Source organism: Oreochromis niloticus, linkage group LG2 (assembly GCF_001858045.2).
Source record: "Oreochromis niloticus isolate F11D_XX linkage group LG2, O_niloticus_UMD_NMBU, whole genome shotgun sequence".
Classification (NCBI taxonomy): domain Eukaryota; kingdom Metazoa; phylum Chordata; class Actinopteri; order Cichliformes; family Cichlidae; genus Oreochromis; species Oreochromis niloticus.
The window spans coordinates 36094542-36216437 of NC_031966.2; the positions used below are offsets into that span (position 1 = coordinate 36094542).

Sequence of the window (121896 nt, forward strand, 5' to 3'; positions counted from 1 at the left end):
TTAGAAATTCTGTAATACTTTAATCAACCAAATCATAACAGGTTTCACTCAGAAAATTTAATTTTCAACAAATCTTTAGTTTTGTTTGATTTGTTGTGTTTTGAAATAAAAATCTTAGTTTTCTAATACATACATAAACAATTCATTTTAAAATAGTTTTATTTTCAACAGCTAACAGACCAAATCAAAAGCATGACAATTTCACAAATGCTATAGGGTAAGAAAAATAATAAAAATACTTACAAGTATTAATTTTGTTTTCCAAGAAAAGTCACAGATCTCTTTAGAGTAACCAGACGCAGTCTTCCAACAGAGTAGGCAGCTAAGGGATATTCATCAACCAGTTCCTCATGTGCAATGACAGCCACCTCCCTCACATGTGACGTGCTCAGTTCAAAAGCTCTAAAGTGCTCCCTATACCAAGCAGATATCTTTCTCACAAAAAAATGCAACTTCCCTTCCAAAACACAGAGCTGCAAAATTTCAGCAAACTCAGGCAGACCAAATGACTCTCCATGGATAACAATCATTCCTTTGCTGTAGTTCATACCATTGTATGACACATTCTTCGCAATGTGAACATCAGTTTCATCTGGAAGCCTTTGGTTAAAAGCAGCTGCAATGTCACTTTGGAGCACATCAATAGGCACTGATGAAACATTAGTTACCACCAACTGTTTTTTCTCATCAGACATATGCAAATGGTGAGCAATGACAAGCTGGTGTTTTCTGGCAAGTGTGAGAGGTATGTTTTTAAAACAGTTGGTGTGGCGAGCAACCTGTTTAAAAAAAACTATGCTTGGCCTCAAACCTCATTGTCCACTTATGAACGAGAGGTCCAAAGAGACGTATCATGACAGGATAGTGCTCTACAAAATGGTGTTTAGGAAGAATACGGCTGTTTGGAAAAAGTTCTTTGTATCTCTGCCGATGCTCTCTGATTTTGAACTCAAGATATGATATTGACTCATCACAGTGGATAGGGGCAACAACAAGTTCCACTATATCCTTGAGATCCAAAAGAACATGCCAGGCCTGTTCATCTTCAGGAACAAGGGGACCAATAATAAAAGGCAACAAGCGAAGCAGAGCCCAATTTTCGTGTGCATTCCCCCCTATATGTTTTTTCTTTGAGTAGGTATGTGGTATGACGTGAGGACGATTTGTCTTATCTCCCCATTTGTAGTCAAAATTTTGGATTGAACTGTTAAGTTTTTCTAAGGTGAAATACTTTTTGGAGATCAAAACAGCCAAGCATTCTGCTAGTTCTACAGGTATAATGCCCTCAAAAAAATCGTGTACTATATCTGGGGGAAAGCCTGCAATAACATCAAAATGAGAGAGACTTTTAGTCAAAACACAGTCACGTTTAACCCCACAACACAAGCTTGAGGTTTCCAATGCAGATTTTAAGTGAGCCAAATGGAGTTCACGTGTTCTACACTCAAAAACGTCTGCAGTCAAAAACTGAATTTCATTTTTCTTTGCGACACAGAATCTACATATGTGTTCCCCAGAAAAATTTTCAACAAAACCTGCAAGCCCGTGAGCAGCTAGGTTATCAGCTATTACACAATTTACAGTGCCTTTAACAAACTCATTCAACTGAGCAATAAACACACCGTGTTGCTCCAAGATCATAAGATCTTTTAACAGGGGTTCCAACACCTTTTCAAACCCAAATGTCTTTAAATCGTCACTTTTACAAAGAACAGCTAGGTAAATGGAGGAGAGTGCTGAATGAGAGCCTGGAGGCAAATTATCCAAGACCCAATAAATACCACAAAGCTTGTGTTTTTTGCGTGAGGTTCCAAGAGGATTGCAAACCTCAAAATCATCAATGTAAAGTGTAATGGAGATTCTCAACACGTCAACAGCTAAAAAGCTATTGGTTCTAAAGTGCTTGCCATCTCGGAAAGACCTGTAAACACTCAGACCATTAGCCAAATTCTCACTTTTTTCTTGTCCTATATGTTGCTCAATCACTCTATCAAGTATGTGATTATGACTCAATAATTCTTGCAATAACTTTAATAAAGGAATGTACTGAAATGACTTTCGTTGATCAACAGATAAAATGTACTCAACAGGCTCTACGACCCTAAAGTTATGCTTATAGTATTGTTTTCTTTTAAATGAAGTTCCAAGAGGACCACACTTAGCTAAAATTTTTGATACAGGGTTAGAAATGCACACTGTATTGGCAAGCTCCTCAACAACAGCCTGACCAATATGAAGGTTATGGCTCTTGAATACCTCTTCAACTGTTCGTTTTGTGATTGAAGTACAAGCAGAACTTAACAAAAAACTCAACTCCTCCACCAAGCCATCTACTGCTGTAGCTGGAATTTGAAATATATGTTCCAATTTTAACAATATCCCAGCTATTTTCTGTTCAACAAGATCTGTCAAATTTTCAGTGGAATGATTACTTCCTGACACCAACTCAGTTCCAACTTCAGGATCTAAAAAATCAGAGCAACTAGCACCTACACCTTCAAGGTCATCAGAATGTTGTGCTGAGTCAAAACACACCACTAAACCCACCTTGAAATCTTTAAGTGAATCTGAATGATGCTTCCTCTTTTTGTGTGAATAAAATGTACCAAAGATATTTGTCTTGAAAGAGCAGCCTGAAAATACACAAGTTACTGTCTCATTATTTCGTAAATGTGATCCAATATGTCCAAAATAATCTCTCTCTGTGGTAAGGTCACTGCAGTCACATAACTCGCACCTAAAAGTGACTGAACTGACAGCTGTCTGTTTAAAATGAGAAGAATGACATTTGTAAACATGTGTTTTTAGTCCACACCAAGTCTTAAATGTGCATGGACAATTTACATATATACAAAGATAACGCTGGCTGGGTCCATAATGGTGATGTAATCTACAGTGTTTCAATAATTTGTACCTACTACTCTCCCTGATGGAACAACGCTTGCACTGCCACATACAAGTCACTGAAAGAAAAAAAGAGAAGCAGTTTTAAGGATGGTTTTATTGGCACCTTTTTTTTCCACTTTGATTAAATCATAAAACTATCATAAAAAATGTATGATGGTAAAAACTTACCATGTATTAAAGAGGAGGCACAAACAATCAGAAAAAGGGGGCAGCTTTCTTTGTGATGTTACTATGGTAAAGAAAACAGACAAAATTATTTTATAAAAATTCCACAGTGGATTTTTTTTACTTTGTTGCAAATGTATAAAAAAAATACAAATACATATAAATACCTCGTGCAATATAAAATTCACAGATAAATATCCAATCTGTTGCCAAATGTAATAGCAGTGTTTCACACTATGCAATAAAGATGCTGGTAGTTGCGGTAAAGGTCCGACAGGCAATTTTCAAAACTATCCGCCATTGCCTTTTCCTCTGACCTCGTGTTCATGCTCTTTTTCCCATGCACTAGCGTTCAAGTCAATTCGAAGGATGCAGCCCCTGAATTTAGACACAGCTAATATTTAGCAACTCGCACGCTACTTTAACTTGCATTACCGCGAAAAGCCGAATGCTTAAAAAAAGGAGAGAGAAAGAAAGAAGAAGAAATGCAAATGCTAATAAAAAAAAGTGAAGAAAGACCATGTCTTGCAATAACCGTCAGTTAAAACCAAAGTGAATGCTAACAGAGCTAGGTAAAAGTTTAATGAGACAACCATACTAGCTTTAGCTAACTTCATTTACTTTGAAAGTGAATTACAAACGTGTTAGATATTGAACTAAACATATCAATAACCGCTAAAAACACTATAAGACTAACTGCAAAAACGGGTAACAAAAAAAAAAGAAAAGCAATGAAGTGGAAATGCTAATAATAATATAAATATAGCCGGAGCGGATTAGAAATCAGGTATTAGACGGTACCGATTGGCACCGTCTAATACCCGATTTTCACTGTATTTGCTCCACTCCCGCTGTCTAATGACAAATTACACATTTGGAATTAAAACCATTGTTAAACAATTAACCAACGGAACAACTTCGTTTGACTAAGATATTTTCAGTTATTTATTACTTACCTGTATTGTGGAAGAATCCGCAGAGGTAAACGGCAGTTCACTGAACACATATAACTTTCTCCGCGTTCCCGCCTCTTCACTTCTGGGAAGTTTGAGCATGCGCACTAGGCATCGGTTTTAGAGTTGTTGATTTAAAATAATTACATTTAATTGAACTGAAGAATGCAAATCTAGTTCATTAAATTTTTTGTTATTTTATGTTAAACCAACAACTGATAATGATTTAAAAACCTAAACTCAATATGTTCATGTTAAATAGACAAATGTCTATTGAATTAATCAAACAACTGCCTTAGTTGACTTTTTTGAGTGTGTAGCTTTAGCTGTTGTATACAGGGTTTAGCTTATTAGTTGTTAGTGTAGGTTTGCTCTTCATCTCAACAAAGTCTCATCTAAGATGACAGGTTTACAACCAGGTCAAGTGTCTCTATGCACCTGATTAGATTAGGTATTTTCCTTATTTTCTTCATCTCATATATCATTGTACTGAATTTGAGCAAACCTTAAGCTTGAATCAGACTGCTTTTAACAATCATCCACCTCACATCATAACTGACTGAGGTGCCTCTTCTTATTAATAGCATGTCATTATTAATGTTATCATTGTTTTGTTTTTCCTTTTTTATAACAGCAATAGTATATTACAATACACTACTTTACTACTAATCAAGGTTATTATCGTTAACGAAAACTAACGAAATAACGAAAACTAGAAGTGAAAAAACATTTTCGTTAACGGAAATAAAAATGAAAACAAAAAAAGGAAAACTAACTAAAACTGTAATGAGTGTTCACAAAACTAACTAAAATTAACTAAATTTATAGCAAAAATGTGTTTAGTTTTCGTTGATGTGTGCGTGTCATACAATAGTCAAGGGTAAAAAAGAAGTTTAGTTTCCAGGTTTTTTTCTTGCTGTGTCTCATTGTGCCAGCAGGTGGCAGTACGTTAGTCGAGTCGTCTGTGTTGCTGCTCCGTCCACGCGCAGAATCATGTCAGGAAAAGTCGGGAGAAAGCGCCAGCTTCCAATTTGGGATTACTTTGAATGTGACTGTGTTTTGAATAAAGCAAGTGTCTTGTAGTGGAACGAGACAAATTATGAGGGACATTTCTAAAGGGAAAAAAAAAAAAAAAATCCCACAAACCTTAAAGTGCACTTGAAAAGCTCACACAAGAAGGCTAACCTAGCTTACCTGGAGAAGGTAAGGGAGCACATTCAACCCTCATCCCCAGAAACAGAAGCTAACCCCAGGCAAGGCAGCGTGATGCATCCCGAGACAACAGGACTGGGATATCTACATAACTGTGTGAGTCAATTGCCTTAACACCCAGTGCTGCAAGAGTTAATAGTCTCATTGGGGCCAAGATATACATTTTATAGTTGCCTGGTATCAATGGTTGTTCATCTGCCTTTATTTATTTATTTAAAGAACCCATAGGTGGGAATGTGAGTTGTCTGTCTCTGCGTGTTAGCCCTGCGACAGACAGGCGACCTGTCCAGGGTGCAGGGTATGGTAGCTGGAATAGCAACATACCCAAGGATAAGCAGAAGAGAATGACTGATATGATGAAACTGGGATTTTGTTACACTTTATTGCAAACACAACTAAAACTATAACTGAAACTAATCAAAACTAAACTGAAACTAAGGATTTTCAAAAAAATAAAAACTAAACTAAACTAGCAAACAATTGGTAAAAACTAATTAAAACTAATATAAAATTGAAAATCTGAAGTCAAAACGAAATAAAAATAAAAACGAATGAAAATTGCAAAACTATTAAAACCCTGCTACTAATATACAATAGTTTATTTTATATTTCATTATGTATCCATCAGGGGCCGATGTGATCTGCAGCTTCACCCCTTCCCAAGCTGGAGACATTTGCTTTTTCACACCCTTTCCTTGGCTGAACAATGACACAGCCTTAATATGCCTTATGCATTTCTCTAATTTATTTAATATGTTTTCATGTGAATTATCTGCTTTCATTCATTCTATTCATTCTGGGCATGGTTATCTACCCAATTTTGTTTCATTTGTTAATACCAATTTACAGGTTGTTATCCTTACTATTATTAGTTTGAATACATAAGCTCTAATTTAATTTAACCTTTTGTTTATTCCACTATGCATTCCTCTCGTATTTATGTGTATTCAGTTGGGTCTGTATCCAGCCCTTTTTAAACTTTGATCTCTAATCTTTTACTTGATGAGGGATTATTATGTTCTTCCTGATATGGGTGAATGTATAGTGGGACGTTTTCTTTTCTTAGGCTTTCTCCATCTACAAGCACTAATTTGTCCGGCGACTGGACATTTTTTCTAACCACTGCTCGTCAGCAGTGAGTTTTGGTGGGCTGATTCCCCATTATCGCAGAACTGCAAAGCTTTCTCTGGTACTAGACTTGGGGGTGGTTGCTGACACGCCCTTCTACTCTGGGCTATTCCTGGAGCGGTGTCAGTTTTATGAGACAAACCTCAACCTTTCCCCCTCATCACCAGTACTTGGGCTTTTTGCAGGATACACAAAGAAAACAATAAAACAATGGAAGTAGTTCAGCAACTTATTGTGCTGTAAAATCAACTTACTTCCAAAACACATACATACATACACACAGATAGACATTTGCGTGCTAATTTGTCACGAAGTAATTTCGGCTACTTCTGAAACCAGTCTAAACACAGTTCCTTGTGGCGAACTTAAACCTTATTTGTCACGAGGTATTTGACGGCTACCTCTAAAACCAGTCTAAACAGTTCCTTCCGGCGAACTCAACCAATTTCACGTGTTTCTTTCTTCAAACCCTTGCGGCGGGTTAGACCTAAAAAGTGTTTTCTCACCCTCAGTCGTCTTTTGCTGGTCGTTCAGGTCTTCTGGATCCCAGCGTCGCGGACCAGGACCGGCCTGGATGCGAATTTACGCCCAGGACTCTCACCTCTACCTGGAGAGGGCTGTCGACAGACTTCGGTGCTGGCTTTTCCACGACATCAGGATGCAGCAATCAGACCTTATTGGAGTCACAGAAACGTGTCTGTTGTTTCCATCGCTAGGCTCGAAGGACCAATTTAAATGACAGGGGATTTCTTTAAATCACCCTGCCGTTCTTCAGCTGAGACACCTGAGTTAGAAAACACACAAACACTGCAGATTTTCTTTAACTCGCGAGGGCAGCCATAAAACACAGGATCTGCACCTCATGACTGTCTGCGTCCTTTATACAAGATGTTTGTGTGTGTGTGTGTGTGTGTGTATAAAGATAACAGAGTTATTCTCAGAGCTGAGGTTCCCCTTTTCTAAGTCTGTATGTTCCAAAACAGAAAGAGGAAGCTGTAAGTTGTTTATCACAGAAGAGTTCATGTCAAAAGTTATTAGGTAAAAAGTCATGTAGAAATCTACTTAATGACAATCAATGAAAGGTTACATTTCATGCAGCTGATCACATATACACAATATTCTCTTGACAACTTCCAATCTGCTTAAAGAGACCTGATCATTAAATCATCAACACACAAAATATCACCCCCAGGGGGATGATACCTGGCAGTTCCCCCCCAAGTGCACTGTTACAAAAAACAAAAAACAAAAAACAAAAAAACCCCAACATATTAGACATGTCTGGAACTGGGCCTGTGTAAAAAATAAAACATAATCCAAGATCTGACTTAAGAGTCACTACCTTTGTGACAGACGTGTGTATAACTACACTTTATGCATATTATGTAAGGTGACTGACAGGGGATTTCTTTAAATCACCCTGCCGTTCTTTCTTTAGCCAAGACTCCTGAGTTTAGAAAACACACAAACACTGCAGTTCTTCTTTTACTCGCGAGGGCAGCCCTTTAGACGCAGGATCTGCGTCTATTGACTGTCCGCGTCCTTTATTTATACAAGATGTTTTGTGTGCGTGCGTGCGTGCGTGCGTACAAAGGTAACAACGTCATTTAGAGCCGCGGGTTTTTCCCCTTCACTACATTTGCATGTTCTTCTAATAGAGCTGAGTCTTCACTTCTCTGTTCTCTGAAGACAGGAAGCGGTTAGTAGCTGCACACAAGTTACTAGGTGAAAAGTCACTTAGACATGTCCTTAATAATAAGATAAAAAGATACATTTCATATAGCTGATCATATTATACAATATTCTCTTCTGACATTCCCTCCTGTTGATCACGAAATGAAATGTACAATTCATCAGTGAGTAACTACTTGTCTTTCACATTCTCAGTTACTACATCATTAGTTACACTTCATCTTCATCTGAAAAATAGGAAAAGAAGTCTTCACTGGTTTTGGTACATCTGTGTATGCTGTGAATGATAAACTTATCATCTGTGAAATTACAGCTTCAAACAAAGAATAACATAAGTAAAGAAAAGCAAAATAAAAACAAGAAAAATTCAATGACGATCAACAGTCTCTTTAAAACTTGTTAAAGTTGAGCGCTTCTTCCTGGATCAGGTGGTTGTTGTTGTTGTTGTTGTTGTTGTGCACTTTACAAAAGTCACTCTGAAGGTGGTCGGAAATCAGAATTAGTGCACCTGTCCCAGGTTGTTTCCCATATATGGTTGTGTTAATATGCTCGGCATGTGCGAGCAAACATAACAGTCTTTCTCTGTGGTCTTGTTAAACACATATCTGTATCAAGCATTTTCCATCCAAGGATGGATGTGATCTTGTGTCCTGTCCATTAGGTGTAAGTTGTCGTGCGTCCATCTTCTCTGTCTGCCTCGTGGCTCAGCTGCTGTTGGCATCGGCTGGGGTCCTGTAAGGGTGAGCTTTGTAGTCAAGGTAACCATCAGGGTTCCCCTTCACACCTACACCTGGCTGCCTAAAGTTGATCGGATAGAGATTGGAGTGCGGGCTTACCCTACGGGGGCCCCAAGAACGCACTTACCACCCTCACCCCCGAAACAACCAAGCGTAGGCGCTTCCTCCTCGGTGTCGGGGCTTCCCGGGACCTCAACCTTTTTGCAGTGGCTCTGATGTATCCAAGATGGTCTCTCTGCAATTTTACAGGCTGTGGGTGTTGTCAATAACACTTGGTTTCAACCTGCAAGAGACTGGAGAGCCTTACGGCAGTTTATTGTTCAAAACAATATCCTTATTTTCTAGTAGTTTTGCCATCCATTCTGCCAGAGTTGTTTCTCTGACGGATTTTTCTAAAGGTTCACTTTTCACTGGGAGTGGAAAAGGTCTCCCATGAACAACCTCAAATAATGTCAGTTTTTGAGAGCCTTGTATTAATTTCATCCACATTTTTACTAGGCCTATGCACTCAGGCCATTCAGGCCAGAATGATTGCATAAACATTTTGCAACTGAGATTGCATCTGCTTTTTCCACTGGATAAATCTCTGGCCATTTTGAGAATACGTCTATAATCACTAGAGTATAAAAGTGTGTATTAAGGACCTGGACTATCCCCCCCCTGAGGACACATGGGTCACCCCATGTGTCCTCACCCCAAGTCAAAAAGAAAAGAAAAAAACTGAAACCTCTCATCATCCTCACAGCTTCTCACCACACACACATAACTAAAAAATAAAACACACCACCATTTATTACTCAAGATAGGTTACTACAGGAAAATATAGTGCTCTCTCTCTCTCTCTCTCTCTCTCTATATATATATATATCTCTATCTATATATCTCTATCTCTCTCTCTCTCTCTCTCTCTCTGTCTATATAGATATATATATATAGATATATATATCTATATATATATAGATATCTATATCTCTCTCTATATCTCTCTCTCTCTCGCTATATATATATATATCTATATCTATATAGATATCTATCTATATCTATATATAGATATATATCTATATCTATATATAGATATATATCTATATCTATATCTATCTATATATCTATATCTATATCTATATATATATATATATATCTATCTCAAAGGTCAGTCAACTCCTATACATCCACAGTAATGAATTCACACTCTATTTATACTATTGTAGTGAGCAAAACCAGCATCTCAGTCACAGGCATTTAGCAATATTTGCAAACAATAGTTATAAAGCTCAATAAGACTCTACGCCGAAAGCAACACTCTGCATGCGCGTCACCGCTCCTCATTTGCATTCTCACACACACCGTCTAAAAATAGAATCAGCAGCCAGTGCACTGTTGTGTTGTCTCAAACCTGTAGCTTTAGCTGTTGTATTCAGGGCTTGACCTATTATTTGTTAGTATAGGTTTTCATCTCAACAAAGTCTCATCCAGGATGACAGGTGTACAAACAGGTCAAGTGTCTCTATGCACTTGATTAGATTTGGTATTTTCCTTATTTTCTTCATCTCATATATCATTGTACTGAGTTTGAGCAAACCTTAAGCTTGAATCAGACTACTGTTAACAATTATCCACCTCACATCATAACTGACTGAGGTGCCTCTTCTTATTAAATATTATGTCATAATTAATGTTATTATTGTTTTATTTTTCCTTTTTTATAACAGCAATAGTATATTACAATACACTACTTTACTACTAATATACAATAGTATATTAGTTTATATTTTATTATGTATCCATCACGGGTTTGTGTGAATCTGCAGCTTCACACCTTCCCAAGCTGGAGACATTTGCTTTTCCTTGGCTGACCAATGACACAGCCTTAATATACCTTATGCATCTCTCTTTTTTTATTTGATATATTTTCGTGTGAATTATCTGGTTTCACGCATTCTATTCATTCAGCTTGGTTGTCTTCCCAATTTTGTTTCATTGTTAATACCAATTTACAGGTTGCTATGCTTCCTATTATTAGTTTGAATATAGTAGAGATAAGCTCTAATTTGATTTAACCTTTTCTTTATTCCACTTTATTCCTAAGAGTATATATATATATATATATATATATATATATATATATATATATATATATATATTCAGTTGGGTCTGTATCCAACTCTTTTTAAACTCCTACTTTGATCTCTAATTTTTCACTTGATAAGGGATTAAAATGTTCTTCCTAGTCTGAACTGCTTTTTTGTTTCTTACAGTCACGTACAAAATGTCCCTCTTTTCCACACCTCCAGCATGCAGTGCTAAAGCCACTTTTTGGTGTGTGTATAGGTCTACCTCTACCTCTTGCTGTTCCACTAAGCATTCCTCTGTCTTTCTTTTGGATTAGTCCTACTGTGGTTTGTTGTTTTTCTAAACATTTCTCATCAGGTGTTAATTTTGCTTGTTTATTCTCCATTGTCAAAGATTTTGCTGGGCCGTCACTGGCCAGTCCGTGAGCCTCAGCAAAGAAAACAATAAAAAAAACAGAAAACAATGAAAGTAGTTCAGCAACTTATTGTGCTGCAAAATCAACTTACTTCTAAAACACATACACAAAACACATACACATACACACAGATAGACATTTGCGCGCTAATTTGTCACGAAGTATTTCACGGCCACTTCTAAAACCACTCTAAACACAGTTCCTTGTGGCGAACTTAAACCTTATTTGTCACGAGGTATTTGACGGCTACCTCTAGAACCAATCTAAACTTAGTCCCTTCCGGCGAACTCAACCTATTTAACGTGTTTTTTCGAAGTAATTCCGGCTACTTCCAACCTATTTTGCGCATTTCACGAAGTAATTCCGGCTACAGCAAACCTATTTTGCGCATTTCACGAAGTAATTCCGGCTACAGCAAACCTATTTTGCGCATTCTTCTAAACCCTTCCGGCGGTTTAAAACCAAAAAAGTGTTTTCTCACCCTCAGTCGTCTTTTGCTGGTTGTTCAGGTCATCTGGATCCCAACGTCGTGGACCAGTACTAAATCACCGGCCTGGACCCGAATTCAACGTTCCAGGACTCTCACCTCTACCTGGAGAGGGCTGTCGACAGACTTCGGTGCTGGTTTACCCACGACGTCAGGATGCAGAAGTCAGACCTTATTGGAGTCACAGAAACGTGTCTGGTGTTTCCATCTCTAGGCTTGAAGGACCAATTTAAATGACAGGGGATTTCTTTAAATCACCCTGCCGTTCTTCAGCTGAGACACCTGAGTTAGAAAACACACAAACACTGCAGTTCTTCTTTTACTCGCGAGGGCAGCCCTTTAGACGCAGGATCTGCGTCTATTGACTGTCCGCGTCCTTTATTTATACAAGATGTTTTGTGTGCGTGCGTGCGTGCGTGCGTGCGTGCGTGCGTACGTACAAAGGTAACAACGTCATTTAGAGCCGCGGGTTTTTCCCCTTCACTACATTTGCATGTTCTTCTAATAGAGCTGAGTCTTCACTTCTCTGTTCTCTGAAGACAGGAAGCGGTTAGTAGCTGCACACAAGTTACTAGGTGAAAAGTCACTTAGACATGTCCTTAATAATAAGATAAAAAGATACATTTCATATAGCTGATCATATTATACAATATTCTCTTCTGACAGTGACATACATACATACATTGTAGTGACACGGATTGACAAGAACTAATATTGCATATGACAAATATTGCCCATAGAAACTACCATGGTGTATTGTACGCTGCAGGTAAGGAAGGAAAGTAGCCTTGGAGGTAAGGACAGACCTGAATCTCTCATGGTTGGGGGTTGGGGGAGGGTGTGTTTGCACAACAAAAGCAGGAGAACAATGGAGCTGAAGACCTGTGAAAATCTCACCAGGGTGCTAGGAGGTGTTAGGGTCAGAGCCTTCAGTTTTCAGGCCCCTCTTCTGTGGAACCAGCTTCCAGTTTGGATTCAGGAGACAGACACTCTCTCTACTTTCAAGAATAGGCTTCAAACTTTCCTTTTCGCTAAAGCATATAGTTAGGGCTGGACCAGGTGACCCTGAATCCTCCCTTAGTTATTACTTCCGGCGCCCCCCGTGTGCGGCAGCCTGTTACAGCAGCTCTGCTCATTCTGAGTTTCTTTCTTTCTTATCTTTTTCTTCTCGTAATTTTTTATAACTAACGTATTAGTAATTAGACTCTGCAACCATGTTCTACCGTTTTGTGCTAGTTCTGGTCGTTTTTCTTAGTTTTTTTCTACTTTTTTCACCCGTGTCTGGGGACCCAGAGCAGGGATCCTTTGTTTACGGTAAGGATCAGCTGTTAGCGCTGCGTCCCGCAGCTGTACTGCCGGCGGACAGACCCGACATTCCCAGCGAGCTGAGGAGGAAAAGACGGGGGTGTCGTGCTGGGAAGGAGCGCCGTCGCCCGAGAAGGAGACGTTATCGACCATCTCTTCCTTCTGTAATTATTGGAAATGTAAGATCTTTGCCCAATAAGATGGATGAGCTCACGTCGCTAACCTGGTCACAGAGGGAGTACCGGCAATGTAGCATCATGATGCTAACGGAGTCGTGGCTAACACCGCTAACTCCGGACACGAGCGTGACACTACCGGGATTCCAGCTGCTGTGAGCGGACAGGACGAGAGACAGCGGTAAGAGGAAAGGAGGGGGACTGGCAGTGTTTGTGAATGACAGATGGTGTAACCCCGGGCACATCACTGTAAAAGAACAACTCTGCAGCAGAGACATTGAGCTGTTAGCCGTTAGCATGCGTCCGTACTACCTGCCCCGGGAATTCTCGCATGTTATCGCGATAACAGCGTATGTCCCCCCCTCGGCCAACGCGGATGCAGCCTGTGACTCTCTCCACTCTGTGGTCAGCAGACTGCAAACACAATCTCCAAGAGCCCTTCTCATAATATCAGGGGACTTCAATCATGCCTCACTGGACTCCACACTGCCCACCTTCACCCAGTATGTGACCTGCCCAACCAGAGACAATAAAACACTGGACTTACTGTATGCCAATGCACAAGAGGCATACAGTTCATCACCTCTCCCTCCCCTGGGCAGATCTGATCATAACCTGGTGCACCTTGTCCCTGTGTATGAGCCCTTAGTGCGCAGGGAGCCACCAGCCACCCGCACAGTGCAGAGATGGTCGGAGGAGAGCGAGGAGGCTCTTAAGGTTTGTTTTGAGTCAACTGTGTGGGAGGTGATCTGTGACGACCACGGAGAGGACATCGACAGCCTTACTACATGCATTACTGACTATATTAATTTCTGTGTGGATAACACCGTACCTACCAGGACTGTGCGGTGTTTCTCCAACAACAAACCTTGGATTACCCCAGAAATTAAAGCTGTCCTCAAGCAGAAGAGGAGGGCCTTCAAATCCAGAGACAAAGAGGAGTTGAAAAGGGTGCAGAGAGAGCTGAGGGGACTGATAAGGAATGGGAAGGACAGCTACAGGCAAAAGATGGAGAACCAGCTTCAGCAAAATAATGTTGGTGAAGTCTGGAGAGGCCTCAGAACCATCTCAGGCCACAAACATCAGAACTCTCTGCCTGGGAGGGATGTGAGGTGGGCAAATGAACTGAATCATTTCTTCAACAGATTTGATTCAGCCATGAGGCAGTCTCCAACATCGGCTGCAGACTCACCCACCCCCACTGCTGCTGTTCCACCTCTGACACTTCACACCTCCTCTATTCACCCTGCTCACCCCTCCCCACCCCCAACAACAGCATCCAATACACACTCAACACAAGGCTCCAGCCTGTCTCTCTCAACCACCCAGGTTAGGAGGGAACTGAGGAGGATTAAAGCCAAGAAGGCAGCGGGTCCAGATGGCATCAGCTCGAGGGTCGTCAGGTCCTGCGCGGACCAACTGTGTGGTGTGATGGAGCACCTCTTCAACCTAAGCCTGAGGCTGGGACGAGTCCCACAGCTCTGGAAAACCTCCTGTGTTGTACCAGTGCCAAAGACTTCACGGCCCAAGGACCTCAACAGCTACAGGCCGGTGGCTCTGACATCCCACCTGATGAAGACCCTGGAGCGGTTGGTCCTGGCTCAGCTTCGGCACCTGGTGAGCTCATCACTGGACCCACTTCAGTTTGCCTACCAACCTGGCATTGGAGCGGATGATGCCGTAATTCACCTCCTACATCGCTCCCTCTCTCACCTGGAGACCGCTGGGAGCACTGTGAGAATCATGTTCTTTGATTTCTCCAGTGCCTTCAACACTATTCTTCCCTCGGTTCTGAAGGACAAGCTGGAGAACTCTGGAGTGGACCATCACCTCACTACCTGGATTTTGTACTACCTCACCGACCTACCACAGTATGTGAGGACTCAGGGCTGTGTGTCGGACAGGGTCGTCTGCAGTATGGGGGCCCCACAGGGAACGGTTCTGGCTCCGTTCCTCTTCACCATCTACACTGCAGACTTCTCCCACAACTCCACCCAGTGCTTCCTGCAGAAGTTCTCTGATGACTCTGCAATAGTCGGCCTCATCACTGATGGGGACGACAAGGAGTACAGAGGACTGACTCAGGACTTTGTGGACTGGTGCCAGCTGAACTACCTCCAGATCAATGCCAGTAAAACCAAGGAGCTGGTGGTAGACTTCCGCAGGCACAAGCATCCTCCACTGCAACCACTGAACATCCAAGGTATGGACATCGAGGCTGTGGCCAGCTACAGGTACCTTGGTGTTCATCTGAACAACAAACTGGACTGGACTCATAATTCAGACGCCCTCTACAGGAAAGGGCAGAGCAGACTGTACCTGCTGCGGAGACTCAGGTCGTTTGGAGTGGAGGGCCCACTCCTGAAGACCTTCTATGACTCTGTGGTGGCCTCAGCCATCTTTTATGGTGTGGTCTGCTGGGGCGGCAACATCTCTGCCGGGGACAGGAAGAGACTGAACAGGCTGATCCGAAGGGCCAGCTCTGTTCTAGGATGCCCTCTGGACCCAGTGGAGGTGGTGAGTGACAGGAGAATGGTGGCTAAGCTGTCATCCCTGTTGGACAACATCTCCCACCCCATGCATGAGACTGTGACAGCACTGAGCAGCTCCTTCAGTGGGAGACTGTGGCACCCACGGTGTGGGACGGAGAGATTTCGCAGGTCTTTCCTCCCCACTGCTGTCAGACTCCACAACAAAGACTTCAACTGATCAAACACACACATCCACAAATGTGCAATAACACTAATGTGTAATAATCTTTTCTGGCATCGTTGTATTTTTACTCAATTGTATATAGCATTTGTACTCTATTTTTATCTCATTGTATATTTTATTCTACTGTATATAGTATTTTATTTTATTCTATTCTGTACAGTTGTGTACTGTATTTATTCTTATTTTATTCTAATTTTTGCTTCATAACTTTTGCACTGTCCACTTCCTGCTGTGACAAAACAAATTTCCCACGTGTGGGACTAATAAAGGTTATCTTATCTTATCTTAGTTATGCTGCAATAGACGTAGGTTGCCGGGGATTCCCATGATGCATTGAGTTTTTCCCTTTCCAGTCACCTTTCTCACTCACTATGTGTTAATAGACCTCTCTGCATCGAATCATATCTGTTATTAATCTCTGGCTACGTTCACACTGCAAACGATGTGGGCTTCATAGATAATTGGCAAACCTTCTGGAGGAAACCTGGTCTTGTTAGGAGAGACGGCATCCATCCCACTTTGGATGGAGCAGCTCTCATTTCTAGAAATATGGACAAATTTATTAAAACCCCCAAAATATGACTATCCAGAGTTGGGACCAGGAAGCAGAGTTGCAGTCTTACACGCCTCTCTGCAGCTTCTCTCCTCCTGCTACCCCCCCAAAAACCCATCTCCATTGAGACTGTGTCAGCTCCCAAAAAGACAAAAAACAAACCAAAAACCAGCAATAAACAACTTAAACATAAAAAAAATCACAAAGAAAGAACAATACAGTATCCACATCTGAACCAAAGAGTAAAACAGTGAAATGTGGATTATTAAATATTAGGTCTCTCTCCTCCAAGTCTCTGTTAGTACATGACTTAATAATTGATCAACAAATCGATTTACTCTGCCTTACAGAAACCTGGTTGCAGCAGGATGAGTATGTTAGTTTAAATGAATCAACACCCCCGAGTCATTCTAACTACCAGAAATCTCGAAGCACAGGCCGAGGGGGCGGTGTGGCAGCAATTTTTCACACCAGCCTATTAATTAACGAAAGACCAAGACAGACTTTTAATTCATTTGAAAGCCTGATGCTTGGCCTCGTCCACCCCAGCTGTAAAACTCAGAAACCAGTCTTACTTGTTATCATCTATCGTCCACCTGGGCCTTACACAGAGTTTCTCTCTGATTTCTCAGACTTTTTATCTGATTTAGTGCTCAGCTCAGATAAAATAATTATTGTGGGTGATTTTAACATCCATGTAGATGCTAAAAATGACAGCCTCAACATGGCATTTAATCTGTTATTAGACTCAATTGGCTTCTCTCAAAATGTAAAAGAACCCACCCACCACTTTAATCACACTCTAGATCTTGTTTTAACGTATGGCATAGAAACTGAACATTTAACAGTGTTTCCTGAAAACCCTCTGCTGTCTGATCATTTCCTGATAACATTTACATTTACAATAATTGATTACACAGCAGTGGAGAGTAGACTTTATCAAAGTAGATGTCTTTCTGAAAGTGCTGTAACTAAGTTTAAGAATATAATCCACCCACTGTTATCATCTTCAATGCCCTGTACCAACATAGAGCAGAGCAGCTATCTGAACGCTACTCCAACAGAGGTTGATTATCTTGTTAATAATGTTACCTCCTCACTACGTACGACTCTGGATACTGTAGCTCCTGTGAAAACTAAGGCCTCAAATCCAAAGTCCCTGACTCCGTGGTATAATTCTCAAACACGTAGCCTAAAGCAGATAACTCGTAAGCTGGAGAGGAAATGGCGTGTCACAAATTTAGAGGATCATCATTTAGCCTGGAGAAATAGTTTGCTGCTTTATAAGAAAGCCCTTCGCAAAGCCAGAACATCTTACTATTTGTCACTGATTGAAGAAAATAAGAACAACCCCAGGTTTCTCTTCAGCACTGTAGCCAGGCTGACAAAAAGTCAGAGCTCTACTGAGCCAACCATCCCTTTAACGTTAACTAGTAATGACTTCATGAACTTCTTCACAAATAAAATTTTTATCATTAGAGAAAAAATTACCAATAATCATCCCACAGATGTAATATTATCTACAGCTACTTTTAGTACCATCGATGTTAAGTTAGACTCTTTTTCTCCAATTGATCTTTCTGAATTAACTTCAATAATTAATTCCTCCAAACCATCAACGTGTCTTTTAGACCCCATTCCTACAAAACTGCTCAAAGAAGTCCTGCCATTAATTAATGCTTCAATCTTAAATATGATCAACCTATCTCTAATAATCGGCTATGTACCACAGGCCTTCAAGGTGGCTGTAGTTAAACCTTTACTTAAAAAGCCATCTCTAGACCCAGCTGTCTTAGCTAATTATAGGCCAATCTCCAACCTTCCTTTCATATCAAAAATCCTTGAAAGAGTAGTTGTCAAACAGCTAACAGATCATCTGCAGAGGAATGGCTTATTTGAAGCGTTTCAGTCAGGTTTCAGAGCTCAGCACAGCACAGAAACAGCTTTAGTGAAGGTTACAAATGATCTTCTTATGGCCTCTGACAGTGGACTCATCTCTGTGCTTGTCCTGCTAGACCTCAGTGCAGCGTTCGATACTGTTGACCATAATATCCTATTAGAGCGATTAGAACATGCTGTAGGTATTACAGGTACTGCACTGCAGTGGTTTGTATCATATCTATCTAATAGACTCCAATTTGTACATGTAAATGGAGAGTCCTCTTCAGACACTAAGGTCAATTATGGTGTTCCACAGGGTTCAGTGCTAGGACCAATTCTATTTACATTATACATGCTTCCCTTAGGCAGCATCATTAGAAGACATAGCATAAATTTTCACTGCTATGCAGATGACACGCAGCTCTATCTATCCATGAAGCCAGGTATCACAGACCAATTAGTTAAACTGCAGGAATGTCTTAAAGACATAAAGACCTGGATGGCCGCTAACTTTCTGCTTCTTAATTCAGATCAAACTGAGGTTATTGTACTCGGCCCTGAAAATCTTAGAAATATGGTATCTAAGCAGATTCTTACTCTGGATGGCACTACCTTGGCCTCCAGTAACACTGTGAGAAACCTTGGAGTCATTTTTGACCAGGACATGTCCTTCAACGCACATATTAAACAAATATGTAAGACTGCTTTCTTCCATTTGCGCAACATCTCTAAAATTAGAAATATCCTGTCTCAGAGTGATGCTGAAAAACTAGTTCATGCATTTATTACTTCCAGGCTGGACTACTGTAATTCTTTATTATCAGGATGTCCTAAAAACTCGCTGAAAAGCCTTCAGTTAATCCAAAATGCTGCAGCAAGAGTCCTGACAGGGACTAGAAAAAGAGAGCATATTTCTCCTGTTTTGGCTTCCCTTCATTGGCTTCCTGTTAAATCCAGAATTGAATTCAAAATCCTGCTCCTCAAATACAAGGTCTTAAATAATCAGGCCCCATCTTATCTTAATGACCTTGTAGTACCATATCACCCTATTAGAGCACTTCGCTCTTGCACTGCAGCCCTACTTGTTGTTCCTAGAGTATTTAAAAGTAGAATGGGAGGCAGAGCCTTTAGTTTTCAGGCCCCTCTTCTGTGGAACCAACTTCCAGTTTGGATTCGGGAGACAGACACTATCTCTACTTTCAAGATTAGGCTTAAAACTTTCCTTTTTGCTAAAGCATATAGTTAGGGCTGGACCAGGTGACCCTGAGTCCTCCCTTAGTTATGCTGCAATAGACGTAGGCTGCCGGGGATTCCCATGATGCATTGAGTTTTTCCTTTCCAGTCACCTTTCTCACTCACTATGTGCTAATAGACCTCTCTGCATCGAATCATATCTGTTATTAATCTCTGTCTCTCTTCCACAGCATGTCTTTCATCCTGTTTTCCTTCTTTCACCCCAACCGGTCGCAGCAGATGGCCGCCCCTCCCTGAGCCTGGTTCTGCCGGAGGTTTCTTCCTGTTAAAAGGGAGTTTTTCCTTCCCACTGTCGCCAAAGTGCTTGCTCATAGGGGGTCATATGATTGTTGGGTTTTTCTCTGTATTTATTATTGTGCGATCTACTGTACAATATAAAGCGCCTTGAGGCAACTTTTGTTGTGATTTGGCGCTATATAAATAAAATTGAATTGAATTGAATTGAATTATTATTATTGGGAGAAGACAGAAGAAGAGGGTTTATTATAAATACGCATGAAATGAGTTTTAGGCTCAAACTCGAGACCAAACAAAGATAACAGGCAGACTCAGGCTCCTGTCTCTGCTCTCCTCTTCCTCTCGTGGGCATAGTGATGAAGAGCTGCTTTTATATAAATCAGGAAATGTGGATTATTAAACATTAGGTCTCTCCTCCAAGTCTCCGTTAGTACATGACTTAATAATTGATCAACAAATCGATTTACTCTGCCTTACAGAAACCTGGTTGCAGCAGGATGATTATGTTAGTTTAAATGAATCAACAATCTGTCTGATTTCTCAGACTTTTTATCCGATTTAGTGCTCACATAAAATAATGTAGATGCTAAAAATGAATGCCATGTTGACGCTGTCAGTCTGTTATTAGACTCAATTGGCTTCTCTCAAAATGTAAAAGAACCCACCCACCACTTTAATCACACTCTAGATCTTGTTTTAACATATGGCATAGAAACTGAATATTTAACAGTGTTTCCTGAAAACCCTCTGCTGTCTGATCATTTCCTGATAACATTTACATTTACAATAATTGATTACACAGCAGTGGAGAGTAGACTTTATCACAGTAGATGTCTTTCTGAAAGTGCTGTAACTAAGTTTAAGAATATAATCCACCCACTGTTATCATCTTCAATGCCCTGTACCAACATAGAGCAGAGCAGCTATCTGAACGCTACTCCAACAGAGGTCGATTATCTTGTTAATAATTTTACCTCCTCACTACGTACGACTCTGGATACTGTAGCTCCTGTGAAAACTAAGGCCTCAAATCCAAAGTCCCTGACTCCGTGGTATAATTCTCAAACACGTAGCCTAAAGCAGATAACTCGTAAGCTGGAGAGGAAATGGCGTGTCACAAATTTAGAGGATCATCATTTAGCCTGGAGAAATAGTTTGCTGCTTTATAAGAAAGCCCTCCGCAAAGCCAGAACATCTTACTATTTGTCACTGATTGAAGAAAATAAGAACAACCCCAGGTTTCTCTTCAGCACTGTAGCCAGGCTGACAAACAGTCAGAGCTCTACTGAGCCAACAATCCCTTTAACATTAACTAGTAATGTCTTGATGCATTGTCAATCATCCAGGAAAGTAAATCTCCAAAAGTTGAATCTGTTCATCTGGATGTAGCGTTTCTCCCACAAAACGCTACATCCAGATGAACAGATTCAACTTTTGGAGAGTTAACTAGTAATGACTTCATGAACTTCTTCACAAATAACATTCTTATCATTAGAGAAAAAATTACCAATAATCATCCCACAGATGTAATATTATCTACAGCTACTTTTAGTACCATTGATGTTAAGTTAGACTCTTTTTCTCCAATTGATCTTTCTGAGTTAACTTCAATAATTAATTCCTCCAAACCATCAACGTGTCTTTTAGACCCCATTCCTACAAAACTGCTCAAAGAAGTCCTGCCATTAATTAATGCTTCAATCTTAAATATGATCAACCTATCTGTCTTGTCGGATCAGGCCGGACTCAGAACTGTACCGTTAAAGGGAGGTTTATTTACAACACCAGGTGACATATATACATATGTACTGTGACCCCAGAGTAAGAGTACAGGGCAAGGGTAACTCGTTCACACTCCTCTACACACTGTCTGTGGCTGACACACTCACAGTCTAGTCCCACGCTGAAACTCACTCTCACTCATGCTCATCCAAACAGGGTCCACAGGAAACAGGCAGGGGTCCAGGAAGGTCTGTGCAGAGAGAAGAAACAGTCATTAGGGAAAACCAAGAAACACGACGGGACACAAAAAGATTCACAGGAGCATGAGCTGGGGCTACACTAACGAAAGTAAGTACAGCAATGCAGCAAAGAACAGCACGTACACCAAGGCCTTGGCTGTGTCCGAATTCAGGGGAAGGATGCTTAAAATGCCATATTTGGATGCAATGACGTCACAGCTACACGACGAGGACTGTCCGAATTCAAAGAGCACTCAAAATGTGGCGACAAATGCGTCCTACTTTTCTGCAAATTTGAGGCTTAGCTGTGTCCGAATTCAGAGGAAGGATGCTTCGATGCCATATTTGGAGGCAATGACGTCACGGCGATGCGACGAAGGGTGTCCGAATTCAAAGAGTACTCAAAATGTGGCGACAAATGCGTCCTACTTTGCCCTGAATTCTAAGGATGGTCTGATGTATCCTTCATGTCCTACTATATCCCAGGATTCATTGCGGGTCATAGAGGAGATTTGTTTCTGATAACGATGGTGGTCGCAGCAGGAGAGGAAAACACTTTCAAATGTAAGTCTCAAACGATGAGACAAACTACAGGACAGAGGTGCAACAACTAGAGTCATGGTGCCGCGACAATAACTTGGTCTTAAACACCAAAAAGACCAAGGAGATTATTGTAGATTTCCGGAGGAAAGGTCACAACAACCACCTGCCTCTCTTCATTGGCAGTGAGGCGGTGGAGAGGGTGAGCAGTTTTAAATTCTTGGGGGTAACTGTGACTGAGGACTTGTCCTGGGGCAACCACATCACCTCAGCTGTACGGAAGGCCCAACAGCGCCTCTACTACCTGAGGAGACTGCGGAGCGCACACATTCCCAGACCTCTGATGCTGAACTTCTACAACTGTGCCATCAGCAGCGTTCTGACGTACGGATTTCTAGTGTGGTTCCCCAGCTGCACCAAGGCCGACCAGCAAGCACTCCAGCGGGTGGTGAAAGAAGCTGGCAGAATTATTGGAACGATTCTGCCAGAGATTAGCAACATCTTCCCCACTCGCTGTCTGAGGAGGGTGCACAGTATCCTGCGGGACCAACATCACCCTGCGCACCACCTTTTTCACCTGCTGCCCTCAGGGAGAAGGTACAGGTCCATACAGGCCAGAACGTCCAGATTGGCCAACAGCCTGTATCCACAGGCTGTGAGGCTCCTGAACTCGGGCCCCCCCCCTCTCTGCCCCCCCCCCCCCTCCCCTCTCTGCCCCCCCTCTCACGGACAATAACCATATCCAACTTATTAATAGCTGTGAACTGGTATGAAATATAGACATTTATCATATCTCACAGTACAATAATTGAACGGGTTGCACTGTTGCACTTTGTCATATTTCTCAGGTCTTTGTTTGAATGTCCCATGAACATTACCTGTCATATTCTCATGTTTTTGCTAAGGATCGTCTCATTGCACTGAAGTCACACTGGGTTAAATAATCACACTTGGGTCTAAGGGGAATTTAGTATTTATTATTATTTGTTGTAGAAGCTCCAAACACAATTTCATTGTTCTTGACAATGACAATAAATACTTGAATTGAATTGAAGTATATGAAAATCTGGTTGTACAAAAGTTAAATTGTTATATCGGTCGTTTTGTTAAGCTTTGGGCATCTGCATAGACATGTTTCTTTTATTTAAAATAACCGTAAACCAGCTTGTATCGGTGGTCCCGCAATTATTCATGTATTGCCGCTTACATACAGCTAATTTTGATTTTTTCGAATTGGTGATATGTTGTGGGGAACAAAGACCAAACGGCTTAATTTATTAAAACGAGGAGAAAACGATCACCTCTTCACTGGGGTGAAGAATTGGGCCGCTACGGCGTGGATGTACAAGAATAAATCAATGTACACATCATATTCATATGAGTGCGGTCCTATTAACCCTCATGCTGTACAGCAGCGGTCCCCGACCTTTTTGCGCCACAGACCGGTTTATGTCAGACACGGAGCCTTTAAGGTATCGCGGATAAATACAACCACATAAAATGATCCGACCAAGACAAAAACTGTGGTATTTTGTAAATATAATAATAAACGTGAATGTACTGTGTAACTGTGTAACTTTATTAGCAGCGTCCTCCTGAAAATGCACCAATATTGACAGTAACATCCTCCTCTCTGCCACTTAATGCTCTCTGGTCGCTATGGTAACGTGTAAATATTTCTTTCAAAATAATACACACAACTACAACAAGGGAAAGACTCAAGGAAACCGAGTTAACGATAAAACCCCTGAAAACCATAAATTTCACACCGGAGCCTTAACTCTGTGACCCGGTACCAAACGACTCACGGACCGCTGCTGTACAGAACCTGTGATGTCCAGACGGTGTTCCTCTGGTGTTCTGCTGTGAAAACCTTTGGACTTAGGGATTAACATAGTTGCCATGGTTTCCTTTCTTCTCTTATTTGTTGTGTGTGATCAGGACAATTCTGGAGAAGATGGGCCTGCAGGGGAAAGTCACCCCCTTGCAGGCCAGAAGACATGAGATAACTTTGAAGAATATAAAGTATGTATGTGTGTTATCAAGAAGATAATTCTCAAGAACACAAGTTAATAAATGTGCAGTTACTAAGAGTTGTTGTGGTGTTTTTATTTGCCTGCTGTCATTTTTGATTTCCTCTGCCTTTAGGATTGCAAGTATCCAGGCTCAGGAGAGGGGGTCAGTGGGAAGCCCACTGCTGCTACTTGGCCCTGGTTTGCCCTCATGGATGAGGTGATAGGACAGATGCCTTCCATTAAGCCTCCTGTCCTAATTTCCTCTCTCCCTGAGGACACTCCAGGCCCAAGCACAGCAGTGGGTGACCAAAACGACAGCGATGACGAAGCGGCTCAGCCAAGGGCGTAGATTTGGTTTTGGCATTGGTGGGGACGGGTGTTTCAACCACCGAACCCTGCCCTGTTTCTTTTTTTTTCCTTTTCGTCTTTGCTTCTTGATAAAAAAGGAGAAATATACTTGCCTACATATGCTATTCTACATGCTATTAAACCGTTTAAAATTACAAATCATAGTTTTATATGTGAATTATATAATGTTAAATTACTATTAAACAAATGACTGACTAAGTATTTTAGACTTTAGTTTACTTAGATTTTATTCCATATAAATCAGGTATCATACAAAAATAAAAATAGCTTCAAATACAGTCAAGACAATAAAAGAATATAACTTTAAGGACTTAAATGTGAGATGGAGCGATTTCGCAGGTCTTTCCTCCCCAGACTCCACAACAAAGACTTTTGCAGCTGATCAAACACACACACGTGCAATAAGACGTTGTAAGTTGTATTTTTAATCAGTTGTATATAACATTTGTATTCTGTTTTTATCCTAATGTATATTTTATTCTATTTTATTCTACTATTTTACTCCATTCTGTACAGTTGTGTACAGTATATTATTCTTATTGTATTCTAATTTTTGCTATATAACTTTGCACTGTCCACTTTCTGCAGTGACAAAACGAAAGGGAATCTTATCTTAACACGATTACTTCAGTTATAGTACACCAACTTCTCTTATACATTAGCACTAAGGGAACACTAAATGAGCTGGTGGTTTTTGTCCATAAAACTCATCTAAGATGACCACAAAATTATTATTCTGTGCTTGATGTGCCTCACCTTCGGCCCTGGCTTTTCCCCTCTGACTGCACTAGGACATATTGCCTCTTGATAAAATAACACATTGATTCGTGCCATATAAAAAGTGAGACATGTCAATTCAGATTCTTTGTCAAATCTACACTAATCAATCAATTTACATCAGCAGCCTAACAATTTGCACTACAAAATCATGACTATCTCATGATATATTGTCTCAAAAATTAACCCTATGAATATGTCAGTGCCATTAGGATGAAATTATTGTGTCACCAACATTTTAACGTTAGACATATAATTTTAACAGCCTCTGTAAACTAATATCCTGGCTGCTCGAGGCTGCAGTTTTCTCTGACAGTTTCAATCAAAATTAGAAATGCTACTCTGAGACTGAGAGAACTAATAGAGCTGCCTGTTGTGCAGTTAGTTTCCAAAACACATAATTCATGGTTACACACAATTTTAGACTGATGCGGGCCAAAGCCTAGCATAGCCTGTAACGTTATTATGATGGACACATTTTATGAGTGAGCTTGGCTTTAAGTGACTTACAGGTTTCTTTGAAAAATACTTTCTTATATGCACGTTCTTCCTCTTTGCTACCGTCCTCCTCTCAGCGCAGGCTTGTTGCTGCTGAAACTAAACAGAGCTCCCTGAAAGGCACAGCCAATCACATTGGCCATATTTGTCACATGAGGTCGGACTCCAGTAAAGAACGTAATTTAACTCTTTGTGCACCGCTGGGTGACTGAGACGCTGACAGATCGGGTTTTTTTTCTCTCTCTCTCTATCGGGTTTGTTTTTTTTTTTTACAAGAAGCGATCAAATTATTGGTGGGGACATGTCCCCTCCGTCCATGCCAAATCGACGCCCTTGGGCTCAGCCACCTACGACAGGGAGAAAGAGGAAAAGAGACGGGGATGATGAGCTGCTAGACCTCATCAGAGAGGACATGAGGCAGCAAAGAGAGGCTGAGGAGAGGAGAGCAGGGAGAGGACGGACAGACTGTTTTCACTTTGAGAAAGATTAGTTCCCAAATGAGTTATGTATTGAGAAATTTATTTATTTGAATAAATTTGTTACATTGTTATGTGTGTTGCATTAGTTTAAAGGTTTTATGTTATTAATAAATTGATTCAAACAAACAGTAATTGTCACTGAACTCAATTTGATTTACAGGCATTTGTAACACGTATGAACATAACGCTAACTTTGAACAATATTACTTGGATATTTATTTGATAGCAATAAAGTAAATAACAATAACAATTAAACAAGAATATTTCAAATACACAGTATGTAAAGATGGAAAAACAATATTTTCAGTTGTTCACACAGCATTAACCTGAGTGACCTGTTCCTGGACCGTTTCTTGAACAACTGTAATAGATTACAGGAAGTCTCTGGCAGTGTTGCTGAAGCTGCCCAAGCAAGATCAGACATGGATGGGCTGCTGCAACTGAGACCTGCGGTTTGTTTTTTCTGGTCGGTGAGTGGAGAATCACACAGGGTGGTCTGCAAAGAGAGCTTCAGGATGCTTCCTCCCACTGTCCACTGCATCCTCCATCCACAGGGTTTGCAGGGCTGGCTCACTCGTGGCTGCCACACCACTAAAATGTTTACAGAGATATGCAAGCAGGAGATGGTGGATGCTATATTATTAGTATAATACTTGTAACTCTGTAGCAGACAACAGTTTGATAAAGTGCTATGAAAAAAAACAAACAAACAAAAGATTAGATTCTATACGTTTCAAAGATATTTAGTTTATATATTTTATATGATACAGTACATGTGTGAGAATGACCGATGTTGTGGCAAAAAATGATCGTCTGCCAAAAACTGATTTCCGGTTTTTGCCCTAAACTGATTGCTCGTATTTAACCTGCTATGAATAACTTGTTGGTCTATAATACGTGAAACATGTCAAATGTGTCCCTCATTAGTGATATCACGTCACTCTGAGCCACCAGCAACATTCCTGTAACAACGTAGAAGCTGCAATCAGTTTTTGGCAGTGACTTTTATATATCCTTTATTCATCCAGTTAAAAAAAAAAAATCTTATTGACATTAGAAATTTATTTTTTAAGAGTAATCTGGCCAAGAGGACAGCAGACAGCGCAACAAATATATCAATTGTACCTACATTATAACCAGAGTTATAAAGATACTTGAACAACAGGTAATTATTGTATATATAAAACCCCTTAGTAAACCATGTTCATCGAAGTCTATTTACCAATATACATAAAGATATTACACATATTTCACTCGGAAACATTGGAAATCAGTTTTGGCAGGCGAACACTTTTTTGGTACAACGCTGGCAATATTTCAATTATCCGTGTAATTAGCTAAGTAATTCCTAAATGCGTGTAGATTAAAGGAAATTATTTTACCTGGATATGATTGTCTCTGATGAGCCTAAGGTACAAAACGTGCGGGCGGCGACGATAAGGTTTTTCTAGCTCCTCGAGAAATAAAATTGTCCAAACAACAGAGCGACATTTCTGGGTCCATTTTAAAGTTTTCGCGCTGTGGCGCTAGCGATCGGGAAAAACACGCAAGTAAGGGCGGAGTTGAAGGCTAGGAGGCTGTCCACAGCCCATCTGTTATGTTGGATACTCATTGTTTGTTCAATAAAGTTTCTATGGAGAAAAAAAGGGGGCTGTCCAAGCCGCTCACTTCCTGACTACCCGTCCGTCTAAGGACACTACCTTGTGACGTAGGTAGTTAGTGTCCTTATGAGCATCCTTCCCCTGAATTCGGACACAGCCAGTGTCTCTTTTGATTCGTAGACCCCGAAAATGGCGCCGCGCTCCGCGGTGTGACGTCAACTCCAAAGCCCTGTACTCGTGATACGTCATCAGTCGGAGACCAAGTACTGTTCCAATTCGAAGTACGCATCAAGCCAAGAACGCGAAAAAGTCCCGGATGTGTTCTCGCTCCGCCCGTTTTATCGAGCATGCATCGGTGTCAGAGGGCGTCTCAAAGATGGTTTATCCAGCATACTCATTATCAGAGATGGGCAGTAACGCGTTACTGTAATCTGATTACCTTTTTCAAGTAACGAGTAATGTAAGGGATTACTATTGCAAAAACGGTAATTAGATTACCGTTACTTTCACATAGGAACGCTGCGTTACTGCGTTACTAAAACCGTGATTTTTTGCGAGAATGTCTCATGACAGTGACGTAAGCGAGTGCGACGTTCGTGACAACAGCTGTCTGCAGATCATAATATATCGAGTGCGGGACAGAGTGTAGCATGCAGCGTTCAAAGCGTGGAAGTACTGACCTTATTTTGAGTTTGATTCCATAAAAAGTGACAAAAACATTAGTGTCCGTTGTGCGTGGGAAGAAAACTTCTTTTTACAGCGAAAAAAACCCCTAAACTTCCAAGCAAGCACCGAGTGTACTACGACTGTAATGTGAAATTCACAGAGACACTCGCGGATTCTTCCACTGACCGCTGCAGCACACCTGCACCAGGGTAAACCTCCGCCTACCCCAGTCCTGCTTTATAGGTGAAAATAGAGCAACAGGACCGCTAGTCTTTGATTTTATTTTCTGCTGTGTTTTACTTGCATCTATTTGAAAGAGTGAGTGTAAACACAAAAAAATATTTTATTTTATGTGCTGGAATGTGCAGAAAATAGGTTTAAATGTTAAACAAATTTCTTCCAGTCAGAGAATGTTGCATATAATTAAGTTTTTGCTTGATGCATAATGTTAAAAGATTTAAAGTTTAAAGTTTTAAAAAGAGACGTTTCCATTTGATTACATTTTGTATGATGGATTATGCAGAAAAAGTAGAATAGGGCTGAAAGATCTATCGCTTTATCACCTATTCAGGTTGTAAATCGTGTTTTTAAAAAGTAACTAAGTAACTAAGTAACTAAGTAATTAATTACTTTTGAAAATAAGTAATCAGTAAAGTAACGGGATTACTTTTTCAGGGAAGTAATCAGTAATTAGTAACTGATTACTTTTTTCAAGTAACTTGACCAACACTGCTCATTATACATTACCCCGAAAAGTATTAAAAAGATTAACTCTATAATCTATCAATTCATTTGGCGCAATAAAACGCATTACATTAAAAAATCACAATTTGTCAAAGATTACACTAAAGGTGGTATAAAGACAATTGATTTTCAATCAATGGTTGGAGTATTTAAAATAAACTGGATAAAAGCCTTCCTCTTGAAACCTGACTCCATATGGTTCCATATCCCTAAAAATATTTTCAAAAAGGTGGGAGGGTTGGATTTTCTCCTGAAATGTGATTTTGATATATTGAAGTTGCCTGTGAAACTGTCAGAATATCATAAGCAGGTCTTGTCTTATTGGAAGATGGTTTTTGCCCATAACTTTTCACCACATTGCTCCACCTTGTGGAATAACAGAACAATTACAATTAATAAGAAGTCATTGTTTATTAAAGAGTGGTATGAAAAAAACATAATCTTTATAACAGACTTACTTGATGAAAGGGGTCAGTTTCTCTCAGTGGGTGTTTTTAATGCTAAGTTTAACATTCAGTGTTCCCTTAGAGAATATGACAAGGTTTGTAAGGCAATCCCCTTACCTCTGTTGAGTTTGATTCAAGGCTATTTATATTACTCTAAGGCACAAATTAGTTTACCTTCTTTACATCTAAATCAGATTCCTTTGACTGATAAAAATTGTAATAATAAAACCATGAACAAAATATTTAAAAACAAATTATTTCACGACTTTAACAGTAACACAAAATTAAAAGGGAGTAATGTTAAAATAACGAACAAATATACGTACTTTTTAAAATGGCCTATCCCCCCCCAAAGTCAAAGAAATGCAATTTAAAATAATTAATGGATATTACCCAGCAGCTGAAATGCTTAAAAAAAGGTTTGGGTTTGAGGTGGAGCCATGTGGATTTTGTTCACAAAATGTGGAAAGTATTGATCATTTGTTTTTTTCCTGCTCAGTAACGACTGACTTTTGGCAGGATTTGGTAGACTGGTTGAGTATAAGAATAGATGGGATGACCCCACTGACTCTAACACAAGTTTTATATAATAATGGTGATCCATCTAAGGAACTATCCATGCTCCACAAGGTGGTGATAATTATGGGCAAATACCACATACACAAATGTAAATGGAAAAGTAAAAGACCTTCCCTAACTGCATTGAAGATTGAATTAAAATCCTTTTTGTCATCTTTAGAATTATTGAGGGATTCATGTAAAGAGGCTGCTTTGATATGTGACAATGGGACTCAATTTCTATCCTTTTAATGAATGTGTTTTTTTGTTTTGGTGTACTAAGTAAGCCACATGTATGTTAAAGTGTTCACAGAAAGGAAACTGTTAAATGTCATAAGAATGGCCTTCATATATTTATATATATATTTTTTGTTTTGTTTTTGTTCTTGTTTGTTTTTTTGTTTTTTTTTCTTTTAGTTTTCTCCTATTTCGTTTGGTTTCTTATTCAACTTTTTCAAGATGTTGTTGCACCAATGTCGTCTCCCAACGAGAGATTGTAAATGTGTGCATAAATTTAATAAAATTATGGGGGGGAAAAAAAAAAAAAAAAAAAAAAAGAGCATGCATCGGTGTGGACTTGGTACAGCTAAATATCCCAGAATGCATTTCGTCCAAAACTCAACAGCGGACTCCCGGCACATCGGGCGTTTATCAATATGCGTACTTGTGCGTACTTGCGTTCTCGTGTACTCGTGATACGTCATCAGTCGGAGACCAAGTACTGTTCCAATTCGAAGTACGCATCAAGCCGAGAACGCGAAAAAGTCCCGGATGTGTTCTCGATCCGCCCGTTTTATCGAGCATGCATCGGTGTGGACTTGGGACAGCTATATATCCCAGAATGCATTTCGTCCAAAACTCAACAGCGGACTCCCGGCACATCGTTTTCACCCCCCCCCGCTCGCGGACTTCTCACTACTCAGGTTAAAGAAACCCCAGCAGCTGTCTATAGTATTGAGTGTCCACTAAAATAGAAATAAAAGCGTTCTAACATCTCACCTGCTTGTTTTTATTAAGGTATGTACACGTATGTACATGTACACTATTTTTATTATTAGAGGTTTCACTAGTGCGGTTAGAAATGATATATAAGTCACTTAGATCACTTCTAAATGTTATTGTTTGGTTTATTTCAGTGTTTTATTTGTTCCTGAGTAAACCGGTTTGGCTGTGATTAAAGTTAAGCTTCATAACATGTTACTCACAGTTAAATTAGGAGGGGACGGCAGTAAAAACTCCGGACCTGTGACATCATCACGTACGCTGGTGTTCCGACTGTACAAATCACGAGTCCGTGCTCGCGTACTTGGGCATTGATAAACGGCCATCGTTTTCAACCCCTCCCCCCCCGCTCGCGGTCTTCTCACTACTCAGGTTAAAGAAACCCCAGCAGCTGTCTATAGTATTGAGTGTCCACTAAAATAGAAATAAAAGCGTTCTAACATCTCACCTGCTTGTTTTTATTAAGGTATGTACACGTATGTACATGTTCACTATTTTTATTAATAGAGGTTTCACTACTGAGGTTAAAAATGATATATAAGTCACTTAGATCACTTCTAAATGTTAATGTTTGGTTTATTTCAGTGTTTTATTTGTTCCTGAGTAAACCGGTTTGGCTGTGATTAAAGTTAAGCTTCATAACATGTTACTCACAGTTAAATTAAGAGGGGACGGCAGTAAAAACTCCGGACCTGTGACATCATCACGTACGCAGGTGTTCCAATTGTACAAATCGCGAGTCCGTGCTCGCGTTCTCGGCGGGTACGTACTCACCGAGAACGACAAAGAAGGAGAAAAAAGCAAAGCTTTGTATCAAGTACCCGTTTGAATGTTGAACTGAAAGCAGATTAATAACGTCTGAACTGCTTTATGATCAGAGGAAAGTTTGATAGTGTCAGTATAGTTGTGCATTTCCATCATGACAGTGAGGACATGGGTCTCTGTTCAGATGATAGAGACGAGTTTATGCTGTTGTCCTGATGTGGTCCAGATAAGACGCCGTTCCAAAACCACTGAGAATCACGTTTTATAGCATCTCTTTTATAAAAATGTGTGAAGTGTGAGCACGGCTAAAATAAATGAACAGACTCGTGTGTGACATCACGAGTGTTTTTAGGACACCTTTGGTAGGACACACCTGTGGACACGTTTAAAGGACATGTCCTTCTTCCAGTTAATAGCAGAGATGAGGTGATTCCAACAGAAGACTGTATATGGTTAGAAACAGGATGCCCCAGGAACAGAGCTCTGACCTCTTCACCTACAGCAGAGCAGGCGTGAGAGCAGGAGGGTGGTGCTGATCCAGTCTGGGCCCGTGATGAAACACTGATTTTAGATGAGACGCACCAAAGACATGTTCCCAGGAGTTACAGTAAGGTGACGAGGTGTTCTTTAATTCTTGATAATTAAACACATAACTGTCTATAACAGTCGGTCTATCACAAGGAGTGTTTCAGAACACAGAATTGTGATTTTTGCTTGTTGTTCCAGAAGAAATTGTGATGATGGGAGGAGTTATGTTTTACATGAGCGACCAGAATAAGAAGACCTGACGATGAAAACCTGAGAGCTTAAAATACATTTTGTCAACATCATAATTACAAACAAGACATTAGTTTAAGCCTGCAATTTTAGAAAGGATATGAAGAGGATGACATCACACATACTTGTAGAAACCTGCATAATTGTTGAATCCAGCCAACCTTAAATGTGTCGTTTAGAAAGGAGAAAGAAAGAAAGTTAAGAGCGGTGTTCTCATAAGAGTTCATTATTGAAGATTTCTTTACATAATGAGTTTGATTCTTCCAAAGCTGAAGAGTCGGTGATTCATTTCCACCTATAAAGCCACGACAGGATAAGCTCACCTGGCGATGCTCTCCGCCTTAGAAGTTAAGACCCTGCCTCTCAGAGACTGATCCTTCATGATCACTGATTAAAATGGTTTTTTTCGATTATAGGGTTGAAGTTTAATAAGCCTCGTCTTTGTTAATATTTAGAATTGTACCTAAGTATGAAATCTCATTGTTAACAGGAACATTAATATCTGAACAATATTTAATTGGCATTAATTCGCATTTATTCCTGTTAAGAAGGAGACCTGATGTTGTGGAAAGTACATGAATCATTTTAACTGCTAATGAAATTTGGGTGGCCCCCAGCGAGGCCCCGGGGCAGACCCAGGACACGCTGGAGAGATTATATCTCTCGGCCGGCCTGGGAATGCCTTAGCGTTCCCCCAGACAAGCTGGAGGAGGTGGCTGGGAAGAGGGAGGTCTGGGCTTCTCTGCTTAGGCTGCTGCCCCCGCGACCCGGATAAGCGGAAGAAGATGGATGGATAAAATTTGGGCCTCATCGTTTAAAAATAAACTTGCATCTTCTGCCAAGCCTGTGCACGTATGCAGCACGCTGCTCTGAACAGACAGCACCACACAGATCACATGCAGCTTTAGTTTGTACAGCACAAAGCACAGCAGCTTGAGACAGCACAGGGAACCTAAAAGAAGCATTTTTAGAGACAGCCCTGCACTGAGTTTGTTACCGTGGAAACGACCCCTGAACTGGAAAACGAAAGTGCAGAAGTTAAAGGTTGGAGCCGAGTCCTGCAGGTTTCGGTGCACTGGCAGCAGGGGGCGCACTCACTTATCCAGATAATCTGTTTCACTGACAGATCAGACAGCACCTGAACATGACACTCTGACGTTCATCATGCTTTACTTCTCCTCCTCCTCCTCTCTGACCTTCATCACAGACTCAGTTACATGATGGAAAATAACACCTGATCTGACTCACACACACTTTGCTCCGCCCACTGCTTCACCTGGAGAACAGGTATCAGTTACCGATGCCTTCAAGAGCCTCTGGAAATCAAACAGTCAGCATTAAAGGAAGCGCTCAGACATATTTCATCCCTCCGTCTCTCCACCTTTCAGAGATGCCTGCCTTTACTTCAGCGTGATGGAGCTGACTCCCAAAAATAAATATTGAAACCTCAGCAGCTCCATCAGGAGGTCAGGGCAAACAGTTTTATGTAGGAACTATTTTCTTTCTACCAAACTACACCGTCTCACTGTCTATCTGCTGTACCAGGTGACAGGTGGAAACGCTGACTTGTGTTTTTAATCGAAACGAACGAGCGGAGATCAGATGAGAGAGATTCAGGTAGCTCTCTGCAGCCGGGGAAGCTCACATTTCCAAAGGAACGTGAAGGCAGCACGCTGCAGGGCCTCAAAGGTGGTGCGCGAAGACAGATGACTCCCTCCGCTCTGATTCCTGCAGCTCCTCGCAGGCAGGAGGAGGAAGACAGACAGCCAATCACATCTTAGTTACCATGGAGATTTCACACCGCCACACCCATCGGATGCCAGCTGTATGTGTGTGTGTGTTCGTGTGTTTACCTCTTTTTGTTGGTTTATAGCTTCTCGGTGTCTTTGTGTCCGTGTAAAATTCGTATTTGTGCATCTCCCGTTGGTGTTTCTGTCCTCCATCTCATTGGTGAACCTTCCACCTGGACTCCTTCGACTGTGGCTTCACCTGTCCAGCAGGTGCTCAATAGGTCCCACCTTCGCCGAGCTTTGTGGGTATTGTAGTGTTTGAGCAGCAGAGTGGGACCTCTTGCTCTCCGTCCTATCTGTGCGCTGGGGCAGATAAAAGCCGCATCATCGGCCGCTGCCGCTCACATCCCCCCACCGGGACAGCAGTTACCTGTTGGTGGTGTGAGGGCGGCGTGCAGGCACAGTGAGGTGCAAAGGTCGGTGGGCAGCTGATCGGAGATGCCGGTGCAAATCCCGGACGACTCGGACTTCTGTTCGTTCAGAGAGCAGTGCCTGAGCACGGAGGGCTGGACCAGCCGCTACAGCAAGGGAGGGGTGACGGTGTGGGGGCGCGAGGAGGACAGCAGCACCGTGCAGAAGCTCAAGGTGAGCCGCGTCACCGCTGGCGCTTTTACTGCGAAAGGACCGCGCTCCTTCACAATAAAAACAATAGTCAAAGTAAATGAGTACATTTACTCCACTACTTCATCCCAGAGTTACTCTGGAGGCTTATATTATGGTGAAAGCTTCCTCTGAGAACTGCACAGGCTAGCGCAGATGGTCGATTAATCGGTGGGTTGGTTAGTTGGTTAGTCACTAACTACTGGGTTTGATCATGTGTCATCATCTCTTCAGAAAGTTTGATTGGTTGCTTTATTTTGGAGGTTTTTTGCATCACCATGGTGACTCACAAAGATTTGATGCTGAAGCTGATCTGAAGTAATAATCAGATGATGTCACATTTAGAGTACTCACAGAGTACTGTTACTGCAATAAATGAGGTACTCAGACTGTAATTACAGAAACACATCCATCAATCCATCGAATCATCAGTGAAATCTGATCACTGATCAATTGATTGACGACTTTTACTTATTTATCTTTAAGGCGGAAACAGGAAGTTGCTCAGGGTAAACACCTGAAAGTTCCTGGAAGTGGTGTAACCTGTAAATCTGTGTTACTTTGGTACAAACAGGTGAAATCTACAACTGTCACAGGGCGGCAGCCTCATTAAAGTGCCAGCTGTCAAAGGTCCAGGTGCATTGTGGGTAACAGAAGGGTTAACAGGCCTGCTTCATCAGAACTCCTGTTACGGTTCATGTGTGACTCTGCCCACCTGACAGATGTCACCTGTACCTGGAGGCAGCAGCTCTGCAAACATTTAACCGGCTCTCTTCCCGAACCTGCTCAGTCAGTTTCAGCTTATTGACGACCAATCAGATCTTTGGAGCCACTGTTTGATCTAAGGGGGCGGATCCTGGACGCCGCGGTGGGCCCCTGACTGCCTACATTCACTTTATGGAGTGTGTGCAGTTTTGTTTGGTGCTTTAAGACTCCAAACTCGAGCATTTTTTTTTCATGTTTAAGTATTTTTACAGTCAGAGTTTCTAACAGGCTCTTTCGATCCTCGGAGTAACCTTCATCTTTCAGCCTGTTAACCCGCTCGTAGCCTCAAACTGGTGCTGAGGACAGTCAGAGGTCCTTTGTAGGGTCTTTCTTTTACAACATGAAGCTTCCAGGTCTTTATGCTGTGATTTGGCGCTATATGAATAAAGGTGAAGCACGGTGGCTTCCTCAGAAGGCTGCTGACCTCACAGCTGCTTCAACGTGCAGCTGAATGCTGATGATGCTGAGCTCTCTGCTGAATCAACATCGATACGAGTGATACAACTGAATCAGTTTTGAGCCCAGATCCATGGTGTACAGCTGGATCACTCTGATGGATGCAGTTACACCTGAAGGTTTGTTTTCAAATACACAAAGAACATTTTCCATAAAGTTAAAGGCACAAAGTGTGAAGGAGGGAGGTTAAAGCTTTGCTCAGTCACTTCTGTGAGGGTGGGTGGGACAGAACTCTGATGTTACAGCGACCCACTGAAGGTTTGAATCCCTACCTCAGGCTGGAGCAGCTGATGCAGCATGGGGACAGTGACGAGTGAAACCAAAGGTCTCGGCTTCAGTCAGAGCGACTCTAAATTTGAGGATTTCTGCAGCGGGAAAGTCTGATAGCTTGCTGGAGAAGGAGATTCTTCCTGAGACCCCACGCCATAAGTTACATGCACCTCCTTGACATCTAACCACACGTGGCTCACAGCAACTGTGATTGGTTTGTTTGGTGCAGTTGATTTAGCCTGTGTGTTTCTGGCTTTTTCTTCTCCTGCCGCCATTTTTGAAATTGACTCTGAGAGAAACTCCAACAGCAGTTAGTGGTTTGGCAGTGGAGCCGCGGAGAGACAGAGGCACACCAGCCAAATGCCGTCAGCGTCAGCTGTTTGCATAGGTTACATCATAAACCCGTGTTGAATGAGGCTGTTCACTCAATCCCAGCAAACATCTCCAGTTTAAACTGGATCCAGTATGAGGGGTTAGGTCACGTTTATAGATCAGACTGCTCAGTGATGATGTTAACGTGACGTGATGAGTTACTAAACAGCTGTAATTAAACGTCCACTGCACATGCTCAAGGCTACCAAACACAGGTTTTTAAATATCCATGCATGCACGTTTTCACTGTTTGGGCGTGTTTGACCTGCTCTCAAAGTTTCCATCCAGGTGTACAGGTCAGGTGTGTGTGAGAGAGACTGTTAGGCAGCCAGCTGTAGGCAGGCGGTGTGTAAACACAGCACAGGTCTGTTTGGTGTTCCTCCCTCTCTCTCAGATCTGTGTAAACTTGTTATTTCAGAGCTTCGTTTTCACACAGGACACGCCGCTGACATCCTGTTCTGAGAACACCTTTCCCACCATCCGCTGTCCTCTGCCACTTCATCCCACAGCGTTTTCAGGCCTCCTTTCATGTGTCTGATGATAGGTTTGTTCCTGCTGAGTTGTGGAGGTTTAAAGGTGATACGTTTGGCCTCCAGGTGGAAACTAATTGTCCGAGGAAACTGCACACTCAAGAAGGAGTCGATTGGTTTGACCTGCTTTCACTCACACACTTCTGTGCAGATGGGCTCTATCAGACAGGACAGACTTTACAGATGGTGCAGCAGGTTTAGTCCTGACAGACCGAGAGTTTTATTTCAGAATCAGGGGGAAAGGGTAAAATATACATTTGGGTTGCTGTATTTATTAGTTTGATTTGTTTTAGTTTTTAATAACTATATTTATTTTTTTTAGTTTTTCATTTCAGTTCTGAAAAGCAAAGAAAACCAACCAAAAACAGTACATTGATTGCTTTTGTGATTTAGATTTAAGTATGTGAGAACTCAGGGCTGTGTGTCGGACAGGGTTGTCTGCAGTATGGGGGCCCCACAGGGAACGGTTCTGGCTCCGTTCCTCTTCACCATCTACACTGCAGACTTCTCCCACAACTCCACCCAGTGCTTCCTGCAGAAGTTCTCTGATGACTCTGCAATAGTCGGCCTCATCACTGATGGGGACGACAAGGAGTACAGAGGACTGACTCAGGACTTTGTGGACTGGTGCCAGCTGAACTACCTCCAGATCAACGCCAGTAAAACCAAGGAGCTGGTGGTAGACTTCCGCAGGCACAAACATCCTCCACTGCAACCACTGAACATCCAAGGTATGGACATTGAGGCTGTGGACAGCTACAGGTACCTTGGTGTTCATCTGAACAACAAACTGGACTGGACTCATAATTCAGACGCCCTCTACAGGAAAGGGCAGAGCAGACTGTACCTGCTGCGGAGACTCAGGTCGTTTGGAGTGGAGGGCCCACTCCTGAAGACCTATGACTCTGTGATGGCCTCAGCCATCTTTTATGGTGTGGTCTGCTGGGGCGGCAGCATCTCTGCCGGGGACAGGAAGAGACTGAACAGGCTGATCCGAAGGGCCAGCTCTGTTCTAGGATGCCCTCTGGACCCAGTGGAGGTGGTGAGTGACAGGAGAATGGCGGCTAAGCTGTCATCCCTGTTGGACAACATCTCCCACCCCATGCATGAGACTGTGACAGCACTGAGCAGCTCCTTCAGTGGGAGACTGCGGCACCCACGGTGTGGGACGGAGAGATTTCACAGGTCTTTCCTCCCCACTGCTGTCAGACTCCACAACAAAGACTTCAACTGATCAAACACATCCACACGTGCAATAACACTAATGTGCAATAATCTTTTCTGGCATCGTTGTATTTTTACTCAGTTGTATAAAGCATTTGTATTCTATTTTTATCCTATTTTATTTTATTCTATACTGTACAGCTGTGTACAGTATCTTATTCTTCTTGTCTTTCACTGTTCTCTCATTTTTGCTATATAACTTTGCACTGTCCACTTTCTGCTGTAACAAAACAAATTTCCCACATGTGGGACTAATAAAGGTTATCTTATCTTAATCAGAATTTTAGTTGTGTTTATTTTCTAATTGATGAAAAACTGAAAGTGGAGAGAAACAGTTCAGTTCAATTCAGTTTTACTTGTATAGCGCCAAATCACAACAACAGTTGTCCCTTATATTGTAAGGTCAAAACCCTACAATTACACAAAGAAACCAATCATATGACCCATGATTGCTTTGGTGAGAGTGGGAAGGAAAAGGAGGAAAAAACTTCTGGCAGCACCAGGCTCAGGGAGAACCAGCCGTTAAACTTTAGCAAAAAGGAAAGTTTGAAGCCTAATCTTGAAAGTAGAGATAGTGTCTGTCTCCTGAATCCAAACTGGAAGCTGGTTCCACAGAAGAGGGGCCTGAAAACTGAAGGCTCTGCCTCCCATTCTACTTTTAAATACTCTAGGAACAACAAGTAGGCCTGCAGTGTGAGAGCGAAGTGCTCTAATAGGGTGATATGGTACTACAAGGTCATTAAGATAAGATGGGGCCTGATTATTTAAGACCTTGTATGTGAGGAGCAGGATTTTGAATTCAATTCTGGATTTAACAGGAAGCCAATGAAGGGAAGCCAAAACAGGAGAAATCTGCTCTCTCTTTCTAGTCCCTGTCAGGACTCTTGCTGCAGCATTTTGGATTAACTGAAGGCTTTTCAGGGAGTTTTTAGGACATCCTGATAATAATTTGTAATACTGAATATCAGTACACAGACGCAGAAAAGTTGGCGGCCATCCAGGTCTTTATGTCTTTAAGACATTCCTGCAGTTTAACTAATTGGTGTGTGTTACCTGGCTTCATGGACAGATAGAGCTGCGTGTCATCTGCATAGCAGTGAAAATGTATGCTATGTCTTCTAATGATGCTGCCTAAGGGAAGCATGTATAATGTAAACAGAAATTGTCCTAGCACTGAACCCTGTGGAAGACCATAATTTATTTATTTTTTGAAATCACTTAATTTTAAATTTTTTCATTGACATTTCCAACATTTTAAATTCTCACCCTGAGTGAGCAAACACATTCAGACAAGGGGAAAAAAAGATGCAGTCCAATCATTTAAATTGAATTATGCATTGTTGTATTTTAGGAAATCCAATAAAGGTCTTCATACAATTTCAAACTCGTCTGCCTTTCCTTTGACAATATCGGTCAGTTTGTCCAATATAACATACAACCACTTGTTGATGGTGAGCTTATTTATACCAAATATCAACTGTGTTTTTAATAAATGGATTCTGTGTTGTATGTATTGGTTGCTTGAATTCTGCTGAGTGAATGTATGAGTTTAACCTGTTGAGAATGTAAAATGATGCAGACCATTAGTACTATTTCAAATGTGGGAACTTCTCTGTCATTGGGTAGATATAACTGTCTGAGTCTTATTCTGTGCTTCGTATTGTTCCAAATCAATTTACTGAAGATGGAATGAATCGTGTTGAAAAATGATTTTGGTAACCGCAAAGAGATCGACTTAAGACATTTTGGGTATAGAGCCATTTTCATCACATTGACATGTCTAATTAAAGAGATGGGCATCGTCATCCATTTGTCCAAAGTTTCTGTCACGTCTTTTGTAGGAAGGTCAAAGTTAATATTTACTGTTATTTTTATATCTGGTGTCATTTTGACTCCTAAACGTATAAATCCTTCTTTTGCATTTATAAATGGTGGTTTTGTTATTGGAGATTCGCTTTCCTCTCCATTTAAATACAGCAGTCATGATTTTGCATAATTTATTTTGTAACCTGAAAACTGTCCAAGTGTATCAGTTTGTTTAATGAGGTTTGGGATACTAACTGCCAAATGTGATTAAAAACAGGAGAATATCATGAGCATAAATCAAGGGCGTAGATTTGGTTTTGGCATTGGTGGGGACGGGTGTTTCAACCACCGAACCCTGCCCTGTTTCTTTTTTTTTCCTTTTCGTCTTTGCTTCTTGATAAAAAAGGAGAAATATACTTGCCTACATATGCTATTCTACATGCTATTAAACCGTTTAAAATTACAAATCATAGTTTTATATGTGAATTATATAATGTTAAATTACTATTAAACAAATGACTGACTAAGTATTTTAGACTTTAGTTTACTTAGATTTTATTCCATATAAATCAGGTATCATACAAAAATAAAAATAGCTTCAAATACAGTCAAGACAATAAAAGAATATAACTTTAAGGACTTAAATGTGAGATGGAGCGATTTCGCAGGTCTTTCCTCCCCAGACTCCACAACAAAGACTTTTGCAGCTGATCAAACACACACACGTGCAATAAGACGTTGTAAGTTGTATTTTTAATCAGTTGTATATAACATTTGTATTCTGTTTTTATCCTAATGTATATTTTATTCTATTTTATTCTACTATTTTACTCCATTCTGTACAGTTGTGTACAGTATATTATTCTTATTGTATTCTAATTTTTGCTATATAACTTTGCACTGTCCACTTTCTGCAGTGACAAAACGAAAGGGAATCTTATCTTAACACGATTACTTCAGTTATAGTACACCAACTTCTCTTATACATTAGCACTAAGGGAACACTAAATGAGCTGGTGGTTTTTGTCCATAAAACTCATCTAAGATGACCACAAAATTATTATTCTGTGCTTGATGTGCCTCACCTTCGGCCCTGGCTTTTCCCCTCTGACTGCACTAGGACATATTGCCTCTTGATAAAATAACACATTGATTCGTGCCATATAAAAAGTGAGACATGTCAATTCAGATTCTTTGTCAAATCTACACTAATCAATCAATTTACATCAGCAGCCTAACAATTTGCACTACAAAATCATGACTATCTCATGATATATTGTCTCAAAAATTAACCCTATGAATATGTCAGTGCCATTAGGATGAAATTATTGTGTCACCAACATTTTAACGTTAGACATATAATTTTAACAGCCTCTGTAAACTAATATCCTGGCTGCTCGAGGCTGCAGTTTTCTCTGACAGTTTCAATCAAAATTAGAAATGCTACTCTGAGACTGAGAGAACTAATAGAGCTGCCTGTTGTGCAGTTAGTTTCCAAAACACATAATTCATGGTTACACACAATTTTAGACTGATGCGGGCCAAAGCCTAGCATAGCCTGTAACGTTATTATGATGGACACATTTTATGAGTGAGCTTGGCTTTAAGTGACTTACAGGTTTCTTTGAAAAATACTTTCTTATATGCACGTTCTTCCTCTTTGCTACCGTCCTCCTCTCAGCGCAGGCTTGTTGCTGCTGAAACTAAACAGAGCTCCCTGAAAGGCACAGCCAATCACATTGGCCATATTTGTCACATGAGGTCGGACTCCAGTAAAGAACGTAATTTAACTCTTTGTGCACCGCTGGGTGACTGAGACGCTGACAGATCGGGTTTTTTTTCTCTCTCTATCGGGTTTGTTTTGTTTTTTTTTTTACAAGAAGCGATCAAATTATTGGTGGGGACATGTCCCCTCCGTCCATGCCAAATCGACGCCCTTGGCATAAATAGAGAAAGTGTTCTTGCCCTCCAGTGTGGATGCCGGTCAAAGATAGGCGTGCCAAAGCCACTGCCAAAGCCAGCGGCTTCAGGGCAAACAGGTGAAAGACGGCACCCCTGACGGGTGGGTCACTGTATACAATTTTGGTCCACTTGAGAAAAGTATTACTGAAACTGAATTTGGGTAACTCCTTGAACAGTGATGACAGCAGCAAAGGGCCGTGCATCACACTGGAACCCGGGCCGGCCGCTCTCAGCCATGTGGCATTTGGTCACCTGCTACTCTTTACCATGCTGTCCATCTTGTGATCTAATCTGAAATCGCCCCCAGTATACATACGCCAGCCACCCAATGACGATACTGTGATTTAAAAGTTCTCAAAAACTTTTGGGTTATTTTGGGCTGTGCACACAGCCTGGCCATGACCTGGATAAGTGGAAGAAGATGGAAAGTTCTTGTTAATGAAGTTCACTGAGCTGAAGACATTTTAAAGTTTGCTTGTGGTTAAAATGTGACACAGTCATTGGTCGTTGGCTGTAACTCCAGTTCTGAGTCTTGCCAGTTACCTGGCCAGGTAATTGGTGTGTTTTGTCAGAGTCGCTGGTGTCTTGTTTACACCGAAGGTGTCCTCTGGCGTCTGAGCCATGACATCAGCGAGATGACATGCCTCCCAGGTATTTGGTGAATTCCAGGGACTTCTTTGGTCGATTCTCTCTCACATCTTTTCTCTGGTGAACCAAGACCAATCACAGAAAGTCTCTGAGCAGACGGGAGGAAGTGTGAGTGCGAGGAGGAGTGTCTTTGTTTTAAGTACACATAGGTGATGGTGAGGTGATGATGATGATTCCTGTGTGTAAATAATTCATGAACTCTTTGAAAAGCAGCGAGGCATTTCTTCTGCTTCTTCTTCTGCCTCATGACTAATTCAGAGCTGCTGATGGAGCCAGCGACCAAACGGGTCACATGATCACCTGCTGATTTACCTCACAGTCACGGCTTCCCGTGACGTGAAAACCACAAAACCAAGATTAAAAACATCGTCCTGCAGTCTGATTTGACTTCCTAGCACATGTGGATTCAAACATGGACATGGTTACTGGTTACTGGTTCCATGTAAGCTGTGTGCGTGGCCCAGTCAAAAACATGAGAGCTGCTTCCTCATGTCCATCTCTTTGGGAGTTGGGGGGGTGTGATACTCCTTATCACCAGCTGAAGGGCACTGTGGCAATTCTGGGCACTGACACAGCTGTTTTACCTGTTCAGGTGATTTCTGTCATCTCATGTGACTGGCTGTGGAGTCTCTGCCATTTGCGAGTCACATCTCTTGCTGCTGAAGGCTGAAAAGAGTAAATGAAACTCTCCAGCACCATAAATGACCTCGCCCTGCTGATGAAAGCTGGAGATGATGGGGGGAGGGGGACGTGCGGGTGAGTGGACGACTTTGGGGAGGGGGACATGCGGGTCTTTTAAATTGTGGTGTCTTTAGTTCATCTGAAGGAAACGAACCTCTCCTCGTCGTCTCCAATGTGCTGTGAAGCAAGGCAGTGAGTAGAACTACAGACCCTGGCTCAGCTCCTGAGTGAGCTGAAAGGTTTTCTGCAGGAGAGATGGACTGAGTGACGGACACAAAGCCTCGGCGCTCCGGACTTTATAAATGATTAACAGGGAGCGGAGTCTCGCTGATTGAGTTACACGGAGAGTTTACAGCGCTCGCCATCACCATATCAATGACTGCCGCTCCAGCACGATTACAGCAGTGGAAAAAAGTGACGTCCTACAGTAACAAACCATCTCACATGACCACTGTGAAACTCTGACAGGTGGAAATCTGGAGCTCAGATCTCTCCATGCCTACAGGGGGGAATTACAGTCTGGTTTTTCCTGGCTGAGAATATTTTACATGAACATTTTGGTTTGTCATCGTTCAGGCTGCGCTGCAACAACGATGCAAACAGTGACCAAAGCAGCAGAGCTGGAAACGGTACAGAGAAACTTCCTGTGGTCCACATGAACGGTCAGCTCCACATTAATAATAACCTGCTCCACATAATCATTCACAGGGGGAGGCGGCGGGTGTCTGTCTGATTAATGTTCAAATCGTTCAGTTTGTTTCAGGCAGAGAGAGGAGCTGGTTTGGATTAGATGGTGATCTCCTGTAGCTCTGTTTGTCTCACACGTGATGCAGAAACTCATCAGGTCCAACAAAACACCAGGACTGCAAATACGACCCTGATGGACTGAAAAACTCAATACAGCAGGTAACCTCATGGAGGAGAATGGAGACGACTACAGTCTGGTTATTACAGAGAATCAGAGCCAATCACAGCCTTCAGATTATCAGGGATTATCCTCACTGACAGATGAAGTTTCTGTCACTGTGGAAGGAATAAAATCTTGGGCTGATAATATTGGTCGACTGTGTTAGATAAGAACACATGATTAGTTTGTTTGGAGATTTTGTGGGAACGATGAAATCTTCAAACCTGAGCTGAGCTTTGCTAGAAACCTCGGTCTGAGCTGGTGAAGCTGCTGAAATAAGGAAGCTGAAGATGATCTTTTGTGTCATCAGAGTAGAAATGGAGCAGATGTTAAATGTCTAACTATAAAAGAGCAGAGGACCTGAGACGGATCCTTGTGAAGCTCCTTTTAGGATGACTGATGTCCGAGTTTGAAGATGGTCTGAGCCTGGATGAGTTCAAAGAGATAAAACCGGATGCAAAAGCACTGAAACCTGAGAACACCTGATAAGGTCAGAGCAGAGAAAGTGAAGCTGCTCAGGTTAGCTGCTGAGGTGCCTCTGAACAACACCTGATCAGGTGTTTCCTCTGCTAACAGTTCACTTTGGTTTATCCAGAAAAGACCCAACAGGAAACCACACGAGAGCTCTGAATGAGGCGGATTATTGTAGGGTGTTGACCTTACAGCACGCAGCGCTGTTGTGATTTGCCAATATCATAATGCCAAAAGAACCAGCGGCTTCCATTTAAATAATACTGAATCGAAACCGCTGGTTCTTTCATTCAGAAAACATGGGAATCAAACTATTATCAGCCAGAACCACAAAACTGTGACGTCAACTGTGACGAAAACTGCAAAAGAAACTGACGCTAACAGAAGGGCTTCTCTTGCACTGCCCCAACACTGCAGTTGTGCAGCAAGGTGCAGGTGACTGGAAACAGGTGAATAAACCCTTCTGGAGCTGCTATGGAAATGTATAAAGTGTCTGTGACTATGGCAGGAGGGCGTACGGTGGCCCTTATAAGGATGATATAAGTTGGGCTCTCGCCTTGTAAGGCAGTCAAAGTAAGAGTGAGAGTTTAAACTGGTATCCAAACCAAACTGGAAACCAGTGCAAAGACTTTAACAATGAAGTGAGAATTTATGAGTGAGTTAAAAGTGTTGCTGCAGCATTTTCAACAGCTTGAAGGTAATTTATAGAAGTCTTTGACAGACGGGACAAAGGAGCATCAAAATATTTTAATTGGGAGGAGATGAAGGCATGAACAACCATCTCCAATTCACCTTTGGAGACAGCAGTTCTGAGTTTAGCGACATTTCTTAAGTGGAAAAGCAAGAGCGGGTCACAGACTTCATGTGCATCAAAAATCAGAGATCAAGATTGTGAGCAGCATCTTTCACCGTCAATGAGAAAGAACCAGGATGTTGTCTAATTTGGGGCTTAATGAAACACTCAGTCTCGTCTGCATTAACCTGCAGAAAATTGTTTGCCAATTGTCCTAATTAGTCCTCATTAGGCTGAATTCCGATTCACAAGGTCCCGATTTGATTCGATTCAATTTAGCCTCAGACAGTCAGAAATATTATAATTCTGATCATTTATCAGTATTGACACTGTGAGACTTCATCAGAATTGTGAACATCACAGCAGATGCCTTTGTGTCAAAGTAACTGAGAATAAAACACAGAAAAACATGCAGATTTTCCTGGCCTGACTTTTTATAGCAGATTGTGGAGGTAAACACAGACGACACGAGAGCTCTCGATTAACACTCGTCGTTTATTCTCATCACCACAGACTGAACTCTTTTCCCTCCAAAACATAACAACAACACTTCCTGAGGACTGGGTGTGAGTGGAGCCCTCCAGTGGTCCACCACACATGCCCCCCCGAACACCCAGTAGGGCCATCCCCTAGTCCAGAACCCTTGCCTTAATCAAACGGCCAGAACGGCTGAACCGGGGAGGTGGAGAGCTGGCTGAGGGGAAACGTGCCTGAGGACCAGGCTGGCATGGGCGGCCAGGAGAAGCTGAAGATAGCTCGGGTCCTGCCAGGTGGGGGGTGCTCCCAGAGGAAGAAGCAGGGTCGTCCAGTCCAGTGGAAGGCGGGCGGCCACGGCGGGGGGCCTGAGCCGGCACCAACCGATCATCCTGCAGCACATGTGCCGGCTTAAGTCTGTCAGTAGAAACAGTCTCCTGACGACCCCCAAAGTCCAAAAGGAAATGCTTCCGGCCCGGTTGAATAACCCTAAAGGGGCCGTCATACAGTGGACGCAGCGGAGGCCTATGAGCGTCATGCCTGACGAAAACAAACTGCGAAGAGTCCAACGACCTCGGAACAAAGGTATCGGGCAGACAATGGTGCACTGGGCCAGGAAGAGAAAACGAGTCTCTTGGGGGACGGAGAGACAGCACAGAGGGAGCGAAGCACGGGGGTGGGCTCTCGGGCAAGAATTCCCCGGGGACCCGGAGGGGCTGACCGAGGACAAGTTCAGCCGGGGAAACCCCGAGGTCTTCTTTAACCGCGCAGCGCAACCCCAGTAAAACCCATGGGAGGCGGTCAACCCAGTTGCCATCTGTGAGAGAAGCACGGAACGCGGCCTTAAGCGACCGGTGGAAACGCTCGCACATCCCGTTGGCCTGCGGGTGGTACGCAGTGGTTCGGTGGACCTTGACACCCAGGCCGTCAGCCATGGCAGACCAAAGCTCGGAAACAAACTGGGGGCCCCTGTCTGAGGTGATGTCGGCGGGGGGACCGAAACGCGAAACCCATGTTGACAAAAATGCCCTGGCCACTGCTGCAGCTGTAGTGGACGCCAGAGGCACTGCCTCAGGCCAACGGGTTGTGCGGTCCACCACAGTCAAAAGGTGCGTGAAACCTTGTGACTGCGGCAGGGGACCAACCAGATCCACATGTACATGATCAAAACGCCTCCCTGGAACGCGGAAGGATTCGAGGGGCGCCTGTGTGTGCCTATGGATCTTAGCGCGTTGGCATGGGATGCACGCCGCTGCCCATCCTTTCACCGATTTACGAAGGCCCGGCCAAACGAACCTAGAGCTGACCAGCTTGACCGAGGCCCGGACGCCTGGATGAGAGAGGGCGTGTACGGAGTCAAAAACGCGACGACGCCACGAAAGTGGAACTACAGGGCGTGGTCGGCCGGTGGAAACGTCACAAAGCAGGCTAGGCCCGCCGTTCCACACGGGTCTGTCCTCCAGTACAAGGCCCGTCTGCTCAGACCGAAGGGCAAGGACGTCCGGGTCCGCCCGTTGATCAGCGGCCATAGCGTCAAAGTCTATGCCAACGTAAACGGGAGAAACCAGCGCGCGGGATAGACAGTCGGCCACGCAGTTGGACTTACCAGCCACGTGCTGAATGTCAGTTGTGAACTCGGAAATGGCTGCCAGCTGGCGCTGCTGGCGCCCGCTCCACGGGTCAGAGACCTTGGACATCGCGAATGTCAAGGGTTTATGATCAACGTAGGCGGTGAAACTCCGACCCTCGAGAAAAAAACGAAAATGCCGGGTCGCAAGGTGCAGGGCCAGCAACTCCCTGTCAAAAATGCTATATTTGCGCTCACTGTCCCTAAGCGTGCGACTGAAAAAGGCAAGCGGTTGCCAGACACCGGAGACCCGCTGCTCCAAAACTGCGCCCACCGCCACGTCCGATGCATCGGTGGTCAACGCGATCTCCGCTGATGGAAACGGGTGGGCAAGCAGGGCGGCGTTTGCCAGCGCGGCCTTGGCATCAGAAAACGCCTGGATGCGTTCAGGGAGCCAATCAATCGGGTCCTTAGCAGTTTTACCCTTCAAGGCAGCATAGAGAGGCTGCAGCAGGTGCGCGGCTCTGGGGAGAAAGCGGTTGTAGAAATTGATCATCCCCAAGAACTCCTGCAGCGCTTTAACGGACGCGGGACGTGGAAAAGCCGAAACGGCCCGGACCTTGTCCGGCAACGGAACCACACCGTCAGCGGAAATGCGGTGGCCCAAGAAATCCAGAACCGGCAAGCCGAACTGGCACTTGGAGGGGTTGACGATCAGGCCGTGTGCCGCCAAGCGCTGGAAAACCTGACGCAAATGTGACGCGTGCTGACTCTTAGAACAGCTGGCCACCAATATATCGTCAAGGTACACGAAGACGAAAGGCAGCCCGCGCAAGACAGAGTCCATCAACCGCTGAAAAGTCTGGGCGGCGCCTTTCAGGCCGAACGGCATGCGCAAAAATTCAAACAGGCCGAAAGGGGTAATAACGGCAGTTTTCGGGACGTCTTCGGCGCGCACGGGAACCTGGTGATACCCCCGCACTAAGTCAATTTTAGAAAAAATCGAGGTGCCGGCGAGGTGGGCGGAAAAATCCTGTATGTGGGGAATGGGGTAATGGTCGTTCTCCGTGACATTATTCAAACGGCGAAAATCCCCACACGGCCGCCACCGACCGTCGGACTTGGGCACCATGTGTAGCGGAGAGGCCCAGGCACTATTCGAGCGCTGCACAATGCCGAGGCGCTCCATGGCGGCAAACTCTTCCCGAGCGACGGAGAGTTTCGCGGGGTCGAGGCGGCGCGCGCGTGCAAACACCGGGGGACCGACCGTCGGAATATAATGTTCAACCCCGTGCTTCGTTGCCGTGTTTGAGAAATTAGGAACAGTCAGTGAAGGGAACTCAGAGAGCAAACGCTGAAAAACATTCCCAGAAGTCACCAAATTAGCCCGACTCAGGGGCTCGATGGCGCGAGTGAAACAGGGCACTGAAGAAAAAGACTGGGCGTCGATTAAGCGTCTGTTAGCGACATCGACCAGCAGTCCGTGAGCACAAAGAAAATCAGCGCCCAAAATAGGAACAGAGCTAGCGGCAACAACAAAGGTCCATTGGAAATCCCGACCATGAAAACAAACAGTCACGAACCTTTCCCCGAACGTTGCGATGGGAGAGCCATTAGCCGCAATGAGCTGCGGTCCGCAGCCCGCTGCTAAACTGTCGGCGGCGGACGGGGGAAGGAGGCTCTTCTGCGAGCCGGAGTCGACCAGGAAACGTCTCCCGGAGCGCGAGTCTTCTATGAAGAGCAGCTTTTCTTTGTCGCCAGCGGTCGCGGCCACTACAGCGCGCTGTCGGGTCCCATGTCCCAGGGTAGGAAAAACACAAGGCAGCAAACAGCGGCGCGCCCTGGGGCCAAAACGCTGATGGTAGAAACAGAAGTCCCGTCCGCGGTGTGTCCCGACACGTCGGGGCAGGTCAGCGGGGAAGCAGGAGGCGAGGCTGGAACTAGGTCGTGATCGTGGAAAGCACGGGTAGCCAAGAGAATACGATCCGCGTCCTCAGCCAGGGAGCGATAATCCTTCGTGCCCAGGAGTGGAGAGTTGGCGAGGCCGGCTCTCATGGCCGCCGGCAGCTGTCGGAGGAAGATGTGGGCGAACAGGAATCCCCCGTCGTCCGGACCGAGAAAGGACAGCATGCGCTCCATCAGTTCGAGAGCCGTACCGCCACCCAGGCCTGAGAGGGAGAGGAGCTTCTCGGCTCGCTCTGCGTCGGAGAGGGCATAGCGCTGAAGAAGCAGCTCCTTAAGGGCGGCGTACTTTCCTCGGGCAGGTGGGTCCCGGAGGAGAGGCAACGCACGACGGGTGGCTAGCGGGTCGAGAGAGGCCACCACCTGGTGATATTTCGTGTCGTCAGCCGAGATGCCACGAAGGGCGAACTGAGCCTCCACGTGCACGAACCACGACGGGGGATCGTGAAGCCAAAAGTCCGGCAGCTCGAGCGGCACAGCAAACGCAGCCGCAGCCGGAGGCAGAGGGCTGGCGGCTGCTGATGCATCCAGAGCGGAGTCGGTGCCACCATCGGACTGCAGCATGTTCGAGTCAGGGGTCACCAATGTGGAGGTAAACACAGACGACACGAGAGCTCTCGATTAACACTCGTCGTTTATTCTCATCACCACAGACTGAACTCTTTTCCCTCCAAAACATAACAACAACACTTCCTGAGGACTGGGTGTGAGTGGAGCCCTCCAGTGGTCCACCACAAGATAACCTTAAAAATATTCTGCAATATTGCATAATTTTAAAAAGTTTACATTTCTTCAGTATTGAACAGCAGAAATTACGCTTTCTTGTCCGAGGTCATTTAAGTAAAACAAAAAAGAAAAGAAAAAGACAGCTGCCGACAGCGCTGTAAACAACGGTAGACTGGTGGGTAATAAGCGAATGAATAATGCAGAAAACAGAGATTTGAGAGAGAGAGAGAGAGAGAGAGCTGTGCATGAAGTGTGATTTTTATTGTGGTGGAAGCAAAACAGCAAAAGTCAGAGGGAATTCATGACGACATTGATCAAATGTGAAGCGTAGTTTGCCGCTTCCTTTGCTGCTGGTTCAGTGAATTTTGGTTGGAGAGACAAAACCTGCAGCTCAGAATCAGCGCAAAAAAGACGGAAACACAGAGCAGAGCTCCGACGGCCTGTCCGTCTACGGGCTGTCGGGTGAGAAAGCCGAGAAAGACAAAGTTGATTCTGATGCGTCGGTCCGCTCTGTGTTTACGTCTTTGTGTGGAATCCGTGTACCTGCTCTCATTTGCTGTTTGGTGGTTCTTGAAATATTTTTGTGATCTTTAATCTGAGATTCTGGCGTTTCTGGCAAAACACGTTTATATTTAAAAGTCGATTCAGGATTTAATGAATCGATATCGCTTTATTCAAGCTACTCAGCTCCCTCTATCCACCTGCACTTTCAACTGGACCACGGCCAATCAGAGAAGTCCCGCCCCTGACTATCTCTGATTGGTTTATACCACGATAGGGGCATAATGTGTGTCTGTTGTTGACCACACGGACACTTTCAGCGCACCGGTGCGACCTAGGATTTTTTTTTTAGTCACACTATTGAAAAAATTGGTCGCACTCTAGAGCCCTGCCAGGTTACCAAGTCTGGTCTGGTTGGTCAAGGACAGATTACTGTAACCAGGCAATGATACTAAACAAAACTTTTTTAAATAAATGGTCATTTCAAATGAAATGTTAAAAACTCTCAATCTCAGTAAAAAGTACAATTATTGTTGGAACTTTTTTGTTGTAACAGCAAGATGTGACTCAAAGGACAAAGGCTTATCAAGACCAACCCCCAAATACAACTATCCACCACCATCAATGGCTGCACCCTTTACTACTGTCAGTGCAGGATGGGGGGGGGCCCATGGGAATAGTCTTCACTATGGAGGAGGCTTACAGTGCCTGTTAGCCTGTGTGCTACGACAATCATTAGTGTACAAAATATATGGTAGGGGAGAGAGACAACATCCCTGTAGTGAACCAATAGAAGAATTCCGCTGATTAGAAAAACAGATGGTGACTCTCACACATGGAGATCTGTTAGTTAAAGAGTCTAAAATTCAACCAACAGGATTAAAATCAAGTTTAAAGTGTTTAAGAAGTTTATCAGCTAAAAGATCTGTGAGTCTCTGTGAATGCAATTAGACATGCATCCCTGAAGTCACATAAATGTGTGACATTCAAATGCAGTTCATTTACTCCTCAGACTGCATTAGCCTTGAATATTAATGGCAAGGGAATACGATTGTATTGTATTTGCTTCCTCAATCATGAGCTAGACCTCCCTTCTTCATCATCAGTGTGCTCCTGTGACTACGGGATTATCCTGTGCTGGGAAGCACTGAAGGGTGTAAAGAATCTCCAAGACAGGCTGTTCCACTGAAGAAACTCAGTGTGGATGTAGCTCATGCAGCATTCCAATCAGCTCCTGTAGAACACAGCACACCTGCTGTTTCATGGGTCATCACACCCTCCCCTTAAAGATAGCACTACCAGTGAAAACCTGGACACCAGGTGACTCAAAGTCATGAACTTTTTTCTTAGGAGTCATCACTCTGGGTTCCCTCTGGGTTCTCCGGCTTCCTCCTACAATCCAAACACATGTATGTTTCTAACATTTCATGCAGTTGCAGTAATAAAATCCCATGGCACACCTAAATGTCACAGTACACCAGCATGGAAACTGGTGGTTAGAGTTGAGCGTGATCGGTCCTAACCTCTGCTTGACTCTCTCCCTCTCTCTTTCTGTGTCTCAGATGAGGATAGTCTGTAAGGACGTGACAGCAGAGACATTGTACGACGTCCTCCATGACACCAGCTACCGGAAGAAGTGGGACACCAACATGATCGATACGTATGACATCGGCAGGCTGACAGTCAACGCAGACGTGGGATATTACTCCTGTTAGTTCCCTTACTGAGCGGTGATGTAATACACGCCATAAAACACTTCAGCACAGCACCAGAATGGTGAGACAGGCAGAGGGAACAATAAGGTGAATGGTGGACAAAGACCGAAGGGAATAAGAGGGAGTAGCAACTGATGTTGTGTAAGTGGAAGTAGGGAGACCCAGTGATGTGATTTAACATTACACTGAAATGACAGGTATAAAAGACACTCGGTTGGGCCCTTTCCAGGGGATGGGGGACCTCGGGCCTCTGGGCCTGTGGCTCGGTGCGCTGTTGGCACGTCACCCCAGCCCCCTGTGGCTTCTGCACCGTGGCTGCTGGGTAAACACCCCCCCCCCCCCCCCCCCCCCCCCCACACACACACACACACACACACACACACACTCTCACTCTCTGGGGCTCTCCTCAGCTCTTTCAACGTGGGTGGTGCAGATGCCCCTCCGGTGGTCCTCCTTGGGCTCTCACACTCTGGGGGGCCTCTGAATGTCTGGGGCCTGGATCGCCTCCATGCCTGCTTCATGTCCTGGGGGACGGGGCTATGGCTCCCCACACCTACCTACTACCAGATAGTTACGTGGATAAACCTTTTGAATACAAGCGCGCTCATCCACACAGGTGTGCACACTGGTGCTCACAGACACACACTATCTTCCTTGGCTGCTGCGTCAAAACATACCACGCTTTGGTCTCAATATTTATTATTTACTGTTAGTTATACTCATCTAGGTTGTTGCTGTGGTCTCCCTACTGTGTTGTTCTCTTTTTACTTTTCTTTTTTTAGTTCTAACAGGTGATCCAGCAGATTTATTTTAGCGTCTTTTCTCTCTTCCCCTCTGTTTTTGTTCCCTTCTCCTTTTCTTGAACTTCTCTTGTCTACATCTTTCCCTTTCCTATCCCCCAGTCGTGTCTGTTCTATTTGTAATAACTTAACAGTAAGTAAGTAAATAAATAAATACATGATAATAAAGATTCAATTCAATTTCAATTCAATTTTATTTATATAGCGCCAAATCACAACAACAGTCGCCTTAAGGTGCTTTATATTGTAAGGTAGACCCTACAATAATACATACAGAGAAAAACCCAACAATCATATGACCCCCTGTGAGAAAGCACTTTGGCGACAGTGGGAAGGAAAAACTCCCTTTTAGGGGAAGGGAGGCAGAGATGAATAACAAGTATGATTCAGCACAGAGGTCTATTAACACATAGTGAGTGAAGACGAAACACCCAGTGCATCATGGGAATCCCCCAGCAGCCCACAGCACCATAACTAAGGGAGGATTCAGAGTCACCTGGTCCAGCCCTAACTATATGCTTTAGCAAAAAGGAAAGTTTGAAGCCTAATCTTGAAAGTAGAGAGAGTGCCTGTCAGGCTTTTCAGCGAGTTTTTAGGACATCCTGATAATAAAGAATTACAGTAGTCCAGCCTGGAAGTAATAAATGCATGAACTAGTTTTTCAGCGTCACTCTGAGACAGGATATTTCTAATTTTAGAGATGTTGCGCAAATGGAAGAAATCAGTCTTACATATTTGTTTAATATGTGCATTGAAGGACATGTCCTGGTCAAAAATGACTCCAAGGTTCCTCACAGCATTACTGGAGGCCAAGGTAATACCATCCAGAGTAAGAATCTGCTTAGATACCATATTTCTAAGATTTTCAGGGCCGAGTACAATAACCTCAGTTTGATCTGAATTAAGAAGCAGAAAGTTAGCGGCCATCCAGGTCTTTATGTCTTTAAGACATTCCTGCAGTTTAACTAATTGGTGTGTGTTACCTGGCTTCATGGATAGATAGAGCTGCGTGTCATCAGCATAGCAGTGCTAGACCTCAGTGCAGCGTTCGATACTGTTGACCATAATATCCTAATAGAGCGATTAGAGCACGCTGTAGGTATTACGGGTACTGCGCTGCAGTGGTTTGTATCATATCTATCCAATAGACTCAGGTCTAAAAGACCTGAATGGCCTCTAACTTTCTGCTTCATAATTCAGATCAAACTGAGGTTAGGTTGAGCCTGAGTCTGTGCTGGTTCAAAAGGCTTAGCTGGTTTTTAGTTGCCAAATATCTGATTGTGTCTGAACCTTTGTGGATGCGTTTGTGTTCTGTTTGAAGGGAAATGCCCGAGCCCGCTGAAAAACAGAGACTTTGTGACGATGAGATCTTGGCTTCCACTCGGCAACGACTACATGATCATCAACTACTCGGTCAAACACTCGGTCAGTATTTTACTGCTCTAACTGTGTGTTGGTGGGTTTTATACTAATTTAGTGACAAATGGAACATAAAGACACAAAAAACATTTTATTTAAAGAGCAGACTCCAGAGGGGAGCTTTATCACTAGGACCTAGTCAGACCCCAGCAGATTCATGGTTGCAAAATCAATCAGACTTCAGATCAGTAGGTGAAAGTTTTAATTGTAAATACCACTCCAGAGAATAGAGCACAGTATCATCAGTATACAGATGCACACTGAGGTGTGATGTGTGAAGTTATACCTGCAAAGTGGACAGTGCAGTCGATCACTCACTGCTCCTTTGTCCACCTCAGAAATATCCTCCAAAGAAGGACTACGTCCGAGCCGTCTCTCTGCTCACGGGGTACCTGATCCAGTCCAACGGAGCCACCAGCTCCACCCTCTACTACCTGACTCAGGTGGACCCCAGAGGTGAGACCTGTGGCTAGCGGAAGAAGTACTAAGTACAGTACCTCTTCTACTGGCCAAATACACCAAATATCCGCTCTGAAAGAAACGTCAGAAGATCTTGATCTGACCCTGTGGCAGAAATGGCATTTACTGGATTCTGTGGTTTGAGGTTATTGCAAGACAGATGTAGGTCAAAGGTCCACAAACTTCTTCATCCAACAGAAGAACTGATGACAGTCAACGGTGCATAGCCTGTGTGTGTTTGTGTGTGTGTTATGTACAAATGTTCTATCTGTAAACTCGATCTGTGCTTCATGTTTAAAGTGAACTTCAGCCTGACTCTCAGCGCCCTTGTCTCTGTCTGCAGGTTCTTTACCAAAGTGGGTGGTGAACAGGGTTTCCCAGTTTGTAGCTCCAAAGGTAAACGACCTCTGTCCCATCAGACTGTGTCTCTGTCCCATCTGAATGTGTCTCTGACCCATCTCATTTCGGTCCTCTCAGGCTATGAGGAAGATCTACAAGGCTTCTGTAAAGTACCCGGAGTGGAAGAGGAAACACAACCCGGGCCTGAAGCCATGGATTTTCCCAGAGCAGAACACGCTGCCGTGCATCAGCGTGTCAGAGCTGACGGTGCAGCGAGCCGACTCTCTGGAGAACATCGACGAGAGCGGCTTGAGCGAGGAGAAGACGCAGCAGAGTGACGATGAGGAGCCTTAAAGATGGCGGACTCTGTCTGGTTTACTGTTTGTTGGTTTGTTTGATCAGGTAAACTCATGCTGGACACCTTTCTGACTGCAGCTGCGCTCGCTTTGCTGGGTCTCACAAACCTTTTCACAACCTTCTGAAAACCTTCTCTCAGCTCACAGTAATTGGACGGAATCGGTTTCATGGCAGCTACAAACATGAGACCGCCCTCACAGCTGTTTCCAGGTGTTCTGAGAAGGCCTCCGCTCACATTGAAGGTGGCTGGAGTTTCATCTAATCTTTTCTTCAATTGTATTTGTGTTGCAGTGAGACAAAGAGCGTGCAGCAGAAACTCGTCTGTGAATCTACTTCCTGCAGTCTGTTTAGAAGCTAAAGACATTCAGTGTTAGCCTCCTAACAACATCCACTTCCTGTTTGGGTGGGGGTTCGGTTCAGGTGGGTGTGGATTTCTTCTTTACCCCACTCATAGAGAGTTTCTAACAGAACAACTGTGCAATGTCTGTAAGAGTTGATCAGAAAGGTGAAAGCTCTGTTTTCATCATGTGGGTAAAAAAGTAACCAAACTCTAATCACGGTTCTGAGAGGGTCGCTGTGTGCAGGTGGATGTTCAGAGTTTAAATAATAATAGTAATGATCTGTTGATTTTTTGGGGGGGCTCTGTGCTGAGTATTTAAAGTCTGCAATTTGTGTGGGACAGAAGCCACATGAATCTTCTGCAGGTTCTCAGATTTGTTTTCCTGGATGTTTAACCTGAGCAATAAAACCACATTAAATCAGCTCTGCAGTGTGTGAGTCAGTGTGATCACATGATCTGCGTCAACAGATGATGAGCGAACATGTTTCAGCTCACTGCGAGTCCATCTTTACAAATTTCTGTTCTCACTTTTAACAATGGCAGCTGATGGAAAAATTGCAACCGCTCTTTTTTTTTTTTTTTTTTTTTTTTTTTTTTCTAGTGTCGGGGCAGTTCCAGAAACCTCTACCTATTCCTGCTGTCGATCCCGAGGCATTCCCACATAACATAAATTACCTCATTAGTTAGTTAGGGTTCTCCTCGCAGAGGCCAGAAAACCTCTACAGGGCGTTGACCAGTAAGCGTCATCAATCCGCGATGGAGCTCCTCACCCATGTGAAAGGGGAAAACCCAGATATGACCGGGGGAAAACGCAATCACATTCTTTCAGTCACTTATAAAAACCGGCTGGAATGCCGATCAACTAGTCAAGCAAAGCTTCGCCCTTCATCCTGGATCTCCTCAACACGACACCCTGAGCCACCAGCACACCTCTCGCCTTTCTGCCTGATTCAAGCTTTCTTTGTCTCGGTGCTCTTTCAAATCATGTTATTGTTTGTTTTTGTTGTCACAGCACGGTCACAAACAAAAAATACATTCAGCTGAGTCACTTCAGTGAATGAGATTTCGTCAGAGGAAGCCTCTGTTGCATTCCTGCTGGTGTCCCAACAGTAGGAATCTTCCAGCATGGCTGCTCCACCAACAGGAATCTTCTAGAGTGTAAAAAAATAGTCAGCATGTAGCATCAGGTGGTGTTAATACTGTCATATGCAAATCAAAGCAGAGCTCCAAAAATACAAACTAACCGGGATAAATTCGGCATTAGCCCAAAAAAGGTGAGGGTCCCGCTGGCTCTCACCCCTCTGTATAAAGGTCCATGGGGTTCCAGCAACCAGGTGTGCAATGTACACAGGTAAATTGACCATCAAGCAGCTTTAAGTTCTTCCAGCATTAAAAAACCCAAAAAACTCTGCAGCTGGAACGTTTCAGACAATTGATGAGGTTTGAAACATTTAATGAGATGATTATAGTAGAAATCCTCAGGTGTAGGACATCCATCAGGTCATCTGTGAAACCTGAATAACGGGTCAGTGAACATCTGATGGAAAGGTTAGGCCAAAGTCATTTTTTTTCTTGGTCTCTGTGTTTCTTTCTTAAATTCAGTAGAAATGTTGGTCAGCTTGTGTTGTCAGTGTTTGTCTCTTGAAGAACAGACAGAAGAATGAAAGTTGTGTTAAGGCTCAGAGTCAGAGGGAGAAACAGGGAACCTAGCCCACGTAAGCTTGCAATAAAAGTTTTCTTATAAAATGGATCAGCTGGGTGGTTCAAGTTTTATGATGCTATGTTCACCCCTACAAATGATAAATGGTTTAGTCCAGAGCTACTGCGTTTCATGAAACTGATGAAACTGCTTTTTAAAATAACACAAAAATAGGTTTTGACACAGTAATAATAAAATAATAATAATTTTATTATTATTATTATTATCCTTATTCAGGTAAAGGTCAACCAATGGGAAAGTCTGAGTCTACAGAGAACAGTGATGTGCGTGATCTCCACAGTCAGTAATAAAACATGTAAAGCACAATTACAGATGTATCCAACCTCTTCAGCTGCTGGCCAGATGGGTTCATAAAGAGTAGATCACTGTAATAATTAAAGTTTATTTATTAAATTTATTTATTTATTTATTATTAGTTTAATCCAATAAAGTTGTTTTTTGTTTTTTTGTTTTTTTTTTTAATCAGGTGTTTCCTCACCTGGAGACAGAAACAAGATTTGTTCCTAAAAAAGAAACTTTAAGTTTCAACCTGGAAACTTTCACTGTAAGATTTAAATGAAAAACTCTGAGCAGAATGATTCTTAAATAAGTTAAATTGTCTGCAATTTAACACCAACTTAAGCTGATTAAAAGGGACTGAACATCAGACGCAGACTGTCAAGGGTTTGTACTGAAGGAGATCAACAACAGATAACTGTGTCATCAGCATAAATGATCACAAACATTAATTATGTTTGTAGAGAAGAGCAGTGGTCCTAATATGGAGCCCTGGGGAACTTCTATGAATACTGGGAGACCCAGCAGAATGTGTTCTAGCTGCCAATTCATGTCGTTCAGTCTGCTTACCAAAGTGTCATGGTCTGAAACCTTCAACCAATCAAGAAGAAGAGCGGCTTGGTGTTTCTTGCATCAATAATGTCGTTCACCACCTTGACAGCAGGAGTTATTGGACTGTGTTTTCTGACTGATGTTGGGAAAGAATTGAGTTTTCATCCAAAACGTCTTTTAGATGTTCACTAATAAGCTTTGAGCCTGCAGTCGTTAACATGTGAAAGACAACCTCCGTTCAGCAAAGGGAGAACACGTGCAGAAATCCATATTACAGAGATCTCAGAGGTTACAAATATAACTTATGGTGGTTCTACTGGTTCTACCCTAAAATCTGCAGCCAGTGTCAGACAGTAAGAATCAAGTTGATCTGGTGCAACAGCTTCGAGGCCCTGTGGACCTCTATAAAATAACTTGACAGTTATTGAATATTATTTATAGTTATTCTGGTGTACGTAATGACCTGGTTTGACAGGCCTCAGCGCTCGTCTGAGGTGGTGGGCAGGTTAACAGGAAGAAGGTTTCCCTGAGGGTGATAAGGATGAGGCGAGGACAGAGCGTGTTGGATATATTTTTCATACCAGGAGAATTTTACCCACTGAAACAAACATGACAAAATAAAAATGATGCAGATTTTAACATGAACTATAGACAGCAGTGTGAGCAGGTTTACAGAGCAGAATTGTTGTTGTGTTAAAGGTTTTTCTTAAATATGGCACATAATCAGCTCATCATCAGCTTCCTAGTGACTGCTGCAGATCACTGTGTGGATCAATAAAGGAGGGGGGCCCACAGTGGCTGCACCTGACCAGGACGTGAGGCTACAGCGCCCCCGAGTGGACTCAGCCTGAGCTGCAGAGTGTGTACCCAAACCTCTGGCCCAGCTGCTTCCCATAAAGGTGTGTGAGTGAGGCACAGACACAAATCCACAGACAGTCACAGCCTGAGGCATCTCTGCAGCTCGTCATTGGTGGAAACAGGTGGAGTGAAGCTGGACAGCTCTTCTGATGAGGAGGACTGAAGCTCTTCATCCTCCTTCTGTCTAGGCTCAACTCTCACACTTCGTCCAGGTGACCTCACAGGGACACACCTCTTTCCTGCAGTCACATTTACAGGTACGTTATGAAGACTCAGGTCACCTGGAGCCCTGCTCAGGTGAAGCAGTGCCTCCACCTGAACAACTTCCTGTTCAGAATCAGTGTGTTTAAATCCTAGTGAGGCTGATCACGGTGGATTTAAAAAAAAGAAAGAAAAATATCACAGTTAAAGGTACTGCAGGAGGTGGCACATGTTCAGCTTACAGCGGGGTCACTCAAACTCTGGACTGATTCAGCGGTGACCTTTTACCTCTGTGATCTGAATAAGTCTGTCATCCCCTCTCTTGCTGGTCGGAGATCAGTCCAGCCTAGTGGGCGTGGCAAAGATAAAGCTTCTTCTGATTCATGAAGCCCATGTGTGTGTGTGTGTCTGTGCATGTGTGGTCTCCTGCTGTCAGAGGGCGTGTGACCTCCTGTGGGGTTTTGGGTGAGTGCTGCTGAGCGCTCTCTTCCTGCCTTAATGAGGAAAGCTTCATGAGGACTGCATCCTCCTTTAGAGGCAGAAAAATGCAGCTGGGCTCTGGATCCTCTCAGCGCTGTATTGTCTCAGGCACTTCCTGTTTCCTGTCTGCTCTGCTCAGATTGTTGTTTGGGCAGCGAGGAGGAAACTCCACCGCTGTCCGGCTCCTTAGTGCTGAGAGGACAGGACACAGTGTCCACGAGGACCTCTGAGCACCCACGGGACAACTCCCTCATGTTGTGAAGTGACTGACTTACCTGCAGACGAGTGTACATGAAGCCATGAAACCCACAGAGCGACCGTGAACCCTAATTAATGCGAGAGGTTTATTTACCTGCTCCTCTCACGTCTTACAGTTAAATAGCAGAAAGGCTGTTGAGCGACTGAAGCCCGAGGCCAGCATGAAGGGGTCACCTGTGATAAAACTCCAGATTGACTTCATTTTACAGCTTTAACCTCTTCTTTATATTTTAGGAGCTTTTTGTTAAATCACAAATGCATAAAGATGATATCACAGTTTTCTTTTACATTTCTTTTACAGAGACATAAACATGTTCATTCTGTATGATCAGAAGTGGAATGAACTGAGCATGTGCAGTTTAATCATTTTCCTGATGATCATAAATCAAAGCTGCGCTGGAGAGAAGTGAGAGTTGACCTTCTTGCAATACATAACTATATGAATATGTGCATTGTTCCTGACTACGTTTGTTGTCTTTTTTACATGTATTAGTGAACATTTAAACGATTTTTAATAAATAAAGAAATTAATAAGTAAGAATAAGAATGATAAAAATAATAATAATAATAGGTTTAAACAGAGCAGGTGACAACAGCTGTACTTGGCTCAGGTTTTTAATGCAAACGTGTTAAAGCACGTTTAAAAAGAACGAAGACATGAACATGAATCTTTACTGATGATCTGGAGAACTCACCGATCAATGCCAGCAGAAACAGTCTGACCGGAAGCTGTACTTCCTTTTATTGTGAAAGTGAGCGGAAGTTGTGCCCGCAGTGTATCCGTGTAGCTTACCGTAGCTGCTCAGAGTTTCTCCTCCCGGCGCACCGGGAGCTGCGCGCACCGCTTACCGGACTGAACCGAGCACAGAGACCGGAACACGGAGCAGGAGGCAGGCAGAACCGGAGCGCGGAGAGACCGGGTCGGAGGTAAGGCGCTCCCACTCCTTCAGACTTTAATTCAACGGTCTCTCAGAGTCCCGCAGGAAGCGGCTCCTCCTGCCGCGGAGCCGCGCACAGTCCGCTGGTCCAACCCCGCCACAGGTTCGAGTCTCTGAGGGTCCGGACTCACACACGGAGTCCGGGACGGTCTGAGGGGATCCAGACTGGAGTTAGAGTAAATTATTGTGAGGGACAGCAGGACTCAGGCTGATGTTTGTGGATCTCTGAGGTTTTGAAGATCTAGGTTTGCTATCCTGGTCCTGGCTCTGATTTCAGGGTCCTGGTTCTGGTTTTAAGGTGTATGCTGGTGTGTTTGGTGCATGTTCTGATTTCAGGGTCCTGGTTCTGGCTTCAGGGTCCCGGCTCTGGTTTCAGGGTCCTGGTTCTGATTTTAGAGAGTGTGGTGGTGTGTTTGGTCCTGGCTCTGGTTTCAGGGTCCTGGTTCTGGTTTCAGGGTCCTGGTTCTGGCTTTAGGATCCCGGCTCTGGTTTCAGGGTCCTGGTTCTGATTCTAGAGAGTGTGCTGGTGTGTTTGGTGCTGGTTCTGGTTTCAGGGTCCTGGCTCTGGTTTCAGGGTCCTGGTTCTGGTTTTAAGGTGATGGTGGTGTGTTTGGTGCATATTCTGGTTTCAGGATCCTGGTTCTGATTTTAGGGTGTGTGCTGGGTTGGAATCCAACTCTGCATTCACTGGCTGCAGGACAACATCGTGAATGTTGACATCATGATCACAGCTGATCTTGTCCTCTGAGCAACTTCATCATGACATCATCAGCTGGTCATTCATCACTTCCTTTTCCTGTCTTTTTATTTCAGTTGATCAGCTGATAATCAATGAAAGGATTGATTTCTACAGCCGAGTGTTTGAGGTGTTAGTCTGTGAACACACACACACACAGAGCAGCACTGTGTGTGTGTGTTATTGTGTTGAGCAGAACAGAACAGGAAGTGAAAACTCCCTGTGATGTAACATCCTGTTTATCAACATGTCATGGCCTCTGATTGGATGTTTTTGTGTTTTATTGTCCAGTTATTGTTCAGCATGTCTCTGTTTCGTAATTCTGTGTGTGAATATTTGTAAAATCATCGCCCTGTGGGATTATATCTGACCTCTGACCTCAGCCCTGGACCGTTATCTTTGGCTCTGTGCTGATTCGTGCCTCAGGTCTCTGATCAGAGCAGGGCTCTAGAGTGCGACCAATTTGGTCGCAAATGCGACCAAACTTTTCAGTGGTGCGACTAAAAAAAAAAATTTGGTCGCACCGGTGCGACCAACTGTTCGGGTAACAAAAAAAGAGAAAAATCTCTGCAACTCTCCGTGTGGTCAACAACAGACACACGTTATGCCCCTATCGTGAACTAAACCAATCAGAGATAGTCAGGGGCGGGACCTCTTTGATTGGCTGTGGTCCAGTTGAAAGTGCAGGTGGATAGAGGGAGCTGAGTAGCTTGAATAAAGCGATATCGATTCATTAAATCCTGAATTGACTTTTAAATATAAACGTGTTTTGCCAGAAACGCCAGATTCTCAGATTAAAGCTTCCAAAACTATTTCAAGAACCACCAAACAGCAAATGAGAGCAGGCACACGGACTCCACACAAAGACGTAAACACAGAGCGGACCTGACGCATCAGAATCAACTTTGTCTTTCTCGGCTTTCTCACCCGACAGCACGTAGACGGACACGCCGTCGGAGCTCACCGATTCTGATGCGTCGGGTCCGCGCTGTGTTTACGTCTTTTTTGCGCTGATTCTGAGCTGCAGGTTTTGTCTCTCCAACCAAAATTCACCGAGCCAGCAGCAAAAGAAGCAGCAAACTACGCTTCACATTTGATCAATGTCGTCATGAATTCCCTCTGACTTTTGCTGTTTTGCTTCCACCACGATAAAAATCACACTTCATGCACAGCTCCCTCTCTCTCTCTCTCTCTCTCTGTACTTCCAGAACAGTTTCCCGTCTCAAATCTCTGTTTTCTGCATTATTCATTCGCTTATTACCCACCAGTCTACCGTTGTTTACAGCGCTGTCGGCCGCTGTCTTTTTCTTTTTTTTTTCTTTGTTCACTTAAATGACCTCGGACAAGAAAGCCTTTTCTGCTGTTCAATATTGAAGAAATGTAAACTTTTTAAAATTGTGCAAAATTGCAGAATATTGCAGAATATTTTTAAGGTTATCTGCTATAAAAAGTCAGGCCAGGAAAATCTCCTTCAGTTTTTCTGTGTTTTATTCTCAGTTACTTTGACACAAAGGCATCTGCTGTGATGTTCACAATTCTGATGAAGTCTCACATGTATCAGTGCTGATAAATGATCAGAATTATAATATTTCTGACTGTCTGAGACTAAATTGAATCGAATCAGGACTTTGAGAACCGGAATTGAATGGATTATAGAAATCAGTGATGATACCCAGCCCTAGTGAGCAGCCTAGGCCTGACAGAAGTGGATGTAGCTGTGGGTAATAAGAAAAGATAAAAAGAACTATTGACAACTTTTTTGTTAAGTTAAGGACTGATCCGTCTGAAATTCATAGCCAGCTCTGACACGGTGCCATCAATCTTTGAATGCTGAAAAAGCAGCAGTGTATCCAGAAAACACATTATATGCAGTGATAAATGCCCAAGTGTCCCCTCTCCCCACTGCCTTTCAGCAGCAGGCAGCAGCAAACAGGTCGTCAGAGGAGCCAAGATGATGATTAAGTTTTCTACAATAACATTTTCTACAATATTGACAAAGCACTTTAAGCACAAGATTGTTAGTTAATAATTTAGAAATGAATATTGTCTGTATGGACTTCAACTTCCCCCTCAAAAAAGTGCACATGTAAAACTCTGGTGTTAAGCGATGCGGTTGAAAAATTTGAGTGCACCTAACTTTAAAAAGTTAGGCGCACCGGTGCGCCCATGGCAAAAAGTTAGTCTAGAGCCTTGGATCAGAGTGAAGCTTCTCCTCATTCCCGTCGCTGTTTCAGGGCCGTGAGACAGGTTCAGGGGCGGAGGGATGCTGAACGTGACACACAACGGGGTCACAGGTCGGTGGCGCTTGGTTCCCCCGACAGCCATCAGAATAATCTTTGTTTTCCACAGAGGAAAGCAGGTTTCCTGATTTTAGAGCCATCTGTGAATGTCCCACCTGGTGCCCACAGGTAGTCAGGTGCATTCCTTGGGCTTTAATAACAAACTGTAACTGTTAATCCAGTCCAGTCAGTGATGATGCTCCAGGTCAGAGTTCAGGTTCACATCAGCCTGTCTGTAAAACACAGCTGGATAAATCCTGCGCTCCAGCTGAACACGCCGCTCTGCCCTGAGAACACGTTGCTCCGCTGGTTGCTCAGCCTATTGGTCCAAAGGGCCGCTCCTGGTTGAGTTCTTAAAGTCACCATCTGTCTTCATAGACTCGCTCACTGAGTTCTGCTGTGATGCTGCACGTTTGGGATCTCCTGCATGTGCAGTTTGTGGTTAAATGGTGATTTCAGGTTTGGCTCAGTGCTGCCTTTCTGTGATCATGTGACGTATTTATCCTGAGAAGCTCAAACTGTGAGCTCCTGTTTATCTGATCACCTCCTGATGGCTCGCTTTGATTTCCAGGGAAGCTGTAAAATAGTTTGTTACTGTAAGAGAAGCATCGTCCACATTTCTGCCAGAGCGTTTGTGTGTTTCTGCACACGCTCAGTAAAACAGGAGGTCGCTCGGTGTGCAGAGGGCTTTTTAAACCTCAGCAGGTAAAACTGAATGCATTACAACATTCACTGCTCAGCTGACCAGTTTTCTTTCATTTAAATAAAGAATTAACGAGACTTTAGAGCTCAGAGGAAATCTATAGAGGTGTAGAATCAATAATAACCCAGTGTTCCCAGTGTTCCCAGTGCGCGTCAGTGTGTGGTTCCAGTCACAGCTCAGGAACAATCAGCCCTCTGTTTCACACAATAGAGGCTCACTGTTATTATACTGCCTCACTCGCCCACCCTCACTCTCCCAGCCTTCCTCTCTGCTGCTCCTCCTCATTACAACACGGGGCGATCGTGGCTCAAGAGTTGGGAGTTCGCCTTGTAATCGGAAGGTTGCCGGTTCGAGCCCCAGCTTGGACAGTCTCGGTCGTTGTGTCCTTGGGCAAGACACTTCACCTGTTGCCTACTGGTGGTGGTCAGAGGGCCCGGTGGCGCCAGTGTCCGGCAGCCTCGCCTCTGTCAGTGCGCCCCAGGGTGGCTGTGGCTACAACATAGCTTGCCATCACCAGTGTGTGAATGGGTGAATGACTGGATATGTAAAGCGCTTTGGGGTCCTTAGGGACTAGTAAAGCGCTATATAAATACAGGCCATTTACCATTTACCATTTACAGAGCAATGCCTCGGTCCAACATCTCTGCAGCAAGAACTAACCTGCAGAGAGAACCAGGTTCAAGTTTTTAATGCTTTAAGGTCACAGTTATCAGTTGTTGATATTGTTGATGATGTTGTTCACAGTGAGGAACATGATGCAGTTTTTTGCAGCTGGTGAATGTCTGAGAAACTGTCACATGCTTCATGTTCCTCCAGCTGTTTCTCTTTACAAACACTGACTTTTCCAGCTTTTTGTTGACCCATCCAAACTTAGCTGCGATGTGTTGCTGTCATGGATTTCAAATGGTTATTTGTTTTGTTTTCTTACGCTCTATTATAAATCAAATTTGGGTTTATGAGGCTTTATGAGGCAGATCATTGCACTGTGTTTTAATGTACATGTTCGATGGTTGGAGCTAGTGACTGGTAAGTTGAACAACATACAAAAGGTTCGCGTTCAAAATAAAACACGAAGATGTAAAAATCCACAGATGACAGCTTTTTGTCTTCCAGCTTCGCTCTCCCAGGTCTTTATCATGTGAAAGATCGGCTAACATACAGAAACACAAGTGATGAGGCGAGCTGCATGGGAGCAATGTCAGTGAGATGAAGAGGGAGGGATGGGACGAGGAAAGGGTGTGTTTGGTGTTTGAGGAGAAGTGGGAACGGCAGAGGAAGCGCGGGGTGAGTCTCAGCGAAGACGTTTTTCTGCGTCTGATTTCAGTTGTCAGAGGTGGACCGCTTCAGCTGGGCCGACTGGGTCTCAGTGACAGCTGCACTTCAGCATCACTGGACAGACTTTCACCGTTTTTACCAGATTTGTCTCTCAGGTCGCAGACTGCGAGCCTTCTGTCCTCCTGAGGAGGTCTCACACAGCCTAACATTTGGCACAGTGTAAACAGGGTTGCTTACGTGGTTGATGTCGTAGCCACTTTAACACCTTTGTACGTCTGCTCCAGATACGTGTGCAGTACGACCAGCTGCTGAAAATACCCCCGTCCATCCTTGCAGCATGACGCGGGGTGTCTTCAGGAACAAACACATGGTGACCTGAAAATCCTAAAGCATGCGCACATCCCAGAGTCATTCAGGGGTTATCAGAGTCACATGATGTAGTCACATGATCTGAACAGAACATGGACATGCTGTAGTCATCCATACTGCCTCACACAAGCCTGCATAACAATAATAAAGTCAAAATATTTTATTTTTTTGGCCTTTATTGACGGATACAGTGGAGAAATGACAGGAAAGCGGGGGGGTTATGCGGCAGAGGGCTGCGGGTCGGGCTCAAACCCGGGCCGGCTGCGTGTTTGCCTGCTCAACGCACTGAGCTAAACCAGCCCCCATGTGTGTTTGTGTTTGTGGGGGGGGGACTGTTTCTGTCTCCTTCACTGTCTCCCTCTCTGTCTCCTTCACTGTGTCCTTCACTGTCTCCCTCTCTGTCTCCTTCGCTGTCTCCTTCTCTGTGTCCCTAAGTCTTTAGGTCCTTGACCTCCTGGACCCGAGACTCATTTTTCTGTGCGAGCATGAGGACGTGTTCTGCACATGTGCAGTAGATGCCCTGTTTGATTGTGTTTAAACGCTGTGAAGATGGCCTGCTCACGTGCTGTTAGCGATGGCGTCGTGCTGACCGCACAGAGCTGTGCGTCTGGGTTACTGCCTGTTTGTGTGTTGGAGCTGTGAGCATGTGTGTCTTTGCAGTTTGGTTGGCTGACACGGAGCCTGCAGACCGAACCGGCTCTTTTTAACACCCGCCATGAAGAACTCGTAAAGTTGCCTGTGAAAATCTGTTTGAGGCGTTTGACACCTTGTGTCTGCTGTTTGTGGCCCATTGTGTTCAGCATGACTTCATTTGGGCCACGCGGCGTCGATGATGACCTAATTCTAATCAGAAATCAACATCCAGTCGTGTCAGAGACTCACGCTTTGGATCAATATCATCAGAAATAAAGCGGCTATCATAAACTCCCAGCATGCATTTCCAGGCCCACCCTCTGACCTCAGGTTTGACTCATGTCATTTATTGGATTCTTCTTCACAATCACAATCAGCCCCCTGCAGACCCCCCACTGTGCACCCTGAATCAGCTGGTATGTGGAGGGAAAATGGTTCGAGTAGATCACACCACAGACGTGATTTCGGTGCCTTCTACCCCTCGCTCACGAGGATCAGCACCATCAGATGGAGACACTGACAGAGCTGATGGTTTCACTGATTTTACACCGTGGGCCACGTATAACCCACTGTGATGTTAAGTGGGCCGGGCCAGTGAAAGATGTTTAAGTACACATTAAATCGATACAGGGACAGATGTGTTGGATCCAGTGGTCAGAATATGAACGTCCTTTGATGTCCTGACTCTGACTGGGTTTTACACCCAAACCTCAGACATGAGCTCCAGCTGTAGCTTCAGTCAGCCTGCGCTCGGCCCTCCTCTCTCCTGTCTCAGCTGCAGTGTTTAAAAGTGGAAGTCGGATGGGAGGGTCTGTATCCTCTGGCTGCTTTTCCTTGGCTCGGTCTTTATCTGTGGCCTTCACTGACTTCCTGCCTGGTTCTTTAACGTTTTTCCTCCTCGGCCGCTCTTTTTCCTCTCACACTGGACTTTCTGTTTTCTGTCACTGCAGTTTTTCTCAGGCTTCTGCTTTTTACTCCTGTTGGATTTGAGAAACTCTCCAGTTTTACATTAAAACGTCTCCCACAAAGTTGATTCTGTTCATCTGGATGTTTTCAGAGAAACGTTTCGTCATCATCAGGTGACTTCTTCAGTCTCAGCTGACTGCAGGTTTCCAGCCTTTAAACAGGACATTTACACAATGACTGACAATGAGCTATGAGGTCAGTTTCATCATTGTTAATATGCAAATTGTCATGATCAATGATCAACAACCACTAATCAAAGAGCACTGATTACTGATCATGACAATTTGCATATTAACAAAGATGTGACCTCACAGCCCAGTGTGAGTCATTGTGTAAATGTCCTGTTTAAAGGCTGGAAACCTGCAGTCAGCTGAGACTGAAGAAGTCACCTGATGATGACGAAACGTTTCTCCCCCTGAGCAGATGCATGCGCTTGTATCAAGACATGAAAAGGTGTCATGTGGAAATCTTTGCAGCCGGGAGTCAGGTTGATGTTATTACTCAGTGTGGTTTCCTGTGGATTGGTGTTGATTCACCACCATCTGTGAACGTCTCTCAGTAATGACGCTGAGTAAACTGGACTGCAGTGACCGACATCCTGTTCCCCTTTTACAAAGTGCCTAAAATGACTCTCCTCTGTTTCTACGGAATTATCCTGGAAAAAAAGTAACATACAGAAGGTCAGGAGGAGCTTCACCATGTCTTTGTAGATCAGACAAAGCAGATTGGCTGCTGAGAGAGGAATGTGCTATTGCATGAGGCAGTTTGTGAGGGTGGTGCAGGACATGTGTGGGGACAGAGACAGTGGTGTGCAGGTGGAGCGACAGGTGGGTTAAAGATGGGAGTGGGATACATCAGGGATCGACTCCGAGCCCCTTCTTGTTTGCAGTGCTGATGGACAGGCTGACAGATGAGGTCAGGGAGGAGTTTCTGCGGACGCTGATGTTTGCAAACAACACTGTGCTCTGTAGTGAGAGTAAGCAGCAGGTGGAGGAGAGCCTGGAGAGGTGGAGGATGCTCTGGAGAGACAGAAGACAGGAGGATGGCAGCGACAGTGAAAGGGAAGGTTTAAAGATGGAGCACGATCCAGCACACATGTCAACACGAGGCATCGGTCTCAAAATAAAACCAGCTTCAGTCTGTGAGCGTGTGCTGTGCCGAGTCCACGGATGCTGCAGATTTCAGCTCTGAGGCGTGTTGACGAGGCGCTGCAGCTGTCCCACGTTTTCTTTCCTCCTGATGGTCGCCGGCTTCACCCTGAGGAGACGTCAAAGTCCTGACAGAGGGATACCGACGCTGGCGACACACGAAGGCTCTCTGTGGTCACATGACTCCATGGAAACATGCATTACTGTGTCATTTATGATACGATCACATTATTGGCTAGGGATGGGTATCGAAACCCGGTTCTTGTTGAGAACCGGTTCGCACTGTTTCAATTCCTTGGAATTGTTTGCCATTTTTGCAAACGATTCCCTTATCGATTCCAGTCGCCCCGAAAGACGTCACCACGTTGCGGAGCGTCATTTACCTGGCAGGGCGCCTAAGCGGCTCAAATGCTCAAAAGTTTGGTTATACTTTACGAGAACGGATGACAACGGGGCAACTTGCAATACTTGCAAAGTAGATATTTCATTTAAAGGAGGAAACACTACGAATATGCAAAAGCATTTGCTCACAAAACACGCGATGACCTTAAATGAATGTCGTGTTTTTAATTCCGCTCCGGACTCGTGAATATATGGGCAGAAATCTGTGCCATCAGATACTGAATTTGAATAAGTTAAATTTGAATTTGAATTGCTCAGATTGAATCTGAATTGTAACTTGAATAAATGCTTTTGAAAACTGAATTTGAATTAGTCTAATTTGAAATTGAATTTATGGTTTGAAAATGATCATCACTAAATTGAAATTGAATTTTATATATTGAAAATGAATTCATTTGCTTTGAAACTGCATTTTATCCTTTAAAAAATTCAGCTCTCCAATAATTTCAGTTTCACTCTCACCATTCACTTTCAGTGCTACAATTCAGTTTTTTGGAACTTACATCCGGTTCCGGTTCAAGAGTAAACGAGCGCAGATTAATAGAACTACGTTTTACTAGCAGAGCGAAAGTGTTACTGACGGGAATCTACAGCGTCTTGAGCTGAATTAAGACTTCAGAAGTCATTCGTCATGTCGAATGACCAGCGGATAAACTCTCAGGTTGGTAATAAATCTATTGCATGTATAAGAACAAGCGTCATGTTAACAATTGATAGCCGTACAGTAACGTTTATGCTTATTGTAGCTGTTAGCTAAAAACGCTAATTTAGCCTAGTTTGCCCTGGATTCAGCTTTGACAAACAAATATGATCGACTGTTTCTAGTAGAATTCCAAAGTTGTCATCTTGTACCCTGTCAGAGCCCTGTATGCTTGCAGAGACCCCTACAGTAGGGAAACATGCAAAACGCTGTCCAAACCTTTGTATTTTAGCTTTATTTATGTCTTACACAGCATCCCAACTCTTTAGCTAACTTAATATCTTTAGCTAAAGTGAATAGTTAGTCTAAATCATTAGTGCAGCTGCAGCATTACTGGATCACCTCTGTTTGAAGTGATATGATATGATATACAACTATCACTGAAACAGCAGACTTTGTAAATAAACAACACTTCTCATTCTCTAAACGTTTGGCCACAGCTGTAGATTACACTATCAGTGCTTTTTCACTCTTGACAATAATTACATTTCTAAATTCTCTTTGTGCATTTACAGGTAAACAATATCTAATATTTTATCTAAATGACTGCTTTGTCTTTGAAAAGGTGAAGAGGCTGAGGCCGGTGACAGTCCAGTTCTACTCCAAGTACATCCTTACGGTGGCTCACAGGACAAGGCTACATTCCTGTCCTGCCAGAAGAGAAGAGAAACTTCAGAGTCTTCATGCAGTTCAACCACACCTGTCATATTCCGTATGACAGGGGTCTCAAACTCCAGTCCTCGAGGGCTGGTGTCATGCAACTTTTCCATGTGTCCCTGGTGCAACACACCCGAATACAATTAGTAGGTCATTAGCAAGAGTATAGAACTTGACTGCATGCTGAGGTGGCAACCCCTAACCCTACCTACTCAAGTAAATTTAAGTAAATATATGTATTTGGAAACATGTACTTCTAAAATACTTTTATTGCACCATGTTCATTCACTCATGAGCTGCTGTAACGTGAATCGCCAATTCAGCATGCATTCAAGTTCTATACTCTTGCTAATGACCTACTAGGTATGTTGCAACAGGGAGACATGGAAAAGTTGCAGGACAGCGGCCCTCGAGGACTGGAGTTTGAGACCCCTGCCGTATGGTGTTCATGCAGTTTTCTACCCCACAGTTACAGCATGTCTGACTGCCTGTTCAGCATATGCCAAAATGTATGAGTTTAAGCATGTGATGACTAAGGCCTTCCATTATGGTGTTTGTCATCACATGTCACAGACATCTGGATGATCATTTGGAATAAACAAAAAACAAAAAACTTGTTACTTCATCTTTTATCTTCACTATTATTATTATTGTTCTTATTTTACATTTTTCATTGTTAGGCATTGGGTTTATTTGTAGTAGTCCTTTCCAACTTCTTTCCCTCTTCCATGTTACTGTGTCAGCATCTATTTGGGGTTGGGAGTGGAACAGAAAGTAAGGAAATCCAAAGTGCCATTAAAACCAGGAGAGGTTCTTGTATTTCAGAAGAAGGGATTAATTAAAAAAAAATGACCTCAATGCCATATTTTATTTAGGAACCCTAGAGAGCACTTTGCAAAATAACACATTCTTATAATTTCACCCTCAGACGAGCCAAGCTACGACTGTCAGGGAAGGTGATGTAGGTACAGAGCATGTGAGAGTGGTTAAGTTGATGTCTCTTGTCTAGATGAAGGCACAGGAGGGATCAATGGCAAGGCGTAGAGATTCAGTATCTTCAGTCTTCAGTGGACACTCCATTTCTGGCACAAAACACCTGTAAAAGACGGTTGATTTAGGAGGTGACATGACAACTTCAGCCTGTCAAACATAGCAATGGAGCAGTATGTTAAAAAAAAAACCCCAACTAATTAAGCATGCACTCAGTACCCTAAGAATTATTATGATAGTTAAACACAGTGATAGTTGTATATCATATTATATCACTTCAAACGAAGGTGATCCAGTAATGCTGCACTAATGAATTAGACTAACTATTCACTTTAGCTAAAGATATTAAGTTAGCTAAAGAGTTGGGATGCTGTGTAAGACATAAATAAAGCTAAAATACAAAGGTTTGGACACTGTTTTACATGTTTCCCTACTGTAGGGGTCTCTGCAAGCAAGCATACAGGGCTCTGACAGGGTACAAGATGACAACTTTGGAATCCTACTAGAAACAGTCGATCATATTTGTTTGTCAAAGCTGAATCCAGGGCAAACTAGGCTAAATTAGCGTTTTTAGCTAACAGCTACAATAAGCATAAAAGTTACTGTACGGCTATCAATTGTTAACATGACGCTTGTTCTTATACATGTAATACATTTATTGCCAACCTGAGAGTTTATCCGCTGGTCATTCGACATGACGAATGACTTCTGAAGTCTTAATTCAGCTCAAGACGCTGTAGATTCCCGTCAGTAACACTTTCGCTCTGCTAGTAAAACGTAGTTCTATTAATCTGCGCTCGTTTACTCTTGAACCGGAACCGGATGTAAGTTCCAAAAAACTGAATTTTGGAACTGAAATTGAATTGTAGCACTGAAAGTGAATGGTGAGAGTGAAACTGAAATTATTGGAGAGCTGAATTTTTTAAAGGATAAAATGCAGTTTCAAAGCAAATGAATTCATTTTCAATATATAAAATTCAATTTCAATTTAGTGATGATCATTTTCAAACCATAAATTCAATTTCAAATTAGACTAATTCAAATTCAGTTTTCAAAAGCATTTATTCAAGTTACAATTCAGATTCAATCTGAGCAATTCAAATTCAAATTTAACTTATTCAAATTCAGTATCTGATGGCACAGATTTCTGCCCATACGTGAATCTCAACCCAGCAGCAGCGGTAACGTTTGCACGTCCTCTCCCGTTAATGCGGCAGGTAAATAATCAGCTAACAGTGCATATTATGTTAGCGCGATCTGCCTTATTACAAAACCTGCCATTACTGTGCATTTAGGTGACCATGATGAGACAGACAGAGTCTGGCTGGCAGTTCTCACTGCAGTCTACCGGTAGCGTCTCCTTTCAGGCCAGGATAGACGAATGTCACCGAGCAGTGACTAAGTTTGTGGTCAAAGGCTTGCACCCATTTGCCACAGCAGATGCCCCCGATTTTCGGTAAGTGAATGTGTTTAATTGTAGGCAGGGACATTACTGGATATTCTTGTGTAATTGCTACAGAATAATTTATGTTATACTTTGTTATTGCTACAGAAGAATATTTATTTTATTATTTTACATTTACAATACATTTACAATCCTGGGGACCCTGTGACACCCCATTGAAGAGCCGTAGGCTGTGGATCTCTTAAGATCTCACTGTTGGGTTTGTAAGGCCATGTTACTCCTAAATTTCTATCTTGTTGAAAGAGAAGATATAAAACAAAGTTCTAAGCTAATCGACCTTAGTGTTCTCCTTTTTTAAAAAGAATCGATAAAGAATCGAATCGTTAAACAGAATCGAAAATGGAATCGGAATCGTGAAAATCTTATCAATACCCATCCCTATTATTGACACAGCATTGATCATGTTGTGTGTCACAGCTGTTGTGTAACGTGTTTCCTGGCTGTGTGGCGGCTGATCTCAGAACAGACGCTGCTTTTGTCTGAAGAGTGGAGGAGGAGGAAAAAGGTCGGCTGGAGGAAGCTGCTGTGACTCACTTCCTCCTCGGCCTTTGTCTTCCTGCAGGACGCTGCAGCCGCCTGTGTGTGTGTGTGTGTGTTTGTGTATGTGAGTGAGTTATTTTTACTTTGGTGTTAGACACATGTTCTTCTGTTTTTCTCTAAGTGACGTCCTGATGCTGACAGAGAACTCTCCCCCGGCTCCATCACACCTGCAGTTTTACTGTCACACCTGGACTTCAGTATATCTGCTGTGTTCCCAGGCTCTTATTGTTAAAGGTCCAACAGGAAGCTGCATCTGCTTCATAGCTGACATTTCCTGAACACATCACAGAGAGGTGTCTGTTAAAATATTACACATTCCAGACACTTTAACCTCATACACACACACTCACACACAGACACACTCACACACACTCAGACACTCACAGACACTCAGACACACACACACACACACTCACACACACTCAGACACTCACAGACACAGACAAACACACACACACTGACAGGATGCAGGGAGCGGCTAAAGCGAGGCGTGCTGCTCTGAGCTGGAGAATTCTCCTTGTCTCATTGGCTGTGTCTTCCTGCTCGACCTTCCAGCTGTTGACCCAGCAGATGATCCAGATGTGGGTCTGTTCTGGGCCCACAGACGTTTGGTCCCTGAGTTTTTCCTTGCAGGAGCAGGGGCGTCAGGGTTTCATGGCAGGAACCTCAGCTGGTGGATAAACTTCAGCTGAAACTGATATTTCTGACTCCATCCTGGTCACATGACACCCTCGGCCTTTATCCCCACAGTGACCCTCTGTCTGATTCTCTGCTGCTGTGCAGAGGTCAAAGGTCAGCCTGCTGCAGACGCAGAGAGACAATTGTGCAGCTGTGTCTGCCTGCTGACATCATACTTTCTTCTTCTTCTGTGGTTTTAGTTCTCAGAAAGAGGGGCTTATGAGCTCCAGAGGTCAAAGGTGACAGTGGTGCCATCTACACTGTGTGTGGAGGCAGTTTGTTAATTGATCTTTAATTAGAGGACCCGGTTTAAAGAGACGTTTAACGCCCCCTGCTGGAGGAATGAATGGTTACAGAGGTTGGCTCCTGTTGTGTGTGTGTGATCCAGTGTTTCCGGGTTTTCTGGTTTCAGTGTGGGGTTAGTGAAGCAGCAGAACTTAAACCAGTTTCTGATGATATCTAAAGCAGATCAATCTTTCACCTCTTTCTCCACCAGATGGACGACCGCCACCCGCCCCTGCTGTAGGTCAGCGATGGCCCAGGTGTTTCCTGCTGGTGGAGGAGATGAAGCCCAGTCCGGACTCTGTGTTGGTCATCATGGGCTCCCTTGATGGAAGCACGCCGGTTGAGACGCTGCTTTCTGTGATTCATCTGGAGAGGTCAGGATTGAGGAGCGCAGCATGAAACAGGGCTGGGAAAACCAATATGGCACAATAATCGGATAGGTTGTGTGCCAATATTGTATCAATACAGGGACTCCAAATATTGATATTCTATTAAATAAGTTAAAATACCGTCGGGGCCTCTCTGTGTGGAGTTTGCATGTTCTCCCCGTGTTTGCGTGGGTTCTCTCTGGCTACTCTGGCTTCCTCCCAAAGTCCAAAGACATGCAGTTAGTGGGGTTAGGATCATTGGAAACTCTAAATTGCCCACAGGTGCAAATGGTGGTCTGTGCCTATGTGTCAGCCCTGCGACAGACTGGTGACCTGTTCACGGTGTACCCTGCCTCTGGCACTAAGACAGCTGGGATAGGCTCTAGCCCCCCGCGACCCTGAAAAGGATTAGCGGAAGAAAATGGATGGATGGAAATTAATACTGGAGGGCTCGTTATCTGCACCGCAGTCCGGAGATAATGTAGACGTACTGAGCTCGCCAAAGCTACCTCCAAACTCGGAGCGAGCCGACGGCTCGGCCACACGAGGAAAATCAGGGCAGCATCCTCCTCACAGCTACAAAAACAGTGTGAGCTTGTCTGTGATTGTCATGCATGGTTAGCTCGCAGCTTGTTGCTGCTGCACACTCACCATTCTGCGATCACACAGGAGACAACCTGTCTGCGAACAGCCTCAGGCTGACTGCAGTCAGGTTTTCTACTTTAGAAATGCAGACAGATGAAAGCATGTCGTCCTCAGTGTGACTGAGTGGGCTCAGCTGCCTACAGAACTGACTGCACGTGTAACAGTTAAAAATGAACTTCTGTCCATGTCAACAAATGTGATTTTTAACACATTATCACAGAAACTGACAACCAATCACAGGACAGCTCCAGTCCAGCCAATCAGAATTACTTCAGGCTTCTGTCTTCCTGCAGGTACCTGGACACCTTCCATCGAGCCGGTCTCCTATTGGCTAGAGACTTCACACACCTCGACAGCGATGCATTGGTCAGTCTGGGCATAACTGCCACAGGACACAGGAAGAGAATCCTACGATTGGTCAGTTACATCAAGAGGACAGAAGGCCAAAGAGCCAATCGGAACGCAGATCTCCCTCGTGACCGCTGTCAGTCAGTTTGTTCTTCGAAGCGCGGTGGCACCGAGTCGCCCCGTCAGGAGGTGATCGGGAACAGCTCTGCTCCCGACCTCGCCGCCATGCTGGCAAACTCCGATGGCGGCAGGCCAACAGTGAAGCCGGTCCCCAAACCGAGAACCGTCTTCAATCGCCGCAGGACCGCGCCCATTCAGTTCACCCCAACACCCGACCCTGCTCTACCCCTACCCAGGAGGCTTTCCCAGGAGTCCATCTGCCTCACTGTGCTGGAAAGTCTGAGATCAGCAGACATGCCCACAGCAGACAGCGCTTTGACCTCTGACCTCAGTGACAAGGCGCCGTCACCAAGCTGTAGGTCGAGCCAGGGGGAGAGGACCGGGCACGGCCGCAGCAGGTCTCTGTCAGACACTGGGGGTTACCGCCGGTTCCCCAGAGGCTGAACCGCATCGTCCCCCTGCCTCGATGCAGGGGACTCCTCGCACTTCTTCTTGTTCTCCTGTTCCCACAGAGCATTTGCAGGCGCCGGCCTTCACTTCCTGCCCAGGTAGTCATGACAACAGCATGCTCTCTGGATCCTCCCCCTCCGGTTCTCCCCGAGGAGGAGGAGGCCTAGAGATGGTGTCCAATGAGATATATTGGGGCACGTTACACAGCTCTGCTGCCCCCGGAGGGAAGCGGAATTACTGCAGCCAGCAGTCGGCTCCTCCCACTCCGCCCAGACAGACACCTGAGAGGAACTGCGAGAGGAACAGGTTAGTCACCGTGATGCACCAGTATTTGGACCGGGGTACGTTCCAATACTCAGTTTAGTTTAGGAAGGTTTGCGACTCGGTCCGAGTGGTCTGAAGTCTGCACCTCCTTTAGCGGAGGAGACGCATCCTTCATGAAAGCATCCCACAATTCATAGCTACAGACCATCTGATCATTCCTAAAAGCGATCATCTGGATGTTTTTGCATTAAAGCATGATGGTCGGCCTTGCTCTCCTGCACAAGTACACCTTTCCTTCACCTGTATCGAGGTCAAGGAGGAGGGGTTAGGAAAAGGAGTTGGGAGGATCTTTTGGCGTGTTCGAGCGTACCCCAGGATCCATGATATGTTTGTTAAAAATCAGTTTTTATTCATCACTTTCACTGTGTTTGTTTCAGTGGCAGCACTTTAAGTAACAACTCTTCAGGATCAGCCAGAGGTGAGTTCAGAGCTCTGAGTCGCACAGAACAGCCTAAAACCCAGGCAGGTCGAGCCTTGTCTGTAAGCTCCGCCTACAGGAAGTCCTCATTACTCATTTCCTCTCAGTCTGATTGAAACATAAAACAACAATTTTGTCACTGCTGTGTGAGACTCCTAGTCCCCAAGACTGTGCGCCCACACCTGAGAGCAATGTTCCCTCTAAGCTGCACGTGTGCGCAATCGTGCACTGCTGTCATGGTGTCCGCGCAAAGAAAATCTGCAGTGTGAGTCAGTAAGTGACCGGTGACTGGCTGCTCCAGCCAATAATGCGATTCACATTCATATATACACAGCCAATCAACGTCGCTGACAGGCTATGACAGCGTCCTTATGTGCCGACACCGGTGTTTAGCTAGCAAAGCGGCGTGGCTGATGTGGAGTGAAGCCACGTTAATGACAACGTGTACAACCATTGGAGATGTGAGCAGGACAGACGGAACAACTGATGGAAAACATTTGGACTTTCTACCAGTTTTTAAATTGTGTTGATCGGCCACGTAAAACCAGAGTTATGATAAAAAAATATGCAATGTTTGGTTTTCTTCCTGAATACTGTCGTTGTTTATATTTACTGCGGGAAGAAACGGTAAAAACGGCGTTTTATAAGGAAAACGCTCAAAAGGACTCTCCACATGTGAGCAAAAACAAAACCAAAAAACCCCCCACCCTTTCCTATTGGTCGAAAAATGTATCATGTTGACCAATCAAAAAATGATATGGCAACGTGGCATCTAGTTGTTTAGGAAGGGGGAAGTTTTAGGAGTGACGGCGGTGTTTTGAGATGTGAGAGAGCTTTATATAAAATAAAAAGTTGTGTTTTCAAAATTGGAGTTCAAGTTATTTTTACTTCCAATAGTGTTAACATACTACACAGGTCATGAACAAGATTTTTTTTTTATTTTCATTGTAAGTGGGCTAAAGCAGTTAATTAAAAGTAGTCTAACATAAATGTAAATGCTGTAATTTGATTATTTTAATAAAGCATGTAACTTGGATGGATTCGATGTTGGCGGGACCACAGTGCACACTGTCACTCACAGTGGTCCAAGGGATTGTTTAGGGAGTTTGTGTGTTCGCTCAGACGCATGAAAAATTAGAGGGAACATTGCCTGAGAGGTCAGGTGAATTTTTTTTGCCTCTCTGGCACCGTAGCGATGACAATTATTGTCTGAAGGCTGAGAGAAATGTCCCACAGATTTATTTTCCCAAATCATTACGGCTTTGTCATGCTGGTCACAGATTGTGATAACATTAAAGTTAAAATAATCAGAACGGACTGGGCCAGGGCGCAGGTGAATCCTAACTCCGGTCATTTCTGTTTGGCAGCCTCCACAGACGACCCCGAGGACGAGATCAGCCCGTACTGTGAGACCGTTTTTCAGACCCGGAGACATCCTCATGCTACTGAGGTCAGACCGCCACCGCTCCTCCCCCTCACTGGCAGAGACGCTCCTCTGACTCTCACAGGTCTAATAAAATGTGCTGCTTTGATCATTTATGTGCAGAGCGAGAGAAGCAGACATGAAGGAAGGGAGGCGAGGAAAGAGGAGAAGCACGCACAGGATCATGGGTAAGACGGCTCCTCATCCTCATGAAACCAGACGTTTCATGGAGCCAATTTAAAAATGCAGAAACATTTGCACGAATTACTTTAATGGACGTGATGATGTCATGCCCACGCTGTCTGATTGTGTGCGTGTGTTGATAAAGTTTTTTGTGTCTTCAGGGGTCACAGGTTCTCGTGGACAAAGCGTTTCTCGCAGCCATTTCACCCCGGGGACTCGCCAGGTTACAGCACTGTGGGAGAAGCTTCACCCTCCCTCCGCTGCCTCTCGCTGCCCCACCACGCCCTCACCTCCGAGGCTGATGAGGACCTTACCATCTCCCCCTACGCCAGCTACGCCTCCCTGACCGAGAGAGCCCCGCCCATCATCAGCGGCTGGCTGGACAAGCTGTCTCCGCAGGGGTGCGTTTGTTTCACACAGCTGATCGGGCCTGGATGTTGGGAGGAGACTCTAAGTCTGACCCTGTTCTCTCTGTCTTTGTGGTTGGCAGGGGTCGGAGGTCATCTCTGCCCATTCTGCTGTGTGTCCTTCTGTCTGCTCCTCCCTGTGTCTCCTTCCTCCTGAGGACATGCCTCTGCTTCGTCACTGTCCTTTCCTCCTCTTCTTACACTCGGTGTGTTTCCTTCTTTCTCCTTTGCTTCCTTCCTTCCCTCCCTTACTGAAGGTCACTCAGACTCCTGTGTCGGTGGAATTGGATGAAACCTAAATGTGTCTCCTCTCTTGTGTAAGTGGTCATATGACCCTGGTGTGTGTTTGTGTTTTTCAGGAACTATGTTTTCCAGAAACGCTTCGTGAAGTTTGATGGCAAAAACTTGATGTACTTCGGCAGTGAGAAGGTACTCAGATCTTTATGATGTCGCTGCCGTCCTCATGGGATGAGCTCAGAATTTCTCACCCTGCAGGTCAGAGGCGTGAGTCACTCTGCGCCCTGTGTTCAGCCTGTCAGGCTTCGTGTTCCTAACGCAAGCGTAACGGTCACCCCGACAGGTTCAGGAGGGTGGGCCCTCGTTAGCATCCTCTCATTAAGCTGCTGAACATTTCAGAGCTTTATTGATCCCAGCAGCGGAAAGACAAAAAAAAAAAGGAAACACAGCTATAACCGGAGCTTGTCGCCCTGCTGACCTCACAGTTTGGACTCATCTCCTCTCACCTGTTCTCTGTTTCAGGACGCCTACCCAAAAGGAGTCATCCCATTGGCTGCCATCCAGATGGCCCGTCCAGCCAAAGACAATAAATTTGAAATTGTGACAAGTCACCGGATCTTTGTGTTCAGGACGGATAACGAAGGTAAACACACAACGTCAGATTCTCTGATTTTCTCTTTTTGTTGTAAACCTTTTTACCAGTCGTCCGAATAAAACCATGAAATACAACAAAATTCGAGGTTGATGGGGATGATGCTGGTGTTTGTGATGTGATGAGGCTGGTTATGATGGAGATAATGATGACAATGATGGTGTGTTGATGGTGATAATAGTGGCGATGAGGATGATGGTGGTGGTGATGATGATTGCAATGGTGTAGATGATGATGGTGATTATGACGACAGTGATGGTGTGTTGATGGTGATAATAGTGGCGATGAGGATGATGGTGGTGGTGATGATGATTGTAATGGTGTAGATGATGATGGTGATTATGACGACAGTGATGGTGTGTTGATGGTGATGATCAATCAATCAATCAATCTTTATTTATAAAGCACTTTTCATACAAACTGTAGCACAAAGTGCTTTACATGGTTAAAAGCAGGATAAAAAGATAAAATAAATAAGAGTGGGATATAATATAAATATAAGTATAAACAGAGTAAGAAGATAAAAAATGAATAAGAATACAATCAATAGGTATTAGGTAAAACTAAATGAATAATATAAATAGAATAACAGGATAGAATAAATAAGCATTAAATAAATAAGCGTTAGTTAAAAGCTAAATTAAAAAGGTGGGTCTTGAGCCTGTTTTTAAAAACATGTACGTTCTCTGCGGCCCTGAGCTCCTCCGGCAGGCTGTTCCACAGTCGAGGACCATACCACTGAAAAGCTGCCTCTCCGTGAGTATGTGTCCTGACTTTAGGGACAATCAAAAGGCCAGTACCAGAGGACCTCAGGGTCCGCGAGGGTTCGTATGGTAAAAGCAGATCTGAAAGATAAGAAGGCCCAAGACCATTAAGACATTTAAAAACCAATAAAAGAACTTTAAAATCGATCCTGAAACACACGGGGAGCCAATGCAGCGATTGTAAAACCGGTGTAATGTGGGCCCGCCCTCTGGTCTTCGTCAGCACACGAGCTGCAGAGTTTTGCAAAAGTTGCAAAGGTGAAATATTCTTTTTGGGGAGACCAGAGAGCAGGGCATTACAGTAATCAATGCGACTGGTAATAAAAGCATGCATCAGCATCTCCGTGTTGGCCCGAGAGAGAATAGGGCGGACTCTGGCTATATATTTTAGATGATAAAATCCAATTTTGGTTACATGTTTAATATGTGGGATAAAACCAAGCTCAGAGTCAAAAATAACACCCAAGTTTTTCACTTGTAGTGAAGGGCATAGTGAAAATGCCTGTAATTTAGACAAGAGTTTCTCTCTCTGAGCCTCAGGACCGATGATTAAAACTTCAGTTTTGTCCTGGTTAAGCTGTAAAAAGTTTTCTGCCATCCAAGATTTTATATCTAGAATACAGTTAAAAAGGGCATCCATTGGTCTGGTGTCATCAGGAGACACGGAGATGTACAGCTGAGTGTCATCAGCGTAACTGTGGAAGTTCACTCCATGCCTCCTGATGACACCGCCAAGAGGGAGCATATACAAATTAAAAAGTACAGGGCCTAAAACCGACCCTTGAGGCACACCACATGTCATTTTATGGATCTTAGAGGAGCATGTATCCATACTCACCATAAAAGTTCTGTCTGAGAGATAGGAAGTGAACCAGTTGTGTAGAGCACCAGAGAGGCCCACCATGTGTTTCAGTCTGTTTAGTAGAATAGTGTGGTCTACTGTATCAAAGGCTGCGCTTAGATCCAGTAGCACCAGGACTGAGAGCTTTTGGGAGTCCCAGTTACATCTAATATTATTTAAAACCTTTAGGAGAGCGGTCTCTGTGCTGTGGTTCACCCTAAATCCAGACTGAAATATTTCTAGGATCTGTTTATCATTCAGAAAATCATTAATCTGAGTAAAAACAAGTTTTTCTAAAATTTTATTTAAAAATGGTCAGTTGGATACAGGTCTGTAGTTATTAAAATCATTACAATCCAAATTGCTCTTCTTCAGAAGGAGCCTCACCACCGCCGTTTTAAAGGCAGCAGGGAAGACACCCGACTGAAGAGAGCAATTCATCATGTATAAAAGCTCAGCTTCAAAAAATCCATAAAGTGTTTTAAAAAGTGAAGAGGGGATTGGATCTAAAAGACATGTGGTGGGTCTCACTGTGGAGAAAACTTTCCTAAGGTTCTCAGCATTAACCAGGACAAAGCTGTCCAGTGTCTCCTCAGGTACAGTCGAGCCCTCAGATGTGTTTAAAATCATATCATAAGAAGATAAAATATCACATCTGATGGTGTTGATTTTTCCCCTGAAGTGGTCTGCAAACTGCTCACAGAGTGAGTCTGTGGGAGTTCTTTGGGAGCTGTTAAAATCATCCATCCATCCACTTCCGCTTATCCTTTTCAGGGTCGCGGGGGGGCGCTGGAGCCTATCCCAGCTGTCATAGGGCGAGAGGCGGGGTACACCCTGGACAGGTCGCCAGTCTGTCACAGGGCTAACACACAGGGACAGACAACCATTCGCGCTCACATTCACTCACACATTCACACCTAGTGGCAATTTGGATTATCCAATTAACCTATCCCCTCAAACTGCATGTCTTTGGACGGTGGGAGGAAGCCGGAGTACCCGGAGGGAACCCACGCAAACACGGGGAGAACATGCAAACTCCACACAGAAAGACCCCGGCCTGATGGTGGAATTGAACTCAGGACCTTCTTGCTGTGCGGCAACAGTGCTAACCACCGTGCCACCGTGCTGTTAAAATCAGGGTTAAATAAATGATCTATGGTGGAGAAGAGGACCTTCGGATTATTTTTGTTATTACTGATTATTTTGGCGAAGTATGAGTTTCTTGAATTCCTTAGTGTATTATTGTAAATTTTAAGTTGCTCGCAAAGTATTTGATAGTTGATTTCATTTTTATTTTTCCTCCATCTCCTTTCTGCTGCCCTGCAATTTCTTTTGAATTTTTTGACTTCTTCGTTTCTCCAGGGTGATACACGTTTTACGTTAATCTTTTTGGTGGTGAGTGGAGCAACGGAGTCAAGGCTTTTCTTCAGTTTGAGGTTAAAATGATTAAAAATAAAATCACAGGGTGCAGGTAGAATCACAGGGGGGCATTGGTCTAAAACCCTGGTAAAATTTGCAGCCACTTCAGAGGTTAGATAGCGCCTCCTCACAGTTCGCACCGAGGTCTCCCTCTGAATAAAACCGGTGATGTTAAAAAACACACAGTAGTGGTCAGAGACAGCTAAGTCAACAACAGAGGACACACTGGTGGACAGCCCATGGGTGATGACCAGGTCCAGAGTGTGTCCTCTGTTGTGAGTCGGCTGCGTGACGTGCTGGGTAAAATCCATACAGTGAAGAATGTTTAAGAATTCTTTTGATGCAGGGTCAGAAGGATTATCTATGTGCAGGTTAAAATCACCGGTTAGAATTATCATGTTATATTTTGAATGTATGTTTGTTAAAAATTCTGAGAATTCCTTGATAAAAGCAGCACTGTCTTTAGGTGGTCTATAAATTGTGACAGATAAAACTGGAGGGCTGCTAAAAACAATAGCGTGGAATTCGAAAGTGGTAAAATGATCAAATAAAATTTGTTTGGTGGTGAGTGTGTTGTTGGTTAAAGATGCAGTCCCACCACCTCTCTTACCACTTCTAAAGGAAAAAGAGAAATTAAAATTTGGTGGGGAGGCCTCAGTGAGAACAACTGGTGCATCCGAACCCAGCCATGTTTCAGTTAAAAATAAACAATCAAGTTTATTATCTAAAATTAAATCATTAATAATAAAAGACTTATTCAACAGAGAGCGGACATTTAAAAGTGCCATACTAATTGAGACTGGTGGATTTTTGACAGTAGAGTTCAATGAAGTCTGAAATTTTTGAAGAGGCCGGAGGTTATTAATGTTTTTGGAGTTACTGGATTTATGATAATTGTGTTGCTCTCTGTTTGTGATTATGACGGGTATTGTGTTGACTGTGGGAGAGAGAGGTCCGAGTCCAGGGTTTTGTGTATTACTGTTAAAAGTGGAACAAATATAGGAGCTGGGACCAGGGGGACATCAGTCAGTGGAGGACAGATCAGCGGGTAGTGTCGGTTTGGGGTAATGACAGGGCCGTGTGCGGGAGTGCTGTACGCCAAATACCAAATTGGCGGACAGCAAACGGCGTCCCCAGGCGTTGAGGTGGAGTCCGTCTGCCCCAAAAAGATGTCTCCTCTCCCAGAAGGCATCAAAATTGTTAATAAAACCCACGCCATGGGAGACACAGGCGGAGGAGAGCCAGGTGTTAAGGCTGAGCAGCCGGCTGAAACGGCCTATCCCTCTGCCGCAGGTGGGGGTGGGGCCGGAGATAAAAGCACTCACCTGCAACTGACCAAGGAGGCTGAAGAGTTGGAGGAAGTCCAGCTTCAGCAGCTCAGATTGCTGTTTGGGGATGTCATTGGTGCCGATGTGGATGATGAGCCGGTTGGCCTGTGGGTGGGACGCCAGGATGTTGGGAATTCTGTCCACTATGTCAACAACGGTGGCTCCCGGGAACGACAGCGTGAGCGCCCCCCTCATCCGCACGTTCCTGACGATGGAATCTCCGAGGACCAGCGTGGAGAGAGGAGATGCCACCGGGGACTGCTGGCCATCTGAGACGCCTGCGCCACGGCACCGGGGGTGTTCAGATGGAGATGCACCAGCCGGACCGCGTGCGTGACTCCCAGGTAGCTGCGCCGTGGGTCTTCTTCTCCGAGGAGCCGGGGTGAAGAACAGTTCTCCACGGCGAGTTTGCGCCACAGCGCCGGGCTGCCCGCCACGGCTCCAGGGACGTAGTGGTGGAGATGGTGCAGATTTCAGCGACACAGCGGGGTGGCGAGGGCTAGCGGCCAGAGGAGGAAAGTCCACAGGATCCAGGATACTGAATTTATTCTTCAGCACTACCGCACCGGAGGGGTGAGGGTGCGAGAGACGGATCCTCCTGGCCCCTCTGCAGCCACCGCGCGTCCCAACCATGGTCCATGGCGCTGGTTGGAGTGGAGTGGAGCTGACCAGAGCCTTGGGTCTGGCCCCTAGTTGAAACCAGTAGTTCTCGTCCGTGGCAGAAACACCAGCGACACAAGTTTGGAGCCTGGGTTCACTGTTGGCGGGATCTTGGGACACAACAGCTGAGTGGTGCACTGTGTCGGCTAGCTCAGCGCTAGTAGCGGTGGTTTGAGCTTTGCCAAGGAAGATCGTGTCAAGATCGCGTTCTGCCCCCTGGATTTGGTATAGCGTGGATATTCTTTGCTCCAGCTCGATCACTTTTTGGCTCAGGTTGACGCAGCTTTCACAACTGGATGTTGAGGTAAGTGGTGCCATTTCGAAATCTCGTACCGGTGACAGCGTCAACAACGAAAAACTGCCACTTTAGCTTACGTTTAGCTAGTTGTGGCAGTTGCTAGTGATTAGCTAGTTTTTCTGCAGCTTTGTAATGTAAACTGTTGGCTAACCAGTGTCAAAAATATCGATATCAGGAAAAACACCTGAAAAACACCCTTTTTTCCACTTACTCGGTTCAGCGCGACTCGCAACAGTCACAAACAAAATCACAGCGTCAGACGCATACGTGTGATGATAGTGATATTGTTAGTGCTGGCCAATATGGAAAAAATATTTATCACGATATGAATTATTTTATATCACGCTAACGATATATATCACGACATGTTTCCAGTTATTCTCTGAAAAGTTAGACAAATTTCATTGCTCATTTTTCTCCAACTTTATTTTGAAGAGACATTTAACAGTACTGTCACAATTGAGAAACATACATTTTAATATAAATGTATCAAATGAAAACAGCTGTGGCCTTCACTTCTGTTTTTTTCAAAATCATACATTTAAAATGAATTGTCAAAATAAACTTTTTAAAGTGCACAACAGTTTCAAGTTTCTGAGAATAAAACCCTGATTTGCACAAAAGTTCAGCTATAAAAAATAAACACAAATTATTTCTCAGCTTTCTGAAATCTGTAACCTTATAGCGCAAAGTTTGCAAACCAATATAAAGTGAAAAAATTAAACACAACTCTGTTTAAGACATTAACCATAAATAAAAGTGCAAACAGAAAATGGCTACTTTGCAGAAGTAGATATGTTACTGTCGAATTTATAGAGTGCAAGGAAGACTAGTTGGTCAACTGTGTTTGGCTTAAGACTTGACCTCTTACATGTGATGATGTTCCCACTCGCACTGAAAGCAAGAACTAGTAGCAGGAATGCACAAGTACTTTTTGGCCAGCCTGGCCACCAATGGAAAGTTTGTCTCATGCTGCTCCCACCATTCCAGCGGGTCAGTCTCTGAGTCAGACCCAGGTGTCGATACATGGAGAGCTCCAGTTCAATGGATGCTCTGCTGGGTTGGGAGTGGGTGGTGGATTGGTGCCTTTTTGACGTAGCTACCTAAACTTTTCTTTTTCTTTGTGGGACGGGGAAGCTCTGGATCATCTTCAGCAGCTGGGGGTGAACTGGCTATGTCGTCGACTGAGAACAGCACCACCAAGGCTGGAGACGGAACAATACTGGAAGAGCATATGGGAGAAGGATGCAACCCATAACGGCAATGCTCAGTGGCTAGTGGATCTGAGGGCAGACCACAGCAACCTCCCTGAACAGGGTCCAGTAACCATCACAGTGGCAGATATCCAAGAAAGGGTCTCCAATGTGAAGAGTTGGACAGCACCAGGGCCCGACATGGTTCACGCCTACTGGCTAAAGAAGCTGACTGCAATCCATGAGCATCTGGCAGCATAAATGAACCAGTTGGCGAGAGACACCCAGAATGGCTAACCGAAGGCCAGACAGTCCTGATCCTCAAGGACCCCCAGAAGGGACTGGTCCCCTCCAACTACCGACCAATAACCTTCCCTTAGCACCACGTGGAAGCTCCTGTCAGGCATCATAGCGGCTAAGATGAACAGGCATATGGCTCAATACATGAGTGGGCCACAGAGAGGGATGGGCAAGAATACCAGAGGCGCAAAACACCAGCTACTGGTAGACCGAGCACTCAGCCGAGACTGCAAGACCAGGCTGACCAACCTGTGCACTGCCTGGGTTGATTACAAGAAGGCCTATGACTCAATACCCCACACCTGGATCCTGGAATGCCTAGACCTTTACAAGATCAACAGGACACTAGAGGCCAACTTCTAGCCCATAGCACAAGTCAGCATCAAGTGCGGGATCTACCAAGGAGATGCTCTGTCCCCACTGCTGTTCTGCATAGGCCTGAACCCCCTCAGTGAGATCATTGACGAGACTGGCTACGGATACCGACTACGCAATGGAGCGGTTGTCAGCCACCTCCTGTACATGGATGACATCAAGCTGTATGCCAAGAGTGAACGAGACATCGATTCACTGATACACACTACCAGGATATACAGCAATGACATCGGAATGTCATTCGGACTGGAGAAGTGTAGTCGGATGGTAACAAAGAGAGGGAAGGTAGTCAGAACTGAGGGGATTGAACTACCAGAAGGCAACATTACAGACATAGAGGACAGCTACAAGTACCTGGGCATCCTGCAGGCGAATGGGAACCATGAAGAGGTCGCTAGGAAAGCTGCAACCACCAAGTACCTGCAGAGGGTCAGGCAAGTCCTGAGGAGTCAGCTGAACGGTAAGAACAAGATCTGGGCTATCAACACCTACGCCCTGCCCGTGATCAGGTACCCTGCTTGGATAATAAGCTAGGAGATAGAATCCACTGACATCAAGACAAGGAAGCTCCTGACCATGCATGGAGGTAGGGCTGTGCGATATGACCAAAATCTCATATCCCGATATTAAGACATCTATCGTCCGATAACGATATAAATCACAAAAATGTAACATTTTCTGTAAATTCTGTGAATGTCGGGCAGCTCGACTTGCAGGAAGTGTTTCCAGCTGGGCGTCGCGTACCTGGAGTCGAGTGTTTTAACTGATGCATGAAACTGTGGAGGTAAACACAGACGACACGAGAGCTCTCAATTAACACTCCTCGTTTATTCCTCATCACAACACAACTGAACACTTTTCCCTCCAAAACATAGCAACAACACTTCCTGAGAACTGGGTGTGAGTGGAGCCCTCCAGTGGTCCACCACACATGCCCCCCCGAACACCCAGTAGGGTCATCCCCTAGTCCAGAACCCTTGCTTTAATCAAACGTCCAGAACGGCTGAACCGGGGAGGTGGAGAGCTGGCTGAGGGGAAACGAGCCTGAGGACCAGGCTGGCATGGGCGGCCAGGAGAAGCTGAAGATAGCTCGGGCCCTGCCAGGTGGGGGGTGCTCCCAGAGGAAGAAGCAGAGTTGTCCAGTCCAGTGGAAGGCGGGCGGCCACGGCGGGGGGCCTGAGCCGGCACCAACCGATCATCCTGCAGCACATGTGCCGGCTTAAGTCTGTCAATAGAAACAGTCTCCTGACGACCCCCAAAGTCCAAAAGGAAATGCTTCCGGCCCGGTTGAATAACCCTAAAGGGGCCGTCATACAGTGGACGCAGCGGAGGCCTATGAGCGTCATGCCTGACGAAAACAAACTGCGAAGAGTCCAACGACCTCGGAACAAAGGTGTCGGGCAGACAATGGTGCACTGGGCCAGGAAGAGAAAACGAGTCTCTCGGGGGACGGAGAGACAGCACAGAGGGAGCGAAGCACGGGGGTGGGCTCTCGGGCAAGAATTCCCCGGGGACCCGGAGGGGCTGACCGAGGACAAGTTCAGCCGGGGAAACCCCGAGGTCTTCTTTAACCGCGCAGCGCAACCCCAGTAAAACCCATGGAAGGCAGTCAACCCAGTTGCCATCTGTGAGAGAAGCATGGAACGCGGCCTTAAGCGACCGGTGGAAACGCTCGCACATCCCGTTGGCCTGCGGGTGGTACGCAGTGGTTCGGTGGACCTTGACGCCCAGGCCGTCAGCCATGGCAGACCAAAGCTCGGAAACGAACTGGGGGCCCCTGTCTGAGGTGATGTCGGCGGGGGGACCGAAACGCGAAACCCACGTTGACAAAAATGCCCTGGCCACTGCTGCTGCTGTAGTGGACGCCAGAGGCACCGCCTCAGGCCAGCGGGTTGTGTGGTCCACCACAGTCAAAAGGTGCGTGAAACCTTGTGACTGCGGCAGGGGACCAACCAGATCCACATGTACATGATCAAAACGCCTCCCTGGAACGCGGAAGGATTCGAGGGGCGCCTGTGTGTGCCTATGGATCTTAGCGCGTTGGCATGGGATGCACGCTGCTGCCCAGTCTTTCACCGATTTACGAAGGCCCGGCCAAACGAACCTAGAGCTGACCAGCTTGACCGAGGCCCGGACGCCCGGATGAGAGAGGGCGTGTACGGAGTCGAAAACGCGACGACACCACGAAAGTGGAACTACAGGGCGTGGTCGGCCAGTGGAAACGTCACAAAGCAGACTAGGCCCGCCGTTCCACACGGGTCTGTCCTCCAGTACAAGGCCCATTTGCTCAGACCAAAGGGCAAGGACGTCCGGGTCCGCCCGTTGGTCAGCGGCCATAGCGTCAAAGTCTATGCCAACATAAACGGGAAAAACCAGCGCGCGGGATAGACAGTCAGCCACGCAGTTGGACTTACCAGCCACGTGCTGAATGTCAGTTGTGAACTCGGAAATGGCTGCCAGCTGGCACTGTTGGCGCCCGCTCCACGGGTCAGAGACCTTGGACATCGCGAATGTCAAGGGTTTATGATCGACGTACGCGGTGAAACTCCGACCCTCTAGAAAAAAACGAAAATGCCGGGTCGCGAGGTGCAGGGCCAGCAACTCCCTGTCAAAAACGCTATATTTGCGCTCACTGTCCCTAAGCGTGCGACTGAAAAAGGCAAGCGGTTGCCAGACACCGGAGACCCGCTGCTCCAACACTGCGCCCACCGCCACGTCCGACGCGTCCGTGGACAACGCAATCTCCGCCGACGGAAACGGGTGGGCCAGCAGGGCGGCGTTTGCCAGCGCGGCCTTGGCCTCAGAAAATGCCTGGATGCGTTCAGGGAGCCAATCAATCGGGTCCTTAGCAGTTTTACCCTTCAAAGCAGCATAGAGAGGCTGCAGCAGGTGCGCAGCTCTGGGGAGAAAGCAGTTGTAGAAATTGACCATCCCCAAGAACTCCTGCAGCACTTTAACGGATGCGGGACGCGGAAAAGCCGAAATGGCCCGGACCTTGTCCGGCAACGGAACCACACCGTCAGCGGAAATGCGGTGGCCCAAGAAATCCAGAACCGGCAAGCCGAACTGGCACTTGGAGGGGTTGACGATCAGGCCGTGTGCCGCCAAGCGCTGGAAAACCTGACGCAAATGTGACGCGTGCTGACTCTCAGAACAGCTGGCCACCAATATATCATCAAGGTACACGAAGACGAAAGGCAGCCTGCGCAAGACAGAGTCCATCAACCGCTGAAAAGTCTGGGCGGCGCCTTTCAGGCCGAACGGCATGCGCAAAAATTCAAACAGGCCGAAAGGGGTAATAACGGCAGTTTTTGGGACGTCTTCGGCGCGCACGGGAACCTGGTGATACCCCCGCACCAAGTCAATTTTAGAAAAAATCGAGGTGCCGGCGAGGTGGGCGGAAAAATCCTGTATGTGGGGAATGGGGTAACGGTCGTTCTCCGTGACATTATTTAAACGGTGAAAATCCCCACACAGCCGCCACCGACCGTCGGACTTGGGCACCATGTGTAGCGGAGAGGCCCAGGCACTATTCGAGCGCTGCACAATGCCGAGGCGCTCCATAGCGGCAAACTCCTCCCGAGCGACGGAGAGTTTCGCGGGGTCGAGGCGGCGCGCGCGTGCGAACACCGGGGGACCGACCGTCGGAATATAATGTTCAACCCCGTGCTTCGTTGCCGTGTTTGAGAAATTAGGAACAGTCAGTGAAGGGAACTCAGAGAGCAAACGCTGAAAAACATTCCCAGAAGTCACCAAATTAGCCCGATTCAGGGGCTCGATGGCGCGAGTGAAACAGGGCACTGAAGAACAAGACTGGGCGTTGATTAAGCGTCTGTTAGCAACATCGACCAGCAGTCCGTGGGCACAAAGAAAATCAGCGGCCAAAATAGGTACAGAGCTAGCGGCAACAACAAAGGTCCACTGGAAATCCCGACCATGAAAACAAACAGTCACGAACCTTTCCCCGAACGTTGCGATGGGAGAGCCATTAGCCGCAATAAGCTGTGGTCCGCAGCTTGCTGCTAAACTGTCGGCGCCGGATGGGGGAAGGAGGCTCTTCTGGGAGCCGGAGTCGACCAGGAAACGTCTCCCGGAGCGCGAGTCTTCTATGAAGAGCAGTTTTTCTTTGTCGCCAGCGGCTCGCTCTGCGTCGGAGAGGGCATAGCGCCGAAGAAGCAGCTCCTTAAGGGCGGCGTACTTCCCTCAGGCGGGTGGGTCCCGGAGGAGAGTCAACACACGACGGGTGGCTAGCGGGTCGAGAGAGGCCACCACCTGGTGATATTTCGTGTCGTCAGCCGAGATGCCACGAAGGGCGAACTGAGCCTCCACGTGCACGAACCACGACGGGGGATCGTGAAGCCAAAAGTCCGGCAGCTCGAGCGGCACAGCAAACACAGCTGCAGCCGGAGGCAGAGGGCTGGCGGCTGCTGATGCATCCAGAGCGGAGTCGGTGCCACCATCGGACTGCAGCATGTTCGAGTCAGGGGTCACCAATGTGGAGGTAAACACAGACGACACCAGAGCTCTCGATTAACATTCCTCGTTTATTCTTCATCACCACACAACTGAACACTTTTCCCTCCAAAACATAGCAACAACACTTCCTGAGAACTGGGTGTGAGTGGAGCCCTTCGGTGGTCCACCACAAAACGATACATTTTTAGACATAGGTTGTAACGGCCGCCGTTTTCTTTGTGAGTATTTATTACACAGCGTGCTGCGGAGAAAAGTCTGTTCTAACGTTTGAGTCTAAGGTTTATTTTTTAGCACCTGACGGCTCTTTTTTTGCTTCTCATCCGTAAATACTCTGCATCTTTCACGTGATTCAGTTTATTTTGAAAAGTCTCAACAGGATCTTGAGCTTTATTGTGAAAGTGGAAAATAAACAAGCGGACACAAGGTGGTTTTACCGTCGTTGTTGCTAACGACAACGCATAAAAACAAGCGCTTGTCCGTCTGTAGTGTGGTTATATTAAATATAAGAGAAAGAGAGAACTTCAGGAAATTAATATAGCCACTACAGTGACCATCAAAATAATGAAAAAATATTGCCGTAAACAGTTTATTTTGCGACACCACGAAACAAACGATAGCGTAAAATGAAACGATAGACGTTTTTATATTGTCATCTGATATACAGTATATCGTTATATCGAACAGCCCTACATGGAGGGTTTCACCCCAAGTCCAGCACCCTGAGGCTGTACGCTAAGCGGAAGGAAGGAGGCCGGGGACTGGTGAGTGTCAGCACCACAGTCCAGGATGAGACAAGAAACATCCACGACTACATCAGTAAGATGGCCCCAACTGACAGCATGCTCAGCGAATACCTCAGGGAGCAGAAACCCAAGAAAGATGAGGAACCATCATGGAAGGACAGGCCCCTGCATGGTATGTACCACTGGCAGATAGAGGAGGTGGCTGATATCCAGAAATCCTACCAGTGGCTGGGCAAAGCTGGACTGACAGCACAGAGGCACTAATCATGGCAGCACAGGAACAAGCTCTGAGTACAAGATCCATAGAGGCTGGGGTCTATCACACCAGGCAAGACCCCAGGTGCAGGCTGTGTAAAGATGCCCCTGAGACAATCCAGCACATAACAGCAGGGTGCAAGATGCTAGCAGGCAGGGCATACATGGAACGCCATAACCAAGTGGCCGACATAGTGTACAGGAACATCTGTACCAAGTATAACCTGGAAGTCCCGAGGTCAAAATGGGAGACGCCCCCAAGGGTGATGGAGAATGACCGAGCTAAGATCCTGTGGGACTTCCAGATACAGACGGACAAAATGGTGGTGGCTAACCAACCGGACATAGTGGTGGTAGACAAACAGGAGAAGACGGCCGTAGTGATCGATGTAGTGGTTCCGAATGACAGCAACATCAGGAAGAAGGAACACGAGAAGCTGGAGAAATACCAAGGGCTCAGAGAAGAGCTCGAGAGGATGTGGAGGGTGAAGGTAACGGTGGTCCCCGTGGTAATCGGAGTACTAGGTGCAGTGACTACCAAGCTAGGCGAGTGGCTCCAGCAGATCCCGGGAACAACATCGGAGATCTCTGTCCAGAAGAGCGCAGTCCTGGGAACAGCTAAGATACTGCAGGACCCTCAAGCTCCCAGGCCTCTGGTAGAGGACCTGAGCTTGAAGGATAGACCGCCCGCAGGGGCGAGTGGGGTATTTTTTGATTTTATACAGATATATATATATGTGTGTGTATATATACAGGGGTGCACATAAGTGGTCCGCAGGTGCGCATTCACTGTCAAAATAAAAGACACGCACCAGATAAGAAGTTGCAACGCGCGTTTGCGTACATATAAAAGGCACTGTTTTTGTCCGCTAGAGTGGGATTTTCACAGCATATTCTGCACCACATCACTGTGCGTTCATCATTTGTTTGAAGCCAGCTCACCTCCTGCAACCACTTTTCCGAGAATACGCACTTCTTTTGCGCTTCGGACTCCTTCTGACATTTCTTTGGAGGTGGAGGAACACCAAAGTAATTGCTTAAAGGAGCTTGCTTCTAAACATTCTAAACAAATGTCTGTCCTCCTCCAGAAAATCTTATGTACGCAAACGCAAACGAGATATCTTAACAGACTTAACAGAGATAGCTTCTGGGATTTGTTTATGGCACTGGAAAGTTTTCTCGTACGTGCGAAAGACTGCTGTATCTTCGGCTGGCTATAGTTTTTCTTTTCCCAACTTGCTCCCATTGTTCCACAACTTGGTTTAGCTCTGATTTTCTGGATTCTTGAGTATTCTTTTTCGTGGACCTTCTGCAGGTGATAGAAGAGGTTTGTTGTGTTGCCATCGGGCGCGGGAATCGTTTTATAGCATAGCTTGTAAATGGACGTCTTCTGCTCTGTGTTGGTGCTGTTGAACCCAAAATGTAACCAAATCACAGACATACCCCCTGTGTTCAGTAAAAGTGCTTCTTCTTGGGCTGCCTGTGTAGCTATCTCTGCCTGTTGCATGTCCGGGCATGAAACTGCAACCTGTCACGCGTCCATCGTTTTGAGTTTTGAGCATGTCGCAAAACCAGGTGCACGTAAAGCAGCACCATGTCGCAAAACCACAAGAACGAGTTTCTTTGCGGATATTTCTTCGCCAAAAAATATTATTTTTTATACTTTATTTTCTCTTGCATAAAGCTAGACTATGTATAGTCTCAAGACAACACTAATATATTTGCCACAGGCTATTTAATGATATTTTTTATGTAATAATTTATAAAAATAGGTTAGAAATGATAGAAGACAAATGGCATGATAGACACTTTTTTGTCGTCCACACGATATATATTGTCATATCGCCCAACACTAGATGTTGGTGACGATATGTGATGACGTGGTTGTGATGTGATGATGATTAAAGCGCCTTGAGGCGACTGTTGTGATCTGGCACTGTGTGATAGTGATGATGACGTAGAGCTGGGCGATGGAACAATAACGATATGTATTGCGAAATAACTTTTTCTCAATAGAAAAATGAAACTATTGCGATAGACCTCACCTCTCTCTCTCTTCCTCTCTTAAAAAAAAAAAAAAAAGAACAGCCAGTCCAAATTAAATAGTGCAGAGCCGAACCAATCACAGCCGCAGCGTCACATCACGTGACTTGTTACGTAGAGCACAAGTGCCAAGCTGCACATGTGTAATTGTTTGGGAAGCAGCCAGCCGCCGTGCCGGCCGGGTAATGGAGGAAATGAGTGTGCCGACTAGAGAAAAATCAACCGAGAGCTTAGGTGACCAGGTTACCGAAGAGAAAACAGATGATGGTTCCAATTCCGGAGAGATTGTTGAAAGGAAGGGCAGAGAAGTTCCATAGTGTGGAGGTATTTTGGCTATTTGAAGTCTGACAAAAAACAGAGTAGCGCGCAGTGTAAATTGTGCCGAAAGCATGTTCCCACATAGTCTGGAAATACAACATACCTTTTTTATCACCTGAAGCAGTGCCACCCCCTAGAGCACGCTCAATCTCTGACTGAAAGCGCTAATTCATCATCGAAAACAACCAGGAGAATCCCTGCAAAGCAGCAACAGTCAATTGAGTCGGCTTTCTCCAGCGTCTTACCATATGACAAAAAAGCTAAGAGACATAGCAACATAACAAATGCCATAGCTTACTGTCTTGCTAAAGCCATGCTACCAATAAACACGGTCGAAAATGAAGGATTCAAGCAGCTAATTAAGGTAATGGATCCTCTTTACCAACTCCCTGGACGTAAACATTTCTCTCAGACAGTGCTTCCAAAGCTATATATTGACAGTGGAATTGACAATTTAGTAGTCTGTGTTGTTTGTTCTATTTTGAAACTTAAACACTTTAGCGGCTGCCTTTTGTGTAGTTTGCAATATTTGCCTTTATTTATCTGAAACTGAAGTCTCATGTTCCTTAAGTACATCTGTCCTGTTGACCTTATTATGGAAATAAATATTTAAATCAAAACAAGCTGCTGATTATTTCAGATTTTACTTGTGAGCAACGGCACATTTAAATCTTACAAATATAGTTATTTAGATTATATCGTGATATATATCGTTATCGCCTGAAAGGAAAAAAACATATTGTGATATGAAAAAATCTTATATCGCCCAGCTCTATGAGGATGATGATGATGATGATGATGGTTGTGATTGTGAGGTAGTCAGACTCGAACGTCAAGGAAGGTGGTAGGGAAGCAGACTACGCAGACATTTCAGGTTTCCAGAGGTGAGCAATTTACTTACAGTGAACTCAATTTAAAAAGACACAAAACCTCACACTTTTAATTAGCTCATTTACACAACTAAATGGCTGTATTAACGAAAAGAAAAAGATTCAACAAATCGCTTTAGACCTTGACACAAACAAAAGGAAGCATTTCTATCGAAAAAGAAACCCCTCCACTTGGTTCAACCTGCTTATGTCGTGTGTGACATCATCAGGACTTTAAAATGAGGAAATGCTAGGCGGGCGTTTCCCCACACCTGACCCACATGGAGACTGAAAAGAGAACACAGTAAGTATGAACAAATGACTTAATCTGTAACATAATAAAATATAAAGAAATATGTAACTGAGTATTTGCCTTAATTTGCAGAATGTTTGATTTGCTGGCAACAGAACGCTTACACAAACAAACCCGGGATAGTGAGTGAAGCAATGTTACTTGACAAATAGCAAATCATAGCAAATAAATAGAAACAGAATAATGTGCATAATGTGCAAAAAAAAGGTTAACACATATGGGACAAATGGAGAGCATTGCAGCTGCTCATCCACTTTGTCACAGTGAAGGTGATGATGATGATGATGATGATGATGATAATAATAATAATAATGATAATACATTTTATTTGAGGGCGCCTCTCTAAAACCCAAGGTCACCTTACAAAGAGAAAAAGACATCAAATAAAACAGTAGATTAAAATAGATTCTAATAAATTAAAATACAGAAACCAGCAAAATACAACCACAAACAACAAATTAAAAAACAAAAAAACATAATTTGACAGCAAGTAAAATGTGTATTAAAGCGAGTAATCCAGTTTAAACAAGTAGGTTATGAGTTGTGACTTAAATAAGGGAAGGGAATCTATATTTCTCAAGGACTGAAAGCTCTGTGCCCCATAGTGATAAGGCGAGCAGAAGGAACAACAAGATGAGTGGCAGATGAAGATCTGAGAGAGCGGGAAACTGTGGTGATATGAAGCAGATCACAGAGATAAGGAGGGCCAAGGTTATGAATGCACTTAAACGTGAGAACTAAGATTTTAAAGTTTATCCTGGCTTCTATGGGCAACCAGTGAAGCTGTTGAAGAATCGGGGTGATATGGTCTCTAAAGGGAGTACGAGTTATGACCCGAGCTGCAGAATTCTGAAGAAGTTGAAGTTTATGGAGGGACTTATTGCGGAGACCAAACAGGAGACAAGGATGGCAGCAGCATGGGGAGTAAGGAAGGGACGAAGTGGATTAATGTTACGTAAGTGAAAGTATGCAGACCAGATTATGTAATTAATGTGAGACTGAAATGAGAGAGTCAAGTATGACACCTAAACTCTTTACCTGCAGGGAAGCAAGAATGGGGGAATTTTAAATATTAATGGAGAAACTGAGATTTGGTTAAGGTAGAGGCTGTGCCAACGAGTAAAACTTCTGTTTTATTACTGTTAAGTTTGAGAAAATTGGAGGAGAACCAAGATCTGATCTCCATAAGACAGATCGAGAGGGAGGAAGGTGGGAGGGATGAATTGGGTTTGGAGGAAATGTAGAGCTGGGTGTCATCAGCATAACAATGAAAATTTATGACGATGGTGATGATGCTGTTGATGATGGTGATGATGGTCGTGATGATGATGATGATGGTCGTGATGGTGATGATGGTGGTATTGGCCATGATGATGATGATGATGCTGTTGATGATTGTCGTTATGATGATGATGATGGTCGTGATGATGATGATGATGATGATGATGGTCGTGATGAGGATGATAATGGTGATGACGATGGTCGTGATGGTGATGATCGTGGTATTGAGCATAATGATGATGATGATGATGGTGATGCATTTGATGTGTTTCCTGTGCATCAGTGCTGCGGCGGCGCTGGGTGTCCACGTTGCAGGAACACGTCAGAGATCAGCTGGTGTTTGGACGGCGGCGTTTCGGTCCTGGAGCTCACTGCCAGAAACATGGCGGCCTGGAACTCAAAGGAACCAAATCCAAAGTGTACGCTGCCATCAACACAGACCAGATCTGGCTCTACAAGAGCGAGCAGGTGAGGGCGCCACCAGTTGACTTCTTGTGACTTTCTCAGGGTCCTGTGACTATTTGATTCCTCTTGGTGGCGCTGTCACTTGGTGTTCGCTCGCTTTGTGGTAGAGTATCACTTCCTTTTCCTGCTCAAACACAGTGGTGTTTCTGAGTAGATTTTCTGCTTAGCAATTTAATTGAAATCTTTTGATACATCCCTTTTTCATAGTATAATCTTAACGTGCTTCATCTGAATCACCCTTTCTGTGTACTCACTACCTAATTTATAGCCAAAGTATTCACTCACTGTCTCTTTACTGTTTCGCTAGCTTAGCTTAGCTCGTAGCCGACTCGTTAGCACCATGGCTACTTCACCTGTCCCTCCTGCACTTTCCTGCTCATTGTGTCAGATGTTTAGTTACTCCTCGGCCTCCTTTAGCAGTAATGATACCTGTAACAAATGTAGCATATTTGCAGCTCTGGAGGCCAGGATTACTGAATTGGAGACTCGGCTTCGCACCCTTCATTCACCCGTAGCTAGCCAGGCCCCTGTAGCTGGTGCAGCCGAAGATAGCGTAGGCCCCGCTAGCTGTTCCCCGGCAGACCCCAAGCAGCTGGGGAAAGAGGGCGGCTGGGTGACGGTGAGGAGGAAGCATAGTCTTAAACAGAAGCCCCAGGTACACCACCAACCTGTTCATGTGTCTAACCGTTTTTCCCCACTCGGCGACACACCCGCCGGGGGTCAAACTCTGGTAATTGGTGATTCTGTTCTCAGACATGTGAAGCTAGAGACACCGGCAACCATAGTCAATTGTCTTCCAGGGGCCAGAGCAGGCGACATTGAAGGAAATTTAAAACTGCTGGCTAAGGGTAAACGTAAATACAGTAAGATCATCATTCACGTCGGCAGTAATGACACCCGGTTACGCCAATCGGAGTATCAATATTGAATCGGTGTGTAACTTTGCCAAAACAATGTGGGACTCTGTAGTTTTCTCTGGTCCCCTCCCCAATCAGACCAGGAGTGACATGTTTAGCCGCATGTTCTCCTTAAATTGCTGGCTGTCTGAGTGGTGTCCCAGAAACGATGTGGGCTTCATAGATAATTGGCAAACCTTCTGGAGGAAACCTGGTCTTGTTAGGAGAGACGGCATCCATCCCACTTTGGATGGAGCAGCTCTCATTTCTAGAAATATGGACCAATTTATTAAACCCCCCAAAATATGACTATCCAGAGTTGGGACCAGGAAGCAGAGTTGCAGTCTCACACGCCTCTCTGCAGCTTCTCTCCTCCTGCTACCCCCCAAAAACCCATCTCCATTGAGACTGTGTCAGCTCCCAAACAGACAAAAAACAAACTAAAAACCAGCAATAAACAACTTAAACATAAAAAATCACAAAGAAAGAACAATACAGTATCCACATCTGAACCAAAGAGTAAAACAGTGAAATGTGGATTATTAAATATTAGGTCTCTCTCCTCCAAGTCTCTGTTAGTACATGACTTAATAATTGACCAACAAATCGATTTACTCTGCCTTACAGAAACCTGGTTGCAGCAGGATGAGTATGTTAGTTTAAATGAATCAACACCCCCGAGTCATTCTAACTACCAGAAATCTCGAAGCACAGGCCGAGGGGGCGGTGTGGCAGCAATTTTTCACACCAGCCTATTAATTAACGAAAGACCAAGACAGACTTTTAATTCATTTGAAAGCCTGATGCTTAGCCTCGTCCACCCCAGCTGTAAAACTCAGAAACCAGTCTTACTTGTTATCATCTATCGTCCACCTGGGCCTTACACAGAGTTTCTCTCTGATTTCTCAGACTTTTTATCTGATTTAGTGCTCAGCTCAGATAAAATAATTATTGTGGGTGATTTTAACATCCATGTAGATGCTAAAAATGACAGCCTCAACATGGCATTTAATCTGTTATTAGACTCAATTGGCTTCTCTCAAAATGTAAAAGAACCCACCCACCACTTTAATCACACTCTAGATCTTGTTTTAACATATGGCATAGAAACTGAACATTTAACAGTGTTTCCTGAAAACCCTCTGCTGTCTGATCATTTCCTGATAACATTCACATTTACAATAATTGATTACACAGCAGTGGAGAGTAGACTTTATCACAGTAGATGTCTTTCTGAAAGTGCTGTAACTAAGTTTAAGAATATAATCCACCCACTGTTATCATCTTCAATGCCCTGTACCAACATAGAGCAGAGCAGCTATCTGAACCAACAGAGGTCGATCATCTTGTTAATAATTTTACCTTCTCACTACGTACGACTCTGGATACTGTAGCTCCTGTGAAAACTAAGGCCCCAAATCAGAAGTACCTGACTCCGTGGTATAATTCTCAAACACGTAGCCTAAAGCAGATAACTCGTAAGCTGGAGAGGAAATGGCGTGTCACAAATTTAGAGGATCATCATTTAGCCTGGAGAAATAGTTTGCTGCTTTATAAGAAAGCCCTCCGCAAAGCCAGAACATCTTACTATTCGTCACTGATTGAAGAAAATAAGAACAACCCCAGGTTTCTCTTCAGCACTGTAGCCAGGCTGACAAACAGTCACAGCTCTACTGAGCCAACAATCCCTTTAACGTTAACTAGTAATGACTTCATGAATTTCTTCACAAATAAAATTTTTATCATTAGAGAAAAAATTACCAATAATCATCCCACAGATGTAATATTATCTACAGCTACTTTTAGTACCATCGATGTTAAGTTAGACTCTTTTTCTCCAATTGATCTTTCTGAGTTAACTTCAATAATTAATTTCTCCAAACCATCAACGTGTCTTTTAGACCCCATTCCTACAAAACTGCTCAGAGAAGTCCTGCCATTAATTAATGCTTCAATCTTAAATATGATCAACCTATCTCTAATAATCGGCTATGTACCACAGGCCTTCAAGCTGGCTGTAGTTAAACCTTTACTTAAAAAGCCATCTCTAGACCCAGCTGTCTTAGCTAATTATAGGCCAATCTCCAACCTTCCTTTCATATCAAACATCCTTGAAAGAGTAGTTGTCAAACAGCTAACAGATCATCTGCAGAGGAATGGCTTATTTGAAGAGTTTCAGTCAGGTTTCAGAGCTCATCACAGCACAGAAACAGCTTTAGTGAAGGTTACAAATGATCTTCTTATGGCCTCTGACAGTGGACTCATCTCTGTGCTTGTCCTGCTAGACCTCAGTGCTGCGTTCGATACTGTCGACCATAATATCCTATTAGAGCGATTAGAACATGCTGTAGGTATTACAGGTACTGCACTGCAGTGGTTTATATCATATCTATCTAATAGACTCCAATTTGTTCAAGTAAATGGAGAGTCCTCTTCACACACTAAGGTCAATTATGGTGTTCCACAGGGTTCAGTGCTAGGACCAATTATGTTTACATTATACATGCTTCCCTTAGGCAGCATCATTAGAAGACATAGCATAAATTTTCACTGCTATGCAGATGACACGCAGCTCTATCTATCCATGAAGCCAGATAACACACACCAATTAGTTAAACTGCAGGAATGTCTTAAAGACATAAAGACCTGGATGGCCGCTAACTTTCTGCTTCTTAATTCAGATCAAACTGAGGTTATTGTACTCGGCCCTGAAAATCTTAGAAATATGGTATCTAACCAGATTCTTACTCTGGATGGCATTACCTTGGCCTCCAGTAATGCTGTGAGGAACCTTGGAGTCATTTTTGACCAGGACATGTCCTTCAATGCACATATTAAACAAATATGTAAGACTGCTTTCTTCCATTTGTGCAACATCTCTAAAATTAGAAATATCCTGTCTCAGAGTGACGCTGAAAAACTAGTTCATGCATTTATTACTTCCAGGCTGGACTACTGTAATTCTTTATTATCAGGATGTCCTAAAAACTCCCTGAAAAGCCTTCAGCTGATCCAAAATGCTGCAGCAAGAGTCCTGACAGGGACTAGAAAGAGAGAGCATATTTCTCCTGTTTTGGCTTCCCTTCATTGGCTTCCTGTTAAATCCAGAATTGAATTCAAAATCCTGCTCCTCACATACAAGGTCTTAAATAATCAGGCCCCATCTTATCTTAATGACCTTGTAGTGCCATATCACCCTATTAGAGCACTTCGCTCTCACACTGCAGGCTTACTTGCTGTTCCTAGAGTATTTAAAAGTAGAATGGGAGGCAGAGCCTTCAGTTTTCAGGCCCCTCTTCTGTGGAACCAGCTTCCAGTTTGGATTCAGGAGACAGACACTATCTCTACTTTCAAGATTAGGCTTCAAACTTTCCTTTTTGCTAAAGCATATAGTTAGGGCTGGACCAGGTGACCCTGAATCCTCCCTTAGTTATGCTGCAATAGACGTAGGCTGCCGGGGATTCCCATGATGCATTGAGTTTTTCCCTTCCAGTCACCTTTCTCACTCACTATGTGTTAACAGACCTCTCTGCATCGAATCATATCTGTTATTAATCTCTGTCTCTCTTCCACAGCATGTCTTTCATCCTGTTTTCCTTCTCTCACCCCAACCGGTCGCAGCAGATGGCCCCGCCCTCCCTGAGCCTGGTTCTGCCGGAGGTTTCTTCCTGTTAAAAGGGAGTTTTTCCTTCCCACTGTCGCCAAAGTGCTTGCTCATAGGGGGTCATATGATTGTTGGGTTTTTCTCTGTATTTATTATTGTGCGATCTACTGTGCAATATAAAGCGCCTTGAGGCGACTTTTGTTGTGATTTGGCGCTATATAAATAAAATTGAATTGAATTGAATTGAATTTGACTTCCCATGTTTCTCCAGTGTTTCCGTAATGGGATCGGCATCACGGTGGTCGAAGCTCGCGGAGCGACGATCCGAGATGGAAAACACAAGAGCTTCGACCTCATCACGCCATATAAAACTTTCAGGTGGGTGAACCTGAAGCTCAGCTCAGCTGATGCTTGTTTTTGTCAGTACTGTCCGCAGTCACCTCGGCAACGACTCCAACGGCCGCCACGCCCACCTAGCGGATCACTGCAGCACATCAGGTTGGATTCTAATGCACTCTGCAGTGTTGAGCTGCGAGGAAGCAGGGCGTTGTATTTGCACAGCATCAATCAAACTCTTGAGAAAGACTCAGGTTTGAGACTCTGGGGTTTCCTGCTCTGCAGATCAAACTGAGTCACTGAATGAGAAAAATATCTTATTTTCCCACACAGTTGGAGTTCTGAGTAATTCTGTTTTAATGAGAACGCTGAGACGAACAGTCATAAATGTCATTAAATGACCTTTGCTCCACCTCCTCAGCTTCACCGCAGACTCAGACCGGGACAAACGGGACTGGATGGAGGCACTGCAGGAGGTGATCGCAGAGACTCTGTCAGATTACGAGGTGGCCGAGAAAATCTGGTCCAACCGCTCCAACAGGATGTGCGCGGACTGCAAGGCCCTGAACCCCGACTGGGCATCCATCAACCTGTGTGTGGTCATTTGCAAGAACTGCGCAGGTACAACCTGCTCTCGAGGCTCGACATCTTCACTGATTCCAGAGTCAGAGTCCTCTTTCTCTGTTGTCAGTTTAGCTTTGATCTAATGACGGTGGCGCTCAGCTGTCAGCTAATATGAGCTAGCGTGACAGGAACACATTTACAACCTGCAGCAAAAGCCTACATTTCATCTCATCTGCCATCCATCTTTTATTTACAGTCTGTGTCAGCACAAAGAGAGAAGCAGCTCACACTGACTCACATTATCTGGGACATCTGGTTAGGCAGGCCAGATGTTATCTCTTACCTGTCACAACAGGTAACAGTGCCCCAGTAACATTCCCAACAAGCAGCAACTAACAAAGCAGAAATGTAACCAACAACAACTGCAAGAACCTAACAACACACACACACACACACACACATACAGGTTCCTCACAAAACACCAGGGAAGCTGCTCTGAGGTCAGGAGGACAGCATGGAGACCTGCAGCAGAAAGAAAAACACCACATGTTGAAGGTGAGGTTATTTCTGCGGTTCACTGAAAATATCAGGCCCATAAACACACCTGCACAGGTAAACAGGAGCCTGTTTGCCTGTGCAGACACGAATCACTGCAGGTGAAACTGTCACTTAGGAGACAAGTCTGTTAAGACTGCAGGGTCGTCACCAGGTGAGTCATTGGTATTGTGCTGGTGTTTGGAGAAGTCAGTGATGAAACACACCACTGTGTGTGTGTGTGTGTGTGTGTGTGTGTGTGTGTGTGTGTGTGTGTGTGTGTGTTTGTGTAGGCCAGCACAGAGGGCTGGGCACAATGGTCTCCAAGGTTCAGAGTCTGAAACTGGACACGAGCGTGTGGAGCAACGAGATCGTTCAGGTGAGAGCGGCTTTAGATGACCTCTCTGTCTGAGGGTGGTGTCAGTGCGGCTCTCTGCTGTTACAGGCTTTCAGCTGTAGGGGGGTTAGTGGCAGGTGTAGTCTAACATCCACCTGTTTTTATGGAGTATTCACCTGTAAAGGTGGAAAAGCTTATTAAAGGACACTGAAGCTACTGAGAATGTGACAGAGAAGCTCTAAAGTACCAGCTCAGAGCAGCCGGTTCAGGACCAGCATTCACAGACGCCTGAAAGCAGAGCCGTGCTGTTGTGTTTGTTTGTTTGCTTATACTGTGTGTATGTTTGTGGGCCAGCTCTTCATCATGCTGGGGAACGACCGGGCCAACGACTTCTGGGCGGCCCGTCTGTCCGTCTCTGAGGAGTTGGACTGCGACGCGTCGGCCGAACAGAGGAGAGAGTTCATCGCCCAGAAGTACCGCGAGGGTCGATACCGCCTCGCCCACCCAGCGTTCAGCAGCCAGGAGGAGCTGCTCAAGGTTTGCCCGACTGCTTTCATGAAATAAATACGTTTAATGTTTGCATGCTGGGTTGAGAAGGGCCACAACAAGACTGAGTTATTCTGGTCATAAAGGACATTGTTGTCACTGTTTTGGTTCATGCGTGAAATAACTTCATGCAGCTTTAACTACAGCTGCATGCGGCTGCAACTGTGAACATAACTGAAGCTGGTTAGGACGCTGTAATGCACATGTGTGTGATGGTGTGTGCGGCGCGTTGCTGGGAGAGTGCGTCAGCTTCATAGATCCTAACGTTGTCGATGAGGTCAGACTCAGAACGCAGCGAATCATAAGCAGCTGCTCTTTGTGTGGGGGGAGCCTTTTCCCAGAGTGCACTGGGGCTCAGTGACTGAATGTTTAAAGCATCAGAGACGAAGATAAAAGCAGCTGGTAGATAAAAACAGGAGGCTTCGACTCACTCACACCTTTCATCTAAGAAACTCCTGCATCACTGAACGCCTCCCCGCCATGAGGCGGCGGGGGTGTTACTCTTCATCTGTGTCCTCGGGATTTGGAGAACTTTAAAGAATGAGCATCATCACCTTCTGACCGCCCCCAGAACAGCGTGGCTTTTTCTAAGTGGAGTGTGCTGAAAGGTCAAAGGTTACCCTGATCAGCTGCCATGCTGATTCAAACATTTAAAGACTTAATAAACAATCATGAAACAGAATCACTGAGCAGCACAGCCATGAGTCTGTCTCAGGTACGCACACACTGAGTTACTGTTACAGTGCATCTGTCACATCATCAGACGAGAAGGATGGCTCCTGCGTTTGTGTGTCCGGGTCCGCAGGGCCTGAGGTTTCCATGGCAGCAAACAGCAACGCAGTAACAACGATGATGATGATGATGATGATGATAGTGTGGAGAAATGGTTTTGGTGTTGACGATGATGCTTCGTGTCTCCAACAGGTTCTGTGTTCAGCTGTCTCTGAGCAGACTCTCCTGAAAACGGTGACTCAGATTTTCTCGGAGGCGGAGTCAGCTCACCTCGCCATCGACTCCAACGGCCGCCACCCCCACCGAGCGGATCACTGCAGCACATCAGGTTGGACTCTAATGCACTCTGCAGTGTTGAGCTGCGAGAAAGCAGGGCGCTGTATTTGATCCAATTAAATTCAACATGTGAAGTCAGTGACTCAGTCTCTGAGCTCAGTGCGGAGCAGCATTGGCGCTGAAGGTTGCGGCTTGAGGTCAGCCGCTCCGTTATCAGCGCTGTCCTGCAGGGAGGCTTTCTTCCTGTTACGCTCGGCTTCACTGAGCAGTCAGTCCAAGTGTTGGCTCAGCAGAAGAGCACCAGCATCGGTGTCAGTTTGAACTTTTTCTGCTCCAGGCGCAGCAGTGCATTATTTCTCTTTGTGTTTTTGTTGATTTGATTGGCTGACGGTGTTTATCTGATGATGTTGTGCTTTTATCGGTCAGATCCCAGCGTCTATGATGAAATCATGCAGCCGGTTCTTCACTCTGGGTACCTCTACAAGTCGAGCTCTGCCAGCAGAGGAACGATGTCCAGAAAAAACAGAGAAGGTAGGAGGAGGCGGGGTCAGAGGGTTCGGGTTTAAACAGTCCTCAGATCAGAACAAAGAGGCGGTAAACGCCTCTAACGTCTACCAAAATTCACCCAAACCAAAAACTGTCAGAGACGGTTTCAGGTCTTCAGCAGGTTTCTGCTTCAGTGTTCAGGCTCAGAGCACAGGATGTTAGCTGTGTTAGCTCACAAAGGCTGCTTGGTAGCACAGACGTTGTAGCACGAGCTTGAAATGTGGTGTTTTTTAACGTCATCTCTGGATTATATGATTTCTGAGAAGTGCTGACAAAATAAAAGTTGCTCCTTAGACGTTCCTTCAGATGGTGTTTTTGTTTCGTCCCGACGGCTGAAGTGCAGCTTCCAAACTCCATCAGATTCTCTGAGCCGTGTGCGCACTGGCAGCAAACACAAAGGAATTCTGGGAATTGTTGTGGAATTTGAGGCTACGCTGATACGATAACAATCAGAGCAGACTACAGCTACTCTGTAGCATCGTGACGTAGCTGTCGACGTATGTGTTGGGTCTAAACTCAGACCCCGCTGTATCCAGGACTTACTCCCATGAAAGAAAAACAAGGCAACAGCGATCGATCGATTACTTGCGCAAGGGAGGCCTCATCTATGTCCAGCATGGAAATGACCCCGATGATGGCCTCCTCTCGCTGGCTTTTATTGAGAGACAGTTCACACAACAATAGTACCTCCCCTCATAACCCCCCTTGGTTACAAAGACAAGGCACTGTATGTAAATGTATATACAAGAGTGTAGGTGTGTGTGTGTGTGTGTATATGTGTGTGTGTAGGTGTGTTAGACCTCCTGCTGGGCAGGAAGCTTACATCAAAAGAAGCAGATCTTCCAGATAGGATGCATCTGCAATAAAACACTATAGCCCCTCACCCAGAACCTCGAGAATCTGGGGAGGGGGACTGTGAAATTCCTTTCATCCCACAGTTAAACAATATAGAAATGGATGGTAAGCATAAAAATGACAAACATTTAACTATTCACTCTAACAGTATGCAGAATCATTTATGGCACTGACAGTTTGCTTCACCGCCTGCCTGTGAGCAGCACTAATGTTGCAGATGAAGATGAGGGGGACGAACATTCAGAACTCGGTCTCGTGTAAAATTCTCTGTTCTCATCATCAGACTTCCAGAAGTTCTGGTGCTCGGTGGATCAGTCTCTGGTCTTCTACGAGTCGGATCGATCAGCTGATCCCAGCCTGCAGATCAGCACTAAAGACATCGTGTGTTTGGGCGTCAGTCGACCCGACTCCTCCAACAACAACGGATTCATTGACAGGTTTTTATTCGCCAAGCTCCACGGTTAAACGGAAAGCTCAGCTGGTCAGCCTGGTGGAACTCAAACTTTTCTCCCTCAGGTTTCGTTACACCTTTGAGTTGTATCTGACGTCGGAGAAACTCTTTCAGTTTGGCTTGGAAGCGGCCGACGAGCTGCACAGCTGGACCAAAGCCATTGGAAAGGTCTGCGCCGCATTTCATCTGCGTCCTCATCACAGAGCAGATGATCACGTTTGTTCTGCTGTTCATGTTACAATCAAATAAATAATGTTACAAAATTGTTCTAACACAAAATATTTTGCCTAAAAACTTCCTAACAAACTGATCCATGTTTGTGCTGCGACCGTCACCAGGCTGCGACGCCGCTCAGCTGTCACTGCCTGCTGACCCGAGAGTTTGAGCGGGTCGGGCTTCTACGGTACCGGGCGATGCTGGACCCTCAGCAGTGGAAGGAGGCTTACTTTGTCCTGCAGAAGTCCAACCTCTTCATCTGTCCCCGCAACGACGGCGCCGCCGAGGACATCATCAACCTCAACCGCCTGCAGGAGCTGAGTACGTGTGCTGGTCCCGGTCCGGGTCCTGGTGAATAGTTCTGATGGAGTCTGGTTGTTATTGACGGAGCTCTCTGTGTTCAGGTATCACCTCTGAGATGGAGAACCAGGAGAAGAAAGACATCCTGGTCCTGGTGGAAAAAGGAAGGTGAGTGTTTGTCTGGTTCAGGCTCCAGTTTGTTGTCTACTTCACATTTTGACAGACGTGCGTTCGGTGTTCCCATCAGAACGCTCCACCTGCAGGGCGTCGGTCGCGCAGACTTCTCTCTGTGGTACTCGGACATTCAGCGAGCAGCCGGTGGTAAAGGAAACGCTCTGAGAGACCAGCAGATGAGCAGGAACGACATCCCCATCATCGTGGACAGCTGCATCGCCTTCATCACACAGTACGGTGAGGAAGACTGACTGACAGACTTTCCTTGTTGGTAAGGGTTGGGGTTAAGAGACTTTAGCTACGCCACTGTGGGCTCTGCTGCTGATGGAGGATCGTCTAATTAAACTGAACTGAAGAGGTGGAGGAAGCTTCAGGTCTCAATGGTGACAGGACAGTGAGACGTGGTATCAGTGGTAGAAAAGAGCTTTCCACAGACACAGTGTTGCTCACGCCCAGCAGAGTCATAGTTACACATGAACACAGGATGGCAGCCCCTAACGCTCCTCAGGTCATTTTAAAGAAATGGAAGTGTTTGGACAAATGTACTTCTAAAGTACTTTTATTGCACCGTGTTCACTCACTCATGAGTTGATGTAACATGAATCAAATGGCTGAATTGCCATCTCAGCATGCAGACAGCTTCTATAGTCTTGCTAATGACCTGCTAGTTGTATTCAGGTGTGTTGCAGCAGGGACACATGGAAAGGTTTCAGGACAGCGGCCCTCGAGGACTGGAGTTTGAGTTAGACGATACAGATACAGTCCACATACTTCCATTTGACCCTGGGGCCTGACCATGTAAACACTGGATTTCAAAGGATGTGAAGACCTTTTATTCGCTCACACATAAGAAAACGATCATTTAAAGACTGATTATCATCTTAACAATTCAGACTATTTTACATATCTCCAATTGAGGAACTACATCCAGCAGAACATTGTCACCAGAACTGATCTATATGATCCAATACTGATCGTTCTTCTGAAGGCGAATGGAAACACCTTAGGTAAGGGTGCGAGGGTTTTGACAAAGAAGCCTCACTCTACAGGCTGTGATAAAGAAAGATGGGAAAATGAAGGAAACATTTCAATATCAAATGAAGAATCGTTGGACAAATGTTCGTCCTCATGGAAATGTACAAATACCAATTTATGTCCGGACTTCACCTGGAAATGTCTGATGTGTTTTTTCATACACTGTTGGAGGTTAGGTGGGGCTTTGGCACATGTTTTGGGGCTTCCCTATGATTAAACCCTTTTGGCTTGAGTAAAGCTTTAGTCAGTATATTTAAGGTAAATAACATACCTTTACAATTTTCTACCATACTCTTAGGAAAGGTGCTCCCAGTAGGTGATTAACCCAACCCAAGCAAACCTGCACTCCTCCCCGATGAGTGCAGGTTTGGGTGGAGGAGGAGGAGCAGTGTGTTAGATGCATTGTGAAGCCTGAACCTCACTGCACGGTTCTTCTGCCGTTGTCATCAGGACGACTTCCTGTCGGGTTGAACTTCTTGTGTTTTTCCCTGCATGATGTTTTAGAGCCAGAAGAAAAACCCTGCAGACCAGCCTATGTGTGATTTTACTGTTTCTGCCGATAAATGATGTGCTCAGATGTGATGAAAGAGGCACACAGCTCTGTTCCCCTGGTTTCTCATGTCAGGATAACAAAGCCGTGTGACCGAAGCCGTTCTGGGTCTGTGCAGGTCTGGGTCACGAGGGCATCTACAGGAAGAACGGAGCCAAATCCAGGATCAAACTGCTGATGGAGGAGTTCCGCAGAGACGCTCGAAACGTCAAGCTGCGGATCGGGGACCACTTCATCGAGGACGTAACCGACGTACTGAAGAGGTTCTTCAGAGAGATCGATGACCCTATCTTCATGGTCGACCTCCACCCGCTGTGGCAGGAAGCTGCCAGTGAGTCCACCTTTCTTAAGAGCGGTGCTTCTGCTGTCAGGGTTCAGGTCCAGACCACAGCCTGAACATCACCCGGTTTTACTTTAGATTTCAGGGACGGTCGGCAGTACACCTTCAGCTGATTGTAATTCGTCTAAATGAGTGATTGGTGTCTGTAACGAGTTTGTTCTTCATGCTCAGAGATCCCTCAGAGGCGTGCGAGGCTGGACCGTTACAAAGACATCATCCGCACTCTACCCCGAGTCAACCGGACCACCCTGGCTGCTCTCATCAGTCACCTATACAGGTGAGCTCCCTAAGAAGCTGCACTGGTTACACCTGGTGGGGGTGGGGCTTAGGAACTTGCCTTTTTGTAGAAAACAGCAGGTGAGTGTAGGACACTGAGCCAAACGATGAGATCTAAAGATCTCATCGTTTGGCTCTGCGGTTCTTCAGGGTCCAGAAGTGCGCAGATCTGAACCAGATGTGCACCAAGAACCTATCGCTGCTCTTCGCTCCGAGTCTGTTCCAGACGGATGGGAAAGGTGAGCATGAGGTGAAGATCGTGGAGGACCTGATAGACAACTACCTGTACGTCTTTGAAGTGAGTAAGCCGTAAGGGCACGCCAACATGTTCTTATGTGTGACGTTCTCCCGTGTGTGACGTTCTGTTTCGTGTTTCAGATCGATGAGGAGCATCAGACCCAGATTGAGCTGGAAATCAGCCTCATCACCACCTGGAAGGACACTCAGGTACACAAACTCACTCTTGCACAGACACACAGGTGAACCGTACAACATAGAACATGTGTTAAGTGTTTCATTCAGTGTCCTGGTCTCTGGGACCAACGTGATCATCCATCTCTATCCCAGCATCGTCCTCTGTCACCCCACCCTCTGCATGTCCTCCTTCACTCCACCCATGAACCTCCTCTGAGGCCTTCCTCCTCTCCTCCTGCCTGGCAGCTCCATCTTCATCATCCTTTGTGCGATGCGTTCCCTCAGCTGGTCCTCGGCAGTTCCTTTTAAAGTTTAGCTGATTTTGCCTCTGTGTCTGAAACCGCCGCCTGATTGGTTGATTCTGTACAGCTCTCTCAGGCCGGTGATCTGATCATTGAAATCTATCTGGAGATGAAGATACCCGATTGCTGCATAACTCTCAAAGTAAGGCTGGGCATCGTTAATGAGAACTTTTATTAATAGCGATAATGACGATTACTAAAGCTGTGTGACCTCTGACCCCTGCAGGTGTCTCCCACCATGTGTTCTGAGGAGCTGACCAATCAGGTTCTGTACATGAGGAACGTCCCAGCTGGGGACAAAGATGTCTGGATGACGTTTGAGGCCATCGAGGACGGTCAGCTGGGTGAGCAAACACTCCTGTCCCTCTCAGGAGGTCAGAGGTCACCTGTCTCACATGTCGGTTGTTGTCATGTTTCTAGAGCGTCCGTTACACCCCAAAGAGAAGGTCCTGGAGCAGGCTCTGCAGTGGTGTAAGATGGCTGACCCGAGCTCCGCCTACCTGGTGGTGAAGAGGGTCCCTAAAGGAGAAGGCATCACTCTCCTCACCTGTAGGTGGACACAGCTGTGCTACCCCCCCAAAAACCCATCTCCATAGAGACTGTGTCAGCTCCCAAAAAGACAAAAAACAAACTAAAAACCAGCAACAAACAACTTAAACATAAAAAATCACAAAGAAAGAACAATACAGTATCCACATCTGAACCAAAGAGTAAAACAGTGAAATGTGGATTATTAAATATTAGGTCTCTCTCCTCCAAGTCTCTGTTAGTACATGACTTAATAATTGATCAACAAATCGATTTACTCTGCCTTACAGAAACCTGGTTGCAGCAGGATGAGTATGTTAGTTTAAATGAATCAACACCCCCGAGTCATTCTAACTACCAGAAATCTCGAAGCACAGGCCGAGGGGGCGGTGTGGCAGCAATTTTTCACACCAGCCTATTAATTAACGAAAGACCAAGACAGACTTTTAATTCATTTGAAAGCCTGATGCTTAGCCTCGTCCACCCCAGCTGTAAAACTCAGAAACCAGTCTTACTTGTTATCATCTATCGTCCACCTGGGCCTTACACAGAGTTTCTCTCTGATTTCTCAGACTTTTTATCTGATTTAGTGCTCAGCTCAGATAAAATAATTATTGTGGGTGATTTTAACATCCATGTAGATGCTAAAAATGACAGCCTCAACATGGCATTTAATCTGTTATTAGACTCAATTGGCTTCTCTCAAAATGTAAAAGAACCCACCCACCACTTTAATCACACTCTAGATCTTGTTTTAACATATGGCATAGAAACTGAACATTTAATAGTGTTTCCTGAAAACCCTCTGCTGTCTGATCATTTCCTGATAACATTTACATTTACAATAATTGATTACACAGCAGTGGAGAGTAGACTTTATCACAGTAGATGTCTTTCTGAAAGTGCTGTAACTAAGTTTAAGAATATAATCCACCCACTGTTATCATCTTCAATGCCCTGTACCAACATAGAGCAGAGCAGCTATCTGAACGCTACTCCAACAGAGGTCGATCATCTTGTTAATAATTTTACCTCCTCTCTACGTACGACTCTGGATACTGTAGCTCCTGTGAAAACTAAGGCCTCAAATCCGAAGTACCTGACTCCGTGGTATAATTCTCAAACACGTAGCCTAAAGCAGATAACTCGTAAGCTGGAGAGGAAATGGCGTGTCACAAATTTAGAGGATCATCATTTAGCCTGGAGAAATAGTTTGCTGCTTTATAAGAAAGCCCTCCGCAAAGCCAGAACATCTTACTATTCGTCACTGATTGAAGAAAATAAGAACAACCCCAGGTTTCTCTTCAGCACTGTAGCCAGGCTGACAAACAGTCAGAGCTCTACTGAGCCAACCATCCCTTTAACGTTAACTAGTAATGACTTCATGAACTTCTTCACAAATAAAATTTTTATCATTAGAGAAAAAATTACCAATAATCATCCCACAGATGTAATATTATCTACAGCTACTTTTAGTACCATCGATGTTAAGTTAGACTCTTTTTCTCCAATTGATCTTTCTGAGTTAACTTCAATAATTAATTCCTCCAAACCATCAACGTGTCTTTTAGACCCCATTCCTACAAAACTGCTCAAAGAAGTCCTGCCATTAATTAATGCTTCAATCTTAAATATGATCAACCTATCTCTAATAATCGGCTATGTACCACAGGCCTTCAAGGTGGCTGTAGTTAAACCTTTACTTAAAAAGCATCTCTAGACCCAGCTGTCTTAGCTAATTATAGGCCAATCTCCAACCTTCCTTTCATATCAAACATCCTTGAAAGAGTAGTTGTCAAACAGCTAACAGATCATCTGCAGAGGAATGGCTTATTTGAAGAGTTTCAGTCAGGTTTCAGAGCTCAGCACAGCACAGAAACAGCTTTAGTGAAGGTTACAAATGATCTTCTTATGGCCTCTGACAGTGGACTCATCTCTGTGCTTGTCCTGCTAGACCTCAGTGCTGCGTTCGATACTGTTGACCATAATATCCTATTAGAGCGATTAGAACATGCTGTAGGTATTACAGGTACTGCACTGCAGTGGTTTGTATCATATCTATCTAATAGACTCCAATTTGTTCAAGTAAATGGAGAGTCCTCTTCACACACTAAGGTCAGTTATGGTGTTCCACAGGGTTCAGTGCTAGGACCAATTCTGTTTACATTATACATGCTTCCCTTAGGCAGCATCATTAGAAGACATAGCATAAATTTTCACTGCTATGCAGATGACACGCAGCTCTATCTATCCATGAAGCCAGATAACACACACCAATTAGTTAAACTGCAGGAATGTCTTAAAGACATAAAGACCTGGATGGCCGCTAACTTTCTGCTTCTTAATTCAGATCAAACTGAGGTTATTGTACTCGGCCCTGAAAATCTTAGAAATATGGTATCTAACCAGATTCTTACTCTGGATGGCATTACCTTGGCCTCCAGTAACACTGTGAGGAACCTTGGAGTCATTTTTGACCAGGACATGTCCTTCAATGCACATATTAAACAAATATGTAAGACTGCTTTCTTCCATTTGTGCAACATCTCTAAAATGAGAAATATCCTGTCTCAGAGTGACGCTGAAAAACTAGTTCATGCATTTATTACTTCCAGGCTGGACTACTGTAATCCTTTATTATCAGGATGTCCTAAAAACTCGCTGAAAAGCCTTCAGCTGATCCAAAATGCTGCAGCAAGAGTCCTGACAGGGACTAGAAAGAGAGAGCAGATTTCTCCTGTTTTGGCTTCCCTTCATTGGCTTCCTGTTAAATCCAGAATTGAATTCAAAATCCTGCTCCTCACATACAAGGTCTTAAATAATCAGGCCCCATCTTATCTTAATGACCTTGTAGTGCCATATCACCCTATTAGAGCTCTCACACTGCAGGCTTACTTGCTGTTCCTAGAGTATTTAAAAGTAGAATGGGAGGCAGAGCCTTCAGTTTTCAGGCCCCTCTTCTGTGGAACCAGCTTCCAGTTTGGATTCAGGAGACAGACACTATCTCTACTTTCAAGATTAGGCTTCAAACTTTCCTTTTTGCTAAAGCATATAGTTAGGGCTGGACCAGGTGACCCTGAATCCTCCCTTAGTTATGCTGCAATAGACGTAGGCTGCCGGGGATTCCCATGATGCATTGAGTTTTTCCTTTCCAGTCACCTTTCTCACTCAACATGTGTTAATAGACCTCTCTGCATCGAATCATATCTGTTATTAATCTCTATCTCTCTTCCACAGCATGTCTTTATCCTGTTTTCCCTCTTTCACCCCAACCAATCACAGCAGATGGCCCCGCCCCTCCCTGAGCCTGGTTCTGCCGGAGGTTTCTTCCTGTTAAAAGGGAGTTTTTCCTTCCCACTGTCGTCAAAGTGCTTGCTCATAGGGGGTCATATGATTGTTGGGTTTTTCTCTGTACCTATGAAGCGCCTTGAGGCGACTTTTGTTGTGATTTGGCACTATATAAATAAAATTGAATTGAATTGAATTGAGCTGTGCGATAATAAGCCTCTGATGTTGTATTAATGGCTAACGTGTCCACCTGTGTGTGCCTGTCAGCCTATAAGAGCGAGATCATGAAGGTGGGTCTGCTGAGGTGTCGCGAGGAGCCTCCGAAGCTCCTTCAGGGGACCAGGTTCCAGGAGAGAACGTTCCAGATTCGAGACCACAAACTGCTGCTGCTCAAAGACAAGAAGGTAGTCGGGAACAGTAGACAGCAGTAAAACAAACAGTTAAAAAAGAATAGAATATATTAGATGTCATTGTACATGGACAACGAAACTGTAGGCGCTCCACACCAACTGTGGCTGAATAATTAACAAACAGGAGGAATGTGTACAAAAAGGAGAGAAAGGCGCATACTGGAGAACAAGAAGACGAGTAATACCTGGGAAAACATTAAAAACCCAAATAAGAACAGAAAACCAGCAAATCTCAGTAAAAGAACAGTAAAAAACAAAAGTCTCTCCATCTGTGTCTGCAGAGCATCAAACCTGAGAAGGAGTGGGCTCTGAAATCCTTAAAGATCTACATCGGCATCCGCAAGAAGCTGAAGGCTCCAACCAGGTAACACACACACACACACACACACGTCTGGTTTGCTATCCTCGTGGGGACATCCCATTGACATAATGCTTTCCCTAGCTGCTTACCCTAACAATCAAAAATGAATGACTAACACTGACCCTACACCTAAAACTAACTCAAATGTAACCCTCACACCAAAACCACATTTTGAGTGTGAAAAAATGCCTTCAACCCTGGGCTGTTGGTCCCCACCAGTATAGTAAGAACCTGTTCACACACATACACACACACACACACACACACACACAAGCCCGTTCAGCTTTCTTAGTGAAGACCTTCATCGACATAATAGTTTCCCTAGCCCGTTACCCTAACCATTAAAAATGAATGCCTAACCCTTACCCTAAACCTAACCATAACCTAATTGTTCAAACTTGTGAGGACTGGTGTGTGTGTGTCCTCACAAGTGACTGTCAGTTCTCACAAGTATAGTAGAATGCAGATTTAAGTCCTCACAAAGATAGCTAGACAAGAACACTCACATACACACTCACACACACACACACACACACACTCCTGCGGTCTGAACTGAGCAGTGAGCGTCAGAGGCTGATGGCCATTATCTGATGGCTTGTGTTTCCTGTGCAGGTGGGGCTTCACAGTGATGTCAGACAAACACCAGCTGTAAGTATCAGGGCTCACCTGTCCTCCTCAGTGTCACACTCACCTGCAGCAGCTGATGTTTGACGTCGTGTATTCAAATAAAAGCTCTGAGCGTTTCAGTCTTGCATGACATCAAAAGTATCTGCCCCTCCCCTCCACCAGGTACCTGTGCTGCAGCAGCGAGGCCGAGCTGTGGGATTGGATCACGAGCCTTCTCAGAGCTCAGGTACGTTTACCTGCACGCTGGTCTGGGATCAGCCGTCGCTCCTGTGCTGGCCATCATGGATGTGCTTCTGTTGCAGAACGATGACCCGGGTCCTCCGGCGCTGCGCCGCCACTCCTCCTCTGACATCTCCAAGCAGAAGTTCGGAACGATGCCGCTCGTCTCCATCAGAGGAGACGAGAGCAACAGCAGCATGCTGTCAGCCAATCAGACGCTGGTTAGAGTCCAACTCTCTCAGCTTTTTCTCAAACATGCTCAGTAAACTGTCACAGGTCAAATGCACAAACTCGTCATCTGTACTTTGTCTTCCCCTGCAGAGGAAACTACACGACCGGAGAACTCTCTCCATGTACTTTGTAAGTACTCTGTACTTCCTCTCGTCTCACTCGTGAGCCTGTAGTAAACGCTGGGGGGGCGGGGTTTAACCTTGGGACCGATCCCATCTCTCTGTGTTCTGGTGTGTCTCGTGTGTGTCTCCAGCCCATGAAGGTCCAGCAGGACTCGTTCGAGGAGCGCTCGGAGTCTCCTGACCTGCCTGAGCCGCTCTACGAGGAGGTCGGCGACTTCGGCCTGCAGGTCCTGAAGTCTCTGGAGACCAGCTTCCTGTCCAGCAGCATTGCAGAGACCCAGGAAGTGCCAGACCACCCCCCACTCAGGTTGGTTCCCGTGGAGACCAGAGATTTGGATCACATGATCATCCCGGAAGCGGTCCGGATTGCGAGAGGCTCCGTGGAGACTCTAGAGCAGAGCAGCTGCAGCAGCGGAGGAGCCGGCGGAGGCGATGGAGATGCAGGCTCTCCAGACTCAGACGCCGCCGGCCAGCCCGCGGTGAGAAGCAGGCAGACGCTGCAGGGAGTCTGCACGCCATCGCAGGAACTGCTCCTGCAGGAGCTGTCCTCTGCCTTCATCAAGAAGACCACGGAGGAGGAGCGGGAGGAAGAGGAGAGGCCCTACGATGTCTGAGGACCGAAAGGTGGAGTCACATGATCTCCCTCCATTCACAGCACGCCAGCAGTCGACTCAAGGTGGCCATTCAGGTTACAGAGACAACGATCACATGACCTCCTACAGGACCCGTCAGGCAGACTTTACTGTAAAAGCTGCGGCTGAGGAGGGCCATGTGATGCGGTCGCCTGTAGGTGATTGGAGCTCAGTTCAGGGCTGTGCTAACATCAGCAACTCTCTGACTTTTTCAGCCTGCGTGCAGCGTCCTCTGCAGCCAGGAGAGGGCGCTGTATCAGTTTGTACTTAACAGACTGAGAGCTGAGTCGTTCTCTTTATGTAACAGAAAGTTTGATCACACGTGTTTGAATGTGAATGACTCACAGATGGTCAAAAATGTTTTTATGATATTTTAATAATTCCAACGAGTCTAATCTGATATCTCACATCAGTAACCTTCTCTAACCTGTCAGTTCAAATATTCGATGAAGCTCACACAGGTAAAGGAGGAAGGTGTCACGTGCATGAGACTCAGTAATGGGTAACCCGCAGCGCTGTTCCTGCGGATGTGTTTAAACAAAGTTAGAAGAGACTAAGTGACAGAGAGCCGGCTTCAGTGACGACTCTGGGATTACACATCAGATTACACAAACGATGACATCATAGAAACGCGGCGCTGTGAAGATTAAATTGAAGTAAACAAGCTGCAACATGTGGAACAAATCAAACTGTGAACACAGTTGGTCACATCTAAACGCAGGCGCCTCATTGGTCAGTTCTACATGTCTGCGTGTAAAGTGACCAATGAGGCGCCTGCCTCAGGCTTAAATTGGCGGTCTGGAAGTCTGCGAGTTGGTTTGGCGCCTCCTTGCTGGGACAGTGTAACGTGTTCTTCCTGACGCTCTGTCAGCGCTAATGCTGCATTTCCTGTGAGGACTTCATAATAAAAGTCATGTGATGATCCACCTGGAGTTCATAGTACTGCAGCACTTCCATCAGTTATCACTTTGTATTAGTTTGGAAGCTGTATGAACATTTTTATAGATGTGTTATTCATATAAAGACACTTGTAAACATATCTGCAGTAACACACACGTGTGTATTTATGGGAGTGTTTCCCAGTAGCCACAGTGTTCCAGTAAAGCTGCTGGTGAGGACAGACTGGCCTCACTGGTTTGTGTTGATGAAACCTCCGTGTGCTCATGTTCCTGTACAGTTTTGTGATGTGTTATTAAACTGCTGGTTTGCTGCAAACTGATTGGTTCAGAGCTGTCATGCCTTAGCCAATATTTCCTCTTATTTTGAAAAGCTTCCTCTTGATAGTTTGACAGGATGTGATGCAGAGAGCGAGCAGTAGGGGGCAGCAGGTATTCAAGGATTCTGCAGGGAAGTCTTCTTACAGAGAAACTTTCCTCCGAGGGAAGGGTCCTCGTGTCAGAGTGTGGACAGCCTCTCGCATCAAAGAAGCTGAATCAATCAGATCTGAGAGCAAACTCGAACACAAAGATCATATCCAACTTTATTTATTCAGACATTTCCTAACAAAGACACAAATTTCCCAAAGGAACGTCAGAACTGTGCTGGCACCGTTACAGTTCCCTGTGAGCCATCCAGAAGCTCACAGGTACGGTGTACATTTTAGGACATCGTCAGGTCTCAGGAAAAAAGTCGTCAGGTATCAGGCAAAAAAATGTCAGGCGTCAGTCTCAGAACACAAGGTATCAGACAGAGAGAAAATCTTCCTGCAGGTGGCGCTGTTGTCATGTCCCACCAATGACTGTAGTGGCAGCTGCAGTCACGGAGAAACTTGCGTATCTCTGTTCGGGAATAGCAGATAGAGCGTAGGCTCTGAGAGGAGGGCCAGCGTTTACGCTTCGAAAACACGACCGAGTGTTTTAACCTGACAGCCTGAGGTGTTCTTCAGTAAACTGGACTACCCGACAGAAGGACCCGAGGCCCCGCTGCACGTTTTCGGTAAGTTAAACGTGTTTGTAAGCTAATCCGTAACTACTGTCCTTAGGTCCTGAGACCTAGCTAGCTAAAATGAGCACTCGGCTGTCAGAGTTCGTTTAGCTAAAATGTGCAGGTGAATGAATTTACTAAAGAAATCAAGAGAAACGCCCCGGGCTGCTCAGTCACTAATTACTGTTTCTGTACTTTTATTACAAGTATTATACTGTAAAAGCAACAGGCTGCACCCTGCTGCAGCTCCTGTGCAGAGCTGATTATTAAATATGTGCAAACAACAGCATGTTTTCAGGCTCTTGCCACATCTGTAAAGACAGTAACATCTTTTTTAAAAGCTTGTACTTCAGTAACTCCTCATTAATCAGGAACTATGGATTAAAGTACTGTAGTGTACTGTAATACTGGAAAAAAATGTAAGAGAAGAACTTCAGATCCTGAGTGTGTGAGGACAGAAGAATCAGCTTTATTTCAATTTTGAGGTATAAAATTTATATCTGAGTTTGATGGTTCTGTTGTCTTTGTGATTACAGGAGCTGCCCTCAGATTCAGACCTCAGCACCACCCAGTGACAGCAGACAGATCATCCAACATGTTCACATGTTAACTGCAAAATGAACTGAT

At 44.7% G+C, this 121896-nt stretch overlaps 3 protein-coding genes and 1 long non-coding RNA gene across 8 annotated transcripts in view; 2 read left to right on the plus strand and 2 right to left on the minus strand.

Moving 5' to 3' along the window:
• LOC106096882 (uncharacterized) overlaps positions 1–4351 on the minus strand; it is a 9626-nt gene extending 5275 nt beyond the window's left edge. The window contains exons 1-4 of one of the 2 annotated variants that reach the window (XM_019346810.2): positions 4029–4350; positions 3076–3136; positions 2915–2963; positions 244–2633 (exon numbers count right to left, since the gene is read on the minus strand). The gene's annotated coding sequence lies outside the window, so the exon portion shown is untranslated. Of the gene's footprint in view, positions 1–243; positions 2634–2914; positions 2964–3075; positions 3137–4028 lie in introns of both variants that reach the window. The other variant, XM_019346815.2, reaches the window with a different exon arrangement.
• Positions 4352–34294: 29943 nt separating this feature from the next.
• LOC112842342 (uncharacterized) lies at positions 34295–35052 on the minus strand. The gene is made up of 2 exons (XR_003214072.1): positions 34939–35052; positions 34295–34819 (listed from the first exon to the last, which is right to left on the minus strand). It is a non-coding gene; the product is annotated as an uncharacterized LOC112842342 (long non-coding RNA).
• Positions 35053–35168: 116 nt separating this feature from the next.
• Positions 35169–57442, plus strand: stard15 (StAR-related lipid transfer (START) domain containing 15). Of its 2 annotated transcripts, XR_267838.4 has the most exons (7): positions 35169–35460; positions 53153–53300; positions 55427–55530; positions 55863–55980; positions 56327–56379; positions 56461–56889; positions 56971–57442. XR_267838.4 is itself a non-coding variant. In XM_003458669.5 (6 exons), exons 1-6 carry the CDS (start codon positions 35314–35316, stop codon positions 56674–56676), a joined length of 786 nt encoding a protein of 261 aa, XP_003458717.1. In that variant the 5' UTR covers positions 35169–35313; the 3' UTR covers positions 56677–57441. The 2 variants fall into 2 exon arrangements, 1 of the variants encoding a protein (XP_003458717.1); XM_003458669.5 differs by having other exon boundaries at positions 56461–57441.
• A 4687-nt stretch (positions 57443–62129) lies between these two features.
• On the plus strand, positions 62130–120565 carry arap3 (ArfGAP with RhoGAP domain, ankyrin repeat and PH domain 3). 3 transcript variants are annotated; one of them, XM_005463800.4, is made up of 36 exons: positions 62130–62291; positions 76340–76502; positions 77435–78365; positions 78761–78801; positions 80169–80251; positions 80348–80412; positions 80569–80808; positions 80898–81020; positions 81174–81243; positions 81574–81694; positions 99463–99647; positions 104416–104522; positions 104902–105101; positions 105872–105957; positions 106270–106452; positions 107386–107521; positions 107896–108000; positions 109154–109307; positions 109387–109489; positions 109660–109858; positions 109942–110005; positions 110085–110248; positions 111715–111927; positions 112108–112213; positions 112363–112510; positions 112591–112659; positions 112996–113070; positions 113155–113272; positions 113349–113477; positions 117012–117148; positions 117436–117518; positions 118128–118163; positions 118305–118368; positions 118445–118582; positions 118683–118721; positions 118846–120565. In XM_005463800.4, exons 3-36 carry the CDS (start codon positions 78076–78078, stop codon positions 119326–119328), a joined length of 4557 nt encoding a protein of 1518 aa, XP_005463857.2. In that variant the 5' UTR covers positions 62130–62291; positions 76340–76502; positions 77435–78075; the 3' UTR covers positions 119329–120565. The 3 variants fall into 3 exon arrangements, with proteins under 3 accessions (XP_005463857.2, XP_005463858.2, XP_019202388.1); XM_005463801.4 differs by lacking the exon at positions 80898–81020; XM_019346843.2 differs by lacking the exons at positions 62130–62291; positions 76340–76502; positions 77435–78365; ... (5 more) ...; positions 81174–81243; positions 81574–81694 and adding an exon at positions 97699–97889.
• The last annotated feature ends 1331 nt before the right edge of the window (positions 120566–121896 follow it).

Bases quoted from the DNA above. Each gene is read 5' to 3' on its own strand.
- stard15 (XM_003458669.5), top strand. From the start codon at position 35,314: ATGCCGGTGCAAATCCCGGACGACTCGGACTTCTGTTCGTTCAGAGAG. The intron at 53,301-55,426 runs GTTAGTTCCCTT...TTCTGTTTGAAG, and splicing joins AGACGTGGGATATTACTCCT to GGAAATGCCCGAGCCCGCTG. The intron at 55,981-56,326 runs GTGAGACCTGTG...CTCTGTCTGCAG, and splicing joins GACTCAGGTGGACCCCAGAG to GTTCTTTACCAAAGTGGGTG.
- arap3 (XM_005463800.4), top strand. From the start codon at position 78,076: ATGCAGGGGACTCCTCGCACTTCTTCTTGTTCTCCTGTTCCCACAGAG. The intron at 112,660-112,995 runs GTACACAAACTC...GATTCTGTACAG, and splicing joins CCACCTGGAAGGACACTCAG to CTCTCTCAGGCCGGTGATCT. The intron at 117,519-118,127 runs GTAACACACACA...TTTCCTGTGCAG, and splicing joins AAGCTGAAGGCTCCAACCAG to GTGGGGCTTCACAGTGATGT.